We start from the raw sequence: 144179 nt of genomic DNA on the forward strand, positions 1-144179 counted from the left end.
TATAATTTTTCCACCCCAGTTCTCTTTTTCTTCTCCATTTCCAGTATCAAAACATTCCTCTTCTTTATTAAAAAAAAATACCATTTTTCCTGCAAGACAATCGATCTACAAATAATTGCATTTGAACCTGAAATTGTCTAAGTGAAACAACCCCTCAATAATCATGATGCTATCTCTACTAAGAATTCTTAAACAAGCTACCAATGGAAAAATATATGCACAGTTGGCCCTTTATATCTGTGAGTCACACATCAATTGATTCAACTAACTGTGAAATTAAAATACTAGAATATAAAATTCTATAAAGTTTCGAAAAGCAAACCTTGAGTTTGCCATGCATGAAATTCTATGTTGAATCCACAATATTGGAATGATGTATAAGCACTGAATTCAGTATTATAAGTAATTTAGAGATTATTTAAAGTATACAGGAAGTGTGGAGGTTATATCTAAATCCTGTGCCATTTTATGAGGGACTTGAGCATTTGCAGAATTTGATATCTGTTGGGGGGGTCTGAAATCAATGCACCATGAATACTGAGGAACAACTGTACGTATATACATGTATTAAATTACTGCGTTTAATTAGTGCAGAAGCCACATCACAATTTCATCTTACAAATGAGGAAGTTAAGTGACTTTCTCAAAGCATAAACATGGTAGGTACACAGCTGGCATACAAAGCTAGGCTTTCAGACTAAAAGTTTCTTATGCTTCTCACTGTTTCTAAGTATTTTCAATATAAACATAATATATAAATTCAATATAAACATATTTGTCATCATTTAATATTTATAATATTAAGAAATCTCCTTTTAGTGTTTATGAAGTAGTAGAGAGCACACTAACAGTCCTCCGTTTTAAGTAATAGTGCATTTCTTCTGACCAAGAGCTAAGATAAATCACCATGGGATTAAGTGTTAACTACGTATAAGCCAAACATTGATTGTGCATATTCTCTCCACCTATAAAGAATATTAAATGCATAGCTATACTCTAGAAAAGTATACAGAAATGTATATTCTACTCTTGAAAGAAGACTGTGTATTTTACCAAAAGAGAAGAACAATTTTTTGAGAAACATGAATGAATATTTTCAGACAACTGGAAGATGTGCTCCTATCACTTAAAGTCAGGGAAATTGCATTAGATAAACTCTGTATTGCAAACTAACATGCAATGTCAATTAGTTCAGTCAAAAGGGAAAATGTATTGGTAGAACTAGGGAATTTCACATAACTGCTATACTGTTCAGTTGACTGTCATGGCCAACTGGAACTTCAAAAACTTTGCTCTCTCCATCTCTCATCTCTTCTTTCTCACTAATTCTCTCAGATCACCTTCCTGTGCCTAATTGGAAATGTGACAACCTGCAGAGTTTATATCTTAAGGCTTTACAATAGTGACAGACAATCTGCTTAGTTGAGCTTGAAAATTGTCAGCCCAATATTCTGATTTCCCAGGAGATCACCATCTTTAAATCAGGCAGACATTAAGAAAGAGCCAGGGTCATGAAGCACACAAATGACTACTGAGGTTCTGGGCCTGAGTATCAGAAAAATTACATGCATGATAGAACAGGAAGTGCAGGCATGCATAACAATTCTAATTCTATTTTTAAAGAAGGAATGAAATGATGATGATAAAGGGAGGTTTTTGTAAATATAATGAAGAGAAGTGGACATGAAGACTAAGTGTGATGTTCAATTATATATAGATGCATTCCAGTCATCTTGATTTGGAGGTTGGTTAGGAAGTGAATACTTGTGAGGAAACTAGCACAAGAAATGCATTATCTCCTGGAGTTACGAAATCAACTGATCACTCCTTGCAATTTCCTCATACCACATTGTTCAGATTCCTAATACATACTATGGAACTCAGTCCGATCAACAGCACTCTCAAGAGTAAAAGCTATTATAATTGCAATTGAATCGGAGCTTTGTGATTAATCACCCTAAAATTTAGAAGAGAATTTAGTATGAATCATAATAGTATCTCTGTTTGAAACACAAACACTAGAAGGCAACGTATTGAGAAGAAGCTACAAATGTTTAGCAAAGATGGAGTTAAGTATCTTGGTCCTACATAAAACAAAGTTAGCTAATAGGAGTAGCTCAGGCCCTCAAATGAATATCAATATGTTGAACTAGAAGAGTCATTAGTTTTCCCACATGCATCAGAGCTATGCCAAAACCTAAGAGTATGTCTGTCTCCTTATTCTTCCATCTCCTTTGCTTTCTCTCACACTCCTACTTGCTTGCCAACATTTTCAACTAATGCTTCTAACTGTCTTACTTCCTCATAAACTAAAAATGTAATAAGATACTAAAAAATATGGTTCTTTCTTTAGTAAGTTATTGGGTAGAGCAATGTTTGATATTCTCATTCAGCTGTTTATAGCCAGGATTATGAAAGTCACTTTTGGCACTAAATTGAAGGCATGATGAATGGGGCAATGTACAAGCAAAACAGAAAAGCAATTTCTCCCATATGAAGACTTTGCTATTTTAGTCATAAATAGCCTAGCTAAAGTTATACCACATATTATGGAAATGAAGACTGAATTAGTGAAAATGTTTGGTTTCAATATTTCATTTTTTCACTGTTATGATCTTTTATTTATTTGAGGACTGACGATGGGTAATTGGCTTTATACAAGCTATTAGAGAAGACAGAGTTCCTGCCCTAACAGTTTCTTATTAAAAATGCACAAATTCAGGAAACAAGACATGGTTTACTTTATTAAGTGATTAGATTTTTTTTTCCCCAGAGGTGTGACATTTTACTGCTAATTTTTCCCTACTTAAGAGAGGGGATGATTGATGCCATCACAAAAGACTTCCAAGGATAAGTGAGTAATCCCTGGCAGAAACCCAACATTATAAAGGAAGGAAGCTTAAAATTCTTATTATAATATAAGGTTGGAGAAAGCATTACAATATTGGATGTGCCTAATTTGCAAATACTCATTTTACGTTACTAGACAACAGCATCAACAAAAAATCTTCTGAACAAGAATACAAAGTCACTTTGGACAAAAATTCTATAATAAAAAAAGAAAAGAAAAATTTTAAAAGTAATTTTTTGTCACATGAACAAAACATAGAAGCTACAAATGTTGGTCTAACAACCTTTCCATGAATTATCTTTTTTTAAAGACTAAGAGAAACTACTGTATTACCAATAAGTTTTCATTATGTCATTTATAGAGGAAAAAAGAGACAAAGCTTTTATTGGCCTTTCCCCACCAAAGTTGACTAAAAACTTAAGATGATGTTGTTTACATTTCTGTGGAAAATTGAATGAATACTGAAACTGTGCTTGTGAATTTATCTCTAATTAGTAGTGATTGATTGTATGCATATTTGATAAATCATTTTTTTGGCGTAGAGACAAACAGTGATGCTTCCAAACCAATAAACAGATGGGAAATAAAACTGGGAGAGATAACTTCCAAAGATTCCCTACAGCATTTGAATTATGTTTTAAAAGATTTTTATCATTTTGCCTTAAAAGCTTTGTGGGGCAGGATCTATTTTCCTTTTTATAGATTACACATGAGGCTACCTGTCTTTTCAGTCACCAAGTCTAAGGAAACCCCAGAAAATCCTTGTGCAAAAATGTTCCAAATACACTTCGGTCTAGGGCATTTTTATTTGGCAAACTTTTGCAACTTGTCAGAATTACTAAGTATGACAGTCTCCAAAGTACTCACTGCCAGCCAGACAACAGAAAATACCCACTGCAATAAAAGAATGTACAGTGTTTAAAAACTTATTTTCAGGAGCAGAAAAACTAATCAGCTCAACAGGAAGATGTAATACGCTTCACGGTTAGAAGAAATTGTGCTCCACTTTTTCTCATCATTATTTTAAATAGCTCTAGTTTAAAGATATTCCACACATTCAAGGAAAATCAGCAAGCAGTTATGGTAAACCACATGTCTTTGTTTCTACTGAAGATGAAAGCAATCCAAACTGAAAGACTGGGAAAGTTGATGACTAAAATAAGTTTACATACATATTTCCTTGATAAAATAGAGTTTTTGCAGTTGTAAGTTACTCTTGTGTGAAGCCTCACTGTTAAAATATCATAATTATGTTTTGTTCTTATTCCCTCCAGGATAAATTTGAGATAACCCATTTGCAGGTGTACATTTAAAAACTCTGTCATTTCCTCTAATTTTTAAATTTATAGGCATTTGCAAGATGAATTTGAGCATCCAGAATAAATAAAAGTGCTCTTTTAAGTAATTTCAATGGTTACATCCAATAGAAAGAAGGATCTGCCAGGAAAAGAAGCCCTTAATCGGTTTCCCAGCCAAAGGAAAACATCACCAATAAAAACTATTCCCAGACCAACAAGAACAAAGGTCTTCATTCTCAAAGTGAAGGAAGCCAAAGACAACCAGAATGTTTATTGAAATCCAGGGAACAGCTTTGATTGCAGAATGTTCAATTTTTTAAGTGGAATTAAAATTTACTTTGTACATAGTTGCAATTTACTGAAATTAGGAAGAGATGTATATGCTTACTATCTTTTCATAAAATTTCTTTTTCTTTGTGTACGTCCTTATATACTTAGTCTTAACAGAATATGACAGACTAGATAATTTATAGAGAAAAGAAATTTATTTCTCACAGTTCTAGTGTCTGGGAAGTCTAATATCAAAGTGTCAGCATATGGTGAAGGCCTTTGTGTTGCATCAACTCTTGGTGGAAGATGGAAGGGTGAGAGAGAGAGAAAGGGGACTGAACTCAAATTTTTATAAGGAACCCATTCCATGACAACTAACCCACTCTTGCAAAGCTGCAAGTCACCTCTCTGGAAACCTTGCCTTCCAGGATCTAGCTTGACTCAAATATCTCTGAAATGCCTTAAGGGTCAGTCCCTCATTGTCTTGATAAACGGCATCTGGCTCCTTCTATTTTTACTAATCTCTTTAGCAGATGTTTACTTGACTGAATTCTTGGTTTGCGCTCTTAAATATGCCTTTTTTACTCTACATGGTCAGGTTGGACATTTCTCAAACTTTTATGTTCTGTTTTTCTTTTAATTATGACTTCTGTCCTTAAAACACTTTTCTCTTTTCATATCTTATGATTTGCAATAAAAAGTAGTTGTGTTGCTTCTTCAATATTTCGCTTAGCAATTTCTTCTGTCAGATATCCTACCTTATCACTTTTAAATGTTGCCTTCTATGAAGTCTTTGGGCATAAACACAATTCAGCCAAGGTTTTTGCTACTTTATGACAAATATAGGTTTTACCCCAATTTCTAATATCTTGTTCCTTAGTTTCTTCTGAGACCACATCAGAATGCCTTCTACTGTCCATATTTCTACCATTTTGATCACAACCACTGAAGTAAAGAAGTTTCATACTTTTTCTACATTTCTTGTCTTCTTCTGAGCCCTCATTAGAATTACCCTTAATGCTCCACTCAAGGCAATCTAGGTTTTTTTAGCCTACTCTTCCAAATTCTCCCAGCCTCTATCCAAAGCTGCTTCTATATTTTCAGGCATTTGTTACAGCCACAGCTCCAATTCTCAGTATCAATTTTATGACTTAATTTGTTTTATGTTGCTATAACAGAATACTATGGACTAGGAAATTTATAAATAATAAAAATTTATTTGGCTCAAGATTCTGTAGGGTAGGAAGTCCAAGATCAAGAGGCCTCATCTGCTGAAGGCCTTCTTGCTGGGTCATAACACGGTGAAAGGCATCACATGGAGAGAGAAAGAAAGAAAGAGAAAGCAGAATTCACTCTTATAACCAACATAGGCTTGTAATAATGACATGAATGTATTCTTTTTTTGAGACAGGATCCTGCTTTGTCACCCAGGCTGAAGGGAAGTGGCACAATCATAGCTTACTGCAGCCTCAACATCCAGTGAAATCTCAGAGGTTTTAAATCACAGGATCTTGAGAATAGGAGTAAATAGCATAATTCACACTTACTAATCTACTCAGTTTGGGAATAATTTTATAGTATGAATCCAAATATATGCTATTCTTTCTCTCAAAAGGAATAAGGTAGAAATTGTATATTTCAATTTAGCATAAAGAAATTAAAATTTTCACATCACAATGTCAAGAGGCAATGAACATTGAAAATGGGACAGAGAACTCCAGGGTTAAAATAGTAAATAGTCATTATTAGTTGGTTACAGTTAATAGACCAGAGTATATTATTTGTATTTGGTTGCATAGAATGGTTGACTAAATTCATGCTTTATATTCTCACTTCATTGTGTTGCAGAGTGGCTTTAGGCTTAAAAATGTTCAATCATGTCTTTCAATTGTACTTGGCCAGCCAAAATAGGAAAAAAGATAATCAATGACTCTGCATGTGGTTTGGTATAAGGCTAAGCCAGTGTGTTGGAGGAACTATACTTATCATATACTAGGGCAATATTAATTACCATTTTTGTATAATAAACTGACCTAAAATAAGTCATCTCTAAAAATACACCACCTACCATAAAATAATACTTACTGACAGATAAAAACTTCCCCCAATTAGTATGTTTCTCTTTTATCTCAGAAATATATTTTTAAATTTTATGTTAATGAAATACAAAGTTAATCACTATTTCATGAAAACCAAAATATGTACATTTATTCAATGGATACAAATTTAATAGATGAAAATATAAGCTTATTCTTTGTTATTATGATGAAATTCTTAATCAGGCACATGCAATAAAATCAATTCTTCAAACTTTCGTTCTGCTTGCTTTTAATAACATCAAAAAAGAAGAGATCCCTATGGAAGAGTATAACATTATTGAATATGCTATGACAGGCATGTAATTGATTATTTAATTTTTGTTCCGCAATTTTTGTTGATATAAATGTTGCCTTTTACATTTTCTGATAGTGTATTTGATTTTTATTAATATGTATGCATGCCCTAACATATATCAGTAGAAATATGGTTATGGATTTGAAAAAAATAAATGAGATGCAGCCAACTCAGGGATGTGTAGGGGGAGGGCAGGAATCAGGAATGAGACTCATTTAGTGCAATGAGTCAAGGTTTCTATAGCAATGTCCTAAAAGTTTCTGATTCACAAAAAACGAATTAAAGCTGTAGATATTCTCAACATAAATACACACACACACACACACACGCACACATTAAATATATATTTTTAAAACAGCCACAGATTTTCTATCCGTGAAACAAGAAACTCAGTTAAAGTTTTAAAAAATCTAAATAAAGTTTGCCAACTTTTGTGGGACAACCAGAAATACAGGTGCTATGACAATGACCAGGCAGACAAAAAAGTATTGCAATTGAAAAAATAGTAAAAGTGACTAGGGATTTTCTACTTCCATAATAACCACGCTATTCCTACATGCTTTGTAAAAATCTACTGAAAGAAAATATTATTATCATTATTTATTAACTATGGGCCAATTTTCATCTAAAGTACTTCACGTATGCAAATAATAATAATTACCCCCCCAAGTCTATTGGGAAGCTGTTCTTTTGCTCACCACTCTAAAGATGGTGAAGTGCAGGTGGAGAAACTAAGGTTAAAAAAAAAATAGAGTAAGTTCCTAAATCATCCAATGATTAAGTAGTAGGATCTGGATTTAAACTCAAGCCATCCTATTTCAGACTAAAAGCTTTTAACCATTATGATATATCACCCTAGTGTATGCTGGGCAGTACAGATAACATTGGAAAATGCAAGGGAATAATTTATTAACAGTTGGTTTCTCTGGCCTCAAAGTAAAAGATCTATAGCTCTGAGAACATATAAGAGGCTTTATTCCAGTCCCAGATAAGGGAGAAATGGCCCCTAGGGAAGAGGGCTTATACCTACATGGATATGAATATTAGGTGACAAGAGAGGAGCCTAATTAGTAGAACTGATGTAGATGGAAGGAAGTCGATCTCAGAACAGGAGTCTGATTAAAATAAATGGTATAGCAAATTTATAAATTAATATCATCATTCCCCCAAAGCCCATAAATTCCTCCTTTCTGTCATTAGCCTTGGACTCATCAATTATTCCAATATGTGAGGTGGAGGAGATGTACAAAGCTGTGCATTTTTGAAAATAAGTATTTGTCTAGTAAAAATGATTATACGATTATATGAAGACAGTTGACTAGAGTCTTTCTCATTACTCAATAACTGTTCAAAGGAGAGAATCTCTTCATTTAAAATATATCTTAAGAGGAACATTTAAAAGTTTAGCTAATAAATCATAAAGCCATAAAGTGGGGAATGTTTCTCTTTTGGCAACTTTCAGAAACAAAGGTTAATTACTGTTATCTATACATATTCACTTCCTAAAGAACAAGTCTTAAGGTATGAATCTGTTGAATTTTGAAGATGAATATTTTCTCAATAACCATTGTGAAAAAAAGGATATAAATGTGTAGCCATTGTTATTCTAGAATGGTAGGCTCATAGTCAGAATATTGCTGTTCCTAAGTAATACAGGGCATGTTAATACAGTGCAAGACTTTAAATGGGCCAGAGATAAATCTATCATTGTGAAAAAATTGTATCTAGGAAGATGAACATATTTTAATAAGTATTTAAGGGAAAGAAAAAAACTGACGTTTTGGTGTTGGTAACCATTAAAATCTAGAAATGCATTACAATTATTTGCAACTTGAAACCTAGATTTTATAAAATTACTATTTTGATGGGGGAAAATAAGTATGTCTGTTGAAAACAATAAGTGAAGAAAGACTGGTCATGTGCAGAAAAGTTTACAATTTTTTATTTCCACAATGCAATGAAATTAGAGATGTCTATATTAAAGCTGCAAAGACAGAGATAAACTTTTTAAATATAAAACAGGCCCAGCACGGTGACTCACGCCTGTAATCCCAGCCCTTTGGGAGGCCAAGATGGGCAGATCACCTGAAGTCAGGAGTTTGAGACCAGCCTGGCCAACATGATGAAACCCCGTCTCCACTGAAAGTACAAAAATTAGCTCAGGGTGGTGGCTGGCACCTGTAATCCCAGCTAATCAGGAGGCTGAGTCAGGAGAAGCTTGAACCTGGGAGGCGGAGGTTGCAGTGAGCTGAGATAGCGCCACTGCACTCTAGCCTGGGCGAAAAGAGCGAGACTCTGTTTCAAAAAAAAAAAGAAAAACAAAAAACAGAAAAAAACAAAGCCATAAGTTGTTTTCCAATAGTTAAGTAAATTCAAATGATAGGCTACAATCAATTAAATTTAAATTCAAATAATGTGAGGTAATCATAGTCTTAATCTGAAATAAAGAATTTTCAAATATCTGCATATTAGTATAAAGTTTGTTTTTGTGTTGCTATGCTTGGAGGTGAAAATTATGTGGTATATCAATGCATTTTAGTCATTATATAAAGAAATATATATTGAGATGTGTTAAAGATAACTGTTCTAGGCTCTAAGGACATAGTAATAGACAAATCAAAATCTCATCTGTAAGGAGATTATGGTTTAACAGAGCATATCTATATATATAAAATGCTAATTTAGAGAAATGTTATTGACAAATGTTTTGATAAGATAGCGTTTCATAGTCAAAGAGCTTTAGGAAAATAGCTTTTTCTCCCTTTCTTGAATTATATTTTCTCATATGTGAACAAGCATCTTCTTTAGGAGCTAGTTAAAGGGCAAAAACGGCCAGGCAGGGTGGCTAATGCCTGTAATCACAGTACTTTGGGAGGTCAAGGCAGGTGGATCTCTTGAGCTCAGCAGTTCAAGACTAGCATGGGCAACATGACGACATGGCAAGACCCTGTCTCTACATAAAAATACGAAAATTAGCAGGTGTGGTGTTGTACACCTGTAGTCCCAGCTATTCGGGAGGCTGAGGTGGGAGGATTGCTTGAACCAGGGAGGCAGAGGTTGCAGTGAGCCAAGATTGTGCTACTACATGTCAGCCTGGGCAAGAGAGGGAGACCCTGTCTCATAAAAAAGGACAAAAATATGAATAATCATAATTACCCTTAAAAGTCTTCTAAATCTTCCACAAAATACATAGTTAAAGTATAAATCATTATGGAAGATAATATGTAGTCTGAATTCTGCATTAGACCATGTTATTATTTTGTTGACAGAGGACCACGTGAAATATTTGGCTTGGATTTAGAAGCCAAGTTGTCTTTGAAAGCACCTGTCTTTAAACATTACAACATGGCCAGATGCTTCCTTCTGGAAAAGTGTCTGGAGACTTATGCCAGTTTATCAAAAAGTAAATTTCATCTCCAACATCAACTTTACTCTGGAACAAATGAAGTACATCAGTAGGTAGAATCACTTGCAGTATTTATGTATTTTTATTATATCTGCCTATGTACTTGTTTTATTTTTCTCATTTACCTACTTTAATTCATTGAATCACACAAGTTGCATGTTTGATGACATTTCCCTTTAGAGATAGGTGTTTCTGCTAGTTTAACTTTATAGTTTTTATACTGAACATGGAGTGTGTGTGTGTGTGCAGTATAGCTCCTAGAAATATTGTCCCACAAAGCACAGTTACTCTAATGAGCAAAACCAGTATCTTTACAAACGGTATTTGGTGAGGCGTGATGGAGAACAAAAATGCTAGTGATATTAAGGTTTTATATTTATTCATAATTATAAATATTTTTAATAATCTTCACTTTTTTTAAAGTCTCTTTGAAACTGTCTTAGAATTAAAATATGCAAATGTTGTAGAGTCTAACAATTTCTATGAAATTACTAAACTTCCTTTTTATAAACTACTCCCTTCCAATTAACATTAATCTAGTAAACTTGAAAATTGAGAAACATCGAAATCTAACAATTAGTCTATAAATAAAATAACAAGCACTTGAGGTGAATTCAGAAACATGTACTGTTACTCAGGTATTCGTTAATTATGCTTCAAGGAAGAGTGCTTTAAGGGAGAGGGAGAAGTAATATGACGAATTATTTATAAATATTTAGTCTTATATGAGCATGATACTCTTCTAATACTGACCATGAGTTTACCCTCCTTAATACTACCTTATCATGACCTTTATTAATGTTCATTAAAAGCAAAATATACCATGCATATTTGATGAGAAATATAAATAATTTTTATATTCAATAGCCCCATCAAGATTTATCATAACAACATAATTTCACTTATAAATATACATTGTTTTTTCACGTTCTTCCAAATGTTGCCATTGACCAAAGTTAAAAGAAATGACAATCTGATTTGTCATTTTACTATCCAGTCTCTTAAAGAATGTAATTTAAATATAGTGTTTAACTGTATAAACACATTTGATTATATGTAACAATGGAATAGGAAGATGAGAAGACTGAAAAAGCAGATTTTTTTAAGGCATAGAGCAAAAAGACTGTCAAGGGAAGAGCAATTACCAAGATATACTTAATTATTCCTTTGAAGACTCATAAATTCATCAGAGATATTATGAACAACTGACACCTTAGCACAAATTAATTTATCAGGCTAACTTGCCTCATTTTTATGAAGGCCATAAGGGAATTGACAATGTAGGTTATTTTTTTTTCTTAAAAGCAGACCTGGAACATCTATTTGTGTAGGTTAATTTTGAAGGGTAGAAAGAGCTTAAGGAATGGGATTAAGAAAAGAAAGGATGGATAGAAGTGAAAGAGTTGAGAATATTATCCATTTATCAGTTACCTGGTACAGAATCATGGGATAAAATGACGGAGAAAAATATGGAAAATAAATAGTGAGACTCTGAGTTGTTATTAATAATAATATTTATTATATACTTAAAGTTTGCTAAGAGAGTAGATCGTAAGTGTTCTCACCACCCACCCACACACACACATAAGAGGTAACTATGTGAAATGATGGGTCTGTTAATTAACTTGATTGTGGTAATCATTTCATAATGTGTGTATATACATATTATCAACTCATCGCATTAAATACCTTAAATGTATACAATTATTTTTCAATTGTACCTTCATAAAGCTAGGGAAAGAATAAAATAAAAAATGTTATTTGCAATTTTGATCAGATTTCACTCTGAAATAGGCAGTATATATTCTAAATATTACCCAGCAATTATTAATGACTACAGAAATTAAATAGTAAAATTTTCATTGAAGTGAATATTGAAAGATACATTTTATGCACTTTGAGTCATGATTCTTTACCATTTCATGTTGAACTAAATACAACAAACTCACTCATATGAATTTTTAATCATGACAGACATTTTCTCAAAACAACTATATTCCATGATTTTCAGATAAAAACATGGTACTGGTCGGGCACGGTGGCTCAACCCTGTAATCCCAGCACTTTGGGAGGCAGAGGCGGGCAGATCACTTGAGGTCAAGAGTACGAGACCAGCCAGACCAACATGGTGAAACCCCGTCTCTACTAAAAATACAAACATTAGCCGAGCATGATGGCAGGTGTCATAAGCCCAGCTACTCGGGAGGCTGAGACAGGAGAGTTGCTTGAACCCGGGAAGCGGAGGTTGCAGTGAGCCAAGATCGCGCCACTGCACTCCAGCCTGGGCAACAGAAGGAGACTCGGTCTCAAAAAAAAAAAAAAGAAAAGAAAAAAAAAACCATGGTACACTTGCCCTAGAATATTTATACATTTTCATTCCTGTTATGCTGATTATTTAGTCCATGGATTTTCAAAGAAAGCTGACTTATCGTTGTTCTGATATAATTATATGCAGTGATTGTACCTATTTTATGTGATTAAAAATATAAAATATGTCTAAAATATCAATAAACTTTTAAATTATCTAGAAGAAAAATAACAACAACAAAACCTCTGCCATTTTAAAGGCTCTACAGTCTGGCTAAGGTAAGAAATGGGTAATTAATTGACAAAAATGAAATAGTATGTTATGAGCACAGAAGTTTAGGTGAACTTTAAGAAGTATCCATTTTTGTATTTGTAATGCTTGTTTGAACAGGGCATAGAATATAATGGCTACTGCTTGACAAGTGAGAAAATATAACACCTTACAAAAATGCACAAAAAATTGCAAAATAATTAGGAAAACATAAATAGATTTCCAATTAAATGCCTACAGCAATCAGATTGAAAATATAAAATCAAAATGACTCATTTGAAAATTAAATATTTTCTAATAAATGCAATATAATATATATGAAGCAAATATCAATAAATTTCCATCCTCTTATGAACAATAAAAAAGCAAAATGGGGGAAAATATGTGATAGTCAACTAAGCTGGGCTATAGTCCCCAGTTATTCAATCAAATACTAATCTAAGTGTGGTTGTGAGATATTTTGTAGATGTGATTAAAGTCTACAATTAGTTAAGTAAGGAAGATGAACAGGTGAGCCTAAGTCAGTCAGTTTAATGCCCTTTATTGCCTACTGAGGCTTTTCTGATTAAGAAGGAATTCCACATATGGATGGCAGCTTCAGCTCATACATGAGTTCCAACTTGCCCCCGCCCTGCCATGACTTGTCCCACAGATTTTGGGCTTGTCTTGCCAGTATCCACTATCACATAAGCCAATTCCTTGCAGTTAATGTTTTAATATTTATCTACTACTGGTTTTGTTTCTCTGGTTCAGCCCTAACTAATACAGATAATGTATCTCATAAAAATTAGAATTTTAAAAGATTTTAAATTATTAAATTGAGATTATTACCTCAATTCAATCTATAATTTACCAAAATTGCAATTAGAATTATAATTGGGTTTTTAAGAACAAATAGTAATTTGTGGTTTCATATTGGTTATATAGGAAACTGGAAACTCCATCATAACTGCCATTAAAATTAGAAAAAACCTGGAACAAATCATTTTCTTGAAACCACCTGAGAACTATGGTGATAGGGCAAAGAACTAACACAAGCTCTTAATAGAGATAAGTGGAAGAAATTATAGAGACAAGATTGCAACATTTGCTAATTTGGGACAGACTTGAGCTCACTGCTAAGTTGTTAAGAATATTTAAGTAGAAATATTCACCAAATGGTTAATGCTCAAGTATGGGTTAGCATGAGAGTATAAAAGCACTGGGGGGAAACATCTCCGGGGGAGGGGGAAGAGGGGAGGGATTTATACTTTCCAATAGGCCTTTCAACCAAGAACTCTGTCAAGAACTCTCAGGAAAAATTGAGGCAAATCCTGAGAAAGTGCCTGTCTGGAATATGGAATCGCAAGCCGCTGCAGAAATCCACCAAGCAGCATCTCCTCTATGGAACAAAAGCCTTAATCTATAGGGGGAAGAGGCAACACACTGAAAGCACAAACCTGAGGACATTGATGGAGACTTGCTGCAGCTTGGTGAAGACAACAAGAGAAAAAAACTTGACATCTAAGAAAGGGGCAAGAACATTTGCTCGGCCTGACGTAATTATGGAAGAAAGAACAGGAATATCTGTGAAGGCCACACCACAAAGAATCAAGCTAACAATGCCTGCCTAGGAGGTTTAATTAGAACGTCTGCCTCTGCTACCTATCCAACAAGTGTTGACTAAAAATAATATTGAAACACAGTGGGAATGCTGTAAGAGACAGATTGATTCTGGCAAGCAGTGCAAGGGAAAGACACAAAGCCAAGTATAAAACACAAAACCAAGCAGAGGTCAAACTTTAAATCCAGTACAATTTCTGACTAGATTAGCAGAAAGCTCCGTGTTGATGGTCTAACTAAAGGAAAGTTATGCTCATCTTCAAGCGTAAAAAAAAACCATAAAATCTCAGTACCTACTGTCCTATAAAATATGTTAGGTTTTCATTAAGATATTACAAAAAAAAATACAATACATCAAGGAAAAACAAATGGACTAAAAAGACAAAACACTTATATAAGCTAAACTCATATATGGCATAGATGTTTCAACATCAGACATGTAATTTCAAACAACTATGATTAATATCTTAAAGGTTCCCATGGGAAAATAGATAACAAGCAAGATCAGAAGTATGATATCAGCAAATAAGGCAACCATATAAATGAATCAAATAGAAACACTAAATGTAAAAGTACTGAGATAAAGAATTCCTTTGATGGAATTGTTAATGGGCTGTACATGACTGGAAAAGAAACAGTGAATGTAAAGATAAGCCAGTCAAAATTACCTTAACTAAAATGCAAAAGGAAAAGAAAACTAAAGGGAAAAGAACAAAATGCAAAATCTATGGTACAATAGAAAATGGTATAACATATACAAACTTGAAAACTTAGAAAGAGAAAAAAGAAAAATGCAGAAAAATAGTTAAGAATTCCCAAAATTAGTGATAGAAATGAAAGAACAGACCCCCAAAGTTAAGCAGGAAATATACCAAACACACACACACGTGCACGTGCACACACACATATGTGCACACACACACAAAGCTTAGCACATTCAAACTGCTACAAAGAAAAGATTGACAGGGAGAGAGGGAGAGAGAAACTGGAAAGCAGCAGAGAAAAAAAGGCACATTGCAGAGACACAAGGATAAGAACTACAGTAGATTTATTGGTTGAATTTATGCAAACAAGAGTATGATGGAAAGACATCTTGGATTGCTAAAAGAAAGAATTCTATGCCCAGTACACAAAACCTTTAATATGAAAAGGAAACAAAGACTTTTTCAGAAAACAAAAACAGAAAATTTATGACCATTAGATGTACTCTATAATGAATGTTAGTGGGGGTTCCTTGGGCAGAAGGAATATGAGATAAACCTTGACTGGATACATATAAAAATATGAAGTGTTGAAAATAAAGGTAAAATATCTATTTAAAAATATTGAATTGCTCCAAAAGATAAATGATGCTAAACCAAACATTTAAAAAATGTGTGTTTTTAACACATGTAAAAGTGAAATATATGCCATCAATGACACAAGAGATGAAAGGGAAGAATTGGAAATATGTAATTTTTAAATTACATATGTACATGTAATACCATTTGAAGGTAATCTCAGCTTACGTTACAATGTACATTATAAATCCAATGTAACAACTCATATTTTTAAAAAGAGGAATAATACCCTTGTCAGTACAGGGGATCAAAATGGCATTAAAAATGCAATTAAACTGAGAGAAGACAGGGAAATAAACACAAAAACAAAGAGCAAATGGTGCAATAGAAAACAGTTAACAGGATTTTAACCTTTTGTCTGGTGATGTCAATAATTATTTTAAATATTAATCTTCAAAACACAAGTTAAAATTTGATAAAACTGCAACTACATGTAGTCTACAAGTAACCCACTTTAAACATAATGATTCTGATAGATTAAAATTATCGACAGAGATAACATGTAAATATTAACCAAAGAAAGCTGGAGTAATTTTATTAATTCCAGGCAAAGTAGACTTCAAAGTTCAGAATTTTATTAAGAATAAAGAGTGAAATTATATCACTACAAAGCAGTCAAGTCTCCAAGCATAAAGAACAATACAAATTGTGTATGTACCCAACACCTGAGATTCCAAATATATGACGAAAAATAGATTTAAAAGGAGAAATGGAAAAATTCACAATTATAACCAGAGACTTCAACATGCTGATATTGGTAATTGATATAAAAAGAGGTCAGAAAATCAGTAAAGTTATAAGTAACCTAACAAGATCATTATCCAAGTTGACTTCATCTGCTTTTATAGAATATTCCACCCCATAGGAGAGAACATACTCTTCTCAAGTGCCACTGTAGTCAAGACAGTGTAGTACTGGTGAAAGGATTGACAGAGATCAATAAAACAGAATCCATAAAACAGAATAGTGAGCCTCCAAACTGACTCACACAAACACAGTTAACTGATTTTTGACAAAGGTGTGAAAGCAATTAAATGTAGAAAAAGTTGTCTTTACTATAAACTGCGCTTGCAAAATTGGATATCCATTGAAAGGCCAGTACTTTGACATATACCTCTCACTTTATATAAGACATTTTTATTAAGAATCATAACCCTAAATATAAAATCTAACTCTACAACTTTTGGAATAAAACATGGGCCAACAATCTCTGTTCTGTGAATTTGAATTTGGCAATGAGGTTTTTTTATAGGACATCAAAAATGCGAACCAAATAAGACAAAAAGTGATAAGTTACAAAATTATAAAAATGTAAAACTTTTGCTCTTCAGAAGGTACTGTTAAGAAAATGAAAAGACAATGTATAGACTGGGAAAAATATTTGCAACTCACATATCCTATAAAAGAAATGTATCGTGAATATGAAAATGACACATAAAACTCAAGAAAATTAATAATGCATTTTAAGAATATAATATTAAAGAACTGAAAGACACTTTACCATAAAGTACATTGAGATGGTAAATAAGCATGTGAAAATATGGTCAACATTAGATAAATGTCATTAGATACATCCTAATTAAGACTCCAAAGTGATAACTCTACACACCGTTTAGAGTTTAGAATCTTTAAAATTCTAAAAAACATAACAATATATCAGGTTGATGAGAATCAAGGGCAACAGGAATTATTCCTTGATGGAAGAAATGCAAAATGGTAAAACCACTTTGGTAATGGTATGGCAGTTTATTATAAAATTAAAATGAAACATACAGTTGCCATATTACCCAGCCATCTCATTTCTTGTATTTATTCAAATGAATTAAACTTTTATAGAGAAGCCTATATGAAAATGGCCATAGCTGCTATTTATTATAGCCAATAGCTGGGAACAGCCAAGGTAATGTTAAACAGGGGAATGCATAAACAACTTTGTACATCCAGATGATGCTACACTACTCAGTGATCAAAAGAATATTTATTCATCCTACTTGAATGAATCATGAATGCATTTTACTAAAAGAAAGAACCTAGATTTTTAGCAAATACCTCATACAAAAAAATAAAAGCCAGGCTCCCCTTTGATAACACTGAAGCATTATTTTACTCCAGAGCACCTTGGTGGGATTAGTGTCAAGTTAGAACTTTGCCTGAAATAAATTTCTTGTTCAACTTTTTCCCTCTCTTTTATCTGTCTCCTGCATTCAGTTATAGATTCTTCCAGAGAGCACGTCTTTAATAAATCATATGCACACAGATCCTTATCTCATTATCTACTTCTGGAACTCAAACTACGTCAGGAAAAAAAAGAACTGAAATTGAAGCACTCTCTAAAATCTCCTTAGTGTTTTACGCAATGAAATTTAAGTTTAGAGAGCATTGTTATTTTGATCTCATAACTGTAGTGTAACAATTAAGAAAGACGCTTTATGCAATGCACTTAACATATTTCTTGAACAAACACTATAACAAATATTATTAGTAAATGTGAACAAAAATGATTTTTAAAACATTTTAAAACAGTGAAACCTGCTCCTGAATTTAAAAGTGTAATTAACCATGTAATTAAAGACTGTTCAAACTTGTAAATGGGAAATAAATTATAAAGAAGATTTTGTAATTTTCAGTATTAATTTCTAGATTCCAAAGCAGGAGATATCCTATCTGACTCATGTAGTATAATATACTTATGTTCAAGAATGCAAAAATGCCTGAAATTTACTTAAGAACCAGCAGAGAAAAGTAGTCACAACGCTTATTTTAGTTGATTTTATTTGTCTTAAATTTGCTTTAAATAATCAAATTTGTATGCATATATTGATTTGCAAAATATATTGTTTTAATGTAAAATATAATGCAATAAAACATAAAAGATGTTGGATAATGTGATTAAAACAATCCGGTGGTAAGGTATGGTAGCCTAACCATCTGGCTACTTAATCAAAGGAGCAATAACTATCATTTGTTGCCACAAACTAAATTATATTTAATGAACTTTATGAGATAATTATGGGTTTCTCAATGTGGCATCATGCATAAAAATACTAATTCATGTGTTCACACAGAGATCCTAATTTAGTAGATCTTGTGTGGAGCTGTGGTGCTAACATTCGTATCAAATGCCACAGCTGAGTTACATGCATTTTACTGATAAAAACAGAATTGTCTTGCCAGGTTAAGGCTATTAACACACTAAGTAAAATAATCAGTTATCAGTATGAGTTGAGAAAACTTTGGAAGTTTAAAGAAATGAAATCATTTAATTGGAAGACATGAAATCATGACATTTGTTTTCAACCTACAAATTCAAAACACCAAGTTATTGCACATTTGGAGTGACTAATATGCTCTTACTTTTTATGTTATGTAGACTAGTTGCCTGGACTGCTATTTGTTTAAATTATTGTACCTAACGGCATTGAAGCACAATTATCACTTTTAGAAAAACATAATTTAGCAAGTATTACATTAAAATTTAATACCTTTTACAATATAATAAATTTAGTATATATGATTTAGTAATTTATATAATTAAAAAATTTATGTATTTTTATACAGACATTCTTTTCTGTAATTATTATGTTCCAAGTGCTAATTTGTGACTTCTGTGTGGTTTGTTCAAATTAACATAAAATTTGTGTTGGTCGATTAATGCTGTTTTTTCTGTTACCCTGGTAACCAAAAATAATATTTTAAGACTGGAAACTCACTTTCTAATAATGAAAACAATGTCCTAAACCCTTTGTGGCTCCAGACATAGCAGCTGTAATTTTTGTGAGGTTTGTGCATCAGTGCAGAAGGGTTCGTAGAAAATTCAAAGCCAATGCTAGCAAAGAAAACATGCATGAGAGTTCTAGGCAGGTTCCTTAAGAAGTATTTTGTTTCTCAGATCAAGAAAAAAAAAATGTGTCTGGCAGAAATGGACAGTTTCTGGGGTTAAGAATAAAATAAAATTAGCTAGAGAAATTATGCAAGGGCAAAAAAGAAAAAAAAAGGATAAATGGACCATTATTAGCAGACCACATAAATTTCTTTGCTGCTTAATTTTGCTTAGCTCCTCACTTTCTCCATCAAGAAATCTTTCTACATTGCTCTATTTGTTAAAATAAAACATTGTTTGATGAAGGTATTTTGACTCTGAAGGATTCATTATAACTCTATCTCACCTGCAGAGTGATTGTGAGGACAGAAAGTTAAGACTTAATTTTTAGAATGGTCTCCATAGTCTAATGTGAAATACACGTTTTAGAAGTTTCTATTTATTTTTTGTTTTTGTCATTTCTGTCTTTATTAACTGTCATTCTAAATTCATTGACTTTGCTGGAATCTATGGAAGACTGGTCCAAATTGTTGGTGATAACATAAATTGTTTTCAATATAAGTATTTTTAAGTTTTATTTATTTTTAATTGGCACATAATAATTGTACATATTTATGAGGTACAGTGTAACATTTTGCTACATGTGTACATTGTATAATGATCAAGTTAAGGCATTTAGCTTATCATCACTTCAATAATTTATCATTTGTTTGTAGTGAAGACATAGAAAATACTCTCTCTTAGTTATTTTGAAACATACAATAACAATATTGTTAACCATAATCACCCTACTGTGTAAGAGACAGCAGAACTTTTTCCTCCTATGTTCTGTAATTTTGTTCCCCTTGATAAGTCTCTTTCCATCCTCTTCTCCCCCTTCCCTCCCAGCCTCTGGCAACCACTGTTGTCTTTTATACTTCCATGAGATCAGCTTTTAAATTCCATAAATGAGTGAGATAATGCGATACTTGTCTTTCTGTGTATAGCTTATTTCACTTCACATAAGTCCTTCAAGTTCATCCATGTTGGACTAAATAACAGAATTTCTTTTCTTTTTTTTTTAAGGACAAAGAGTATTCCAAACAAAGCCAAATAATCCATGACCCAGAGTTTGTTCTATTATATTCCTACTGAGGTGTGATTATCTCAAAGTCTAGGTTTAGCCCTTGTTCCAGATTAAAAAGTGAAATTGGAAGGTGTAGATAACAACGAGAAATATAGTTGAAAAGAAGCTCCTAATATGGAGTCCATTCATGAGGTGATATACTTAGTCTTATGTAATATCTTGAATGGGCTCTAGTACCCAGTTATTTAATTAAACAATCATCTAGTTGTTGTCATGAAAGTATTTAGCAGATGTGTTTGTTTAACACCTATAATCAGTTGACTGTAATTAAAGGAGATTGCCCTCCATAATGCGGATAGGACTCTCATAATCAGTTAAAGGCCTCAGGAAGATAAACTGAGGTTTCCCAGAGAAAAGATTTGACCTCAGCAGCATCAAACACTGCCTCAGTTTCCAGCCTGCTGACAAGCCCTACAAATTTCAGATCTGCCAGCCTCCACAATGATGTAAGCCAATTATTTAAAATCTCTCTCTCCCCCTCTCTCTGTCTCTGTGTGCATGTGTGTGTGTATAGTTGGCTTTGAACAACGTGGGTTTAAACTGTGAAGGTCTACTTATACACAGTTTTTTTTTTCAATAAATATATTGGGAAAATTTAAGGAGATTTGTCACAAGTTGAGAAAACTTGCAGTTTTACTGCATAGCCTAGAAATAGCAAAAAAAATAAGAAAAGTTAGGTATGTCACAAATGTCTAAAATATATGCAGATAATAGTCTATCATCATTTACTACCATAAAATATACACAGATCTATTATAAAAGTTAACATTTATCAAATCTTATGCACATACACACACACAGACTGTACATGGTGCCATTTGCAGTTGAGAAAAATGGAAACAAACATAATGATGCAGTATTACAGAAGAACGGCATAAAATTAACTATAGTACATACTGTACCACTGTAATAAATTTGTAGTTACCTCCTGTTGCTATTGCTGTGAGCTAAAATGTTGCAAGTATCTGCTTAAAGCACTATGTCTCCATCTGAGTAGTTGATGTCTCCAGTAAATTGCATACTGCAATAAAAAGTGATCTCTTGAAGTACTGGCAAAATTTTCATTATGTTCACTGCAATACCATAAACCTTGAAAAATACCATGAGACCTACATGAAGCACCACTAGTGATGTTGGAAGTGCTCCCCCAAAGCAGAGGAAAGTCATGAGAATACAAGAAAAAGTTAAATTGCTTGATTTGTATTGCAGATTGAGGTCTACATCTGTGGTTTTCTGTCATTTCAAGATAAATGAGCTCAGCATAAGAGTCATTGTAAAAAATAAATAAATAAAGTAAAGGGAATTCATGAAGCTATATCTGAAGCTACACCAACAGGCCCAGAAACCTTGCACATTTTGTGAAATACCTTTTTTATCTTGTATTGAAAATGCATCTTTTGGCCGGGCGTGGTGGCTCACACCTGTAATACCAGCACTTTGGGAGGCAGAGGCAGGCAGATCACTAGGTCAAGAGATCAAGATCAGCCTGAACAATATGGTGAAACCCCGTCTCTACTGAAAATACAAAAAAATTAGCTGAGCGTGGTGGCATGCTCCTGTAGTCCTAGCTACTCGGGAGGCTGAGGCAGGAGAATCACTTGAACCCGGGAGGCAGAGGTTGCAGTGATCCGAGATCACGCCGCTGCACCCCAGCCTGGTGACAGAGAGAGACTCTGTCTTAAAAAAAAAATAAAAAGAAAAAAGAAAAGAAAATGCATATTTTATGTGAATGCAGGATTGCTATAAGAAAAGCATATAGAATCAAATATGATTCCAGAAAAAGCAAATTCATTATATAACAACTTAAAACAAAAGAAAGATGAAAGATCTAAAGCTGGAGAATAATGCCAGCAAAGGATGGTTCGATAATGTTAGAAAGATATTTGGCTTCAAAAATGTCAAGATAATAGTAGAAATAGTGTTTGCTGACCAAGTGGCAGTAGAAAAGTTTCAAGATCAATTTAAAGATCATTGATAAGAAAGAATATCTGCCTGAGTAGGTTTTTAATGCAGATAAACGTGACATATTCTGGGGAAAAAGACATAGAGAACATTTATTAGTGAGGAAAAAAATGTGAGCACTAAAGTTTAAGGCAGCAAGGGATAGGCTAACTACTATTTGGTATAAACACAATTAGCTTTGTGAGCAGCACTTTCTGCATTTATAAAGCTGCTAATCCCCAAGCCTTGAGAAGACAAAACAAACATTAGCTGTCAGTCTTTGAGATATACAACAAGCAGGCCTGAAAAACAAGAACACTAGATTAATCATTCTAGATTTTCTAGAATGATTAAATCATTGTTATAGAAAAAGCTGTGACAGCTATCAAACCCTAAACAGGTTTCTGCTGAAGAAAACTGTATCCAGGTATGTGCCTGACTTCAGAGGATTTATGACAGAGTTCATGAAGGAAATAATAAAAGAGGTTGTGGATATGGCCAAAAAGGTGTGCTAAAGGGTTTCTACACATGGGTCTGGAGAAATTTGAGAGCTAATACACACACCAGAGGAATAAACAGAAGACAACTATATGGAGATGAATGCTTCTGAACCAGTGCCAGACAATTCGGAAGAAGACTTAGAAGAAGCAGTGCCAGAAAACACATTGGCATTAGAGAATCTGAAAGAGGATTTCTGTTATTTAAGACTCATTTTGACTTCTTTTGTGACATGGCCCCTTCTGTGATACATAGAGGAGCTGAAACTAAAGTAAATGGTGGAAGGGGGCTTGGTACTGTATGGAAACATTTTTAGATAAGTGAAAAAGAAAAAAAAGATTGAAACTATGATGTATTTCTGTAAAGTTACACCTAATATGCCTGCCTTTCCTGCCTCCCCTTCTGTCTCTTCTACGAAATCTTTCATCTCTACCACTCCTGAAACAGCAAGAACAACCCCTCTTCTTTTCTCTCTTCCTCGCCAATTCAATGTGAAGACAACAAAGATGAAGCCCTTTATGATGATCTACCTCCTAATTTTCTCTGCCTTATGATTTTCTTAATAATATTTTCTTTTCTCCAGTTTACTGTAAGACTATGGTATATAATACACATCACATACAAAACAAAATATGTGTTAATCAACTGTTTATGTTATAGGTAAGACTTCCAGTCAATAGTAGGTTACTATTAGTTAAATTTTTGGGGAGGCAAAAGTTATATAAGGCTTTTTGACTGTGTAGGAGGTTGGCATTCCTTACCTCTATGTTGTACAAAGATCATATATAGCCTATAATTCTAGCACTTTGGGAGGCCAAGGTGGATGGATTGCCTAAGATCAGGAAATCGAAACCAGCCTGGGCAACATGGTGAAACCCCGTGTCTACCAAAACAAAAAATTAGCTGGGAGTGGTAGTGTGTGCCTGTATTCCCAGATACTCAGGAGGCTGAGGTAGAAGAATCACTTGAACCCGGGAGGCGGAGGTTGCGGTGAGCTGAGATCGCACCACTAAACTCCAGCCTGGGTGACAGAGCGAGATTCCATCTCAAAAAAAAAAAAGATATTATACACACACACACGCACACACACATATATATATTCTATTGGTTTTGTTTCTCTAGACAACCCTGACTAATAAAGGTGACTATTTAAAATTTCAAATTATTACATACCTTGACCACAAAAAAAAGACATATGAAAATACCACTAATAAATCATCTTTCTCTTTTTTCTTAATCACAACAAAATAAATAATTTCAGTAGAAAACCTTTTGCACTAGTCTCAATACATAAGCACACGTGTATGCTGGACATGCACATATATGCACCCAAGTTTCTTTCTCTATTTAGACTCTACCTAATGTTGTTTGTCTTTGTTAACTGTCCGAACATATTTCAATGTTGCTTAATATTATGATCAGTATAAGGAATAAAGTTGAGAATGGATCAACGGTTGACATTTCTTAGAAGGGCTTAACCGAAGATAGTATCCAAGGGATAATGAGACGCCTATGGCTAAGATGTCAAACTTTTTTATTTTTATTTGTGTGAACCTTTGACAGTAATGAATTGTACACAGTACAAGTTCTCCATGAAGGAATGCTCAGAACATTCAAAAGAACAGAGAAGTCAGAGAAGCATGGAAATATTTCACATTACTGAAAGTCATAATAGTGAGATGACAGAATAAAGAATAGAATAGAATAATATTGACTTTTAAAATTTCATTTAAAAATTACTATTAACTTTTATTTTTACTTTTAGATAATCTTAGATTTGAACCATTATTTTTGAAATGAACAGTGATGATGTTTAAAAATCATGCAAGGGTAAATAATCCATTGAAAGTGCAAGATAGACTGATGTATTTTAACATAACAGTTCCTTGATGTATTTGAGACTCCACTATGACATAGTATCAAATTTTAAAAATTCACAATGATTTGAAAAAGCTATTAAAATACTTCTCTGCCAATATATGATGGCTCATGGCTGTAAAGTCAGCAGTTTGAGAGACCAAGGTGGGAGAATCCTTTGAAGTCAGGAGTTCAAGACCATCCTGGGCAACAGAGCGAGACCTCCTGTTTCTACAAAAAAAACTGAAAATTGAAAATCTAGCCAGGCATTGTGGCACATGCCTGTAGTTTCAGCTGCTCAGGAGGCTGAGGCAGGATGATCGCTTGAGTCCAGGAGTTTGAGGCTGCAGTGAACTCTGATTGTTCCACTGCACTGCAGCGTGAGCGACAGAGCAATACCTTGTCTCACACAAAACAAACCAAAAAATTCTAATTTTTTCAGCTACATGAAAGTAACCCCTCAATCTCTAATCAACAATTAAAAATTTTAACTATGTATTTCTTCATATACTTCAAGTAACGCAGCCTATCAGGATATATTGAATGTGGAAACAGACAAAAGAATCCAGTTGCCTTCTGCTAAGCCTTTAAAAATTTTTCAAAAAATGCAAAATAATTCCTGAGTTCTCAGTGTTTGTTTTTGTTTTCCAAAATAGAGTTGTATTAAAACTTTTTTTGTTAACCTATTATAGATTTATTGTATCACTTTTAAATGAATTAAGAAATATACTGAACATTTTTATTTTAATTTTTAATGTGGTTAATATCAGTAGATAGTAAAAAATCTTTCAAGCATTAAATATTAATGTTGTTAAAACTTTATTCCTCTGTACATGTGTTTTTAAATGCTATGTGATGAAATGACAAATATATACAAAGCTATCTGCTGTGTACCGTAGTACAATAGTTGGTAAGCTGGTAAGTAATTATTCTAGACTGTAATGAGATGCTGAGACTAACAAGTTTGAAAACATCCCATTATGGATTATTCGTTCAAAGGAAATAAATCTATGCCAGTTTTCATATTAATTTCAATCATATTATAAGAATCCCTTGCTATCTAAATGTCTGCTACCTTGAGAAATTAGAAAAAATTTCCAAATAAATCCCTTGCTATCTGCATTTTTTCTATTCACTACCTAAAACTTAAATATGAAATATATTTATATGACAAGTTAGTCTGTATTCCAGAATCACTTTTAAAATCCATGCTAGCTACAATTTAAAAAATATGTAGATTTGGTAATTAAAGGACATTTGCATCTTAAAACATTGCATTATCTATTATCTTTTCACCACTTTAAGATTCATGGTCAGTTATAGTTTTGTCTCTCCAAACACCCAAGTTTTTCATAAGTAGTTTTTTATGATTCAGTTCTATGGAGAACCTTGTTTAGAACTAGTATCTGTATTTATACAAAATGATTAACTCCTTTTGGCATTGTCGATGAAATCTGTAACTGGCATCTGATGACAGCCAAATCAGTGAGCCCATCTGCTATTATTTTTGGACAAAAAGTTCTCAATTGGTGTGATGCCCTTAAATGGAAGAAGTTGTTAGCTCTAGAGCTGCCAATTGTGATTTATCACTACGGGAATAATAAGTTAAGGAAGTCAGAGTCAGAAGCGTGAAACAGATACACATAAAGCAAGAAAATTAGGAATGAGTAATGGAAAGAAAAGACCTATTTATCTTTTGTTGCTGGTCTTATTCCTAACATTAGATCTTAAGATATTGCCCGTGTCACAATACATTTTGATCAACCTGCTTCCATTTGAAAGCAAAATATTATAACTAATTAACTTCAAAACTGATCAATTACAATCTCTGATATGATTGTGTCTTCAAGATACATACATATTAATTGTGCCTTGGGCATATTACATGTGCCCATGCTATAAAAATTATTATTTGATGGGATCACAAGTTTCTTTCTCTTCTAATTTTGTTTTCCTCCTCCATCCTTGACAATTGCATTTTACAAGTTTCCCTTTTTTCCCCCAGGTTTTCACCTTGGCTTTCATTAGCAAATAAAATTTTCCCTGTTGACTTCAGCTGCACCTATGACTTTAAATTTTATCTATTTACTTGTAACTTTCAAATCTACATTTCCAACTCATCTTTCTTTTGAGAATGAGATTCATTTAATCAGTTACTTGCTAACCCTATCCAATTGCTGCCAAACCACAAACTTAAAATCAAAATTGAATTTTCCATTTCCTTCCCCAGCTGATCTCTCCTTTCTACTCATCTACATTTCCAGTGAATTGTTTCTCCATCTGCCTATGTACTTGAGGAAGACAATCAACATCCTCCTTAAAATGAAAGAATCTCTCTCTGTAAAGCTTTACCCACACCATACTTTTATTCACTAATACTGTTAATTGTGTCTCATAAATAGATCTTAAATAACCTTCTCTCCAACTCTGCAGATTTTTCAATGTTCTTCTAGAAAATTAAAAATAGACTAAATAATCTACCTAACTCTAATCCCCCGCACCAATAATCCATCTTTTATGTTGTTGGCAAACTAATTCCCAAAATGCAGATCTGAACATGCCATCTTTCTGAGTATCCTCCTATCGCCTATCATCACCACCATAGACATGTATTTCAATCCGATATTGTAGTCTTTGCCTACTAAAATGATCATGAAAAAAGTTAAAAGCAACAGTTTGGTAGAGACAAGTACAAGTAAACCATGCACAGAAGAGATTTTATATTATACATATAATATGTACATTATATATTTAATCGATATTACCTATATATTACCTATAATGTATATATTTATGTACATGCATTGTAAGTTATATAATGTTTTACCTGTGGAAAAATATCTGGTTATAGGTGACACTAGCTTGAAGTAGTGGTCTGTCTGCTTTGGAAAAAAAACACTGTGTTGACTCTAAGACCAGTGTATTAGTCCGTTTTTATACTGCTCTGAAGAAATACTTGATATTGGGTAATTTATAAAGAAAAAGAGGTTTAATGGACTCACACTTCCACATGGCTGGGGAGACCTCACAATCATGGTGGAAAGCAAAGAAGAAGCAAGGGCACATCTTACATGGTGGCAGAAAAGAGAGCTTGTGCAGGGGAACTTCCCTATGTAAAACCAGCAGATCTCATGAGACTTATTTACTATCAGGAGAACAGCATGGGAAAACGTGCCCCACTATTCAATTAGCCTTCCCCCACAGGGTCCCTCCCATGACATGTAGGGATTATAGGAGCTGCAATTCAAGATGAAATTTCGATGGGGACATAGCCTAACCATGTCATCCAGTAAATACTAATGTGATCTCCTTTTGCTGTATTCCAAATTACAGACCTTATAACTAATTTATATTTCAGAAACTGCTCGATACATGCTAATATTTCAATCGAAGTCCCAGCATTAGAAAAAAAACAACAAAACAACAAAGCAAAAACAGCACCAATGGCATTCTTTAAGACTTATAAATAAACCTGAACTCATTTCCATACAAAATATATATGTACCCACTAAGCTATGATCTAAAATTTCTGAAAGAAGGAACTGTCGATTACCCTATACCCAACACATGCACGTGTCATCATAACTCAGGAGCTTAATAGATCTTTTGAAATAAATAAATGAATAAATTAATTGATGCAATACATCCTTGAAAGACTTGAGATACTTATAAACCATATTCTATGGCAACTATACTATTGATACTCTATTTTTCCCATATAAAAAGTAAATTGAAACAATGTGTATATAACACCAAATCATCTATAGTTAAGTTTTTGGTTGTTTTGTTGGCTAGCATCTGATAAACTGAGATGTTATAATATTACTTTTCTGGTACTATGAAAACAAATATTTAGGGATGCAGAAGACTGCAGGAAACAGTGGTGATCTTCCTGGATACAGATGTAAAGCTTGGAGAACAAGAGAAATAAAAAGCAACAAAGGAAATGAGGCCTAAAAACAGTGCTGGCCGGGCTTCGTGGCTCACGCCTGTAATCCCAGCACTATGGGAGGCCGAGGCAGGTGGATCATTAGGTCAGGAGTTTAAGACCAGCCTGGCCAAGATGGTGAAACCCTGTCTCTACTAAAAATACAAAAATTAGCCTGGCGTGGTAGTGGGCGCCTGTAATCCCAGCTACTCAGGAGGCTGAGGCAGGGAATTGCTGGAATCCAGGAGGCAGAGGTTGCAGTGAGCCGAGATTGCGCCACTGCACTCCAGCCTGGGCGACAGAGTGAGACTCCGTCAAAAAAAAAAAAAAAACCGGGGTTGGAGATGGCAGAGTTTGGTTTATTTGTGTGCTAGGTGTTTAGATTTAATTATAGATTTTTAAAAATCACAAACTCCTACCCAGGGAAATTCTGAGTAATTAGGCCTGTGTTACAACCCCAGAATAGATATTTTTAAAAAATAATAGATAATCTACAGTGCAACCAAATTTGGGGAATATTTCTTCTAAGGCCATTTTTCACTTAAAAATAAATTTATAAATTTATCTCATGTTATAAATATTTGCATTTTTTTTTTTTCAATTTTCATAAAATATTATATTACCTCTAAATGCCAGTATGGAACTAATTGTTATCACTTTAATATGGAAGTCTTTATTTTATTTTATATTAGTAATTGAAATAATCATTTTTTATATGTCTGCTCATTCTCTTTTTGTCATATTTCCTATAGATGGCTAGTGCTTGTTCTGAGGGACTCTGATTTCTCAGTTCTAAGTTTGACTTAGTCTGGTCATGCTGCTGTTACAAAATGACTGAGACTGGATAATTTATAAAGAACAAAAATTTGTTACTGACCATTAGGGAGGCTGGAAAGTCCAACATCAAGGCACATGTGAGTTTGGTGTTTGGTGAGGGCTCAGCCTCAGCTTCTAAGATGACCTCTTGTTGCTGCATCTTCTAGAGATGAGAAATGCTATGTCCTCACATGGTTAAGGGGATAAGAAAGAGCAGAAAAAGGAGCAAACTCTCTATCAAGCCCTTTTATCAGGGCACCTAATTTCATTCATGCAGGGAGAACTCTCATCACTCAATACCTTCTAAAGGATATGCCTCTTAATACTGTTGCCTTGGAAATGAAGTTTCAACTTGAATTTTGGAGGGAACAAACATACTGAAATCATAGAAAATTTGCATGACCACTCTGGTTCTTGCTAAGAAAGTTCTGTGTGTCTAGCTTTAGCAATTCGTGTAATATAATTTTATAAGCAACTTAGAACTCATGAAATTACTATTCTGCTTACTTAGTTTACTTACTTTTTAAAGGAAAAACAGCCTAACAAAATATTTTAGGCATGAATAGAAGATTCCAAATTATTTCAATGATGAAAACCTTTTATTTTTCTTATTAATATTATCTGTCTCTCAGTTGTCCAGGTGAAATATCCAGACATTTTCTTCAGAGTAAACCATGAAAATAATAAATCTAGAAAACTTTTTAAACTTTAAAGGTTATCATTTTGGAGAAATGATAATGGAAATTATTCTAAGTCATTTTAAAAATAATTTGCAAACTTCTTACCTCAGTGACACTGTCTGCTCACCTTTAAATTGTTTCCCCTGAAGAAGATAAAATATTTCAGAACACTATGAATCTGCTTGATGGTCACATTTAAATTTTTGAACTAATTTTAATTAGTGAAACTGACCAGGATCAGTCTGATAACTTGCCTTTTTATTCATTTTGACTTTGTTAGGTAAACTTTGCATCAGCATTTAGATCAATGCAGTAGGTCAATTAAGTAGAACTGCCTAGAGCTTCATGACTTAGCACTATTTCAAACCTACTATTGGAGGTATTCCCTTCATATCTCATGCAAAGCAGTTCTTTCTTCTTTTCACATATCTTTTAATTATGAGGATATTAAAAGACTTTCTTTGAGAAGTTACTGTCTATATTAGTTTGTTTTCACAGTGCTATAAAGAAATATCTGAGACTAGGTAATTTATAAAGAAAAAAGGTTTAATTGACTCACAGTTCTGCATGGCTGGGGAGGCCTCAGGAAACTTACAATAATGGTAGAAGGGAAAAAGGCACATCTGACATAGTGGCAGGTGAGAGAGAGAGGTGTGAAAGGGGAAGATCCCCTTATAAAAGCATCAGATCTCCTGAGAAACTCATTATCATGAGAACAGCATGGGGGAACCACCCCCATGATCCAATAACCTCACAACAGTTCTCTCCCTAGACCCGTGGGTATTACAATTCAAGATGAGATTTGGGTGGAGACACAGCCAAATACAATCACTTCCCCTGTTGCTTAGTAAGAATAATGGATAGAGGTGGCCGGGCGCGGTGGCTCATGCCTGTAATCCGAGCACTTTGGGAGGCCAAGGCGGGCGGATCACAAGGTCAGGAGATCGAGACCTTCCTGGCTAACACGGTGAAACCCCGTCTCTACTAAAAATACAAAAACTTAGCTGGACGAGGTGGCGGGCGCCTGTAGTCCCAGCTACTCAGGAGGCTGAGGCAGGAGACTGGTGTGAACCCAGGAGGCAGAGCTTGCAGTCACGCCACTGCACTCCAGCCTCGGCGACAGAGCGAGACTCCGTCTCAGAAAAAAAAAAAAAGAAAAAAGAAAAAAAAAGAATAATGGATAGAGGTGATGCTACACAACACTTCTCTTTATATTAGTTAGTTTTGAACACCATCTCCAGTGCAGAAATCCTAGACTTCTTGAATTTATTTATTTCACATTTCTGCTGGAAATTTCTTTTACTCATCTGGCATGAGGCCTAGACTCAAAAGCAGATCATCTTTCCCCAGATTCTTTATACTCCCCACTTCATTCTTGGTGATCAAAAGAGATAAAGAAAAGTCTATTTAAATAAATAGTGTCTTCCTAAAGCCTGGGTGCGTCTTCCAACATTCCACTCACTATGTTTTCTTAATCATGACATACATATTTAAAATATTTCCTGGAAAAATGTAATTGTATTGACTTGTGGGACAGTTCTACTAACCCAACACTGATCCTTAGTTCTTCAGAAAATGATCAAGTATGAGCATCACTAAAATGAAATCTTAACCTTTCCAATTAATGTAATTTATACAAATTTTATACTTCCTTTTCTGTAGTTGTATGAAAAGAAAATGTACCAAATCCTAACTTCTAACCTGGGGATTAGGCAGGTTGGCTAACAGCCATTTCACACACTCCCTCTCTCCTCTTCTAATAAATCCTATGTCTTAAAACAGCCCTTAATAAAATAACACACTGAAATGAAAGTAATTTTAACATGTGTATTATCATGACTGCAGAGCAGAACAATTCTGAAATCTGCACAGAGACACTTGAGTTGTCCAGATGAGATAGACACTTGAGTTGTCCAGATGAGATCAGTGTGTGTTCACTAATTTGTATATTTAAGTGATAGAACCAATAAGGAATATAAAAAACTTAATTTGTCCCCAAAAATATTTCATCCTAATACTTCTACCATTTGTAAAGTCATTTTCATTAGCTTTCGAAAATGCTGTATTTGATAAACATTCTTCCTGTAGTATCAGGCTTTTCTCGACTTGCTATGGGACTCCTTTGTATAAATTATTCCTGGCTCCTAATTACATGATTCTAACCTGTGAACAACTTTTCTTCCCCAATGATGACAAATATTTATTTGGTATTATCTGCATTTAAATTCCACTGTAGTTTCATCTCCTCTGATGTTCTGTATAGTCAATTAAAATTTTAGGTTGCCTTGCCATCTATTCTGAATACAAGTTGGACTTCTTATACCAGAAGCAGGGCTTATTTACCCTTGATGAGGTGCCTAGTTCTTCACCTCTTCCTAGTCTGTCAATGCAATTGATCCAGATGTCGACCTTGCATAACCGCCTCCTGGTGACCACCTCCCTATGGGATACCTACATACAACCTACTTGACTAGTCCTACTGAGGTCCATACTGTGCATGGACTGGCAGATATGTCACCATGGAATGGAGATTTGTCTTGAACAATGTTCTATAATTAGAGATTTTAGTAACTAATAAAAACTTCTCCACTTAAAGTAAATTTTTACATTTTGCTAGAAAATTCTCCATGATTTTAAGGCTAGTTTATTCCAAACTAGCAATTTATAAAACTTTTAAAATTATAACTGAATAATTCACTGCATTTTTTAATTTCTGAAATTCAAAACACTTTATATCTAACATAAGTATAGAAATATACAATTTTCCTAGGATTATTGCCATGAAAAACAGCTATTTCATTGTTTACAGTTTATTACCCTCCCCTCCTTATCTCTCCACATTCATACTAATCTACAAGATATTAATCATCATTATTGGTTTGAAGAAAATTCTTTTCTCTGGTAAACTCAAGCTCATGAAGTCCCCAAAGAAACAAGTAGAAAAGACAAAACCTTTCATAAAGAATGAATTGTGAGTTGTTTTTATAAATTCAAAGTTGGAGAAAGTAACAGTTATCGTCTTCTAACAATTGTGTATTAGGGAAGAAACGATTTACTGAAAATCACATACCATTTCACCCTCTGGAGTCATCATTCTGCATCTTGAAATATATTCAAGGAGATCAAAATACAGTGTGACCTCAGAATGCTCACATTTTAAGACGGTCACTCCATTTCTGATTCCTTTCCTACAGGTCGGCCTTTTCTTAAAGCCTGGAGATTGCAGCAGTTCCTTGGTTTGACATCATTTCTTCCAAGTGTTAACTAAGTATCCTAAAAACTTTACACTTCAAGTACTGTCCATCTTGATTCACGTTTATAAACTATAATACTTTTTCTTTTTTTCCTGAATACAATAAAAGTTTTCAAATTGTTAAAAACAATCTTTATACTTATTTTGACTAAATTCTAAATTTATTAGATACTGAAGAATTCCTGGGGGATACACTGCATGTTACTTTTAAACCACTCTTTAAAGTACAGTGATTAAGCAGTACCACCAAAAACCAGGCACATTGCCAAACTACTATCATTTTTTAAAAAATCAAATAAGCTGAATTGTGTTGCATTAGATTCAGTGATTGTAAGAAGAATGTGTATAACAGAACAGAGGCCTCAAAAATAACACCACACATCTACAACCATCTGATCTTCGACAAACCTGACAAAAACAAGAAATGGGGAAAAGATTCCCTGTTTAATAAATGGTGCTGTGAAAACTGGCTAGCCATATGTAGAAAGCTGAAACTGGATCCCTTTCTTACACCTTATACAAAAATTAATTCAAGATGGATTAAAGACTTAAATGTTAGACCTAAAACCATAAAAACTCTAGAAGAAAACCTAGGCAATGCCATTCAGGACATAGGCATGGGCAAGGACTTCATGTCTAAAACACCAAAAGCAATGGCAACAAATGCCAAAATAAACAAATGGGATCTAATTAAACTAAAGAGCTTCTGCACAGCAAAAGAAAACTGCCATCAGAGTGAACAGGCAACTTACAGAATGGGAGGAAATTTTTGCAATCTACCCATCTGACAAAGGGCTAATATCCAGAATCTACGAAGAACTTAAGCAAATTTACAAGAAAAAAACAAACAAGCCCATCAAAAAGTGGGCAAAGGATATGAACAGACACTTCTCAAAAGAAGATATTTATGCAGGCAACAGACACATGAAAAGATGCTCATCATCACTGGTCATCAGAGAAATGCAAATCAAAACCACAGTGAGATACCATCTCACACCAGTTAGAATGGCGATCATTAAAAAGTCAGTAAACAACAGATGCTGGAGGGGATGTGGAGAAATATGAACACTTTAACACTGTTGGTGGGAGTGTAAACTAGTTCAACCATTGTGGAAGACAGTGTGGCAATTCCTCAAGGATCTAGAACCAGAAATATCATTTGACCCACTGATCCCATTACTGGGTATATACTCAAAGGATTATAAATCATGCTATTCTAAAGACACATGCACACGTATGTTTATTGCGGCACTATTAACAATAGCAAAGACTTGGAACCAACGCAAATGTCCATCAATGATAGACTGGGTTAAGAAAATGTGGCACATATACACCATGGAATACTATGCAGCCATAAAAAAAAGGATGAGTTCATGTCCTTTGCAGGGACATGGATGCAGCTGGAAACCATCATTCTGAGCAAACTATCACAAGGACAGAAAACCAAATACCACATGTTCTCACTCATAGGTGGGAACTGAACAATGAGAACACTTGGACACAGGGTGGGGAACATCACACTTCAGGGCCTGTCAGGAGGTGGGGGTAGGGGGAGGGATAGCATTAGGAGAAATACCTAATGTAAATGATGAGTTAATGGATGCAGCACACCAACACGGCAAATGTATACCTATGTAGCAAACCTGCATGTTGTGCACATGTACCCTAGGACTTAAAGTATAATAAAAAAGTTAAAAAAAATTTAAAAAAAAGAAACACTAAACAATTTATACAAATATTCAACATCCACTGGGATTAAATAACCATCTCCCAAAAGAAGATCTCAGAAAACTTTTTAAGAAGTAACACTTAGGCCCTTGCTTTCCAGACAAATAGATTGTATTATCTTATTTAGGCTATATTGAAATATCGTGAATATGGAAATGGAGAAAAACCTGTTTTCTTGCCTTTTCACACTTATGTGGTGACCTAGACCCACCTAGATCCATTCCTTTTCTATTTTATTCTGAGGGTAAAATACCCATTCCACAGCCTGCATAATTTCTAGAATGCTGTGGCGAAGCAGTTCCTTGCAAAATTACTGATGCAGGGCATGGTGGCTCATGGCTATAATCCTAGCACTTTGGGAAGCTGTGGGATGGGGATCACTTGAGCCCAGGAGTTCAAGACCAGCACAGGTAGTATAGCAAGACCCCATCTCTACAATTTTTTTTTTTTTTTAATTAGCAAGGTGTGGTGGTGCATGCCTGTAGTCTCAGGTACTCTGGAGGGTGAGGTAGGAAGTTTGCTTGAGCCTGGGAGGTCCAGGCTTTAGTGAGCTGTGGTCACACCCATGCACTCCAGCCTGGGCAACAGAGTGAAACCCTTTCTCAAAATATATAGATAAAGAAATAAATTACTGATTTCCAAGGACGATGAATCAAAAGATAGCCTTGCCTTATTACAACATAGGAAAGTGTTAGAGCTATGTATCCGTGGAAATAATGTTGGTAAAAACTACCTAAGAATATAAAGAAGAGAAAATATTTGTCAAGCAAAGCATGCTTTACTACTTTAATCTGGATTAAATCTCGTTTGTAAAATAACTAAGATTGTAACATATCTATCTCATTTATTATTTACACTTTAGCAAATGAAAATGTCAAACTTTCTAAATTATTTGAGTTAGGATGACCAAATTATGTAGTGCTTATTTTTTCCCATATGTCCTTTATTTTCTCTTATCCTAGAATTTTTCCCTTTCCTGTCTCAACATAACTTGATATAGAGAGAAAATTTTATGGGACTGAAAGGAACTTGAAAAATTTTCTTCACATATTTTGCAATTACTTCAGGCTAAAGTTGCTTTTTAAAGGTGAAACATTTTTTTTCTCTTCTCAGACTTAAAAAGCAAGATCAAAAATTTATTCCTATTCTAGACTGTGTTTGAGTTTTATATTATCAGTGGTAATGTATAAATGAAATATGTAAATTGTTGTAGTTTTTCTTATCTGCTTTCTATTTACAGTATGCAACAATTGTTAGATCTTCTCAGTGAGTGTGTAAGTTGTAATGGTTTTACTATTTCCCAAGCCTCTGCATTGTAAGAGTTGGATTTTAAATATTCATTGCTTAAAATGCCAAAATGTGTTGCTGGAGGGAGGTTATATATCCTCTTTTGCTGGAGATCTTTAGAAACAGAATAGATGCCTCTCTTCCTGTTTTAGTTTTATGTAGCTGTGTCTAGAAGCAAGGAAAGATTGTAAATGACCTCTGGAGACACTTTTAAGCTCTATAGTTTATGAAATGGATATACAGAATTTCAGAGTAGTGTTTAGACATAGCATCTAGTGGATCTTCACATAGTTAAAAATTTATAAAATTTGCCTTATACAGTACACTCAGCACACTTAAGTAATATATTTCAATGAGTTGTCAACATCTTAGTTTCAATTTATTTATTTAATTCAGTGATCAGATAATACTTACTGAATGCCATAATCACATGTAGTAGGCTAAAAAATGTCGCCACAAAAGAGAGATCAAGCTGTCAGTAGGGTTGATTCCCTCTGAGGGCTGGGGGTGAGAACCTTTTCCATAAGGATTTCTCAGCTTCTGGTTGTTTGTAGAACATTTCTGTCATTTTTTTTTGTCAAAATTTGCATCATCCCGATCTGCCCTCATTTTTACTTACTGTTGTTTCTATATGTGCATGTCCAAATTTCCCCTTTTGATAAGGACACAGTCATATTACTGAGTGTGACCCACCTTAGTAACTTTATCTTAACTTGATCATATGGAAAGATTCTATTTCTAAATAAGGTCATATTGTCCGGTCCTGGATTATCAAGGAGTAGGACTTCAGCATCTTTTGAGGTACATAACTCAATCCATAGCAGAGAGTATGTTAGAAAGAAGTACTCCACATTTCTCTGTTTTTAGGTAATACGTATAAAGCCATTCAAATCTGCAAACGGAGTAGCTGCCACCACATTTACAATCCAAATGCATGACAGAAGTTTCTTGAGGAGATTTGCTTTGTTCACCCACTTTCGCAACACTCATCACCATCTTTCTCACTATAGTCATCACGAGACTAGGCCTGTAACTAATCAACATATTCAGAGGAAAAGGGGAATAGATAGTAAAACATTACTCTGTGAAGTATGTAATCTTCTTGAGTAGCAATTCCATGTGAGAAGCATGGAGATAATTCCCGGTGAAGGGGTGGAAGGAATTGACTTACCTTTCAGTACGTAAAACAAATACATGAGAGGTGAGAGGATAGTAAATACAATGTGTATAGATTATCATGTCAAAAACCTTGCCTGTGAAAAAATATGTAATATTAAGGAAGCTGTTATGGAAGGCCAAGGATTGTAATTTGGTTGGTTAGTCAGTCAGTCAGTCAGCTAGTTAGTTAGTATATCTGTTTTAAATAGGAGAGAACTGAGTTGAAAGTAAAAACCTAATATAATGAGAGAAGGGAGAAATATATTAAAAAGTAGGAGAGTGAAATATGACAAAATGACCAGATGAAATGGGATTTACAGAGGTGGAACCATTGGTGCTGGATGTAAGGTGAAAATCTTTTGCCTTATACTGCTGTTAGGGCTTTAAGGATTGTGAAAGACAGAAAGTAAGCAGATTTTTAAATAAATTATTATATGCATACATTTATTTTCTTGTATTTTTTCACACTTTTTGAATGAGATGTTAGTTCCCCTGTGTCTTTGTAATGTAGCAGGGTAATGTGTAGGGATCTGATCATAGATGGTAAATGAAAGGCTAAAGAAATAAGGCTGTTAAAATTCTAGACTTAGCGTGATGATGACTTTCAGTTCTAGAAATTTTACTAATTAAATAATATTAATACAAAAAAGGAGTACTGTGCATATTTATTTAGAAATTAGTTGTCAATAGTTGTTACTTAATCTGTCACTAGAGCTTCATAACTTGGTAGTGTTTGAGGAAATAGATGAAGATTTTGTATTTTAAAATAGTTTGTCAAAATTATTTCAATAAATGAAGATAATCTTTTCAGAACGTTAAAAATTACAAATAAATATATGAAAAATAAGATCATCTGTGGCCAAAAAAAATTGATTTGCATATTATCTAGCCACTCTTCTTGAAACAGGTACTACTTTTCATTTGACCTACAAATCCTAGGAATAATATTTTTGGTTAAAAGTGACATTTGAACTTAAACATTTTCAGGAACACTCTTTTGCAGTATTTAAAGTTAGCTATACTCTGAATGCTATGAACCCAATAAAAATACTAATTTAAGAGAAATGAATGCATAGTTTGCTAACTATTTGACATCAACACATATTTGTTTATATATTCTCATGTTTGTTTATTTACATACATGTTTATCTATGTTTCTGTCTATGGTCTATTGTGGTAGTCAGCTTCTAAGATGTCTCCCAGTAACCCACATCTTTTAGTGTTCTAGTATTATACATAATCTATACTTAGTATGGGCTGGACCCAGTGACTTACTTTTAATGAACAGATTATGGTAAAAGTAATGATCTGTCACTTCAAAGATTAGGCAACAAAAAAACGTTGACTTCTCTCTTGCTCACCTTCTTGTGCTCTCTCTCGCTTGCTTGCTTGAATGGAAGGCAACTTCCATATTATGCCCTAATCTACTGAGAAGCCCACGAGGCAAGGAACTGAGGAAGGCATTTGACCAACACCCAGTGTGAAACTGAGTTCAACAACCCCCAGGAAATGAATCCTGCCAACAACCACGTGAGTGAGTTTGGAAGCGGATCTTTCTTTCCCTGCTTCCAAGCTTCTCAAGCTTGTTGAGACTTCAGATGAACTGTAGCCTTGACCATTATCTTGATTGTAGTTTCGTAAGGGACCCTAAACTAGATGTGGCCAGATTCCGGAGCAACAGAAACTGTGAGTGAATAGATTGTTTTAAACACTACATTTGGGGATAATTTGTTATGCAGCGAAAGCTCACAAATGCATTTATGTATTTATCTACATTAGCCCATAAAGCAATATAAATGCCATTTGTTTGGGTATTTATTACTGATCCTCCAGCTTACAAAGGTAGAAGTAAACATCTTAGATAAATGTCATAAAAAGAACTCCAGTTATTTCTTTTCCTATTAATTATTGCACAAAGAAATTTAAATTCTAAAAATTAGAAAATGTACATTTTTCAAGTGTAAACTGTGGAAAATACTGTCACCATGGCCTGCAGATACTTTGTGATAACGTTTTCTCTCTGCTGGTTCAGCAATAACATAAATGTTTCTAAAACTTTTCTGACATTGTAGGCTGAGTAGGCTGCAATGCAGGCTATTTAACATGTCTTTATTTTTTTTCTTATTTTTTTTTCAGTTGCTTCCTCCTGCTTCCCATTATGAGATGACATTCTCGCTTTTTTTTTCCATATTTTACTTCTGATATAGCAGCATGGTGCTTTCCTTTTCAATTATATCATGTGTACTTATTTGTGTCTATGCTGACTTTGGAAAATTAACTCCTGGAGTTCATAGCTGTGTGTTTCAAAGATAGATTTCTCAGAAAAAAATTAAAAAGAAAATGCTGACATTCATTTCCCAGTTCACACAGTGATTCAATGTTTTAAGTAAAGTCATTGCGTAGATTGCCTGTAAAGTAATAATATCTTGCTTTAATTTTACTTGTTATTAATTATATTAATGGGAAAAATATTTAATACCCTAGAATAAAGCATTCACACATATTACCTTATTTTATCCTACTTAAGAAAACATATTAGCTAGTAGTATTTTCATTTTTCACATGAAGAAAAATATGTTCAGAGATGTCAGTCAACTTGGATAAGGTCAGAAAGCCAATGGAAAATAATATTCTGGAAATGGAACTAATATAGTTTTAATTCAAAATTCTGCTTTTCATTGTGATTAAGAATATTGAGCCTAAATGCTATTATCTAGAGCTAAGTTATTGGCAATACAAAATTACATAACTCTGCTTTCTTATTCTGCACTAAATTTCTCATTAATAGGCTATCTTATTAGACTAATTTCTAATGACTCTAAAAACATCAATGCACCATGACTCTCTTCAGCTTACTCTACTTCACACTTAATGGCAAGCCTTATAACACTGTGTAGAAATAACAGTCTTAAAAATACATATTTTTAAAAAATAGGCTCTATTGGAAGATGAAATAATACATTCCAAACCGAAGCTACTGAAGTTTCAATATACAAATGGCCCTCAAGTTACTATTTATTGGTTTGATGTCTTGATTCTTCAACTTATGGTGGTGTGAAAGTGATGAGCATTCAGTAGAAACTCTACTTTGAGTTTTGAATTTTGATCTTTTCCCGTGCTAGTGAAACACACAATAACTGATGCGGGGCAGCAGCAGCGAGCCACACTACCAGTCAGCCACATGATCACCAGAATGAACATCTGGTACTCTACAGTGTACGGTGCGCCAGACGATTTTGCCCAATAGTAGGTTCATGGAAGTGTTCTGAGCACGTGTAAGGTAGGATAGGCTAAGCTATGATGTTCAGTGTGTTAGATGTATTAAATGCATTTTTTACTCAGCAATGTTTTCAACTTAATATGGGTTTATTAGGATGTTACCCAATTGTAATTTGAGAAGCATCTGTGGTGGGTTACATGGGCTTATTTTTCCTATTTTGGTAAGAAATTCATTCAGTCATTTATTTTTCACAAAAGGGTACCCTATAAGTTACAGAACAAATAATCTATATGTAATATAAGATTGACTTTTATGAGACAAAATTATTACAGAAATTATAGAATAAAGTCATATACTGAAAACAAAATAGAAGCATTAAAGGTGACGAGATTGATTTGCTGGTTATCTTTTCTGTGTCTTAGTCATATAGGCCCTCTTCTCTACTTCTATGCTCTCTTCCAGATAATTCATTCTTTTTAAGTTACAAAATATGACTTTACAAAATCCTTGTTTTATAATTTTTTTATTATTTTTATGTTTTATAGAGATGGGGTTCTTGCTGTATTGCTCTGGCTGGTCTTCAACTCCTGGCCTCAAACAATCCCCCACCTCAGCCTCCCAAAGTGTTGGGATTACAGGTGTGAGCCATTATACCAGGCCTGGATTTTTCTTTTTTTTTTTTTTTTTTTTGAGACAGAGTCTCGCTGTCGCCCAGGCTGGAGTGCAGTGGTGCGATCTCAGCTCACTGCAGGCTCCGCCCCCCAGGATTTTTCTTTAATGTCAGTTTAAGTGGTTTTCATTCAATCATTCAAATATCTCTATTATTACTTGAATCATAGTAATGATTTTTTATTTTCTTTCTTCAATATATGAAGCTTTATTGTCATTTTTGGCTTTCAGTTGTGTCAGTTTGTTTTCCTGTGGCTTCAGTGAATGTGGATTTTTCATTGGCAAAGTTTCCATGAATTTCTTTTATAGAAAATTGAGACCTGGAATAAAATTGAATCCTTCAGAAAGAATTTTAGTTTTGCTTTGGTGAAATGCCTAACTTTACTATCATGTGGGAGATGCTGTAACACAATTTTGTTTGGATTTTTAAAAATCACGTAAGTGTTATAAATTTTGTCTGCAAATCTGTTTGAGAAGCCTACCAATTGTTAGGAGAGATATTTTTCTGTTGTATTCAGCAAGAGTGAAGGGAGAGCGGAATAGGGTGCATATAGGGATGGTGATGGATATATGGGTTTATTTCTAGCTCATCTTTATTCTTTCAGAACAATACCATTGCGCTCAGCCTTATGTAGATCCTCCTATTAGACTCCCCTCCAAGAGTCTGTCCCTCCTTTTTCTTTGGTTTCCCAAGCTCCACAAGGCCATCATCAGTGATACTTACATTCACTGAGTTTGGTAAATTTCCTCAGAACAAAAGCTGAATTCTTTGCTTCATTTCTCATTTTCTCCATTTCCTCTCACCTTTTATTTAGATTTTGGCCTCAAAATTTCTTACTTCCCTATAAGCTCAAGGAATAACATTTTACAAATTAATGTTTTATATTTTTTTTCCTAAAACAGGAGCATAAGTACAGGTTCTAGATTTACAATGTGTTCAAAAGAGAGAGTTCACTATCAAATCTGTGGAATTGGTATTTATGTACGGTTAGTCTGGTTTCTTACAACTGGAAGTGCAAGTTAGTCCTTTAAGCAGTACTATGTTACAAAGTAAATTCACTCTTAGTACCATTGCAAATTTATAGTAACAAAAACATTTCTTTGGTTTGTAATAGCCATATTTATTAAATTTATTCTCAATAAACACATGAGGTATTCTGAATTAGAGGTTAATTAGTTATTAGTAACATAATTTAGCTATCTTTACAGATAGATATTTGAATAGCAATAACTATGTCTGCTTCTCTTTGTCCCAGTCATTACCACTTGAGCAACATGATAAAAGCTAGATGAAAAAAATCTTATATGAGTGTCTAGATACTTCAAAGTTGAAAAAAGGAAAATGTATTTTTTCTTATGTATAACAGAAAAAGTTAGTTACATTTGCTCCTCTCTTCAATAAAGACGGAAAACCTTTTCTCTCTGGAAAGGAGAAGGAAGGGTCCTGGGTTTTACTACTAACTTATTGCAGAGCAAATACATCCTGTCAAAGGCCAGATAAACCCAAGTGTCTCTGATTTCTAAAGCCTAAGGATGTCTCCAAGATCACAGGCCTTATATTCCTTTCAAATGTAAACGCATACCTTTATATTATGTAAATCCCTTTGGAGTTCACCCAACCTCAACTGTACAACTATCTGTACAGTTGTAAACTAACTTTTCAATGTAAGTTCTTAGCCCCGCTCCTAGTTTTCTGCAAATATATTCATAAAGTGCCAACTCTGCACAAACACTCAAAAAAATTTCTCCATGCCTCATATTTTATCAGCCTATTGAAGAAGTTATGTTTCTAAGATTCAGGGAAGAGGGAAGATAGTGTAAATGTATTCAGCTTATTTTAATTCAGCTATAAAGTTAAAAGAATGGACAACATGGCATTGTCTCTATTACATAGAATTATTTGATTTGCCAAGTTTTAAAAAACTACTTAGTTATTTCTATAAAGGTTCTATATAAGCATCACCAATTATGAATAGATATTAATCTCATAAAATTTAGAAAATGGACAAGTGGGATCTAACTAAGCTTAAGAGTTTCTGCACAGCAAAAGACACAATCAACAGAGTTAATGGACAATCTACAGAATGAGAAAACCTTTGCAAACTATGCATCTGTCAAAGGTCTAATATCCAGCATCTATAAGGAACTTAAACTTACAAGAGAAAAACAAACAACACGATTAAAAAGTGGGCACCCTTGTTATCCTTATCTATCAAGTCAGTTTCCTTTCTGTCCTTAAACTTTACTCATATTAGTTATCACCAGATGACTCATTTCCAGGTCATCTCTCATTTTTTGCATACTAATTCCAATAGAGCTCTTTATATTCCTGCTCTCCATTTGTCTAACTTTTCAGTAACTCTTGAAGCCATTCCACAGTGTTGTCCATAATGCAGACATTATTAGCAAGATCCTTTATGCCTGCAACCTCTTTTATGAATGCTCCCTTTACATGTCCACTCTACGGAAACCTGTCTCTTCTTTGAAGGCACAATATCTCTGATGCCCTATTCAGCATTGGCTGGTTTTAGTGTCACACTCTTCTGAAAACCTGACATCATGGTTGATTCTAAATCATTTGTATTCCCTTTTCCCTAAAAAATCCAGCATTGACGCTCATGTGATCAAATATCTTACTAACTAACAACTCACTATTTTAGTCATTTACTGGCTTTCAGGCCGTTCTTTTTTACTTCCAAAGTAGTTTAGCATCATGCTGTTTGTCATTTTCTCCAACACTATTCTTGTCTTAAATATTGGTTATTTCAATATAGGCAGAGATTATAGTGCTATAATGCTAGCCTGTCAGTTCCTTAGCTTCTTTTTTGTAACTCTCTCTCAGCCACTAACTCCCAGTGCCATACCCTCCTTGATCTTGTCATTAGTAATAACAGCAACTCTTCAACTTTTCTTTCTCATTTTCTAAAAAGAATCCCTCATTTTCTAGCTCACGCCCTCCAGTTGTTAGCACAACTCCAATAATCCATACACCCTTCAGGATCTTACAAAACCTTGCTTTCATTTTTCAATGTTTCTTACCCCTTTGATGCCTTTTTTCTGTCCTTACCCAAATCAAAAGGAAATCGGTATAATATTTTCATTGAATACACCCTTAACTCTTTGTTAATTTTGTGCTCACATGAAAAAAAGTAGGATCCCAGTTAACTGTCTAATCATTGCCTTAGCCTAAATCAGGATAACCTATACTTATACCTTTAAAGCATATTTAAAATCCAACTACTTTTCAGCATCTGCACTGCCATCACCCTGGTCAAAGCCACCATCTTTTCCCACCTAGATTATGGCAGTAGACTTGCCACTTGTCCCTCTATTCCCACCCTTGCATCTCTATCATGTGGGCTCAACATAATGACAATGGTCATCTCCTTAAAAATTAATTCTAATAACATCACTTATCTACTTTTTAGAAAAGTAATATCTTCCCAATTCACTCAAAGGAATGCAACATTTATTAAAATTATATACAACCAAGGTGAATATCTGTCCTGGTTTACCCTGGAAATTTTCAGATTGCCTATTTTCTCTGAATAATTATAATGAGTGACCATTTTTATTCTTGAAAGGGTTCTAGTTAATACAATTAATGAGGCTGCTACTCTACCCTTAAAGCCCTATAAAAGTTGCCTTTCCTTCCCTTATTATGCCTCAAACTTCACCTCCTTCTTTGCGCCCACTTGCTCACTTATCATTAATTTCCCTCTTGATAATTGCTCATGCCATCTTTGCTCCCTTGAACAATGTAGCATGTTCCTACCTGGAGGCTTTGCGGTGATGCTTCCCTCTGCCTAAACATCTCTTCCCATAGATAATCAAACAACTACCTTTCTAACTTCTGTCATAACTGCTTTTTATTAAATTTCCCTTTCTCAGAGCAGTACATCTAACCACCCTATTGAAAATTGCAATGTGCCTCTCTGACATAGACTTCCAAGTTTCTCTTACCCCATTCTATTTTTCCTATGTTAATGATCATTTCCTAATTGTCTTTAAAATGTACTTTAAAATAACTTATCTCTCTGTTTGTCTATCATTGGTGTATAAGAACGCTTGTGATTTTTGCACATTGATTTTGTATCCTGAGACGTTGCTGAAGTTGCTTATCAGCTTAAGGAGATTTTGGGCTGAGATAATGAGATTTTCTAAATATACAATCATGTCACCTGCAAACAGAGACAATTTGACTTCCTCTCTTCTGATTTGAAAATGCTTTCTTTCTTTCTCTTGCCTGATTGCTCTGACCAGAACTTCCAATGCTATGTTGAATTGGAGTGGTGAGAGAGGGCCTCCTTGTCTAGTGCCAGTTTTCAAAGGGAATGCTTCCAGGTTTGGCCTATTCAGTAAGATACTGGCTGTGGGTTTGTCATCAATAGCTCTCATTATTTTGAGATATGTTCCATCAATGCCTAGTTTATTCAGAGTTTTTAGCATAAAGGGGTGTTGAATTTTATTGAAGGCCTTTTCTGCATCTATTGAGATGATCATGTAGTTTTTGTCATTGGTGCTATTTATGTAATGGATTACGTTTATTGATTTGCATATGTTGAACCAGCCTTGCATTCCAGGCATGAAGCCGACTTGATCGTGGTGTATAAGCTTTTTGATGTGCTGCTGGATTCGATTTGTCAATATTTTACTGAGGATTTTCACATCGATGTTCATCAGGGATATTGGCCTGAAATTCTCTTTTTTTGTTGTGTCTATGCCAGGTTTTGGTATCAGGATGATGCTGGCCTTATAAAATGAGTTAAGGAAGTTAGGAAGAGTCCCTCTTTTTCCATTGATTGGAATAGTTTCAGAAGGAATGGTGCCCGCTCCTCTTTGTACCTCTGGTAGAATTTGGCTGTGAATCTGTCTGGCCCTGGGCTTTTATGGAAAAGAAAATCCCTGTAGTCTTTCAAGATGACCGTTTTAAACGGATACTGATTTTACTAAATCTAATAACTAGAGAAGAAATTTTAAAAACATTAGTTAAAAAACCATTTTGGTGAGCAGCCACTATATCTACAATGAAACTGAGATAGTATGCACTAAATTTAAGAAGATCTGATATATGTATTATAAAAAGTCTGCTTTCTCCAGATATACTTAATTTCCTGGAGATATTTTAATCTTTTTACAATAATGAAAATTAGGGTTTGACATTACTTAACTAACTTATATTTAATTCCCTTCAAATAAAATATTTGGGGGCTAATAATGCAGAAAGTTTGTTCAAAATCCCATGTCCCTTAGCTATCTGTCTTGGTTTATTTTTAGATGTTCCTAAAATGTGATGTAAGAGGTGAGAAAGACATAAAGAGGAATTATTCCTCCTGAAATGGGATGTAAGAAATTAAAAGCAGGTGCTCTGGCACATGAACAAACCGCCCCTGAAAGCCCAGTGTGAAGCAGCCTTTTAACAAAAGGACTCACTTGCCTCTTATTGAATTCCTCCTAGGGAGTTAACAAATTTTCACTCCATGGGTTTTCTCTTGTTCATGTTGCTGTTATTTTCTTACATATTTTTAATTTATTTTCTTATGATAAAATGGAGATGACTGAGGGTCGCCTTGCTCAGTAGTCGTTCTTGTATTGAAGAGAAAAGCTTTCTGCAGTCCTAAATATCAAATGCTCTCTTGCCATGATGCTGTTTATTACTAAATAAAAGTTTGTACATTATCTTTCTAGCACAACATGGAGAGCCACTACTTATCTTATTCACATTCTATGACCATACAGAGTACATCTTTTTTGAACTAAAATGTTGAAGTGTGTGTTAACATTCTCAAGGCTTTTTGTAAGCCATCAGCTTCATACCCTGTTTATATCTTGAAAGCATATTTACCAGATGTTATTTATAAACTTATCTGTTATTAAACTTTATGAGAAATTATAAAGTAGGAGAGATAACATGTTGAAATACATTATTATCATTCCTGTGAAATGTTTGGGGTACATACATTGAGGTTTTGTCAGTGGAGAAATTAATTATATTTATTTCAATGAATTAACTGCTGCTGCTAGTGATGGTGCTGACATACTGGAGGAAAATAAACATAACATTTGGAAATTATTATTATTATTAAGGTGTTAAAATTAGTAAAGGTCAAAATGCACTTTATGTGCTATTAATTGAAATGCCAATAATTACCAAGAGTTCTGGATTTTCTTTACAAATAAACAAGAGCAACACCTGACACAACATTTTTTCTAAAAATCCAAGGTCATACCTCAAGCACAATGGCCAATCCAAAGAGACTAAATATCAAGATTTTGCCAAGAGCTTAAGTGTTGACAAATCAACCTGATTTCTGTGACTAAACTAGTTAGTTATTAACTAGTTATTAACTAGTTACTTTGATTTTAGGAACTCTGGCACATTCAAAAACATAATAACAGAGAAAGAGAGAGTTTCGTTTACTGATTCTATATCATAGGTGGGAATTTTTGTCTTATTTTAACTATTTTAGTGTTTGTTCATTTTGTTAGTTTTCTCTATATAAATAAAATTTATAAAATATAAGAAAGTGACTTTCAGCAATTGAAGATAATTAATTTGAAGAATTGTTTTTCACAATATTATTTTGATAAAATGTGAGCAATTGTTCATTTTAAATTACATGTCCATTTGGCATAGAGGCTTCAAGTTGGAGAGTTTTATTCTAATAGGAAATAATAAAGCTATCGAGACCACTTTCTACAAAAAGTGAACTTTACAATTTACCTCTTTATTTGATATTTTTGTCTGTGTGTTTTCTATGTTAGAAAATATATAAAATAATACGAGTCTTCTTGAACAGTGCTATTCAAAACCGGCCCCAAAGCAGATTTGTTCTGCACATTTTTTTAAATTTATAACAATATTAGCACAAAACTTTAAATATTTAGAAATGATCATAGAAATTTGACAGAATAATTATGTCTGTTGAATCTACAAAAATGAACTTGTATTTTATATGTCTTATTATTTTTTAGCAATTTATTTTGTTGTATTTTACAAAAGTATTAGTACATGATGGATTGATGAGTCTTTTATCATAAACATTTTAAGAAACACTCTTCTGGGAGATCTTCGACATTTGAGCCAATATAGGTAAGATAAATCTCCATTTATTTCCCTCTGCTTGCTCTTTTATAAGGAAATACTTTAATATACAAGTTCTTAGAAATGTACCAAGAGGCACGTGTTCTCTACCTTCACACAGTTTATAATCAAAGCAAGATCAAGAAGCCTGGGTCCAAATGACCAAGAGCAGCTTCCACATTCTGTGGATCACTCAGGCAACAACACAGACTGAATTTCCTTATTGCTGATAGCTGCCTGTAGAGGGGTGGTCAACGAGACTCTACCTGGAAAACTCTTACAGAAAAACATTATCGAATACCCTCTTAGTTTCAGAGTTTCCAGTCTCATTTCTCCTTAAATCTATTCACCAAAACACTACCAGTTTCCCCTACCACAAACACACACAGAAGTACACACTCACCTATTTTCACCTTCTCTTCCACTTCCACCTTTGTGTTGAACCTGATTAAACTCTGATACTTTCAACTCCAAAATATGCTATGCTCTTATTAACAACTGGATCTTAGTAGTTTGCAAATGTTTATTTCTCATTTATATGCAGTTCATTGTGAGCAGGTGGATGTTCTGCTCCATATCCACTACAGTCTGAGATCTAGACAGAAAAGTAGCTTTTCTCTAGAACATTGTGGGTTCCATACCAGACAGGAAAAATGAAATTACACAGTGGCTTATATAATTTTTGCCTGTCACTTTCATCCACATTTCATTGTAAAAGCAAGTCACATAGCCAAGGTTATTGGGTTTAGGAGGGGCTCTGAAAATGGCCAGTAGGGGAGACAAGGGATATTTGTGAACAATATTGCAATCTATCCTATATATCATTCTTCAAGGTTTAACACAATAACACTGCCTGCTTGGCTCTATCATATCCTACGACTCTGTAACGGAAACATCTGTGTCGGGTGTTTTTCCTACTAGTCAAAAGATGATTATAAATTAGTAGTGTCTATTCCAATAACTGGCATATATTTGGCATTCAAAATATTTTTGCATAGAAAAACAGAGGAAGGAAGGAAGGAGGGAGGGAGAGAAAGGAAAGGAGGTAAAAAGGAAAGAAGGGAGGGAGGGAACAGGAAGAGATGTAATGTACTTTTAATGTAGCATTGAATCCACTTAAGGAAAAAGTCAATTTTGTGCAGTCAATGGTTTACTTACCGATTATTCAAGGGTCAGACATATAATTATCTGAAAATATGTATTTTGCCTAAACAGAAGAGAATTGTGTTTTATTATGTAGTTTACAAGAGGCTCTACTCTCTTTGAGGACTAATAGAGTATTTTTCTTTTCTTTCTCTTCCACTCCTCCCCTTTTTTGATGGGTAGTATAACATGCTATTTAAAAGTATTGACTTTGGAATCAAATGCCTCTGATTTTACAACAAATTATGTCTGTGAATGCCTTCATCAGCTCTTTGAATCTTTCCACAGCCCCCCAAAATTATCAGCATTCTTCTGCCATATTTTTTTTTTTTTTTTTTTTTTTTTTTTTTGAGACGGAGTCTCGCTCTGTCACCCAGGCTGGAGTGCAGTGGCGCGATCTCGGCTCACTGCAAGCTCCGCCTCCTGGGTTCACGCCATTCTCCTGCCTCAGCCTCTCCAAGTAGCTGGGACTACAGGCTCTTCTGCCATATTGACTGCTCCATGTAACTTGGACCTGGTTGGTATCAGTTTTATAATTAATTGATCCCTTATCACATTATCAAAAACAGCCTTTCCGGTATTTCTCCACTATATGTAGCCCTCGATCTCTCTTTAACATTAATACAATTGGCAGATAATTTTGCATCCTAAGTACCGTAGTGATTCCATTGGGTTTCCTCAGGTTTTTTTTTTTTTTTTAATCTTCTCTACACTAGAAACCGCCTATTGTGCCAAAGACACATTCCTTTGCTTTGACAAGATAACTCCTTCACCTGATCAATAGGATCAACAATTTTTCCCCTCAACTTCCCAGTTCAACTAATTATTCTCTTTATTTTCTATCTTTAATTTTCTAGTGTCCATTCTCTGATCTACAGACAGACAGACACACACATACACACACACACACACATTTCTCCACTTAAATAACAAGCAAACCACGCATTCTCAAACTTTGCATCTTTTACCACTAAACCTCTCTCTTACCCTCTATACTGTGAAAGCAAACTATATGTGCACCTTCTCCATATCTGAAATACCCACTATGTACTTGGTTCTCTCACCAACTAGGTAAGTTTTTTTTTTCTAGTTGTCAAAGATAGTAAACAAATAATGAAATTTAACAATAATTAAATGGCTTTACTGCAATCTCTGACCTTTTTTAACTCTAGAGTAGGACATTGATTTTCTTATCCTCCATGTGTAAAATTTCATACAGTGTAAATAATTTAAAAATTATTATCTTTTAAATCTTGGATAATATTTTAAAAATTGTTTTCAAGAATTAATAAAATAATTTAGTGTCTCATTTATGTTTCAGTAGAGCCTCTACATTAACAGCTTTTCTTGTCCAACAAGAATATGTAATAGTAATACTATAACCTCAATACATGCCTATGGAGCAATTATAATTTAAACATTATTCATCATTTTGGTATTCTAGAGTAATTTATTAAACATAATGAGTTGTCCTTATCTTTATTTTTCATGTATCAATAATGGGAAATATAAGCAAAAACATCAATAAACAAATGAATAAAATGTAGGTATATTTAAGTATTTCCCATCTCAGATTTTATTATTTTATTAGAATTGGGTAATAACATAGTAATAACATAGAATTTGGTAATAACATAGTAATTACATAGTCCTTAATAGGTTGCATAATTTTAAGTCATTTGCTTTGCTTGTGATTTTCTAAATTTCTTGTTTTTCTGTTTACACTACTTACGTGGAAAGCATGCTGCATGTGTACAAAGACAAAGGGAGAGGCAGATTGACAGAGATTATGGATAGATGGATAAATTGGATTTATGAATGAATGAATAAAAGGATATACATATGTGAGTATATATATACACATATACATACACATATACACATATACATATACATATGTATATGTGTATGTGTGTATGTATATGTATATGTGTATGTATATGTATGTATATGTGTATATATACACTTGTTGATGCATATCCATATCCCAAAACATTGTTTTTACAACAGTACCTTGATTTTACTTTGGAGAAACAAGCCACACACTCTCTGTTTCAGACAGCTATTTGGATTTTGACCCTCTGAAGCACCAAAGGAAGGCCCTGATAGGGTTAAGCTAATCATTGCAATTCTGTCATTGCTGTTGCTCTTGGTGTTTGTCAAGGTGATTTTTCCATGGTAAGCAATGATCTAAAAGTAAGCCAGATTAACAGATTATATTCTCCTATCCCCCAGTGATAGGTTCTGGGAAGGCATGGAAATCCAGTTCGAGAGAATCTCAACATTTCTCTTAGATAAGTTCAGGCTTAATGCAATGCTCTTTTCTTAGAAGTTATAAAAAAAAGTAGATCAAGAAACTGCAGACAACTATTCAGCCACCAAGAGAAATGACAGGCTAAGGCAGAAACAACACAACAAGGAAGATACTGTTAAAGATTCAGAAACAAATGCATATGTGCTTTGAGGGCATTGTGAATCTCTGGATCTAGCAAAGTACCCACTAGCTGTAAAATTTTCAGCTTGTGAGCCAATAAAGTCATTTTATTATTTAATTGATTTTAATTTTAATCTTATGTTACTTTCTCTGAAGAAAGTAGAATTCTAAGTGATATAGATGAATGCAGAGGTAGGTAGGTAGATAGACGATTTGTAGATACATAGAAAGGGAGATACATAGATTCATAGAAATAAGAATATAGCACAAACATCATGACACCAATAAAGAAAGAAGATGATTCATTTGTACTTATCATAAAAATTAGTATCTTATTGAAATTAATATTTATCTGTGTGATCTATAAAAATTTTATTCATTTTACCGGTTGCTAGAACAGTTTAGTTTTCTAAATGATGGAAACAACCAAGCTTTAATATATGACCATCTTCATCATCAAATCAGTTCATGTGGTTGACAGTTGATGATCAATCTTCCAATGTAATATCCAAAGAAATACAATGACCATATGTTAGTTGATCTAATACTAACTAGATCACACAAATATGCATTCAAGTATCATACAAATGATTGCATTTACCAGAAATTTTAATATATATAAGGTAAAATGATTTTTAATAAACTTTATAACCGCTAAAGAACAGCAAAAAGAATCTTCAGTTCTTAGAGTATGAGCTAACGGAAGTGTCTTAGTTTAGTGTGAAGCTAGCAAACTTTCATTTGATTTCTTAGAATCTTATATAAGATTATAATTTCTTAGAATCTTATAAACAGCCCATGGCTAAGTGAAAGTAGGACCATAATGACTTATTCACACTGCATTATCATCACCTAGAGTAATTTGCCTAGAACATCCACCAGAGATTCAACACTTGGTGAAATGATGAAACTTTATGATTTTAATGAATTTAGTTATCTAAGCCTACCTGGAGAAAACGTTGTCTGTTAGTCAAATAATATCAAACAATTTTCTCTTCACATTGGTTGAATTAAAACACGCACTCAATGAATTCCTTATAGCACAGAAGAAATATTGTGACTGAGTCTTAGCAAGGCCAGCCCCTGGATATGACCTGTCTTCTAACACCTATTTGTTTGGTTTCCAAAACAAAGTTGTGTCTTACAGCAAACCTTAAGGGGAGGAGAGAATTGAGTTGGGCCTGATTCCTGAACTCTAAATCACAGCAAAGCAGAAATTTTGTTTGAGGGGCACAAGTGAAAGAAATCTTTCCTGACAATTCCTCTGAGCTTATAGTTCTGAACCATGGTGCTGTTTTATTTAAGACTTCTCACTAGGCAGTCTGTTCCGTTATAAAATGTGAGAGAAAAATAGAATCTCAGAACCCCAGATTCACTATGCCACAAGGAAGTTAAGCCTGGGAACTGAGTCACACAAAAAATGGCCTTCCTTTTGTTCCCAAACAGCCATAACTTCACTTGTTTACTTTATGTTCTATAAAATGTAGAGTTACAGAACATGAAACAAATGCATAACTGACCTTTTCCTCTATACCCTTCTTTTCACATGTAAAATGTAGAGCCTTACAAGAGTGTAACCATTTGACTCATTGCCTACCCACCCTCCTATTTTTTTTTTCTTCCACTCCTGCTTACACTTTTCCCTTTAAATATCGAAGTTCCCAAAACCGTCTTTGGAAAAAGCACAGGTCACAGATCCTACTGTGACTTGTGTTTATTTTTCCTGGGCATGTCGTCAACCTTGGTAAAATAGACCTCTGATTCAGGGGTGTCCAATCTGTTGGCTTCCCGGGTCCACACTGGAAGAAGAATTGTCTTGGGCCACACATAAGATACACCACCACTAACGCTAGCTGATGAGAAAAAAAACACACACACAAAAAATCTCATAATATTTTAAGAAAGGTTACCAATTTATGTCGGGCTACATTCGTAGCCATCTTAGGACACACGTGACCCCTGGGCTGTGGGTTGGGCAAGCTCTAATCAATTGAGACCTGCTTCAGTCACTTTTTGATTTACAAAAAATATGTTATAAAAAGTCATTAAAACTTTATTGTTTATTATAACTTTGTTAAAGTAAAATATTAATTCAAATTTAAAAATACTCCAGATTGATATATAATTTTTTAGAATGTTTATTTATTTGAAATATATCCAAGATCTGAGAAAGTTAATAGGGACATTTTGTTAAAATGGTTACCACTTGTGACTGTATAAAGAAAAGTATTGACAATTCCATTCCAGTAGACTTTTTAAGAATTCAAAAATGTGTAAATAAATAAAAGCTCTGTACCAGTTTGTATAGCATTTCTCTAGAACAGAGAATGATCTTATCTTAGGTAGGAGGACATTATTATTACCAGGACTGAAATGTTTGTTGGAGTTTAAGGAGATCAATTAAACATCACTGATTTTCTTCACCAAGGTTTGGAACAACTTAAGATACACAAGCTAATAATGAAGCATTTAATTCACATCTGCTGCTTATAGGCAGTGCTGTCCAATGGCAGAGGATTCCTTTTTTCATATGTGAATGGCTCTTTTAAAGCTCATACAGTTGAAGAAAAATTACACCTCCTTTACTGAACAGGAGTGATGTGAAAACATAGAGAGGGACCATATTATAGGTGAGTTGAGATCTCTCCACATGGAATAAAATATTGAGAACAGGAGAAAAAAAGACCCTCCCTATATGCAAAGGATGTAAAATATTTTGGGGAGAAAAACTAAATTACTTAAAACTGGAAAGCTAATTTAAATGTGTGGAGGGTTTTTTCCAGTTGCTATAAGTTTGTTTTAGAATTGTTTTTTATTTATTGAAAAATTCGCTCATTGAAGTGTGTTAAAAGAAAAAGTTAAGCCAAATTAAATTTCAAAGAGTTTAACTGAGCAAAGAACTATTGCAAACTGGGCAAACTCCTGAGCTAGAGGCTCAGAGACTCCAGTGCAGCGGCATTGTGGAAGAGCATTTATGGACACAAAAAGGAAAGTGATGTATAAAAAAATGAAAGTCAGGCACAGAAAGAGCTCAATTGTTTATAGCTTGGCATTTATCTTATTTGAACACAGCTTCAACAGTTGGCCACATTTGATTGGCCAGAACCCAGTGACTGGCACGAGAGTAGACTGCTGTCTGTTTACAATTCGATTTAGGGTATAGTTCACGATGTATAGAGAAACACTTAGGCTGAACTTGAGATACATAAGGTGGGAGTGTATTTAGTTCAACCGTTGTGAGAGACAGTGTGGAGATTCCTCAAGGATCTAGAACCAGAAATACCATTTGACCCAGCAATCACATTACTAAATATATACCCAAAGGGTTATATATCATTCTAATATAAAGACACATGCACATGTATGTTTATTGCAGCACTATTTACAATAGCAAAGACTTGGAACCAACCCAAAGTCCCATCAATGATAGACTGGATGAAGAAAATGTGGCACATGTACACCATGGAATACTATACAGACACAAAAAATCATGAGTTCATGTCCTTTGCAGGGACATGGATAAAGCTGGAAACCATCATTCTCAGCAAATTAACACAGGAACAGAAAACCAAACACCCAATGTTCTAACTCATAAGTGGGAGTTAAACAATGAGAACACGTGGACACCAGGAGGGGAACATCACACACCAGGGGCCTGTTAGGGGGTGGGGGTCAAGGGGAAGGAGACCATTAGGACAAATACCTAATGCACGCGGAGCTTAAAACCTAGATGACAGGTTGATAGGTGTAGCAAACTACCATGGCACATGTATACCTATGTAACAACCTTGCATATGCACATGTATCCCAGAACTTAAAGCAAAATACAAAAGAAGAAATATGGAAGGAGGTAGCTTTAGGCTAAACTTGATTTAACAAGTATAACTACCTTGAATTTAAAAAATAAGTATTTACTCCTTGTCTATATAAAATTGTATCTCTTCTATAGGGGATGTTTCAGGAGACTGACTCATTTTTAACACAGAAATAAGAAAACTTGAATGGTGTAACAGTGGAATATGCCATCAAATAATTAATAATCTTCTTTTGTATCGAGAGACCAGGACTAGGATCAATGTACCGAGGTAATATGAATGCAGATTCTAGGTCCAGATAAGTACAAATATAGCATACTGTGGTCTCTGGGAGTCTGTGACACTAAATTCAATGTTCTAGAGTCAAAGTCATCCCATATGAGGGCTATGGAAGCCCAAGTATTAATACGGCAACATGTGTCTGTCATTGGTTGAGTGCTCTTGGGGTAATAAATTATCTGGCTCTAGTGCCCTGTCTTGAGCAAAATCATACCTCCTTCCTCCAGAGAAATCCCCTAGACAGTTTGAAGTCAGGCACATGTGTGTGACCGTGACAAAAGGGAAGGGAAATGTGTAGGGCACTGTGAGCTTACTTGTAAGTATAAGAATAGGATCCCAAGCCAGGCATGGTGACGCACATCTGTAGTTCCAGCTACTCAGTGAGCTGAGGCAGGATGATCACTTCAGTCCAAAAGTTTGAGGCTATAGTGAGCTATGATTGCACCACTGAACTCTAGCCTGGGTGATCAAGTGAGACTCTGGCTCTAAAAAGAATAAAAATGAAAGAATGAGACCCCAAAAAATGCACTAAAAGAAATAATCATTTTACAGCAGAGATTATGAAGTCTGAAGAATATAAAAATTAGGAGTATTTTATCCAAGGTTAAACAAAATTTAGTAGGCTTGAATAAGTGAGAAAAAAATTAGCCCAAAATTGATTTTTTGTTTTAGTCGTACTCCAAACCTTGCGAATCAATTCTGAATGATGGCATGGCAATTGTTTTGCATATCAGAATATTAAAGAAGTATCTTCTTTTCCAATCTGCCTTCATAAAGTAGATGCCATAGATGGACAGATAGAAGACAGACAGATAGATAGATAGATAGATAGATAGATAGATAGATAGATAGAGTAAACAGACTATATATATATATATATATAATACACATCTTTGAAGACTTAAACACATCTTTGAAGGCTTAAAAAGGAATAAATGTAAAAGATTTCATTTTTTAAATATATTGATTAGGTATTGAAATGATATATCTATGCATATATATGTATAGATATATCGTCTGTTTACAATTCCATTTAGGCTGTAGTTCACTATATATATATAGTATACAACACACACAAATACAATGCTCCTCCCACCCCATTATTTCTTCTTCTGCAGATGGTGGAGCCTATACAGTATAGTGTCTTATAGTAACATATCTCATGAAAAGGAAGGCGAGAGTTTTAGTTTTTCTTTTTTTTTTTTTTAATCTGCTTTGCTACAGGCTATGGAAGACTAGCTCTGCTCAATATAATACTTAGCTCAGTGAAATTATCATTACACACTGACAACAGAAGGAAACTCTGTGGCTAGCCTTGCTAAAAGAGTCTTAAAACACATATATCCTTCAAATGGTATGCATTTTGAGTAACTGCAATGGTATTGCTTCAGGCAAGTTACTTACAGACTTAAGACCAGACTAATTGGTCTTAGAATGGGCTGAACAATTAACTTTTGTTTTAAATTAAAACAACTTTATTTTAATTTCAATTGATCATAAGGCATGAAACATGAAGTTAAAAAAAGCTGAAGGGTATATGGCAGAAAAAAAATTTTACTGTTTCAGATTTACTAGTAATTAAGACAGCTGTGTGGATAATGAAACATGCAGAAGTCAATTTTGCCTGCCACCAGATATTTAGGAAATTTTGGCCTGAATTTATAAAAAGTCATAAATTCACAAAAGGAAATTTGAAGGCTTTTTTTTAATTTAAAGAAAATATCAAAAGTCAATGATTATACAGTATTTTTTTTTCATTGCCCAGAAGTTGCATGATATAGTAAGTTTTAAGAAAATAAAGTTGCCTAATATCTACCAAACCCAATAGTTCCTATCTTGAATTTGGGATTTTATTCTGTACAAATATATCCAAAATTATATCTTTATTTTATACAAATACATTCAAATTAAAAGGGAACCAATGATATATGTACTATTTTATAACTCTTTAAACTGAAAACAGCTTGAGTATTTCCATATTTTAAAGAAGTCTCAAAGCATGAATTTCAAGTTTGTATAATATTCCATATTATAGTCCCTTATTATTGAAATTTTAAATTGTTATTAATGTTTTATTATTCCAACCAATGTTCTATGTTTAGAACATCTTCATAAATATATGATTATTATTTTAATGCATTCTTATCCATACATATACACCTAAAACCATATATATAATGTGTATCACTCTATGTGTACATAATATATACAGTAAGTATTCAGTTAACATTGTCTATGGCTTCTTGGAAATTGTGATTTTAAGTGAATGACATAATAAAAACTGATTTTCTCTTTCTCATCAACATTATAGCAAAAAAACTTTGAAGGAAACAACACTATTTGAGAACCTGCTATGTGGTATTTTGCTTAAAGTTACAGTTTCCAAGAACCTATTGATGACAGTGAGGGCTTACTCTATATAGTTTTATATATATATATATATATATATATATATATATATATATATACACGCACACACACACACATAAATTCAAAGAATATATAAATAAATTTCAAAGAATATATATGTATGTATATATATTTAAAGTTTATATGTATGTGTATATATATTCAAAGAAAAATGACAGTCAATACAGTTAAACAGACAGGGATGACATTATTCAAGACTATTGTAATAGGGTTCAAGACTGTTGCAGTAGGAGAAAGAAGCTGAACTCAACTCTGCTGATTCAAATGGTGGAAGGATTTTTAAGGGCTAGGGTAAGCTAACAGAAAAGTACTGGAGAACATTATGGAGAAAATTAGTCAATGTGATTCGACCATCTGCTTGTTAATTAGCACTTATCTAAGTTAGATTACTTCCCCTCCTCAAAGGCTTGAATACTTGAATATGGGGTCGCTATCTCCTTTCAAGCTTACATTTCTAAGACATGGCTTTCAAATCCTTAAGAAAGACATTCCTGGGTTGTAAAACTGGCAAAAGTCTGGGAAAAGATTTACATCTCAAAAAAGCAAAGGTTTGAGGTACAATGGCAAGTTTTCTAAAGTAAATGCTGCAAGAAAAGAGAGGTCAAGGTCTTGTAATCTGGAAGAAACATGTCTAAAGTTTAATTGAGCCGAGGGTAATATTAAGGCCATCTTAATTATGTATACACATAGCTATTGACAGATATGTCTATATATTATGTGTATATCCTAATTGTCCTTGTATATTTATATATGTGCATGTATATACATATATGTTTTTTGTTTTGTTTTGTTTCTTTTGTTTAGTTTTGTTTTGAGATAGGGTCTTCTTCCGTCAACCAGGCTGCAATGCAGTGATGTGGTCAGAACTCATTATACCCTCAACCTCCTTGGCTCAAGTGATCCTCCCACCTCAGCCTCCCTAGTACCTGGAAATACAGGTGCATGCCACTATGCCTGTCTAATTTTTTATTACTGTAGAGATAAGGTATTGCTATTTTGCCAGGTTAGTCTTGAATTCCTGGCCTTAAGTGATCCACCCACGTTTTCCTCCCAAACTGCTGAGATTACAGGCATGAGCCAACTTGCCCAGCTCTTATATATTTAATATTAAATATTTTCATGTATAGTGCCACCATCATCACTAGCCTAGATTATTTTCTTCTATCCCCAACCCTAACTTTGAGAATTGCAGTATTATAATTTAGAATATAATCTTAAAATTATATATTTATCCTCTTATGCAAGAATTAGTTATGATACATAATCTGCACTAATGTCACATTTACAATATATAACTGCAGTATTTTGTATTGAAATACACAATTTAAATTTTAAAAAATCTGTATCTAACCAGTAACTAACTGGTAGATTTTATGAACTCTTCTATTTGATTTTTTGTAAGATATCAAAGTCAACTATTTTCATGAAAACAAAACGCAAGTCTCATTTGGGGAGCTAAACAACAAACACGTGTTTTCATTAGATTACATAACAAATAACAGCCCTTAGTTTTTACAACTCTACCATAATACAAAGATACAGATCAATTTTCATGGGAGAAATATTGACAATGAATACAAAATTAATAGAAAAGCATCACATGACACTAATATAACTGAGTTGTTTAAATGAATTTAAAGGGTTGGCATCCAGGAATTGCTGTTCTTTATACTATAGTTACATTTCTCATCAAAGAAAATGAAATTCCCAAGTACTTTGTATGAATTATTACGAATTCATGCTTCTGGGTTTATAGCTCTGCCAGTGTTTTTGCCACTGTCCTGTCATGTGACCTCAGACAAGCTAATTAATCTTTCCTGTTTGTCTTAGCCCTTTCATCCATTAAATGTGCCCACAGGGTGAATTGTCAGGCGAGCACATACTGTAGTTCCAAAAAAAGATCCAATTTCAAGCCAGAAGATGAATACAAGACAGAAGTGCCCAATAATTTTGCTTTCAGGAGCACTTTTGTTCCTAACTTCTGTACTTCACAGCAAATTGCAATGTGCAGTTACGTCTGAGAATATCTGGGGAACATAAATGTTAATTCCAACTCAACATTTGGGGAATCACAATGTGAATAAAATAAAATTTAACTATAGTCGTGATGTGACTATAGTCATGGTGAAACATGTTGTCATTAATGGCAAACATGGAGTAATAGAGGAAATATCACAGAAAGGAATACACAGACAAATTTGGGATGCCATTCCCATGATAAATGGATATTATTTTCTACCCTAAAATGGAAGGAAAGGGAGCAAAACGTGGTGTGTATAGAGAAATGAAATAGTGGCATGTATAGACGTACACTGTTGTTTTTTTTCTATGCCCTTCTTTAAGTCTATGAGGTGTGGCCACCAGATTTCAAATCATGTTACTGAGACAACTACATAGACAAATATGTGTTGCAGATCTGTGGTGATGGGTACGTAGCCACTAGCCCTCTATGTCTATTAAGCACTTGAAATGTGGTTAATCTGAATTGGGATGTGTTGCGATACAAACACATCTTTGAAGACTTAAAAAGGAATAAATGTGAAAGATTTCATTTTCTAAAATACATTGATTAGGGGTCGAAATGATGTTTAGGATATATTGAATTAAAATGTGTTATTAAACTTAAATGTACCTGCTTCTCTTGCTTTTTAATGGGGCTTTCAAAAATTTAAGGTGATATATGTAGCTCTCCTTTGGATTCAGGAAGGGCATAGGAAGTTGCTGAAAATAAGAACATGATAAAGTGGAAATGTTGAGAGCCCCTTAGCACATCAGCATGCATGCAATAGAACCAGCAATGTGTAGGTGAGGCTGTCCCTTTTTCTCTTCAGCTGTCACTGGTGAAGGTCATCCATAAACTGAAACATGGTGGCCAAGAAAAGGTTAGCTGTGACTTTCCTCCTACTAGTTTAAGTTTCTGGTAATTAAATTTCTGTTACAATGATTTTAGGAGAACATGTTAGAGAGATCATTAAGAGGTATGCCTGTCCAATATTTCATCTCTAGGCAGAATGTTGAAATCATTCAGGGCCCGGCACTGTGGCTCACGCCTGTAATCCCAACACTTTGGAAGGCCAAGATGGGTGGATCATTTGAGGTCAAGAATTTGAGACCAGCTTGGCAAACATGGTGAAACCTTGCCTCTACTAAAAATACAAAAATTAGCCAGGCATGGCGGCATGCGCTTGCAGTCCCAGCTCCTCAGGAGGCTGAGGTAGGAGAATCACTTGAACCCGAGAGGTGGAGGTTGCAGTGAGCCGAGATCGTGCCACTGCACTCCACCCTGGGTGACAGAGTGGGACTCTGCCTCAAAAAGAAAAAAAAAAAAATGTTGCACTTAACAGGAGAAGTGAAGCCATGTAACATTTGACTTTGTAACAATAAGATTCTATTACTATGCCTAGGGCATAATAGTCTCTGCATAAATGTATTTCAAATCAAAAAGTAGATGCAGTTCAATAAAAACACCTATATCCAATGAAATAATACTCACCGAACTCATGAAAGAGTCACTGACTTTTATTAGGCATAGTCTATCTTTTCTTGCATTGTGATTGCAAAGTAAAAAACATTGGTGTCAAATTAGCCTAAACAAAATTGTAAAATCAAATGATATAATATTAAAGCTACTAATAATGGACAAACTTATTGAAAATTGATCAAGTGTGAAGGTCTCTCTATCTTAATATTATTTCAGTCTTTACAACTTCTGAATCAAATAGTCACTATTAAGATCCCCATTTCACACCTAAAGAAACTAATAGAGGTTATACAATGTACCCAAGGTCATATAAGTGAAAAGTGGCAGAGCTGGGATTTAAATTCAATCAATATGGCTTCAGGAATAATGCAAGGATGAAATCCACACAGCACTTAATACATATAATCCTTCAATAAATATTATCTGTTGTTACTATTAATATAAATTAGACTGCAGTAAAAGGGATTAGTTACAGGTTTGGTAGGTTTTCATGCAATAAAATCAACCTGAAGTTAATCACTTTAGCTTGTTTTCCTGGAAATAAAAAAAAATTGTTTGTGTTTTTCAAAAACATTTGTGTCAATGCTGTGTGTTTTTTTCACCTTCTTCTTAATTCACCTCCTCCTAGCTTTTATTTGAAAGATGATGAAACAGAAGACCAGAAGGGTTATTAATTTGGTTAAGCCATAAAGCTTGTAGGTAGTTGGGCCACAACATAAATTTCAATCTAATTTCAAAATTCATTCAGATAACCAACATTCTAGAGTCATATAGAAAATCTGCTTTAAAAGCTTTTTTTTTTTTTTTTTTGAGACACAGTTTCACCTTGTCACCCAGGCTAGAGGGCAGTTGTGCGATCTGGACTCACTGCAGCCTCCACCTCTAGGGCTCAAGTGATCCTCCACTTGGGCCTCCTAAGTAGCTGGGACCACAGGTACTCACAACCATGCCCAGCTAATTTTTGTATTTTTTTGTAGAGACATAGTTTTGCTATGTAGCCCAGGCTGGTCTCAAGTGATCCTCCTGCCTCAGCCTCCCAAAGGGCTGGGATTACAGGCATGAAATGCCACACCCAGCTTAAAAAGCATATTTTAAAACTACATAAATAAAATAATTTGAAAACTTAATGTACAATCAAGGTGAAGAGATAGTAGGCATTATACAGAATTGAAAAAATTATAATCACCATTAATTAATTAAAACACTAATAACTATTAGAAGGTTAGTGGCATCCCTAGCATTATGAAGTGTGGATAATCCCAAGTGCCTAAATTGTGTTGTCATTAAATGTCAGAATTTCGCGTAGTGTAATAAAGTAAAAAACTAAAAATAAGACATATTTACAAGCTTCAATGCTTAAATTCCCAAAATTCACTAATATTCTTTAACTTTTTTCTCTTTTACAATATTTGTGTTGTAAATTATGCAACATGTCTTAGAAAAAGTACATCTAGAAGAAATCAGTTTTAAAAAGTATCTTCACGCGTTTCTTTAAACTGCTCACTTAAAGCTAGTTAAAACAGTAAGCATAATTTTGTTTAGCCTTTCATTTTATAAGTTTAAGATGCCATTTCCTTTCGCCCTCTTTCGAAGAATCATTACCTTGAAAAATGAGTTTGGCACTTTTAATCATTCCACAATATCCCTTATATTTAACTTTGAATGGCATTTTCTTTATGCAAAACTATTCTCTAGGAAATACTTTCTCAAAAAGTTTCTTTCTAATTCTAATTGTTGGAGGAATGATTTTTGACCAGCGCCTTTGTTTCTGATATGGAGACACATCAGAATCACTAGTGGGAAAGCAGGTAACTGGAGGAACTAGGCACACCATCAGGGGATTGCCCATGCCATGGACACACACACACACAAATGGAAAGGACTCAAGTATGAGAAGCTACCGCATGGCACTCTAGAGTAAAAATGCAAAGCAACAGGTCAAGGGAAGGATCTTGGGCCAGGAACTGATTTTACCCTTGAGACAATCTTTGATATCATTGCTTATGTCATTTGCTACTAAATCTAATTACATAATGTTGTCAAAAGTTGAAAAAAATTTTTTTGATAAGATACAGCAATAAATGTCCTTTTAATATCAAGAAATTGGTATGGATAAACAATTTCACTATAAAAGTTTCCAAACATGTGGCCAAAATTACATATCTATAAAATCTTTAAGGTTAAATATTTATAATATATTTTTGGCATTATTGGTTTTTAAAAAGTAATTTCATGACAGTGTTCATAAAATAAATGTATTTGAGTTGTAACACATTTGTTTTTAAAAATTATGAATGTGGATTTTTATTTTGAAACAATAATACACTTGAGATTTAACTTACCGGCAAAATTGCAACTGTCAGTTTTACTAAGATTTCTGTCTTTTAGAAAAGTCTCTGTGGGTATTTTAGTGCCCTTGAAATGTGGAGTAATTTTATAATTGATTTCTTTTGACAAGGTTAATTAAAGCCTTTAACAGCTCTTCCTTAATCTAGAAAACAAGACAAAATAGATGCTACAGAAGAGAGACGCCAAAATACCACATTGGATATGGTTTTCTAACATACTTTTTTTTTCTTTTTTTTTTTTTTTTAGAAGAAAGGGGATATTGGGTGGCAATAGCTGAGAGGGATCAGAATCTTGCAGTCATAAGAAAGTAGTGAAAGCATGTTGCGTTTACCCCGACATTCTTGGTTTGGCCATAGATGTGTGACTTTCGGAACGATCAGTTAGCATCTCAACAATTACCCTTATGGTAACATATTAAAATGCTTATCTGAATTTGTAGAGCCTACACCCCTTTTGCACATTTTCCTACTTTCTTCAGCATCCTATACATTTCTCCATGTATTCATATATATTTCAAGGGATTAGGTGATCCTGGGATTTATTAGCTTAAAGAGAATAAACAGCTTCTTATAAGCACGTAAATTAATCATATCTACTACCTCTGGTCATAAATAGAAGTCCATTACTTTTTATAAAATGGAGGAAAAAAAACAAATAAAATATTAATTCAGTGTGTCACTTATGCCCACGACAATCAAGACCAGTTTTTTACGTCTTTCTATGAAAGTTGCCAATGAGTGATACGTAAATGCTTTGTAAAACATAGATAACCTAGGAATAACCATGCTTGCATCTGATTTAGATGATATGACAAGTTTCTATGTCAAAAAGGAGTAGAGATCTGTTTCATGCCTTTAAAAATGGGTATTATTTCAAGTCAAATTTTCCTTTTAAATTGTATGCACAACTTCCTTGTTATGCAAGGAACAACTGTATATGTTATGCTAGAACATTATGGAATAAAAACAATTGCAAACTTGTGTATTCAGACTTGCACTTGGGCAAAAATCAATCATTTCGGAAATATATTCTCTACTGTGATACAATGATTATCAGGAAAGCATATCAAATCCCTCCCACTCTCCTTTGACTCTCTCTTCCTCCGACACATGCAGGGTTATCTCCCCAGTGATGTTTTAATTGGGTGAGGAAAGATCCACTAGAGACACTGGTAGATAATATTTCCATCCAGGCCTCTATCCTGCTCCCTCACAAATAGGGAGTACCTGGTCCATTCTCATTAGATGTGTAGTTAGGAGTCTTAAACAACTTAGTATGTTGAGAACACCAGTATGCATGGCCTCTTACATATGACTATATACCTCAAAATATGATTTTACCTGCTTTATACCATCCGCATATGCAGGAGTCCTTATCCCCCATTACTTTAGAGAGTTAATACCCTCTTTGCATGTATTTACCTAGAATTTGTCTCTCTAGAATAAGTGTTTAACGAGCCTTCTAGTTCCCCTGCTTGCCTAAACATTCTAGCGACAGAATATTTAAAGGTCAAATCTGCAACTTAAAGCCATTGTTTTTGTTATTTGAACAATAATACTAACACATGCAGTTGATTTAAACTCTGATCTCAATTTCAAATGCATATTCATCTTCTGAAAAGCAGGTGCAATTTTCCTTGCATCCTCCTTTTGCTTGAAAGAGATTCTTTCCATCACATTCAAAGTAAACAGTGTCTTGGGTTAAATCTCGATATTATACTTCAATCTTCAAGTCCTGACTCACCCTTGGTATAATTCTGAGTGAATGAGGAATCAGAGGAGCACAGAGAGATTGGTGAGAATGAGAAAAATAAATCACTGTCAGCATTTTGTTAAAATATAAACTTATATACCAGTATTTTTAAAGGCACTTTGCAAATTTACTGGTAAATTCACACAATGAAATTATGCTACAGTTTTTTAAAGGTCTCAACATTTAACAAAAGACTTCGATTTTAATCTCAGTTTTGATGCCAACACAGTATATGACCTTAGGTGAGTTGCTTAATATTCCTGAGAATAAATTCTTTATCTATAAAATGAGGGTTTTATTTTTCAGATTCTTCTGAGTTTTAAGTTTCCATGATGCTGTAGTCTCTGGAATATGCAAAAAATAAAGTCTTATGAACAAACAAGGAGAAGCTTCCTGCCTATCATTTCAACTGTGTAGGCAAAAGAAGAAATTATCTTACCCTGCTTTAATATGCAGATGAGGTTGTAGAGTTTGCTATAATATATATTTTAATGTAATATTTCTGGTAGTCTAAATATTATTTAAAATAAAGTTCATGCCATAATGTTGCCTGAGGATGTTGTTACTGTGGGGCTTTATCAAACATCTTGTCTAACACTTAATGTAGGAAGAAATTTAAATGACTTTTCAAAGTGATCAATATAATCTAAAAATATGTATATGCAATGACAAATCCTAGCACTCAGTAAGATGATTTATGTTACACAATTCTAACAGTCCTTATGAACTGACATATATTTGTTGTTTTAATAAAATTTTGTTTACTACTTTAGTGAGTCATTTCCAGTCCCTAGATTTCCAACAGAGTATTGGCTTCCTGTCATTGACACTTGGTATATTTCTAATATGTATAGCATGTACATACCTATACAATTATGAAACAGTATCTGCTGTAGTATCACAGCTAGTACTACATACACGAATTTATGATTATTTAATATACATTTAACGCTGGTACAAAATATGCTGTAAATCTGTTATCATTTTTAGAAAACCATATTTTAAAATTTGCACACTTTTTAGACACTACAGTACCTAAAGTAAGAAATTCTGTTAATATAAGCATTGTTTAAACAAGCTATATTTTAGAATTTGAGTTTGGTGGTTTGGCTTTTTTGTTGTTGCTCCATTTATTTGCTGTTGTGTTTATTTTTAACAGGAAAGTAATATACACAGTTTTAACATGGGGCTTCTCCTCCCCATGCAGCCCCATACTCTGTTGTGTTGGTTGTGGATGGTCAGCGGCAGCAATCCTAGACCACATGCCTTCCTTGTTGCATATTTTTGCAGCTTGCCCATGATAGTCCTCTCTATCTTAAATGCCTTCTACTATCAAGCCTAAATGGAAAACTATTACTCAGACTCAAAAATTAATCTCTTTTTGGTTTGTTTTTGCAGAGACAGGGTCTTGCTCTGTCACCCAGGCTGAAATCCATTCATAGCTCACTGCAGCCTCAAACACCTGGGATTAAACTATCCTCTTGCTTCAGCCTCCCAAGTAGCTGGAACTATAGGAGCACACACCACTATGCCCAGCTAATTTTCTCATTTTTTGTAGAGATGGGGTTTCACTTTGTTGCCCAGGCTGGTCTCAAGCTCCTCCAGCCTTGATCTCTCAAGGTACTGAGATTACAGGTGTGAGCCACCATATGCAGCTTAAAACTAATCTTAAATCTATTTTTCTTAGTCAAATACTGAAAACAATCTAATTATTTTCTGAATATTACAATAACGTATTATGTGGTTGTAAACAATTAAAAGCAGCTACATCTGTATATAATTATACAGGAAGATCTGCAGATTATTCTGTAAAGAGCATATTATGATAAACTTTTATATAAAAAGTACATATCAACATTTTTGCACATAGAATATTGAAGAAAGTACTATTAATACTTGGATCTGGGGTAGGATGAAGACATTTATTTTCATATATATTTTAATTTTAATATTTTACTCTCTTCATATACTACTTTCAATTAATAATGGTTTATTAAAAAATCCTTCAGACAATTATTTTTTGCCCACTCAAGTAAAATTAATTATTACTTGTTTGTGTCCTAAGATGTTAATATTCAGATACTTTATGTCTGGTGCTCCAGTGAGAATTTCAAAAATCGTTATACCACTTGACATATTTTTAGGGGAACATCTAAATTTTCTCATCGAAAATTCAAAAGCATATAAAGAATGTAATTTTTGGCAAAGTAAAATATTTCAAAGACTCTTAAATATGTTCAATGAATATATATAAATATGTTCAATAAAATCTAAATATTAAGACAATGTGTCACTTTTATCTTGTGAAATCTGAATAAAATTATCTTTAAGTTCCAACTTATACATTGCTTTAACATTTTCAATCTCATACAGAATGCATATGATACAATAAATGTTCTTCATAGATTGTCCTATCATACTTCTTTGCAGTGAAAATTGACATTTACTTAAATTTTCTGTTGCAATGAAGATTTAATTGTCAGAAATTTTCTTTTGGATTCAGTTGTCATTATGGTTGTTAATGGTTCCAACTTTAGTATATGTAATGTGGAAGTGAGCACTATAGTTATTAATGGAATTGATCACAACAATATTAGTATTATTACAACTTGATAAATATTAATTGAACACAAAACAGTATTTTTTCCTAAATGATTCATGCATCCATGGACTATTTATTACTACAAGGAGAAAAGGTTCATTATTAATGGTATTACAGTTTTTCATTTAATAGATGCAAAGGTTGAAGAAATTTGTTCACAAAAATACCAAGTAATATTCTGGATGCAATGGCTCACACCTGTAATCCCAGCACTTTGGGAGGCCAAGGCAGAAGGATTGCTTGAGTCTAGGAGTTCGAGCCCAGCCTGGGCAGCATAATAAGACCTCATCTCTATAAAAAAATCAAAAAATAATTAGCCGGGCATGGAGGGCACATGCCTAGCCCCTTGAGAGGCTGAGGTTGGAGAAGTGCTTGAGCCCAGGAGGTCGAGGCTGCAGTGAGCTGTGATCTTGCCAGTGTATACTCCAGCCTGGGTGACAGAGTGAGACACCCATCTTAAAATAAGCAAATCAATCAATCAATCAATATCAAGGAATATAAAGAGTTCTGATGTGCATCATCACTGAAGTTTGAACTCTTTCCAAGGTGTGACAAAGAGAAATGGTTAGTTGATTGGACTTTCCTTCAATTTTTCTTGAAAGAAAAGAATTGAAGCCCATTGGCTTTTTTTCCTTTTCTTTTCTCTTCTTTTTTGGGGTGTGGATATGGCATCTTTATTTTCTGAAAGGGGAAAGGTAAGAGTGGACTGTTTATTGTATTTGCTGGTCTCCCTAAAGAAAACAAGCTGGAAATACAAGAAGTTGATGAAAGTGGACATCTGAGGCGCCAGAGGCGGGTAAGAGTTCCCAGCCTGTGTATGTTTGGATTATTGAGTCATGTGAATTTGCACTGATCCTAAAACCAAAACACAGATTCCTAGGCCCCGCCAATCAGAAAGTCTGACACAGCTGCTCTGCAGTGAGGAGTTGGAGGTTGTGTTCCCAAGAGGTGGAACCTATCTTCTTTTAAACGATTTTGTTGCCCAGTCATTACAGCCATGTGCTCAGTTTCTTCAAAGGAAACCAAACATTGAATGTTAAAACTTAGCAATAATGATCAATTATATCAAATACTCTTTTACTTAAAGGCAATTTGTTTAGATATATAAGAAAATTTTGTAAAACTGATATTGTCGTAAATTAAAACATTTTATATACAATATTTTTCAGGTTACAATGATGTGTTTCAAGCATAATGTTGCAAAAGTATTGTAGCTTTGAATTTAGCTCAATGTAGGAAAAAATACTGACTATATAAATAATTGAAAAGGTCTGTGATGGTTAATGTTAGGTGTCAACTTAAACTGCATTAAGGAATGATTTGAGAACTGGTAAAGCATTACTTCTTGGAGTATCTGTAAGGGTGTTTCAAGAGGAGACTGGCATATGAGTCCATTGACTGTGTGAGGAAGGTCTGCCCTCAATGTGGGCAGGCACCATCCGATTAGCTAGGGGTGGAATAGAACAAAAAGGCAGAGAAAGATGAATTCTATTTCTCTCTCCTGGAGCTGGGGCACGTATTTTCTCTTGTCCTTGGCCATCAAAACTCCAAGTTCCCTGGCTTTTGGATTCAAGATTTTTCTATTAAGTAGTTTCACAGCATAAATATGAGTAAGAAAGCCAGTCTGTGCGTAATCATTTCATCAGTCACATTAGTTGAGATGATTGTGAGCCATTTCCAATGTAAACACAAATTGGATTATAAAGTATCCAGAGAGACAACTTCTGAAATGGTATTGTGTCCGGAATTGGTGGGTTCTTGGTCTCACTGACTTCAAGAACGAAGCCGCGGACCCTCGCGGTGAGTGTTACAGCTCTTAAGGTGGCGCGTCTGGAGTTTGTTTTTTCTGATGTTCGGATGTGTTTGGAGTTTTTTCCTTCTGGTGGGTTCGTGGTCTCGCTGGCTCAGGAGTGAAGCTGCAGACCTTCGCGGTGAGTGTTACAGTTTTTAAGGCGGCGCGTCTGGAGTTGTTCGTTCCTCCTGGTGGGTTCGTGGTCTCGCTGGCTTCAGGAGTGAAGCTGCAGACCTTCGCGGTGAGTGTTACAGCTCATAAAAGCAGTGTAGACCCAAAGAGTGAGCAGTAGCAAGATTTATTGCAAAGAGCAAAAGAACAAAGCTTCCATAGTGTGGAAGGGGACCCGAGCGGGGTGCCACTGCTGGCTTGGGCAGCCTGTGTTTATTCTTTTATCTGGCCCCACTTACGTTCTGCTGATTGGTAGAGCTGAGTGGTTTGTTTTAACAGGGCGCTGATTAGTGCGTTTACCATCCCTGAGCTAGACATAAAAGTTTTTCACGTCTTTATTAGATTAGTTAGATATAGAGTATTGACACAGAAGTTCTCCAAGGCCCCACCAGAGCAGCCAGACACAGAGTGTTGATTGGTGCATTCACAAACCTCGAGCTAGACACAGGGTGCTGATTGGTGTGTTTACAATCCCTGAGCTAGACATAAAGGTTCTCCACATGTCCACCAGACTCAGGAGCCCAACCGGCTTCACCCAGTGGATCCTGCACCAGAGCTGCAGGTGGAGCTGCCTGCCAGTCCTGCACCGTGAGCTCACACTCCTCAGCCCTTGGGTGGTTGATGGAACTGGGCGCTGTGGGGCAGGGGGTGGCGCTCATCGGGGAGGCTCTGGCGGCACAGGAGCCCATGGAGGGGGTGGGAGGCTCAGGCATGGCGGCTGCAGGTCCTGAGCCCTGCTCCGCGGGAAGGCAGCTAAGGTCCGGTGAGAAATCGAGTGCAGTGCCGGTAGGTCGGCACTGCTGGGGGACCCAGTACACCCTCCACAGCCGCTGGCCTGGGTGCTAAGCCTTTTACTGCCTAAGGCCGGCAGGGCCCGCCGGCTGCTCTGAGTGGGGGGGGGGGGGGCGCCAAGCCCCCGCCCACCCGGAACTCTAGCCGCCGGCAAGCGCCGCGCTCCCGCCTTGGCCAGCCCAGAAAGGGGCTCCCACAGGGCAGCGGTGGGCTAAAGGGCTCCTCAAGTGCCGCTAAAGTGGGAGCTCAGGCAGAGGAGGCGCCAAGAGCAAGTGAGGGCCGTGAGGACCGTGAGGACTGCCAGCATGCTGTCACCTCTCAGTATAATAAGGACTTTCAAAAATCCAACCCTTGATAAAAGCGATGAGAACACATGCACATGCTGTCAAATCTGACTTTCTCTGAACTCTGAAAATTAACTAAAGGCTTGCAGAAATCTACAGTTATTTATTCAAGAAGATAGCAAAATCTCTGTAAGAAGAGCAAGTCTCGTATTATCTTGTGCTGATCACAACTCCCTACCCCATTCCATGGTAGCCTTAAAAGCCAAGGGTTTCACAACTACAGTAGCCAGGAAACTAGGAGCCTTGTAGCCATTGGAAAAGGCTGGCATGATGGATTTGGAGTTCTCCAAACGTCTCATCCCCAGAGAACTTTTACTATTTGACCTGGTAGCTTGCTAAAAGTTTCAGTCGCAGAGTCTGTCTCTGTTTAATCCAAGTCAGCTTACTCTACGAAAACAGCCTTAGCCATGGGGGATTTGTCAGAAATAATCAGTGACAATTGCTTAAGATCACAACTGAGGTGGTATTATCAATTGGGCTTAACAAAACGCTCAACAAAAAACTTAAGAGAAAAATTGAGGAACGTGATGTTCACAGGGGGCTTTGAAAAGCTCCCCAATAAATCTTGAAACCTAGAATAACACACTTTAATGCAAGAAAGACCTGAGAAGGCCCAAAGCTCTGACCTCTCAGATCTTTAGGTTCTGTGCAAGTAGGAAATGAAGCCTAGGCTGAGTAAACAGAGAATTCCATGGCCATATGTGGCAGGCAATTTAGGCTTCACAGAATTAGTCCAGGAAAGTCACTACACAACAAACAGGAGCAGCAGCAGCAACAACAACACACAGCAGCATCAACAAACCTTGGTGTGTGTGAAGAACTCTGGTTTCTATAGTTGCTAATATATATTATTTAAAATATATTTTTCATCAAAACACTAAGAGACATGTAAGAAACAGGAAAGTATGGGCTGTACACAGGAAATAAGGCTGGCAATAGAGATTGTAGCTGAGAAAGCCTTGATATTTGTATTACTATAAAAGTACTTTAGCTATTAAAAATATGTTCAAAGACTAAAGGAAAATATGTCTAAACGATCAGAGAAAATTGTGATAGCGATTATTTTACCAAACAGCAAATAATAATAAAAATGTAAATTATCTTTTGTTTTAAAAGACCTAAAGAGAAATCCTGAAGTTAAAATTTACAATAATTGAAATGAAAATGTATTAGAGGGGCTCATCAACACATTACAAATGGCAGAAAAAATAAACAACAAACTTGAACACAGGGCACTTAAAACTTTCTAGTCTGAGAATCCAAAAGGGAAACAAAATATATAAACAAAGCCTTATAAACACCACCAAGCCTAACAACATATGCATAATTTCTAAGAAAAAAGAAAAGACAGAGAGAAAAGGGCAGTAGGAATATTTGAATAAATAAAAATCAAAACCTAACATGTCATGTTAAAAACATTAACCTGCACAACCATGAAGCTTAAAAATTCAAAGAAGAAAAACCAAGAGATTCAGCCATAGACACATTTATTTTCAGCATTCCTTGGACAGTGGCTGATCACACCCAGACACATTATTGTTAAACTGTCTAAAGACGAAATAAAAATATTGCAATAAAAATAGAGAAGCAATTTAATATAATATCTGCCAGCTTTATCCAGGGTGTCACAAATGACAGGATTTTCTCCTTTTAAAATGCTGAATAGAATTTTATGTGTATATATGTTAAATTTTCTTTATTCTTTCATCTATTGTTGGACATTTACATTGATTTCATATCTTGGCTATTGTGAATAATGCTGCAATAAACATGGGAGTGCAGATATCTCTTTGACATACTGATTTCAATTCCTTTGAATATATACCCATAGTAGCATTGCTGGATTATATGTTTGTTCTATTTTCAGTTTTTAGAGGAATTTCCATGCTGTTCTCCATAATGGCTGTACTGATTTACGTTACCACCAAAAGTATCCAGACAGCAGTTTCCAGGGGTTCACTTTTTTACCATCCTCTCCAATGCTTATTAGCTTTTGTCTTTTTCACAATAGCCTTCCTGACAGGTGTCAGATACCATGTGTTCTCACTCTTCTCAATTCTAAAGAATTGATTTCACCAAACTAAGAATAGAATGGTGGTTACCTAGGGTTGATGCAGTTGGGGAGTGGGTTTGGGTCATGTTAGCCAAATAATACAAATATTTCAGTTAGAAAGAATAAATTCAAGAAATCTATTGTATAATATGGTGACTATAGCTAATACTTTGTATTTTTGAAAAAATTAAAAGAATAAATGTTAAGTGTTTTCATCACAAAAATGATAGCTATGTAGGGTAATGCACATGTTAATTAGCTACATTTAGTCATTCCATAATGTATGTATAATTCAAAATATCATGTTGTAGATAATAAATATATTCAATTTTATCTGCCAATACTAAATAATACAATTAGAGAAGCAAGGCATCCTCAATATCTTTAACAACTAACTTAATCAGAAACAATGTAGGTTAAAAGGCAGTGGGATGTTGTATTCAAAGTGATGAAAGAAAAAAATGTAGCCAAGAATTGTGTCTTCAGCCAAACTGTCCTTCACAAACAAAGGAACAATTGAGATGCCCTGAGATAAATTGAAACAGAGAGAATTTATTGCTATCAGATGTGCCATAGAAGAAATAATAGAGTAAGACTTTCAGGCTTAAAAGAAGGGACACTTACAGTGTAATCTGAATATACTTAAATAATAAAGATTATTATTGAGTAATTAGATTATTATTACTAAAAACTATTTTTTATTTGTAACTCATCTCCTGATTTAAAAATAACTGCATAAAGTGATATGTACAAAACTGGCTTAATGTACTTATAACATATAACTATGTAATTTGTTTGACAATACTACTACAAGGAGGAAAGAGATGCAAAGCTGTATTTTAGCAAGGTTTTTGTATACTATTTAAATTAACTTGGCATTAATACAAAGACTATTGTTTTAAATTAAATGTAATTATAATCCCCAAGATAACTTTAAAGAAAGTATTTCAAATGATATAGCAAAATACATAACAAGCAAATTAAAGTGTTGTGCTATAAAATACTTAATACAAATAACCAGTAATGAAAGAATACAGAATCAGAAAAGACATAAGATACGTAAAAATGGCAAAATAGCAGGCATACATTCCATATGATCAGTCCATACATAAATGTAAAAGTACCAAGAGACAGACAAAAAAAGAGATTAGTAGTATAAAAAGTAAAAACATGAACAATTTTGAGTCAAAGTAGTAAATAAGTTCAAAGCAAAAAGGTTGGAAAATATATACCATGCAAACAGCACCCGCAAGAGAGCTGGAATGGCTATATTAACTTCAGGCAAAATAGACTTTAACAAAAAGTGTTACTAGAGACAAAGAATAATGGATTATAATAATAAAATGTCAATAAATCAATTATAATCATATATGGATTCAGGTTACCTTATTTGAGGCCAAGATATCTTGTTTCTAACACTATTATTTGCCCATATCAAAAATGTTTAAAAGCTTTATCATGAGTTTTGGTGCAAAAGGTATTCTAATTATGCATTTATTTGATTTTTCTACTCTTAATAATTATTTTCCATCTGAGGGATGTGCCACAATAAGATTCTAGATTAGTATGAGGAAGATTTTTGTTTTGTTTGTTTTTTTTGTTTTTGTTTTTTGGAAAGACAGAGAGGGGTGATTTTAATGAAAAGGTTTGGAAAGAAGAACTGCATGACATGCCAACCATAGATAAGATCTCAGTAATCAATTTTATCAGGTTGAATCATATATAATTGCCATTTTTGGATACAAGATATTTAAATATGAACAGTTTCATATAGTTCAATATTAATAAGAAAGAGTTTGTATAGAAATAAATAATACTCTAGAGAAAATTTGTATATCCCTAGGAATATATAGCTACATCAGTTTGATAATGATTTCTATATCATGTCACACTTAACTCATTGCATTTTAAGTACTTGTTCATGTCTTTTCTCTAACTAGGCTCATGATCCTTTAAGTAATGAGCCAAACCTCACTTATTTTTTAATCTCAAATGCAAAGCATAATAACAACATTACAGATGTTACATGAATAATTAAATAAATACATGAAAATTTCACTTTCCCTTTATTTTTGTCATTCTATATTTATAAAATCTTTCCAGCAAGCTCTCCAACATCATCTTACATATCTTTACTCAAGCTACACTGGCTTTCTTTCCTGTCCTCAAATGCACTAACATATTGCTCACCTCAACATTTCTACAAATGTTCTTTCATTCATTCCTTGATTATTTTTGCCTTGACTAACTTCTATTAATAATTCAAATCATAATTCATATTTGAATTCTTCTTCCAAAACGCTTCTTCCAAAACACTTATCCTGATTCACTCCTCCAACATTAATAAGGTTGTCCTTCTCATGTGTTCTACATAGCATATATATGTGTTATGTATCATATATATGTGTGTTATGTATCATATACATATTAAAATGGAATATATATTTGAATTTATTGAATATATTAAATATTGGACAGTGGCTGATCACATCCAGACACATTATTGTTAAACTGTCTAAAGACAAAAGAAAAATATTGCAATAAAAATAGAGAAGCAGTTTAATATAATATCTGCCAAATTTATCCATGGTGTCACAAATGACAGGATTTTCTCCTTTTAAAATGCTGAATAGAATTTTATGTGTATATATGTTAAATTTTCATATATATGTGTGTTATGTATCATATACATATTAAAATGGAATATATATTTGAATTTATTGAATATATATTCAAATAGAAATATATATATTCAAATTCCAAGAGAAGGCAATTTATTTTCACTTTATCAATCAAACCATGCAATCCTATGTTTCACTGAAGGAAAAACAACCTCCTTAATATATTTTTATGTTTTCTTAATATAACTATCATTCATGGATGTACTGATATATGTGCATATATATATATATATATATATCTTACACTGATTTAGAAACAAAGTAGGAACATTAATAAAATTACAATTTGCAAAGAATTTATTTTAAACATATACATACTTATACATACAAACAAGTGATAGTTTAGAAGTTTAATATTAACTTCATACTAAGTAATATGAAGTAATAGTCATGTATTATTGATTCTTCTTTAGCATTTAATGTGCATTAACATTTTATAAATAGCAATGTCTCACTACATCTTCCAGTAGATGTCATTTGTCCATTAATTTGAACCACTGAGAAAAGAGAATTTATATGTCAAGGTTATAAGATGCTAAAATATGGCGTTAATTATCTTGTAGTTGAATAGAGAAGTTAAGAAAGAGCATGATATGGAACTAATGGACCAGCAAGAATGCAAAGTACCTTTCAGCACTGAAGTAATTGGGCAGAACAGTAGAAGAGACCACAATAAATGATTACTTCATTAATTTTAAAATTAAAGGGAAAGATAAGGCGGCCACTATCATGGAGTTATTAAGGTAAAACAAGCTAATCAGCACATTTCAAGTGTAAAGTTGTCAGCTAATCATGCAATGAGTACCAATTTCTGAATAGTACAAGAGAAAACAATTTATTCTCACTTGAACAATCAAACCAGGCAATCATATGTTTCACTGGAGAAAAAAAAGCCTCCTTAATTTATTTTTATCTTTTCTTAATATGATTTATCTATCATGCATTTGTAGGCAAACTATCAGAAGACAGTAATTTTTCATTTCATTCTCAGAAGCATTAGAAAAATGACTTTATTTTTTCAAAATAACATTAAACGTGGAAACCTTTCACACTTAGTCACACTGACATAGTGACTGTTGTCATGAACCATCAACTCATTTATATCCTTAACCTCTTTTTACCAAAAAGTTTTACCAGTAGAAATATTTAAAAATAATTTTCTACAACACTGTATTAACATAGTCTATATGTAGAATGCTAAATCTGGAAATGAGAGAAAAATAATCATGATAAAGAAATCATTTTTTCCCAAAAACAGGGCTCAAAAATTTAACCCCTAAAACAGAGCTAGAAAATTTCTTGACAACAAATATCTTAAATTAAGTGGCAAATAAGGAAAACAGCTCAGAAAAGGTAAAGGCCTTAGGATTACATTGAAGGCCTATATTTGTGTTCAGTTTACCTAACTAGCGAGAGAAAAAAAACATTTAATTAACGCTAATGACCATGTCTGTGAAATGCTTGTGTATAAACGGAAAATTGATAGGTAGATTGATAAATACGTTAATAGGTAGAGATAATCCTGATACTGAGAATGATAAGATATCAAGGGCTGGATGTTCCCTCTCACCATAAAAAAACTGAAAAACTGGGCAGAGATATAAAACAACATTTTTCAATCATTGAATAAAAGATATCACAGAATTGTGGTCTCTGAGAAAAGAGAAATGAATAAAATGAGCCATACAATTGCTCTAGCTTTCTCCCTGAATTCAATTTCTTGAATATGTAAGAAGAGAGGGATAACCAAACAAGGCATAGTGTTCATGATAAATCAAGTAGGCTAAGGCAGATAGAAATTATGCGACTGTGTTAGAAGGGAGGCAGTATGCAATAAAAGAACTCCTGGAGACCCCTTAAAGCTTTGTTGATTACTAAGAAGTATATCCACAGGGTGAAACTCTATGAGTCTGAACAGGAGGAATCAGAGAGGTGGGAGCTGAATTTACCCCAGTGCAATAGTAGGGCTGGGAACTGTTTGAATTTCAATCATTTAGGGTAGATAGTCCTCAGTGATTACTTGTGGTATTCAACAGAAACCTCAGAAAGGCCACACTTAATATTTGGGCTCAACTATACTTATATTAAAGGACACCTTAACAGAGCTTAAAAGTAAGTCTCCAAGGATGAAATTGAACCAAAGTAAATTAACTGCTTGCCAAAACAAGCTTCAGTTCTCTTTAAAAGAAGATAACAAAACCCAGACACAACAATATAAAATTTAAAATATCCAAGATCCAGAAAGCAATAAAATATAATGCATATACAGAAGACAATCAGTCAACAGAAGGAGACTCAGAAATAACAGCCAGAGATATTAAACAGCTTTTATAACATGCGCTATTATTTTTTTAAATGAATGTAATTTGCAGAGAAATGGAAATATAAAATAGAGCCTGAAAGAACTTCTACAGATGAGAAATACAATATCTAAAAGGCAAAAGTAGCTAAATAGAAATATATTTTATCTATTATATAAAATAACAGATCAGTAAACTTGAACACAGCAGAAGAAATTAACAGAGGGAAGACACAAAGAGGAAAGCACTGGGGAAAATAGTGTCTTAGTGACTGTATACTTAGTCCATTTTCATGCTGCTGATAAAGGCATACCTGAGACTGGGTAATTTATACAGTATAAATGATTTAATGGATTTACAGTTCCACATAGCTGGGGAGGCCTCACAATCATGGCAGAAGGCAAGGAGAAAGTCACATCTTACATGGGTGGCAGCAGGCAAAGAGAGAGCTTGTGCAGGAAAACACCCCCTTACAGAACCATCAGATCTTGTAAGACTGATTCACTATCATGAGAAGAGAAAGGGAAAGACCTGCCCCATGATACAGTTATCTCCTACCAGGTCCCTCCCACAACATGTGGGAATACAAGATGAGATTTGGGTGGGACACAGCCAAACCATATCGTTGACTTATAAACACCTAGTATCTAGTGGTCTAATATACATGTATCTGAACTCCAGAAAACAGTGGATGGTAGTGGTGGAGAGTAAACCAAAAACATATTTGAAAGACATGTTTGTTGAAAATTTCTAAATTTAAAGAAACCATAAGCCCACGGATTCAAACTTATAAATTCTATTAAGAGTAATAAATAACAAAACCATACCAATGCACATTGTAGTTAAAAATCCTAAAAAACAGTAGTAAAGAGAAAAAGTTTAAAATAGCTGGAGATAAATGACACATAAAATAAAAAAAGATCACATTCATTCACACACTTCTCATCAGAAATCCACAGCTCTATACCAAAACCAATACCTTTCATAAATAATGGCAAATAAAAGTTGTTTTTTAGATTTTGGGAATACAAGCACAGACTTTTAACGTGTATACATTGTGTAGTGGTGAATCTTGGGCTTTTAGTGTACCTATTAACTTAAAAATATTTTCTTATAAAAATATCAAAGAATTTCTTGCCAGCATATCACCAGCACAAGAAATGTTTAAAAGAAGTTGTTAAGAAGACAAAATACCAGATGGAAACGTAGATATAGTGTTCTGGAAGTAAATATTTTTCCAAAAATGTGTGATTATTTAAAGCCAACATATTAACAATGTGTTACAGAATTTAAAGCACCTGTATATATATATATATATATACAATATAGAAATAATAGCACAAAAAGCAAGGGGAAATGGCAGGGTCCAAGTGTAAAGTTCTTATATTGTATTTGAAGTATTATGAAAGTATTTGAATGTAGAATCCAGTAAGTAAAAGATAAAATGTGTCTTTGTTAGGTCAATCACCAATCAATCATGATGTATACTAAAAACAGTGAAAATAATTTTAAATTTTATAAAATAAATTATTTATTCAAAATAAGGCAGGAGAGCAGAAAAGAGAAACAATGAACAGATGGTGCCTATAAAAGTCATATAAATTGATAGATTTAAACCCAAACATGCTGATAACAATATTATATCTAACAGTCTAAACGCTGCAATTAAGCTACAGAGTTTTCTCACAGAATAAAACGATAAAATCCAAATACATGCTGTCTGTAAGAAATCAATTTAAAATATAAATATACAGATAGGTTAAAAGTAAAGGAATGAGGAAAAAAGAGACCATGCAAACACCAGTGATAAAGTTGAAGTGGCTATATTATTATCAGTGTAAACTATTAAAAGATATATTGCTAATGATTGTGAAAAGTATATTGTACAAAGATTAAGTATGCAATTCAACAAGGCAAATAGTATAACAATCCTAAGTGTGTTTATACCCAGTAAAGGACTTCAAAATACATGACAGAAAAACTGACAAAACCAAGAAAAAATAGACAAATTTGTCATTACTATTGGAAATTGCAACACTCTTCACTCATAATTTATAAACCTCAGTAGAATACATATTTTATTCAAGAACACTTGGGATGTTCACCAGGGCAGATTATGTGCCAAGCCTTGAACAAATCTGAACAAACTCAAAAATAGATTAAATTACACAGTGTATTTTCTGAGCACAATAGGAGTGGATTAGAAACCAATATCTCTTTCCAGATGTATATATATATAATATATATATATATATATCTTTTAAGAGACACAAATACCTTTAAATTAAATACCACATGACTAACTGAGCTATGCACCACAGAATACATTATAAAGTAAATTATACAACACTTTGAACTGAATGACAATGGAAGCTCTACATGTAAAATTTGTGGGATGAAACTAAAGCAGTACTTAGAGGGAACTCTATTGCTTTATATACTACATTAGAAAAGAAGAAAGATCTAAAACCACTGAGCTAAGCTTTCACCTTAATAACTAGAAATCACAGGGAAGAAATTAAATCTGTAGTTGATAGAAGGAAAGAAATAACATCGAAATGATAAAAAATACAAGTGATTAAAATAATCTATAACATTGAAAGTGAGTTTTTTAAAGGATAATTACGTTGATAATAACTCTATACAAAGTGACCAATATAAAAAAATGAAAGATGAGATGGAAGTATTTTACAGATATTTAAGTATAATGACAAACTATTATGAACAATTTTTTTGTTAATATTTTTAAAAATCAATCGTTGCCTTATGGCTGTGGTGAAATATGAGGGGATTACTGGAATGGACCCCAAGAGAATCATTTGTGATAATAGACATGTTTGATATATTTAGATTGTGCTGATGGTTATATGCATGTATCATATGTCAGAAGACATCAATCTGCACAATTAAAATAAGCCCATTTCATGATGTGTAAATTGTCATTTAATAAAGAAGGAAACTACAAATATTGAAAGAATATTGTGTTGAAAGTTCAAATTGCATTAAAGGTTACTATTGATATGTGATATTTTGATCCTGTCATGGTGTTGTTAGCTGGTTGTTTTGTAGACATGATTGTGTAATTGCTTTATAGTGTTTGTGGGCTATATACATAAGTGTATTTTTGTGGTAGCAGGTATCTTTTGTTTCCAAGTTAGCACTTCCTTAAGAATCTCTTCTAAAGTTGGTCTAGTGGTAATGAATTCCTTCAGTGTTTGCTTGTCTGAAAAGTATTTTATTTCTATTTTACTTTGGAAGCTTAGTTTAGTGGAATATGAAATTCTTGGTTGGAATTTCTTTATTGAAGGATGCTGAAAATAGGCCCCCAGATTATTCTTGCTTGGAAGGTTTCTGCTGAAAGGTCTGCTGTTAACCTGATAAAATTCCCTTTGTAATTGACTTGATCCTTCTTTCTAGCTACCTTTAAGACTTTTTTCCACATTGACTTTAGAGAATTTGATGACTATATGCCTTGGGGATGTTTATCTTACAAACTATCTCACAAGAGTTGTATATTCCTTCTACGAGGCTACAGTAACCAAAAACAACATGGCACTGGTACAAAAACAGACGTATGTACCAATGGAACAGAATAGAGATCACAGAAATAAAGCCATACATTTACAGTCATCTGCTTTTTAACAAAGTTGACAAAAATAAGGAATGGGGAAAGGACTCCCTATTCAATAAATGGTGCTGTGCTAACTGTCTATCCAAATGCAGAAGAGTAAAACTAAACTCCTACATATTACCACATACAAAAATTAACTCAAGATGGATTAAAGACTTAAATGTAAGGCCACAACCTATAAAAAATCCTAGGAAACATTCTTCTCATTATCAGCCTTGACAAAGAATTTATAGTTAAGTCCTCAAAAGGAATTGCAACAAAAACAAAAATTGGTAAGTGGAACCTAATTAAACTAAAGAGCTTCTGTACAGCAAGAGAGACTATCAGTTAAGCAAATAGGCAACCTACAGAATGGGATAAAATATTGGCAGACTATGCATCTGACAAAGGTCTACAATCCAGAATCCACAAGAAACTTAAATTTATAAGCAAAAAATCAGTTCCTTTAAATAATGGGCAAAAAACATGAACGCACACTTCTCAAAAGAAGACATGCAAGCAGCCAACAAACACGTGAAAAAAATGCTCAACATCACTAATCGTCAGAGAAATGCAAATCAAAACCACAGTAAGATACCATATCATACCAGTCAGAATGCCTTTAGTTAAAAAGTCAAAAATGAACAGATGTTGGTGAGGCTGTGGAGAAAAGCAGACGCTTAAACACTGTTAGTGGGAATGTAAATTAGTCTAGCCACTGTGGAAAGCAGATTGGAAATTTCTCAAAGAAGTTAAAACAGAACTACCATTCAACCCAACCATCCCATTACTGGTTATATACCCAAAGAAATACAAATATTTCTTCCAAAAGAACACATGCACCTGTATGTTCATCACAGCACTATTTAAATAGCGAAAACATGGAATCAACTCAGGTGCCCTTCAACAGTGGATTGAATTTAAAAAAATGTGATACTTATACATCGTGGAATACTATGAAGCTATAAAAAGAATTAAATCCTGTCTTTTACAGCAACGTGGATGTCGCTGGAGACCATTATCTTAAGCAAACTAATGCAGTAATAGAAAATTGAATACAACATGTTCTCGCTTACATGTGAGACCTGAACACTTGGTAAACATGAACACAAATGGCAACAGTAGACACTAGAGGCTACTAGAGGGGATAAGGAAGGATGGGGGCAAAGGCTGAAAAGCTAACTATTGGATAGTATGCTCACTACCTGGGTGACGGGTTCAGTCACACCCCAAACTTCAGCATCACACAATATACCTTTGTAGAAAACCTTCACGTGTATCACTTAATTCTAAAATAAAAGTTGAAAAAGAAAAAAAAATATCAAATAACAAGGAGAATTTTGGTGGGAGAAGAAAAAGTAGTAGAACTCTGGGAGTGTTTGAAAAGAGAGAAGTATTAATAGAATTTGGTGGATTAATGACAAGATGAGGGCAGGGGATAATTAACCTCTCTTTATCATTTACTTTATTACTTAATGAGAGAATAAAAGTAAGACACTCTATCAATAGGAGTACCTTGTTTTTGTGCACTTTGCTTTATGACACTTTGCAAATATTATGTTATTTTCCAGTTGAAGGTTTGTGGCAACCCTGCCTCAATCAAGTCTGTCAGTACCCTTTCTCCAACAGCTTCTTCTCACTTCATGTCATATTTTGGCAATTCTTGCAATATTTTAAACTTTTAATTATTATTACTAATATATTTCTTATGGTGATCTGTGATCAGTGATCTGTGATGTTACTATTATAATTATTTGAGGGCACCTCAAACTGTGCTCATAAAAGATGGGCAACTTAATCCGCGAATGTTGTCTGTATTTGGACATCTCCACAGATCAACTGCGCCCTTGTCTCATTCCTTTTCCTTGGGCTTCCTATTCCCTGAGACAAAACAATATTAAAATTAGGCCAGTTAATAACCATACAATGACCTCTAAGTCTTCAAGTGAAAAGTGGAGTCGCATGTCTCTCACTTTAAAATCAAAACCTAGAAATGATTAAGCTTAGTAAGGAAGATGTATCAATTGCCAAGACAGGTTTAAAGTTAGGCCTCTTGTGCCAAACAGCCATTTATGAATGCAAAGGAAAAGACCTTGAAAAAAATTACAAGTGTTATTCCAGTGAATATACAGATTTTAATAAAGTGAAACAGCCTTATAGCCGATGTGGGGAAAGTTGTAGTGATCTGAATGGAAGATCAAACCAGCCTTAAGCCAAAGCCTAATTCAGAGTGAAGCTGAGAGAGCTAAGAAATCTGCAGAAGAAAATTTTGAAGCTTCCGAAGGGTGGTTCATGAGATTTAAGGAAATCTTGTCTTCGTAACAAAAGTGCAAGATGAAGCAGCAAGTGTTGATGGAGAAGTTGCAGCAAGCTATCAAGAATTTCTAGCTAAAAATCATTGATGATGGTGGCTACCCTAAACAACAGATTTTCACTATAGATAAAATAGCCTTATATTGGAATTAGATGCCATCCAAGACTTCCGTATAGCTAGAGAAGAGAGGTAAATGCCAGGCTTCAAAGCTTCAAAGGACAAGCTGACTTTCATGTTAGGGGCTGATGTAGCTGGTGACCTTAAGTTGAAGCCAATGTTCACTTATCATTCTGAAAATTCCAGGACCCTTAAGAGTTAAGGTAAATCTATTCTGTCTTAGCTCTATAAAAGGAATAACAGAGCCTGGATGACAGGACATCTGTTTATAGCATGATGTATTCAATATTTGAAGCCCACTGTTGTGACTTACTGCTCAAAAAACAACAACAAAAAGATTCCTTTAAAAAGGTTGACAATGCACCTGGTCACCCAAGAGCTCTGATAAAAGTACAAGAAGATTAAAGATTTTTATGCCTTCTAACACAACATCTATTCTTCAGTCCTTGGATCAAGAATTAATTTCAACTTTTAAATCTTGGTATTTGAAAAATACATTTTGTAAGGCTAAAGCTGCTATAGATAGTGATTCCTCTGATTAATCTGGGCAAAATAGGTTGAAAACCTTTTGGAAAGTATTCATAATTTCAGATTCCATTAAGAACATTCTGTGATTCATGGGGGAATGTCAAAATATCAGCATTAAAAGAAGATGTTGATTCCAGCCCTCACGAATTCAAGACTTCAGTGCGGGAGGGAACTGCAGATATGGTAGAAAGAGCAAGAGAATTAGATTTAGAAGTGGAGCCTAAAGATATGATTGAATTACTGCAATTTCATGATAAAACTTTAACGGGTGGAAAATTGCTTTGTATTGATGAACAGAGAAAGTGGAATCTTGAGATGGAATTTACTTCCTGGGGAAGATGCTGTGAACATTGTTGAAATAACAAAAAATTAGACTATTACATTGCCTTAGTTCATAAAAAACAGCAGCAAGGTTTTAGTAGATTGACTCCAATTTTGAAAGAAGTTCTTTTGGGAAAATACTATCACAGTATCACATGCTATAGAAATCTTTCATAAAAGGACATTTTCATAGATGCAGCAAACTGTATTGTGGTTTTAAGAAATTGCCACAGCCACCGCAGCATTCAGCATGACTACAGTAGTAAGTCAGCATCCGTCAACACTGAGACAAGACCCTTCACCAGCAAAAAGATGAAGACCTGCTAGAGGATCAGATAATAGCATTTTCATCAGTAAAATATTTTTAAATTTAGGTACGTACATGTTTTAGACATAATGCTATTGCACACAATATGCTATGGTATAGTATAAACATAACTTTTATATGTACTGGGTAACAAAATTGTGTGACTCACTTTATATGATATTCACTTTATTGCAGTCTGGAAGCAAACTTGAAATCTCTCTGAGGTATGCCTCTATTTATTTATTTGGAAAGAGGTACAATAGAAAAGGGGAGCTCTTATTAATTGAGCAAGCTAAGCCTTGTGAATAAATAAATCAAATGAACTAATGGATGAATTATATAAGTATTTCTGTGCAAGACATTATCTGAGCACTGTAGGGAATTTGAAAAAAAATCTGTCAAAAATAATCCTACTTTAAAGCACTTTTTATTAATAGGTGAAATCTGCATAAATAATGGCAAAAATAAAGTGTTTAGTTCTATATAGAGTAGAGTTTTAAAGCAAATGTGAAGAAACAAATAGGAAGGAACTAATTTTCCCTGAACAGAACTGTGAAGAGTTTATACAGCAGGTAGTACTTGAACTGGTCTGGGAACAATAGCATAATGTGACAAGGAGCATGTTTGCTGTCCTGAGTACTAATGCCCCACATCCTGACATAGTATCTTCAGAGTTCAGAAGAAAAAAATATTGTCCTAGTCACATTAAAATATGAAATAAATACTTATAATTGACTATGCATATGGTAAAATAGGATACAATTACAATTTTCTGTAAATATTTAAATATCACTTTTTAACTTTAACGTTTTTCATTTAGATTGCAACTAGTATAGAATATCAAAATTAAATTCTGAGAAAATTCAAATTGACTGTTAAGAAATTTACTTAGAACACACTAGACATTTGCAGTGCAATTTGTATTTGTGAATATTCTGGGTGTGGAAAATAAAATTCTGAAATTTTGATACAAACAATCTCACCCCTTGAAGATTATACTTAAATTCTGAAAAGCGAGTGAAAGACAGGAGAATGAAAATTTAGGTGATCAGATGAGAATAAACAACAAGAGGAGGAGTACTGAGAAAGAAAAGATTAGAATGAACACATAATTTTCTGTAGTTGCTCTTAGATACTTATTGGGGGAAACAGAGAAGATGGGAAATAGGGTTGTGCAATGTGTTGTCATCTGCTTCGTAAGAAATTTGGATGGCAGATTTGTCAGTCTGAACTTTACCGTTTCCATAGTAAGGAGCTATTAAAGTTTGTGTTTGTTTTGCTTTATTTTAGAACTAGGACAAGTCATGATCAGGAAAATTATCTGATTCAGAGAAACTAACCAGTTTAAGTAGGTGGCATTCATTTCAAGAGTGAGAAGCAGAAAGTTTATTATCACTTTCTTTTTCATTCCTTTCATTTCCTTATCCTCAACAGTCCTAAGGAGAACAAATTTCATTGTTTTCTCATTTGTTCTTCACGTATGAGATACTTTCAGGGTGAAATCCTGGATGTGTGATTCTGAAGTTAAAGCATAAGTGCAAATACATAAGTACTTCTGTTAGATATTGCCAAATTCCCCTCCATGTTGGAATGAATGTTTTTTTTATTCCCACCAGCAATACCCAGGGATCACTTCGTCCCCACATTCTCACCTACAAAATGGATTTGTTGAGTGTAGAATTTTTGTGAAGTTTAGTGATAAAAACTTAACTACTTTTCTTTTGTAATGAAGAGTGTAGCTTAATATCTTTTCATATGGAGAAGTTGCACCTTCATTTATGAGTCATCTTCTGTTCATTTTTCCAGAGGTTTTCATTTTTTTCTTTCAATTAAATAACCATTTATGTATAAATAATAAACAAAGGGAGGTTAGCCTTTTGTATGTAATATATGTTGCAAATATTTCTGAATTTGTACACCTTCAGATCTCATTCAGTATTTTCCTGGGTATTATTGTTTGTATATTTTGCCATGTTAACTCTAGTATCATATTTTCTAGCTCCAGAAAAACCTGAGAGTTAAATGAGGGAATATTAAGTTTACAAATTAACACAAGAAAACTAACATCTTGATGTAGTGGCAGTCTAATAATAACAAGGGCATATTTTACTTTTTGTCCAAGTATATTTGTATATATTTTATATGTGTCATAATTTTTCTGAGTTTTAAGTATTTCTTAAATTTAATCCAACATGTTTTCTTTTTTAGTATTATGAATGAGATTTGATCTGCTATTAATTCTTCTAATAATCTATATTTATATATATAAAGGTTCCTGAATTTTCCATGTAAATTTGTATCCCAATAAGTGGTTGAATACTTTTAATACCTGAATCTTTTTTTCAGTGATTATTGTTTTATTTTAAATTCCTGCTCTAAAAAATTAGCACAAGCATTGTAGCTTTAAAAAATGCACATTTCTTTGTTCACAGTTCTATAATGTCAGATGTCAGATATTTAGGCATGGCATGGCTAGCCTCCCTGTTCAGGGTCTCAGCGGCTGAAATCAAGATGCTAAAAGAGCTACTCTGATCTGAGGTTCAGTTTCTTCATCCTTGATTATTCAGGTTGTTGGCAGAACCCAGTCGCTTGTGGTTGTACAACTGAGATCTCCTTCTACTAGCTAGCTTTTAACTAGGTGCTTCTTTTAGCACTTACAGGATACTCATGTGCATTCTCACGTGGCTGTCTCCAGGTGAGAAATTCTCATGTGGCTGTCTCCAGGTGAGAAATTCTCACATGTCAAATCTCCCTCATGCTTCAAATCTCTGACTTTCTTTGCTCCTAATCTCCACACACAGATTTAGAGGCCTCATATGATTAGACCAAGCCCATTCAGATAATCTTCTTACTTTAAGGTCAACTGATTTTGTACCTTAATTAAATCTGCATAATCCTTTCCAGCAGTACTTGGTGTTTAATTGAATAAATGGGAAAAGCTGTGTGTACAGCAGAGGTCAGGAATCTTGGTGGCTGTAGTGGATTGAATAATGGCCCCCAAAATATATGTTCTGCAATTTCAGAGTGGGACCTTATTTGGAATAAATATCTTCATCCACCAGAAGCCAGGAATGAGTCATGGACCCAATGCTGCTTCAGGGCCTGACGATGTTACCTACAAACACCTTAAGCTTGTTCTTCTAGCCTCCAGAACTATGAGGGAATATATTTATTTGGTTTTAGACCACCGGGTTTATGGTAATTTGTAACAGCAGTCTTAGGAAATGAATACAGGGGGCATTTTGGGATTCCGTGTATCACAGTTATCTAGAATTTTCTAGGCTGGGAGACAATTCTCCATGGATCTGTTGCATTTTTGCATATCCTGCAAAGCAAGGCATTGTCTTTTTTTTTTTTTTTTTCTGAGCTATATCTGCAGCATAAAACAGATGTAGTTACCGATTCTTAGGAAACACTTGGTTCTCCAAGCTCAAGGATCCTCTCTGTAATACAGCTTTCTGTGTATGCAGACTTTCATCTGGGCTCCGTTGCATCACTGCTGTGGGTTTTGTGGATAAGAAAGATTGGTGCAAGTAATCTGACAATCATGGTGCTTGCTGTGTCATGAGTTAATAAAGTTCTTTGTCTCTAACCCAGGATTCTCATATTTCCTATCAGTTTCCATAAAACTGTGGCAAGCTTACTTGTTAGTTTGCAAGTAGTGGTAAAATCTGAGACCCCTTCTGTTTTCTAAAAGTATATGCTATCATATCATCTGCAAATAGAGATAGTTTTATTGTTTATGTTCAGTCTGTATTAGTTTTTTATCTAATTGTTACTAACACCTAAAATGCAATGTTAAATGTCAGTGAAAACAGTGAGCATCTTTGCTTTATTCATAATCGGAGTGTAAATGCTTTCAATGTATTCCTATTAAGTATGATGCTGACTTTAGGAAATAGACACACACAAACATACACACACACACACACACACACACACACACAGGATCATCCTAAGGAAGTATCCATTTATTCCTATTTAATCACGAATTGTATTCATTTTGATCAAAGTTTTCTTCCGCATATATTGAGATAATCATGTGACATTTCTCCTTGCTCCTATTGAAATAGTGATTTACATTAATTGATTTCCTAGTCTTGAGTCATTCTTGCATTATTGGTATGAACTCACTTAGTATATTTTTTTTAATTAGCATTTAAGTCTGTTTATTAATGCTTTATTCAAAATATATGCTTTAATATTAATGTCACATTATTTTGTAATACCTTTTTGTGCTATCACACAACATATTAAATTAGTTACAAAACCATCATCTCATTCCTCAGGAATAGCCTAAAACAATTTATGTCACATGGGGATTATGGGGATAATGTACTTTCTAAGATTTAGTAGAACTCCCTGTGAAACTCTTTGGACTTGGTTCTTTTGGGGGAGAGTTTAAATAATTTTCTGTACATCTTCCATGAAAATTGGATGTATTTAAGCTTTCTGTTTCTATTGATAGTTTTAATAAATTCCATTTTTAGGAGCTTTATCTATTTCATCTACTTTCCTAATTTATTGGCATAGAAAAGTTCAAACTAGTGTGATTTTAAAAAATTTTTGTCACTGGTTATTACCCTTTTTCTTATATTTGTTTACTTGTGTTTTCTCATTTCTTTTTCTGATTCCAATAACTAAAGTTTGTCCACTTTCTTAAATTTTTTAAGAACCATGGTATTGATTTATTGATTTTTTCTATTGATTTCCTGTCTAATCTTTTTCTTCCTATCTTTTGCTTTATTATCTTCTTCCTTGCGCTTTAATTTGTTGATAATTTTCTATATTTTTGAGTTGAAAATTTATATTACTATGACTTATGTATTAGCCTTTTTTTTTTTTTTTTTTTTTGAGGTGAAGTCTCACTCTGGCCCAGGCTGGAGTGCCGTGGCAGGATCTTGGCTTGCTGCAACCTCCGCTTCCCGGGTTCGAGCAAGTCTCCTGCCTCAGCCTCCTGGATAGCTGGGATTATAGGCGCATGCCAACATGCCTGGCTAATTTTTGTATTTTTAGTAGAGATAGGGTTTTGCCATGTTGGCTAGGATGATCTTGAACTCCTGATCAAGACGAGTGACCCACTCGTCTTAGCCTCCCAAAGTGCTGGGATTACAAGCATGAGCCACCGTGTCCGGCTTTATTACTCTTATCACATAAAAGTTTAAGGTAATGGGTTTTTTTTCTCTGTCCACATTGTTAAATGTATCTCATAGATTCTTACATGCAGTGTTTATATCATCATAATTTTAAAAAACTCTTCAATTTCTGTGTGTTCTTCCATTAAGCAAAGTAATGTATAATACAATTTTTGTTTTTTCTCTTCATTTCCAGATGGAAATTATGTTTAAAAAATTTTAATGTATAATTTTTTTTGTTTTGCTGTCATAATTTTTTGCTGTAAACTTTCTACCTTAGAGAACTTAATGATATTTTCTTTGTGTCCTCATATATAATCACTTTTAATGAATGTTCCATTAGTCCTTGATAAAAGTTAGTTTTATATTATTGGGATATAGTGTTCAATAAAAAACTATAAGAATTGCATGATTCTTTATGCTGCTTAGATCTTACATAATGTTTTGTAGTTTTGTACACCTCGTTCGTTTTTTACTGGTAGACTGAGCATTCGTACTGTATTGTACTGGCTTGTCAATATCTACTATTTTTAAGTGTGTTTACTTCTTGCATCTTCTTCATCTTGCTTTGTATATGTGACTGCTCTGCTATTTGCAACATAGATATTAAAATCTGTTATATTTTATTTTAAATTATTAAGCATTATATAACTTTATTTGTATTAGTTGATGTCTATTGGCCCAACTTCTATTTTATCTATCATCAGTATCACAGCCATGTTTTTTACTATTTTCTATTTGCCTGATATAACTTTGTCAAACCATTTGTTTTGTGCTATTTAAATTCCTGCCTTAGTAGCTTCCTGTATGTAACATAAAGTTGGATATTATTCAGCCAATTTGTAATTTTAAAAAGTGTAATAGTTAATTCTACTCATGTATACTGATATCATGAGTAGGCTTCTTCTCAACGTTTTAATGCTCTTTTATAATTACTATGTGTGTTATGTTGTGTTTACTAGGTTTCTCTATTTGGTATGTTTTACTTATTGTTAATTTCTTTTGGAGTTTAGAAAGATTTGTATTTTTTGTTCTAATATTACCTTTTCATTCATGCTCTTTATGGAGCTTATTTAAATATTTACTCTCTGGTTTGTCAGTTTTAAGTGCTAAACTTTGACTCTGTTACCGTTTACTTCTACTATAGACAATTGGCTGATTTTACTTTCCTCATATCTTCTTTGTTTTCTTCCATTTTTTGTTTCATCTATTGTACTTTGTCAGAACATGTAACATCTCCAATTACTTTTCCATCAGGTATTAATTCTTATTTTGACTTTATGTATACAGTTAACCATAATAAACACTTGTCATAAGTCTTTTGCCTAAAATTTCTAAGGTTATGTGCTATTTATATAAAGCTCAACCTCTAGTAGATTCCTTGGGGGAGCTCATCTTATAGTTTTTTCTAAAATTTTATATATTAAAAACTGTTTTCCTATAGGTATGATACTTGAAGGACAGCTTGGTTGGATGTACAGTTTTTTTCCCCTGCATTTTTTCACTTGACTTTCTTTAACATGCTGTTCTACTTTTGTCTTCCTTTGTATGTAGCTCTTGAAAAAAATGTAAGACTAACCTAATTTTCTCACTTTTATATGTAATGTTATGATGTTTTTGTGAAGCCATGTTAAATTTTTCTTTTTCTTATACTTTAACGGCTTTATTGTGACATGTCTTGAAGTTGAACTTTTAGACCAGTATTCCAGGGAAATATACATATACACACACACACATATATAATATATATACACACATTTATATATATACATGCATGTTTTATATATATGTATATATACATATATACACATACATATATATATCCCTGGAATACATAATATTTATATATATATAATCATCTTTATACGTATATATACACATGTATATATGTATACACACAAATATATAAGAGATTATTCATATAATCTCTTATTTCTGGCCTATTCTCTTGGAATAACATTTATTTGTTAGTTACGCCCATTGTTGTTTATTTTTCTTCTTCAATTATTATAGTAAACTTCTTTTTCTGTCTGGCTTTCCCACCACTTTACCTTTTTTTTACTTTTATCTTTATTTCAGTTTTATTTTATATATTATTTTCTTACAATTCTTTAATGCTTGCTACTAGATGTTCATTTAAGTCTGTTATTCTATTCTGCCTTGGGAAGTTTATAATTTTTTCTTTATTTCTTATATGGTTTGGTATTTTATGTTTCTTTCTCTGTTTGGTTGAGATTCTTCCTGGTTTTTTTGTCTTTTTCCCCTATGTGTTTGAATTTATTATCTTATTTTTATATCTCCAAATGTTTGTCTGAATATATTTCATTCAGTTGTGAGTGTTTAGTGATACTCAGTTTTCTTTTGATTCTTGTTTTTTTTGTGTGTGTGTGTGGGTGGAGGGAAGCTTCATCAGCTAAAACATTTTTATTTGAATTTTATGGACTTTCTTATTCAATAAATTTGAATGATTTTAATTTTTTTTCCTACTTCTAGAAGTTTGTCGACGCTGGTTGTAGTTCAAGTGCACCCTCTTCTGACAGTATAGTGAAGTACATAATGAAATATAATCATTTGATTGATTTGTGAGTGATGTGGGATAGCTTGTTTGTTTCATCTCCGTAAGCGTTTTAATTTTCCCTGTTACCTTGTTCTTCCTCTTCATTGCCACATATGAATGGGGTATTACCACTTCCCTCTTTAAATGGCTTTCCCTAGTGGTACTATCTCCTTGAGACTCGCCGTTTTCCTACATACTCTGAAACCCGCATCTTGTGGTGAGTGAAGTATCAATTCCTAGAACTATGTCTGTGACAGTTGAACTCTAAGTGTTGACTTGCTCTTCGTAGGAGCAATTTTGTTTATATTCTATCTATATCATCCACCTCCCTATCCTCTTAAGCTCCCTTTTCTCTTGATAGGTGTGAATCTTGCTTGGTAAGAGCTCTGTTGTAGTTTGGTGTTTGTAATATTCTCTGCCTGTAGCCATGTTAAAAAGAAGATTATGTATGTTTGTCTCCCAGTCACTCTCTCTCTCTGCTTTTCTCTCTCTCTCTCTCTCTCCTGCTTCATTTATCTCTATTTATTTCTCTTTCTATCAGAAGATACATGGACAGGGTTTCTGTTTATCCTCCAGACTGACAAGTGTAAAAATATCAGTTTATGATTTTATTTCTAACACCGTTATTTATTAATAACTTAAAATAACTAAATGTAATTTAACTAAATATATTTATTTATAACATATATACTTAAAATATATTTGAAATATGTTCATAATTTGCAAACAAATGTTCACAAATGTTTATAATTTTATATAGATTTACATTTTTCAAAATGTTTTCTCACAAATTAAATTGTCTCAAAATTACATTTTAATAATAAGAAAACTATAACGAGTCAGTGGCTTGGCCAACTGCCAAAAATAGCAGAGAGAGAGACTTTAATCAAGCCTTTTAATGTTATGCTAAGGTTCTCTGAGTGTGGCCACCTAACTGAACAAATAATTTTGTGAGTGAATACTAACATTTAAGATGCAAATTATAGCCTCATTAATAATGGCATCCCCCTAGTTTACCTTGGTAATGATGCTGTTGTTGACTTTGCCAGATGGCTTAGTATTCCTCTTAAATTCATTATGTATGTAACATATGTAACGGAAATTTTTTCTTATTAAGGTTTATTGGACAAATGCAAGTGACCTCAAATTCCTCTAGAAATAACATTTTATTACGTTTTAGTCAGTAACTGTAATATTGATAAATGTAAAATACCTCCATAACTTTGTAAACCATGAGTTACAATGATTTGCTTAGTTGAAAGAAAAAATTTAATTTGTCTCAAGTTCAAACAAACATGCTTGCCTGCCTGTATTTTTTATTTATTCATTCCAAATATAACATTGAAAAGTGCCATCGCTTGTCACTTACTAGCCTTTGGGTCTATGTTTTTATGTTTAATTTATTGATGTGTGGCTTCTTTTCCTTTTGCAGATTAAAAATGAATTAAAATAAAATAATGATCTGCTTTTACTGCCAGACAAGATGCTAAATGTCCTGTCTGCCAAATTTACAGTGTATAAGTAGCAGTATGCATCTAATAAAAAGTTTCACAAAAACACAAAATATGAAAATGTCAAAATGCTTACTGTTTAATATAAGATCATTAGTTTTTACCATGCCTAATCAAAGAGCACTTCACTTATGTTTCCGTAATGGCCAACAAATGTTTTGACAAGCAGTAAATCCATGTAGGAAGTATTATCTTTCAAAAATCAAGCATTCAGTGATAAAGAGGGACAGTTTCTTGTCAACATGTAGTTCATCATGTAGTTGTCAAAGAGAGTCCAACATTAGTGCCCACTGTTTTGTCTGCGTTGAATGTAATTTTAATACTGTTAATTTGATAATTTTGCCTACTAAAATGATCTTCACTTACATATGAAATCTGTGCCTATGCATGACCTCGATAGAAATGAAAGAGAAAATTACCCTTTTGTTATTCACTGGGCACTGGATGAATTCTAAAAAGAATATGGTTCAACTGTTATTTTGATCTTGACAACTATTTGGACCATTAGTAAATTGGATATGTAAAACAGGACATTATTTCAAACAATTTAGTGATTAAGCACTGCATGCTTAACTGTCTGAATTGATGAACGCAAAACTAAGGTTTCTGAACTAAAATGAAAAGTCCATGTTTATTGTTTTGTCTCTCTGTTATTTATAAGTGTTATATAATTAGAATGTCTAAGAATTACTCTTTTTAGAGATGGGTATATGTTAAAAAGTGAATTTGATCTTCAAACCATACCTCAAACTCAGGCAGGGCCGTGGTGGCAAAGTGTCACTGAGCTGCAGTGATGGAGCCTCATGGGTGTTTTTCCTTCTGAGAACCTTTCTCACTCCTCTGAATTACAATACTTGAAGGTAACACATGATTGTGGACTGGAGATTTAGAATCATTGCTGGTCCTTTGACTGTGAAACCCAAGGAGACTTCTTCTTCTATGGCCTCAAAGATCTTCCACATCTGGGTGAGGTACAGAGCCATGTTCTACAGCAGAGCCAGGTTGGGCCTCTTCTTTGGGCCTCTTTGAGGTCACCATGTAGCAGTTGGACTGACAGACCCAAAACTCCAAATATGATCAAAATTGTAGATCAGGAAATCTTATTAAAAAAAGAGAGAAGAAAGAAAAAGGTTGAATATGCAGAAGGAAGAGACGGCAGCCAGGAAAAAACAAGAATAAGAAGCCACAAAGGTGGCTAAGATGAAGGTTCTTCCCAGTGAGATGCTTTTGACAGAAAGTGACAAATGTGCCAAGCCTGATGACATGGAAGACAAAGAATTGAGCAAAGGAAAAGCCAAGAAGCTGAAGAAGCACAGGAAAAGTTCCACAATGAGTATGTGCAGATGGTTCAAATCAGAAACTTCAGGGAAAGAGACATGAGATTGACTTTTTAAAGCCACTGGTGGACTGATGTGTCTCTCTCTGCCTCAGTAGTGACAACACCCTGACACTGTGATCATGTTTACAGTTGTCTTTGGGTCCAAAATCAAGAACTGTGTTCATGTAGGTTCATGTCATCATCACCTCTGAGACTAGTTAATAAGTCTATCAATAGCTGGGTGTGCCGGTGTACACCTACAGTCCTAGCTATGAGGGAGGCTGAGGCAGGAGAATCCCTTTAGCCCAGGAGTTTGAGTCCAGCCTGGGGAATATAGAGAGATTATGTTTCAAAAATAAATAAATTAATAATAATAATAAACTTCTAAATAGTAAAAAAAAAAGTGAATTTACTTATATTTGTAAATCTAATAACTTATAAGATTAAACTTTTTTAAATAAGAAGATGTGTTTAATTCCCACATATCCAGTTCCTAGAAAAGCTAATGGAAAGGTAACTTAACTTTGATTAGTGATACTTACCAGTAAAATAAAAACTATAGATTTATTTATCATCTACCTCTGGAAATTGGAATGTTGCCTTAGGAAAACATGGCCTTTGCTCTGCTCACTACTGTAGCCTTAGTCCAAAGGACAGTCCCGGCACATGATGAAAACTCAATAAATATTTGTTGCATTGAAAAGAGTATCTGAAATTCAATACATGTTAGTGAGATAATTAATATAAATTTATGTCGTTAATTTAGAACTCTAACATTGCCTTGTGTGACCAAAATAGCTTTTTCAAAGGGAAATATTTGTCAAAAAAAGGAAATACTTGGATGCAGACTTGACAAATGGCTACTGCAATGAACATATTTTAAAACTAACTGTTAAAATAATTCAAATTAATACCAATATACATACTAGTATATAAACTCACTGAAGCCATAAAGGTGTGGCTTTGTGAGCCTGAATGCCAGTAAATCAAGAAAAACTTTCAGGAGTTAATAATTCAAAAAAAAATTCTGAAAAGGAAAGGATGCATAGTAAACTTAAAGGGAGAAAGGTGTTTCTGACTTTTGAATTACCAAAATACCATACAGTATTGAATAGGTAAAACAGAGGTGATCTGATTATCATGTGACCAAGTAATAAAAATACATAAACAATTTTTTAAAAAATGCTGTAGTTGTTGTATTGAACGCAGAACAGCCCATGAGAACTGTTTGGCAGTTACAAAATAAATTAAATAAACAAATAAATAAATACTAGAAGCAATAGGACTGTATGAAATTAGAATTTACATTAAAGTAGAATTTATTTGTTTGTTTATTTGTTTGTTTATTTATTGAGATGGAGTCTTGCTCTGTCGGTCTGGCTGGAGTGCAGTGGCATGATCTTGGCTCACTGCAACCTCCCCTTCCTGGGTTCAAGCAGTTCTCCTGCCTCAGCCTCCAGAGTAGTTGGGACTACAGGTGGGCACCACTACGCCCTGCTAATTTTTCTATTTTTAGTAGAGATGGGGTTTTGCAATGTTGGCAGGCTGGTCTCGAACTCTTGACCTCAGGTGATCCACCTGCCTCAGCCTCCCAAAGTGCTGGGATTACAGGCGTAAGCCCTGTGCCCAGCTTAAAGTAGAATTTAAGAAATCAAAAGTACTTCAAAAATAGTCATTATACTTCTTCTAACAATTAAATAAAACCAGTTCTTACTTTTTAAGATTTTTAAATTTGTATAGCTTTCTGTAATTTGTCAAATAATTTCCCATTCAATATCTCACATAAATGACATAGAAGCTATAGTTTGTGTCTATGAAAATTCAGCCATTGTGATAAGATCTGGGGATCCACAAATAAGTGGCATTTTTTGCCTTTCAAGAAGTACGCCTACAGGTAAGTAAGTTGGGTTTAAGAAGTAAAATAGATTTTCATTTATTGTACAACCAGACATTCTTGCTCTAAATTCAGTGGTTTTTGAAAAACTGCTTCCCTCTGACATTAAATAGATAGGTAGATATTACTGTACAAGTTACTAAGAAAATGATAATGGATGAGCATTATTTGTCACAGCAGGGTGCATAATAGCAAATGAAAATCTAAAGCAATCTGAATAATCAAAACTTGTGAATTTGTTCACAAAATATGGTGTATTCTCACAAGGGAGTAATATCTTGTGCAGTAGGAAAGCATTAGGTCTAACTATTAGAAGTAGGGGCTCTGAAGTCAGAAAATCCTGGTGTTAAAAGCAGCCTTCAAGATGGCTCACAATGGCCCTTATATCCTGATGTTCATGAGATTGTGTAATCGCCTCCATGGTGAGCTGGAAAAATATTCTTGCTTTTCATTAAGAGAATATGGCAGAGTGATGGGATGTCACTTTCAAGCTTGGTTATTTAAAGACAGTCGCTATTCTCTTGGGTGTGCTCTCTCACTTCTTCTTGGATTGCTCATTCCAAGGAAGGCCAGCTGCTTCATCCCTGAGCCTGGGAACAGGTCTGTAGCCTGACAACACCATGTGAATGAGCTTGGAAGCAGATCCTCAGGCAGGTGAGTCTTGAGATTATGGCAGTCCTGGCTGACAACTTAACTTGATTGCAGTCTTTTGAGATATCCTAAGCTAGAGCCACCCACCAAAGCCACTGCTAGATTCTTTATCCACAGAAACTGAGAGATAATAAGTGTTTGCTCTTTCCAGTCAGCATTTTATAGGAATTTGTTACACAACAACAAAAAACAGGTGCACTTGACTTTACATTATCATTCTTTCTCTCCCTGGCTGGATGTCCTTAGGTATATTATTTAGCAGTTCTTTAACTTTCAATTTCTTGATCTGCAAAATATGATTAAGTAGATTAATACGTAAAATATGAATACGTATGCGTAAAACAAAGTTATTGTAAAGTTTTATGACATATGTAAAGCACTTAAATTAGGGTTTTATTATCTTGTAAACATGCAATTAAATATTTCATCCATTAAGTTATGCAGTAATATTTACTGATATTTATGTTGTCCAGAACATAGTAAATGATAAAAGAATTAAAATAATATGTACTTAAGCAGATGGCACAAGATATTAACAATAGTCAAATCTAAGTACAGGGGAGATGTGTGTTCTCTGTACTGTTTTTCTTTTTAACACCTTTGTATAAGCTTGAAAGGATTTCAAAATAAGTGATTTTTAAGTATGTGCAGTATAATCATTCCTTTAAAACAACACATTTTTTAGAAATAAACTGAAAAGCTATATATAAAAATATTTGTAATGCTTATCTCTGAGTGTAGTGATTGTAAGATATAGGTAATTTAAATTTTTGTTTTTAAAATTGTGTACATTCATTATATACTGAGTAGAAATATTAAAATGTCACTTTATTCTTAAGCTAATTTGTAACCTATATTAGTTAATAAGGGAACAAAAATCAAGAAGGAAAAACTAGAAAATTTCATAAATATATAATAACTGAGTAGACAATATGGAATTTCAATTAGAATTTTGAATTTGGAAAGAATTCATTCAAAAAGCAAAGAAAGCTCTATTTCAAACATTCTTTTTAAAATGTTTTTTAAAGCATTTTAAATTTCATAACTTTTAGTTATGCTTCATTGTTATTTCATTTTTAAAAGGAAGTTATATTCAGCAAAAAAGTAGAACAGAAAACTAACTTAATCTCAACATTGCTTCCATATGCAGATAATATGCATGGAATGACAGACTAGAGTCTTTTTTTCTGTCAATATAATGCACTTTTATCTTAGCAAAGACATGAGAACCCAAAACACTCTTTGGATGTTGAAGTCAAAGATTAGTTTCGTTGCCTCATTCAGTTTGAACTGAAAACTTCCGTCACAGCCATGTATGTTTATTTTCCTAGTGCATTTGCTTGGTTGTTCATCATTCTCAATTTGTACTTACAGCTCTCATTTATTCTCTATGTTCAGATCAGGAAAAGCAGTCTCATTTTAGATAAAAACACCTATTTTTCCTCTTCACTTTTATTCTAATTCAAAAATGTCCTTGTCTGTTAACTCATATGACTGCCAAAACTCAATAATGAATGTTATATAGACAAGTGAAAAGACATTTTAACTCACAAATATTACCTAATTTTAGAACATTATTTCCAAAACTATTTAAACATGGTACATTTCTAAAGTATGCTAAAAACCACTGTAATAAAAAAAAAGGTATTTTCTTTGTTGGATTACTTGTGAGGTAATCATAGTTTTTATTTATATGTGTCTGTTTACCTCAATTAACCAATGTTCTTATAATTTCATTGGAAGAATATTTTACCTTATAATTTAGCAATTCTAGAAAATATTTCCAAGAGGACAAACCGTTGGAAATGCATATATGGTATAACTAGATCGATGTATTTTTGATCCTTGTCTTCATCAGCACTTCTCAAGAAGACTAAGTTTTAATTGTCACTTTGGGACACTTAAAAGACATATGAAGGATCATGCATGTCACTTCTCAGTGAATGCATGATCCTTTGTATGTCTTCCTTGTCTCCTTTTTCTGTCTTGAAGGCATAACCCTATAACAGCAGTGTAGCATAATAATGAAGAGTGAAGAATTTGAAAGCCCATATCCGAGATTCAAATCTCAAAAAGGTTTCTTAACTTTTTTGTGTCTCACTTTCTTGCCAAGACCAGTTCGGTGGTGGAGACCATAACCCAGCGGTGCTAGAGGAATTAAAGACACACACACAGAAATATAGTATGTGGAGTGGGAAATCAGGGGTCTTACAGCCTTCAGAGTTGACAGCCTTGAACAGAGTTTTTCCCACATATTTATTGACAGCAAGACAGTGATAAGCATTGTTTCTATAGGTTATAGATTAACTAAAAGTATTCCTTACAGGAAATAAAGGGATGGGCCAAAATAAAGGGATGGGTCTGGCTAGTTATCTGCAGCAGGAGCATGTCCTTAAGTCACAGGTCGCTCATGCTATTATTTGTGGTTTAGGAATGTCTTTAAGCGGTTTTCTGCCCTGGGTGGGCCAGGTGTTCCTTGCCCTCATTCTGGTAAACCCACAACTTTTGGCGTGGGCATCATGGCCATCACAAACATGTCACAGTGCTGCAGAGATTTTGTTTATGGCCAGTTTGGGGGCCAGTTTATGGCCAGATTTGGGGGCCTGTTCCCAATGCTTTCTTACGTGTTAATTGGAAGGATAATAGTACAATTTCATAGAATTGTGAGATGCAAATGACTTAACATATGTAACCTGTTTAGAACATTGACTGATGTATATTAGTCCTGAAAGTATGAGCTATAATTTTATTATGTTATTAATTATGGACCTGGACCTCTTCTACATGACTTTGACCTTTTATTTCTAAGGGATTTTAATTAATTTCATTATCTATTGCTGCATAACAAAGTGTTAATAGCAGACTAGCTATTGTATTCTCATGTCATCAAGTTCCCATTTTTCTGACTTGCTACTTGTACATACTCATATTTCCCTGTCTGTTTAAAAAAAAAGAAACATCTCTACAATCCCTTCATTCATCACTCAATTTCTTCTCTCTCTCTCTCTCTTCCCAGCACAACTAAAGTTTTTGCAGAATGGTTGAAGAATGTCTACCAACAATATCCCAGAATACTTAATGCTACAGATAACCATTATACCCCTAAAAGAGGAGGAGGGACAGGGCCTGGGGCACTTTGTTGCACTCTGAGCTGAATACTCATGATATTTTTATTACTTGGATCTTTTTCCTCTGATCGTTTCATTAAAGTTGCTTTATCTCACCAATAAATCTTAGGTACTTCCCTCTTCTCACTGGTCTACAAGATGAAATCTCAGGAAGATCTTATTCATTCCCTTAGCTTCAGTGGATTGATATGTCATGTCTTCCAAATCAATACCTCCATTTCAGTTCTCTCTTATGGGCGTCAAATCTCCACTTGCTATTTAGCACCTCCTGTGTAAAATAGATGCTGCAACATAATACATCCACAAATTATTTCAACTCTTCAAGCACCCCATCACCAAATCTGATTACTTATCTGAACAATCTATCTTAATGCTTGGCAACATCATAAATCTTGCTTTATAATTATCATGAAATATTAGATATACCAGAGAAGCAACAAGTAATAACATAAAACGTGTCTTATACCCCGACTCAGTTTAAACAATAAGTACTGTAAACTGTGCCTTCTGAATACTCCTTCTTGTATCGTATTACCCTTCCTAAAGTCAGAAATAACCATTACCCAAAAATTAATATTTATGCTTGTTATGAATGTCTTGGTATTTCACTAAATGGATATACATTGCTAAACTATATAAAATATTATTTGTGCATTAAAAATCATTTAAAGTATTTACATCACATCTGTTCTATTAATCACTACTTTGATTCAAATACTAATGTTTTAAGGTTTATACCTGGTAGTACTTTTAACTAGTTTACAGTTTTTGAAAGCAATAAAATAAATATCTCATATTTGAGAGATGCTAATCCATCCTTCTGTTGCTATTTAGGTGAATTTCAGCTTTTTTTCTTACAAATGCAGCTGCTATGAAAATTTCATACACATTTACTTCTGTACACTGTGGAAATTTACCTAGGGCATAAATCTAAGAGTAAAATTATTGGTTCATAAAATATTCCACTGTCTTTAGGTCTCGCCAAGTTCATCTTAGAATTATGTATATCAACCTTTACTTTTATCAACAGTGGAAGCGTTTGTGCAGAGTATTCTCTATCCTTGCCATCATTTGGTATTGCTTGATCTATCTAGTCAAACATGTGCAAAGTATTATCTCCTTAAAGTTTTACTTTGTACATTTCTCATTGATAATGATCTCAAACATCTTTCATATAAATGACTGTTTGTGGTCCTTTTTTTGTTAGTTATTCATATTTTACCTCTGTTTTTCTAGTGGGTTTCTGCCTTTTTCTTGCACTATAAAAGTTTGTTTGCTTTATTTGATTGAGAATTCATGGGCTCCCTTATGTTCTAAATATTACAGAAGTTCTATTTGACTCTTTTTCAAATCTGCCTCAACTTTTAAAAAAAGCTATATATGTGTCTTATGTTTAAAATGTTATATTTTGTTAAAGCATTTTAAACACAATTTCTAGTATATAACAGGGGTTGGAAAACTATAGCCTGTGAACCAAACTTGTCCTAACTCCCATTTTCATAAATAAAGTTTTATTTGAAAATAGCTATGCCCATTTGCCTGTGTAGTATGTGTGGCTGGCTTTGCATTACAATGGCAGATTTGAATTGTTATTATGGAGACCTTGTGGACTACAAAGCAAAAATATTTCTGTTCCATATGTATAAGGCAATATATTTTTATATTTATTTACTTATTTATTTTTGAGACAGAGTCTCACTTTGTTGCCTAGGCTGGAGTACAGTGGCACAATCACTGCTCATTGAATCCTCAGCTTCCCAGACTCAAGCAATCCTCTTACCTCAATCTGCTGAGTAACTAGGACTATAGGTGGGTGTCTAATTTTTGTATATATTTTGTCTTTTGTAGACACAGGGTTTCACTGTATTGTTCAGGCTAGTCTCAAACTCCTTGGCTCAAGCAAACTGCCAGCCTCAGCCTCTCAAAGTACTGGGATTTTAGGTGTGAGCGGCCGGGCCCAGCCTATATTGCAATATACCTTATTATCTGAATTTATTCAGGGCCTAACATTCTTATTGGTTGTTTTTGCTGGTTTTTATTTATGGTGGCTTATTTTGCTGCATGTTTAGTACTGTCACATTTCAAATTTCTTAGCTCATGATTGGTAAGGATTTTTGAGGAGAAATTGGGGAAGTCTGGAAGAAGGGTGTTTTCCTTGAATAATCATTTGATTTTTTTTGTCTTCTAAACAACCTGAAGGGCCTGGCACAGTGGTTCATGCCTGTAATCCCTGCACTTTGGGAGGACGAGACAGGTGGATCACTTGAAGTTAGGAGTTCGAGACTAGCCTGGCTAACATGGTGAAACCCTGTCTCTACTAAAAATACAAAAATTATCCAAGCAAGGTGGAAGACACCTGTAGTCCCAGCTACTCTGAAGGCTGAGGCAGGACAATCGCTTGAACTTGGGAGGTGGAGGTTGCAGTGAGCCCAAATCATGCCACTGCACTGCCGCCTGGGTGACAGAGGGAGATCCTGTTTCAAAATACACACAACCTGAAGAACTATTAAAAAGAAACTTCTGTGAATTTATTGGCATGGTAAAGTAGATGGTTTATAGCCTACCATTCTGTAATTGGTATTTCTTAGATTGTCCCATTTGTAGTCAGGGCTTCTCAATTCAAAAGCACAGCATGTTGGGGTTTTTTGTTTGTTTTTCATCCAGTGATTGATGGTTAAATCTCTACATTCTTGATTATCATGTAGACATCTGAAATACTCCCAGGCTCTCATAGTGTTGCTGTCAACTTGCAGTGCTGATTTTCACCTCCCCTCCCTGTTGCTGCCCATGGAGAGTCAGCCTAATTTCTTGCACACCTAACTCTGTGTTGTTAAAGATGCTTAAAATTTTTTATTGAGAATGTATAGGTCTTTTATATCAGAAAACTTTTCAGGGTATTTGGTTTACCATGCTGCCAGAAATTAAAGTCATGCCTTAACTTTTGAAGCCAGGTATATGGGAATCTGTTGGGAGCAAGCCCCCCCAAAATCTGGCCGTAAACTGGCCCCAAAACTGGCCATAAACAAAATTTCTGCAGCATTGTGACATGTTCATGATGGCCATAATGCCCAAGCTGGAAGGTTGTGGGTTTATGGGAATGAGGGCAAGGAATACCTGGCCTGTCCAGGGCGGAAAACCCCTTAAAAGCATTCTTAAGCCACAAACAATAGCATGAGTGATTTATGCCTTAAGGGCATGTTCCTGCTGCAGTTAACTAGCCCAACCTATTCTTTTAATTTGGCCCATCCCTTTGTTTCCCTTAAGGGATACTTTTAGTTAATTTAATATCTATAGAAACAATGCTAATGACTGGTTTGCTGTTAATAAATATGTGGGTAAATCTCTGTTCGGGGCTCTCAGCTCTGAAGGCTGTGAGACCCCTGATTTCCCACTTCACACCTCTATATTTCTGTGTGTGTCTTTAATTCCTCTAGCGCCGCTGGGTTAGGATCTCCCCAACGGAGCTGGTCTCAGCAGGAATCATCCCAGATGCCCTCTCTCTAATCCCTAGGTAATTAATCAATCAGCAATTGTTATAGTGTATTCTTCTAAATGTCATCCAAATCTTTTTATTTTCTGCTCCACTTTTACTGTTAAGCTGTTGTGGATTTAGATGATCACCAACCCTTGTTTGAATTACTGCTTCCTAAGTGATCTCTGTTCAGTGGTATCTCTCTCTCTCTCTCTTTCTCTCTCTCATCCATTCCATTATTGTAGCTAGAGTGTACTTTTAAGACAGCAAACCCTTTAAGGTTCCCCTTCGTTCTTAGTGGACTTTCCACTCTTTGTCTCAATACGGGTATCATTTCCAGCTTCTCCATCTCAATACACTCTCTGGTCAGTTTTAGCTCTCTTTTTCAGCACAAACCCTTCTCCCTTTTATCTCAAGCTTTTGCATAACTTATTTTCTCTGCCTAGAGAATTCTGAAACACATGTCATCTAAGTAACCCCTAATCACTGTTCGTATTTGAGCCCAAGTATGGGCTGAAAATTGACCCTGGTACGTACTTGACATCCTCATAGTTGTCTATATGTCCCTCCTACGTCCTTTGTACTCCATGCTTCTCCAACCTGAAAACTCACAACAATGTGTTTTAGTATGTATCATTTAGTTACAGATTACTGTATATATTCACAATAAGTGGGAGAAGGTATTGAGCAAAGAATATCATTGTTTAAGAGGTAGCCTGTAAGTACGTCAAGCCATCCCAGAGGTGGTAAAACATAGAAACTCAGTCAAATTCAAATGCTTGAATCTCATGATTAGTAAGATTGATTAAAACACACATATCAAGAAGTGAAAGGAAAAATTATGGACAAATAACACATGTACAACAGGAATACAGAACCATGATACCAGAATCCTGAGGTTTATAATGTTCACATTCATTCTCAGTCTCTCTCTGTCTCTCTCTCTCTCTCTGTCTCCTGCATCTGTATTTTCATTACTGGTGAGGTTATGAGTATGAGAAGTGAGGTTGCAGCAAGGGGATCTCAGATGAAATGTGCCTTCAACTAATGAAACATCCCTGGTCTTTCAGAGGCACAGGAACGTGCCTGATACACAGCCATGAATTTCTTTTGTGTCTGGGAGATGGAGAAGAAATAGGAGCAGAATGGATGTAACTAACGTGTGCCTAAATAAGATCTCATGAATACTAAGTATTTCTCTGTATTTAGTGTATTCTGAATATTTAGTGCCGATTGCGCATATCATCTCATATATAGTTGGCTTATTATTAATATCTAGTACTCGTGTGCCTCACGAATTTTAAGTATACTTTGTTTTTTCCATCTCTTTATATTTAACATGCACGTCTTATTTATTACATTTATATATATATATATATATATATATATATATATATATATATAAAACACACCTCATGATTCATCTATATATAACAATCTTTTTGCTTGGCAGCTACTTCTGTATACTTAAAAATCTTAGAATATGTTATCTGTATTTTACAAGCTATATAACCATTGACCTATAAATATTGAATATTTTATAAAGCCAATGTAAATTACTCAGTTTCAAGAGGACACTTCAATCCCTTTCCAGGGGCTGACAGAAAAAGTAACCTCTCCTATCTGTCATGAATATATCAGTCTTTGATAAGATTTATATCCCCTCCCAAGACTTCTCCATCCAAATCCTTTTTTTTAAATTTATCTAAGTCTATGTCTTTTGCACCAAAAAAAGAGGCAACTTCTTTTGTTATAAACATGATTATAAAGTGAAAGCAGATCTATAACCGTGTTTGTCTTGGGTTCTAGATTTAATTATTATATCAATAATCCCTAGACTCATATGCATATGGCTTTACTTGAAATGTAACTAATGATTTATACATTTCCATTTGGCAGCTTTTATTTTCTCATTTCATCTATCTTCTTGCCTTCAAGATTTAGTTCAAGTTAACTTACCCTAAGAACACTTCGAGTTAAAAAACTCTTTTTGGTGTTCTGTATCAAGATACACATACCTTTTCTATATAATTTATTACAATGTATAATAGTATTACATTTATGATTTTTCCCAACTGTATCATTGAGGGAAGGATCTGTATATTTCATATATCTTCACTGGAACATGTAGTAAATATATAAAACCAATTCAGCCCTCAAACAAATTTTGTCAAATTTCTGCCAAATAAATTATGAGAGCTTAAAGAATATTTCTTACTTGATAGGTGTTCTGAATTAATAGGGCTGATGAATTTAGTGATTCCTAATGAATAATTAATATGAATGAAGCTATTTAAAGATATTTTAGTGGGTTTATAATACTGTTCAACATACACCTAATACACTAGACTGTATTTTATAGAGACTATTCATCTTTAGGACCAAGAGGAAAAAATAACTGCAGAATAACATAATCCTCATAAGGACGATAGCCATTTTTTAAAATGGTAACAATGATGTGTCAGAATTGGGCAACAGCCTGTTACAACACAGAAGAGTAGCAATATCTAAAGGAATGAGGTCCTGGGTTGCTCTTGTTAGCACAAGTTCTTTTTTATAGGTCTACACTGTATTCTCTATGTCCTTGGTCAGATTTCTCACTCATAAAAGCTGCATAACATAGACAGTAATACTTTATGCAAGCTGGACAAAACACCCTACAAAACTGGAATAATAATACTGACCACCCACCAACTTCACAGGAATAACCTGAGGAATAATGAGATCATGTTTGCCAGGTTTTATGACATCCCTGGATGAAAGCAGCTGTAAAAGTACAAAGCCCTGGAAGAAATTCTGCTGTGTTCTGAGTGACAGGTAGTGTCCATGCAAGAAGAATAAAAAGTTTTGTGTGCTAACTGAACTAAAGGACATTGTGAGAGTCAGATGTTTAAAGAAGAAAGAATACAAAGGAAATGAAGACAGTTGAAGGGGAGGAGGGCCTATCCAGAACTCTGTAACAGATACTATTAGAATATCCTTTGTATTTGTACTCTCAATTAAATTCTTAAGATGCATTATAATTGCATTGGATGAGTATATATTAATGAGAAAGGACAGTGTCCTCTTTCTCTGAATCATCCTTTACAAGGATTCTGACCAAATTACCATTTCTTGAGAAGAAAAGCTATTTTCTCACAGTATGAAATAGGATCATAAATAAAATTTCAAAATCTGCATTGTTCATTCCAGTTTCCTTATTAAGCACATTCTTTCAAGTATATAAACAGGAAAACATATCATAAAATAGGTCAGAATTTCTCAAACTTCATCCCATGAAACATTATTAGATGTATTCTGTGAAAAATAGTAACACTCTAAGATGTAAATAAATAAATTTAATATAATTGTTCCCATTATTTCCCAAACAAATTTTCTTACAAAATACTTGTTGATATTGAAGATATTCACTTCTAAGAACTGGTTCTTCTGGAACATGCATTTGAAAATCGTGAAAATTTACTAAATGTGTGATAGTGATGCTAGGCATTCAAGGGGCAAAGTTTCAAATAGCGTGAAAATTTAGGGGCCCAGCCACTACAGCTCAAGAAAGAGAAAACCTAACGTGGTAAAATTAGATAGAGAACAAAGTTATAAGTAGGAAAAAATTTGAAATGTTTATATTCTGTTTGTTGGAGAAGGATAGAAATGTCCCTTTTTCTAACTAATTAGTTTAATCTGTATTCTAGTAGGTGTGGAAGATTTTAGATAATCTTATTCTTGGCTTTGCATTTGAATACAGGAAGAATAACCAAGTGTTTGGCTTAAAATCATGTATAAATAATCATTTCATCCTGAGTACGTTAACTTAAAACTAAACATAAAAATAATAAATTTTATCCTATGTGCACACACAGACACACACCACACAGATATACAGATAAAACATAATATATTACATACACAGTATATATGGTAACACATATACAAACATGATATATAGAAATTTATTTTGTTTTCTAAATATAAACTTAACACTTTTTTAATATATATGTCAATGATTCGGAAGAAAACTTTCAATAATATAAATATATTAGAGTACTTCAACTATGAAGTATTATTTTTCTGTCAAAAATATGACTGATTCAAACATCAGGACTCAAAATTCACCAAAGGAAAAATTGGAAGATATTTTATAAAACACTTCTCAAATTCTAAAAACCAAATGAAATTTAATATTACTAAGAAACAGATAATTGGGGATTGGGGATATATTTATTTTCAGATCAGAAGCACAATGACTCTTAACCACCACCTAAAATGTTGAGGCTCGGATAGTATAAGAAGGTAGATGTCTGGGATAAAAAGTTATTTAATACCTTAACCATCTAATAACACAGCATGGTATAAATTTGACTCTTAGAAGGCTGAGCAAAAGACAGTTCTGGAGCAGTAGGGAAAGTGCTGTGTTCTAGCCCTCAACACATTCAATTCACACCCCATCTTCTGAGATTTTTCATCATATACTGGTACTGTCTTTTGTGTCTCATAAAGGTATTGAGAAATTTAAAGAATCAAAAGCCCTGATATTAGGGTTCAAAGATACAGATTTTAGTTATAACTCTTAAAACTCAAAGCTTTCTTTTATTTTTTCTGTAATGTAGAGTTGAAATACCTCTTTCAAACAGTTACGAGAACTAAAAAGGAAACATGGGGATTGAATATTCTTAACTGTAAAGATCAAATCCAGAAGTGTATTACAGTTCTATCACTAGCCAAATTTTAAACAAAATCTTACTTGAAATCTCAAGATTAAAAACAGAAAAAAGCAGAGCTACCTGTAGCAGACCTATATTCCTGTGACATCCCTCCAGTCTCCAGATGTCTTCACCAGGATGTTTCATAAAACACTGAGATTTCCAAGAAAAAATATGGAAACAAACTCTCTATAGCTACTTTTAAAAACAACCTATTATGTTACGTTAAGTAACACATAAAGTCCACATAAAAACTTGCTAATATACATTACTGTTCAATTTTATAGCATAGGAAACTGAGACTCAAAAAGATTAAAAATTTCTCCAAGATGGTATAGCCAATGTATGGTAGAGCTAAGAACAAAATGCAGGTCTAGGCATTTATTACCATATTATTCTGCCTGGCAGCTATAATCAATTATACTTGAGTGTGTATAACTGATCTAGTATCTACTAGCGTAGCAAGTCATTAAGGACTGGATTTCATAAAAACTAAAACTAAAATCATTTTATTTGTATTGATTTGAATAGGCATAGGAAGCTTAATATATACATTTCCATTCTGTTCTTTTAAATATAGCTTTTGTTTCTATCATTTAATAATTAATAATTAAATAATATTCCTGTACATTATCATTTTATTCCATCTTATTTCCATTCATCAACCATCTCAGTGAATCATAGACAGATGTGTGACTTCTGAAGTTGGAAGCAATTCTTTAATTCTGTAGACTAAACCCATTATTCTACGTTGAAACAATGGAGCCATAATTGAGCTAGCCTGATTATTTTAATCTCTTATTCACAACTTAGGGCAAGTACCTGAGGAGGCATGTTTGGAACTGCAGATTTCATAACACTAAACAGACACACTTTTTCAAATCAACACTCCAATTTTCATCCTTGAGACTGATGATGTACATAAGGTTCCTTCATTAATTAGATTTGCACATTTCACATTCCTACTTTTGTTTTATCTCTGCTGGCAAATTGTCAGCTCTTACATCATATATTCCTATATTATCAAGTACAATCTTCAGTATTAGTCATCCAAGATTTTGGAATACAGAGTTGACATTGGGTTTCTGGATATTTATGTGGCTTACAATAAAGAAAGAAATTTATCTCTTCTACCCTAATTTATATTCCTGATTATTGCTTCTGTTTATTTTATAATGTCTGGTTCCATTTAGATCTTCTTCCTGGAGCTATGGCTTTGATATGCTGATAGCTCTCAGGAAGCATTTGCCTCACATACTGTCTGATATCCTTTGCTTATCTTTTGGGACAGCATGATCTTGGAGCTAGGGTCTAAATTGCTGGTGAAATTTCTCCCGTTTTTGGTATCACACTTCCAGTACCAAGTTATTTATCCACTATGATTATATTTGGCTGCATGTATTAGACAGCCAAATTACCCTGCCTTAACCATATGCAGCTTTACTTTTCTCACATAAACAAAGTCCAGGATGATGCAGCTACTAAAGGATATGATCAAGAAATCCCTCCATCTTTCAGTTTCATTTTCATTAATGTTTGTTTTTTATCCAGCTTATGATGGGAAGGCTTTTCTTTTGGTCTGGTTATCCTCATGGAGAGAATTGGGTCAACAATCTTATTTCCTGTTGAGATTTTAGTTTGGGATGAATATATTAAGTTGGATTGTTGTATCGTCAGCTTGGTTTTCCAGAATCCCCTTGCTTATATGATTCCACATTGCAATCATATTGTTTGTGTTGTATATTATTTGGAAGGTGAAAGCAAAATGTTAGTCATAAAGTTCTGAAGGTGACCATTGGTTAGAAGTGGTGGGAGACAGACAAAGTGATGCCATTTTGTTCTTGTTCTAGCTCAGTGTATATGTTTTATTTCCCACTGCTAACACAGCCAAACAACAGCAAATCTAGCTCTACGCTGAACATTTAAAGAGGTAAGACCTAAAAAGCGACAATGTTTCATAGACTTTGTACAGTCCTATTGCAGCAGCTGCATATCCATAGCTTCCAGATTACCATATAAGATCAGGCTCATTCATCCATGCCAGGGTTGATGAATGACCTCCCTTGGATGACTCAATTCTTCCTTGCAAATATTTATTTCCATATCTTCTCACATAATTGTGTAAGGTTTAATTCTTATAATAAATTCCTTTTCTACAATATACCGAGGGATTTAGTTCCATATTGGTATCGGAAATGAATTTGGTATAAAGATTGTGGAAAATCGTTAGTATATACACTGAAAGCATTTCAATATTGCAAGAGTTTACCAATTTATATTAACTGAAACCTGGGGAATATGCATAGGAATTGGTCCTATGAAGTGTGGATAAGAAGAAAATGAATATAATTTTGGATTATGTCCCAGCTCTTCATAAACGGGTTAGGCAGATGTACTGGATTCAATTTGCTAGCTCAAGCAGCTATGAATGACTCTAAAACATTGCTTAGGTGGTTAACTGAAACCTGGACTTTTTAGAAGTATCATTATTTTATGTAACATCAAAAAATTTAAAAATATATATTAAATGAATTATGGTACAACATTTTTATTATCCTTTAGAATGTTTAATTTACAAATATGGAAAGCATCAATTTAATATTACTTAGATATAAAAGTGATATCTGTATGAACATCTATGGCCAATTTTATGCATGTAAAATACATATGCATTTTAGAGATGTTTTAATATGTAAATAAAGTTTATTTTATATAGTACATACGCTGATATCTAGAATTTATAAGGATTCCTGCAAATCAGCAAGAAATATATTGATATCTAATTGGGAAATACAAAAAGAACTTGGATATTCAATTCAAAGAAAGAAAAGCACAACTGAGATGGGTTTAATTGCTAGTATTAGATAATTGCAAATTTTAAAAATTTAGACCCTTTTTTAGAACCATCAAATTGGGAACAATTAGAAAATTATATAATACAATAATATGCTAGTATATATATATACTCAATATTCATATATATTGTAATCTCTATATTCCATATATATATGTATACAAACTCACATTAGTCCAGAAGCTTGTATGGGAATATTCTTTCAAACATATACTAATTAAGAGCTGAAAGCAACCTATGTGTTCATCATTAGGGAAATGAACAAATGAAATGTGATATATACACACTATTGAACACTCAACACAAATAACTAGTTTGTGTATAGCAACATAGACAGAATTTAATACAATGTTAGGTAAAATGGGAGTGAATGAGTTAATAGCAAATACACTTATATGAATCATACATGTGAAATAAAACCATGCCTTAAGGAAATAGAAAAATAAAATAAAGGTAAACCCAAGACTAGCGGAAAGAAGGAAACAATAAAGATTAGAGTGAGTATGAATGAAATATAGAACAGAAAATTAATAGAGAGTATTACCAAAAGAAAACTTGGTTCCTTAGAAAGATCAGCAAAACTGAGAACATACGAGCTAGACGAACAAAGAAAAACAGAGAAAAGACTCATTAACTAAAATCAGAAATGAAGTGGCCACATTAATGCCAACCTAAAAAAATAAAAATTGTAAGAGAATTCCATAAACAATTGTACACCAAGTTAGATCACATAGATTGAATTGACAAATTTCCTAAAACACACAAATTAGCAAAATTGACTGAAAAAGAAATAGGAAATCTCCATAAAACTTTTGTAATTGGAGATTGCATCAGTAATAAGAAAATCTCCTGACAAAAGTCCTGGATCAGTGGCTTCACTGATGAATTCTGCTGAACATTTAAAGAATCAACAGTAGTCCCTTTTAAACTCTTCCCAAAAAATTGGAGAACAACCTGCTTCATTTTCTGAGTCCAGTATTATCCTGATACCAAAACCAGACAAAGACAATACAATAAAATTACTGACCTTATCCATTTTGAATATGGATGCAAATTTTCTCAACAATATATTATCAAACCAAGTACAGGTGCATACTAAAAGGGCAAAATATTTAAAATAAATAATGCATACAAAGTGCTTATCGTATGGACTAGCAGAGTACATGCATTTAATAATTGTCAGCAATTATTATTGCCATAAATGTTTCTATTGATTTCGTTGTTGGAGTGACTCTTAGTGTCCCTAACCTTCAGTATATGGCCTAGTAAATATAATTTTTTTATTTATATGATATTGCTTATAGAAATGATTTTATATACCTTAATATTTGTCCAATAATTAATACAAGATATATAGAATGATAGTATTGTTTACTAAAATATAAACTCCTGTAATTGAAGAATATTATTATTATTATTTAATTCCTTCAAACTAGGAAAACTTTTTTGCATTATTTTACTCAGTGCATGATTGATGATGCACAATACATGGTTATTTGAGTAAATTAATAAATATACAGATAAAAATTGGTTATACTGGAATATAGGTTTTTAAAGCATTAAACGTGCAATAGATAAGGCTAAAACATTGAGAAATAGATACTTTTTTCTCCAAACTTTCAATAGTTTATTTAATAACATGTTAAAATACCAGAAAACCTCTAGGGTATAAGTTCACAAAGATCACTGGCCAGATCCTTTTCTCCTTACATTTTTGCTCAATGCCTATCACAGTCTGATAAGCATAGATGCAAAATAAATGAGAATAAATGAATGGCAGTAATTCAGTAAGTCACTCACACAGCACTGCATGGGAAATGCCTATCTTTGAATACATTTTTCTCAGTTCTGTTTTTAAAGCCCAAAGGAAATGCTACCATATTGCATGCCCAGTTAATTAAAAATGGATGCAAGAACATAAATTTGCATCAATGCATTAAGAATTCATCACATTATATTATGAATCATTAAACCAAATATGCAATATTAAATTAATGCAGTGCCAAAATTAACAGAATATTCTTAACTTGCCTGTAAAAACTAATTTCTGGAATAAAAATAATCCATTTTTATTTTAATTCATTTAAAAAGATTAAAGACTTTAAAAATATGATTGTTACTTGCGGGTAGAGAAATTTATTTCAAAAGACTTTATAATAAATATGTTTTATCATTTAGTTATTTTTATCTGTTTTTAGCATATTAGCAAAATGCTTTAAAATACTTGACACATTTTTGTACATCGAGAAAGGATCAATTGATTTCACTTGTTTTTAACTATTCCTTGGTTAGAATAGATTAATAAAACATATCTAAAATGTATATGAAAAAGCCTTGTTAATGCATAGAATACAAACAAATGTATTGCATTGTTTTTATCAATATCGAAACCCCTTTACAATAGTATGGCCTGTTTTGGGGACTGTGATAATTAAAAGGAAATTAGACCTGTCCTGTTTTCACAATTACAGGCAATTTTACGTATACTAATAATGTTTTGTTGAACAATATAGTAACTAATTCATGATTATCTCCAAATGAGCTCCATAACAAATAGTAGGAAATGGGTAATATAAGCCATCCCTGCTTCATTGCTATGAAATCTTTTCCTTAATTAAGAAATATTTCTTAAGAGAGAATCCTTCCAAATATCTCGTGTCATGGATCTATATACACTGGATGCATTCATTAATATCTTCTTTATACTGGTATAAACTTTCTTTTTCACAGATATCTGAAATTTGGATACAATGGGACAATTACTAATATCTCCACCCTCTCTTTTCTAAATAACGCTTTCATTACAATGATAGTTTTAAAATTTTTAAATGTGTTTAATGAGTTAATGTATATGTACACATAGATACATGTATACATATATATACTTCTCACTCATTTTCAAAGAAATTAATCACATAAGTTTTTGAAACCCACAGATAATTTCCTCTGGAGCACGTCATATAAGCTCTTTTTATTCTACTTATTTTTATTTCTTATACAGACAGGATCTCACTGTCTCAAGCTAGACTGCAGTAGTGTGATCACTGCTTACTGCCAGCATCAAACTCCTGGGCCTCAGCCTCCTGAGTAGCTAGGAATACAGGCACCCCCCACCACATCTGGCTAATTGTTAAACAAAATTTTTTGTAGCAGTGGGGTCTTGCTATGTTGCCCAGGCTGGTCTGGAACTCCTGGCCTCCAGAGATTCTGATTACAGTTGTAAGCCACTGCATCCATCCTAGAAACTCATATTTAAATAAAAATGTATTATATTGTAAATCCTGATGCCATGCCTATGGAAATTAATATATTTCTCTTTGGCAAGTATTGTTTTATTTCTACCTTCATAAGGTATATGTTCTCTTTGTATAATAATTTTTGTGCTTTTTATTTGTATTTAAATAGTGTCAAGTCAAGCACAAATTATTGACTAAGTCTTCTTAAATTTTAATAAAATATTGCTTATAACATTTAAATTATTATAGCCACATCTTTGCTTCGCTTCTACATGTTAGAAATTAGTTTGCTAATTATGATATTAAAGCAAAATGATAAACCTTCATTTTAGGCTGTTAGGAGGCATTTGATCTTATCTCCCATGTAATTTTTTTCTTCCTTTTAAGTTGGAAAGCTTCACCATTACTGAAGAAGAGTATAAATAGATTAGGCACTATATTCACTGTCTTACCTATAATTGTGTATTTATAATACAACTTTTATTAATGGAATTTCTCTAGTTCTTAGCTTACCCTATGAAGTACTGATTTCTTTGGTAATTTTTAAAAAATCAATTAATACTGATAATATGTCCCCTGAATCGAAGATAAACTGACATGTTCTAAGTAATTTCAAGTACATTAACTTCAAGGTAATTGAAAGTTTTTCTTATGTGTTTGATTCTTAGCAAAATATTGTCAACACATTTTTGCATGTGAATGAATATACACAAGGGGAAAGAACAGATAACTGTGGGAATATTACAAAGTCACATCTCATACTTCTAGAAGCTTTATGTAATGATATCTATTTTAGTTTTTTATTGATACATTCATTTATCTAATTCTGCCAGTTGAGTACCTACTAAGCATAAGGCATTTATAACTCTAATATCTGAGAACTGTTCAATCTTTTAAAAACTTTGGGCCGGGCGCTGTGGCTCACGCTTGTAATCCAGCACTTTGGGAGGCCGAGGCGGGCGGATCACGAGGTCAGGAGATCGAGACCACGGTGAAACCCCGTCTCTACTAAAAATACAAAAAATTAGCCGGGCGTGGTGGCGGGCGCCTGTAGTCCCAGCTACTCGGAGAGGCTGAGGCAGGAGAATGGCGTGAACCCGGGAGGCGGAGCTTGCAGTGAGCCGCGATTGCGCCACTGCACTCCAGCCTGGGCAACAGAGCGAGACTCTGTCTCAAAAAAAAAAAAAAAAAACTTTGTAATGAAAATATAATTTTTGTAAAAACTGTGTATAATACAGGAATACATCATGCAGCATCCTACCCTTTAAGGAGTTAACAGTTTAAAAGTAACTATAAAACCGGATAATATGTATAGATCATGGGCGAAATGGCTGGCTCTATTGCCTCAAAGTGAGACTTATCCTATGTTGCAATTCATGCTCCATTGTTTTTCTTGAAATCAGACTGAAGCTTTACTCCATCTGAGACGATTTCTTTGGTTAGCTTCTTTTCCTGTCCTACCTTGCTTCCCTCACTTCCTTATAGGTTTCTATCGCGTGCATTTCTTCAATAAGTTACTTGCTTACTCTGGTTTTAGAAAATCTGTCTCAATATATCCATTTTAGGCAGTCTTCATAGGTATTAAATAATTAAATCCTAACAACAACCCTAAAATATAGGTACTATAATTTTTCCTACTTTATAGATGAGAAAAGTGAGACAAGAAAAGTTAAATAATTTGCCCAAGAAGTGGAAGAGCTAGAAAACAATAAAAGCTATGTTTACTAAGCATGTTGTATACTCCAGGCTTTTTACTGATTATGTTCTTATAATGATGATGTGAGATCAATTACATTATTAATTCAATTTAATCCATTCCTGATGAAGTACATATTAATGGTTAACCACTCAAGCAACTCTGATTGCTTTTCTATTTCATAGCTGAGTAATATTGGACATGGGTTACTTATTTCAATACCTCAGTTTTTAAAATTTGTATATGAGAATAACGATAATATACTGTAAATAATATACAGTCATTATGATAATTAAACATGATATACACAAAGTGCTTAGAACACTTTCTAGTGTGTAGTGAATATGTAATAAGTTTTAGCTGGTATTGTTATTAATATTAGCATTCTTACAATTTTTAGAGTAGTTAATTTTGAAGATCAAATGACTAATAAATGTTGAAATCGCAATTCAAGCCCAAACCATTTAGGAGACTAAATTTAAGAGTCAAATATGTAGATGATATCCCAGTAGTAAGAATGTTATATATTTTGAAAAAATGACAAATTTTTTTGCGGACCTTTTCTTTAACATGGTATCTATATGGTGAAAAACTAAGTTGAAAAACTGATACAAAATTGGATAATGGAGAACCTTGAGCACCGTGCAAAGACTGTGAGATTTAGGACTAATTTTCTCCACGAGCAAAAGAAGCATTAAAGACCTTTTTAACAGTGGTATGACTTTGGATACTAGCACGGTTCATTTTGGATTGATGCTAATGATGAGTAGTAAAATGTTGAAAATTGAAATGCAGAAGAACACTCAAGAAGGTATAGAAATAGGCATATGGTAGGCATATAGATGTAGTAGGCTTGGCTTTAATGTGTCAAAAAAAAAAGTCCTGGGATAGAAATCCATGTCCATCTCATCACAAAACCTGCACCCTTAAATACAATCACTACCACACACGATATGGTAGAAAGACAGAATTTGTGAGACAGTAAGATACGGTATTGAATAGTATTGTGTTGGCAATATACTTTATAGTTCAAAAACTTGTTCTATTTTCAAACTTGTTAAATAAATATGCCAATTAAATATAGTTTGTAAAGCTCATTTGGGTAATACAGCCAGAAAGAGGAAATTACTAATTCAGTGAACACACAGAATAATTGATGTAACTTTAAAATCCAAGCAAAGATGCCCATCGGTAACAAGAAATTTTCCAAACTAAGGAACACACTGAAAGTTTAAAATTTGTATTATGGAATTCACTTACCTAGAAGTAGCTGTTGAATTTTTGAAGCCAGTTTGATTATCAGAGAAAATTACTTCAGTGTGAACATTTTTTAAAAAAAAAGGAAAGGGAAGTAAATATGAAGTAAAGAAAGGCCTGGAAATAAAGGAAGAAGAGAATCTTTGAGAGACTGAAGGCAGAGGAAGGAAGCCATTAATGAGTCATTACTCCTTTAACAAAAACATAACTATATAGTTGGAGCTTAGTGATCAACTTGTATTATATGGAATCATAAGATTTCATGTTCCCACCGTAAATATAATCACCAAAAAAATAGGAAATGGTTATTTTGGATCAATCATCTCAAGAGTAAAGCATACTTATTTTATAATCAGGTCCTGTTTTAGAAGTTGAGAAAACAGAAGTCAATACCAATGGATTACTGAACTATATTATATTATAATCAAGTGAGGGAGGAGGAGTAGGGAATTAAATATCAGTAGTGTTTTCAATCAGTACCTAGAAAGAGCTATGGGAGGAAGTAAACATCTTCTTTGTTAAGAGCAAAAATCACATCCTTTACTCTGTAATCTCTAGCATAGACCTTCTGTATATGGTTGTTCAATATATACTTGCTGAATTTAATCAGATTAATGTGATTTAGAACATGGCAATATCAATAAACTAATGTCGAGATTCAAAATCGTGGCATTCATATCTCTGAATAAACTCCAGAAATGAGGATACAGTTTGTGTTATGGGTATCTGGTTTATTTCTGAAATTTGAGAACACATTGTTGACATAGTGTATACTACATAGCTATAAAGGACTGTCTTTACCCTTTTTTCATCTCCTCGCTCTCTGTATATCACTTGGCAGAAGGCAGCTCCAGGAGCAGTTTTCTATAACAACTTTCAATTCAGTTCTACTTTATCAACAAAATATTTTGAGTTTCAAGGCAGAACTTTGTACTATACAGTCTAACAAATGACCTCCATTTTCAAGTTTATCGGCAACTTGTAACCACTGACTCAGCCTAACTATTCATCCTCCTTTCTTATGAGTGGGCTTTCTGAATGCAGTTATCAGCATATGGCAGATTCTATATGACTGCTTCAAGGACTTTTGTAGAGTTTTGCATATGATTGAGAATTCGTGAGCTGTTCCACATTTGTGTCTCTTCTCCAGATGCACACATTTAGCAAATGTTGTAGTGAGCTTTCAAGGGCTGAGTTGGAATCACTTATTGCTCCACATTTTTCATTTTACCAGAAGCTTAAATGTCAAAAGAAATGTTCTCCACCATATAATCAAATTTTATTAAGGTGAAACACTTTTCTGATTATGAGTATATTCGAGTATATTCAAGAGGGATTCTTTCCTATTAAAACTATTTGAAGGAAATTACATCAGTTATTTATTTAGATTTTAAAAGATTCATAGCTTATGTCTTTTTAGGGACATTGTTATTTTGGGTTATAAATTTATGGCCAATTTGACATATTTCTGTTGTTTATTTTATTTTAAAGTTCCTGAGAACATAGGTGATAATTACAAAATTATGGTACCACTAAAAGCAAGTAAGAGAGAATGACCATCTTGGGAGATAAGTAGTATGTCAATAATATTAAATAAAGCAAATATTTAAAAACCTTTGAAAATACATTGTGCATTCAGTAAACAGTTGTTGTATAACACTACAATAATAATTTATTTTTTTCCTATAGTATTTCATGTCTTCTATAAACTAATACTATCATCATGCTAAAGGCAGCTTTTATTATGCATGTAAATGTATATCATATAGATGTAATATACAAACATGTATATATTGAACATAACATTAGTTTCAGATACCTACATTTAATAATCAAATTTTATTATAGGGAACAACTTTCTACTTTTCACTGCTTTGCAATACAGGGAGATTATAGGAATGAACTTGGAACAAAATTTCTAGTTACAAATTAGAAATATTTAATTTCAGCTTTATAGTAAGTCAATAGCAAATAATTTTAATATGCATGAAAAGCTCTTAGTACTGCACAGGCACTAGATTATACTTCCCGACGCGCGTGAAAGGAAATTGGTCCCTAAATGGATTGTTTAAATTTTAAGGGTTTTTGTTCCAACCAGGATATTAGCTTTTCAAATAAATAATATGGATTTTAACCCTTAGAGTGAAAGTTGAAAGTTAAATAGCTCTGTGTCTAATGAGCTCCTGTATAGTAACCCAAATATAGAAAATGCTTTGGCAGATTCAGTAGCTTATGATTGTCTTTGCGACTAGATACTAAAGCAGTTTACCAATACCTGATGGTCTTATCATATCTGTTTTCAGTAACGGGTAGAGGATTTCAATGGCCATGCAATTTTTAAAATTTTGCTTTATTTTACAAAGAATTACTTTTGATGAAATAAAATATAAAGTAATCAGTCATGTATTTTAAACACTATGTCATATACTAAAATACGTATGTTCTCAAACGTGGGTATACTCATGAAACATCTCCAAAAAGAAAACAAAATCCTTAGAGGAACAGAATGTGGGAACTAGAGAAATGTTTCAAAACGATGTGTTACTGTCTATTCTCATTAAACTTCCAAATTATGTACACACTGCACTCTTAAAACAAATAATTATAGCTTTACTATATATTTTATCTACCCTTTTCCCATTGGCATACCTAGTATGCACTTTCTCTAAAATAATTTGAAACAAGTTTTCCTATTTAAATTTCTTCAGCGAGATTTGTTCTACTTCTATGTGTTAATTCTCTTGACAGTTCAATTATGTCAAATACAACTACCTAATACTAAAGATAATACCTTAGTCTTGTGGCATGGTACGTATGCTAAAATCTCAAGCTCTTTCACACCCTTATCATATCCATATTCCTTATGACAGCCCCGTTAGGGAATGAGTCATATCATTGCCTGTGAAATGCTTTAAAAATCTGAGGATAATAAAAAATAAGTTTTAATTGTGTAATTGACAACAGAAAGCAAATCACATTTTTAAAATCGAATGGTACCCATACAAAATGAGGCTAGTGAAAATGTAAGTTAGAAAGCTCGGTTGTTTGGATTAGTCAAGACACATGTATAACAAATAGTGACATTTCCAAATTAAGGAAGCTATCCTGTCAACTATTTGCACCCCCAATGGAGAAAAATATTTACAGCGGTAAAAAGAGAGTGAAGAAATGTTAGGAGAAAAACAGTTCTGTTTAGGAATAATTGAAGCACAGCCTGGAATAGCTGTGCTCCTCATTTCATGTGATACTTTCAACTTTTGTCCATAAAACACTTAACTAGGTTTTGTTTTTATTTCCCGCTTACCTGTGCTTCACTAATTTATTTGTTATATGTTCTTAGATATGTATGTATCTTTGTAAAACACATGGTTTTATTTCACATGTGTGATTCATATAAATGTATTTGCTATTAACTCATTCACTCCCATTTTACCTAACATTGTATTAAATTCTATGTTGCTATACACAAACTAGTTATTTGTGTTAAGAGTGTTCAATAGTGTGTATATATCACATTTCATTTGTTCATTTCCCTAATGATGAACACATAGGTTGCTTTCAGCTCTTTATTAGTATATGTTTGAAAGAATATTCCCATACAAGCTTCTGGACTAATGTGAGTTGGTATATATATATATATATATACATATAAAATATATTGTAATCTCTATAGTCCATATATATATATATATATATATATACCAACTCACATTAGTCCAGAAGCTTGTATATATATATGGAATATAGAGATTACAATATATATGAATATTGAGTATATATATGTACTAGCATATTATTGTATTATATAATTTTTTAATTGTTCCCAATTTGATGATTCTAAAAAAGAGTCTAAATTTTTAAAATTTGCAATTATCTAGTACTAGCAATTAAACCCATCTCAGTTGTGCTTTTCTTTCTGTGAATTGAATATCCAAGTCCTTTTTGTATTTCCCAGTTAGATATCAATATATTTCTTGCTGATTTGCAGGAATCCTTATAAATTCTAGATATCAGCATATGTACTATATAAAATAAACTTTATTTACATATTAAAACATCTCTAAAATGCATATGTATTTTACATGCATAAAATTGGCCATAGATGTTCATACAGATATCACTTTTATATCTAAGTAATATTAAATTGATGCTTTCCATATTTGTAAATTAAACATTCTAAAGGATAATAAAAATGTTGTACCATAATTCATTTAATATATATTTTAAAATTTTTTGATGTTACATAAAATAATGATACTTCTAAAAAGTCAAATTCATGTTAAAACTGATAAAACATAGTTTTACTTAATGGTTTTAGTTACTAAAAGTTTTTTTTCTGAAGTATATCATTTGTCATTTAATTGACATTTTGTATGTTTGTTAACAAAAAAATACTTAATTTCAAGGTAATAAAACCAGGGTTTCATTTTCTTTTACATGCTTTTGAAATCTTTTGGGATTCTGTTGCAAATTCTAGATCATAGATATTTTCTCCTCCTACACTTTATTCTGTTAGTCTTATAATTTCAAATATCTAATTTAGACACTTAATCTCCTCTAATAAATGCTATTCAATGTTATGGTGCAAAGTAAAAACATAGCTTTATATATTTTAATGAGCTGTTTGTACAGGGATATAGGCAATGAACCAATATTAACTGCAACATGTAATGAACAGTCCTTCCCATTGAATTATTGTACCATGCTTACTATTTATAATAAAATGTGTTGCTAACCTCTACAGTCTCTTTTATTGATCTGTGTTTCAAATCTTATAAATCTATTTTAATGCTGTCGTCAAAACTACTCTACATTAGAATTTGATTGGGTAATTTTCCCCCTCACTTCTTTATTCCTAGACCTCAACTTAGTTACCAGTGGTAATCCATTTCCACAAAAATTTTAGAACTTATTTATTTCATTTTACAAAATAAATTGCAGGAATTCAGATTGGGATTGCACTAAAATTATATTAAAAGCTGTTGCCCCATCTGTCATAATATTTATCTCCCAATTTTGTCAATCTTCTTTAAATATTTTTATATACATGATCCGAATTGATGTTTTGCTGTCTTTTTAAATGGTACCTTATTTTATATTTTATTTGCTAGCTGTGCATTTATGATACAGAAAAAAATTGTTATCTATTTTGCAAGTGGATCTCTCCAGCAAAATTGGCTAAATCTACTATGAGTGTAAATAGATTATGTTTCATTCTCTTTGGCATTCGTATTAATAATTATATCATCTAAGTTAAATAGTTATATTTCTTCCTCTCTAATTCTTAGGCATCTTTTTTGGTATGTTATTTTGACCATAATATCCACAATAATGTTACATACCAAAAGTAAAAATATTGTATTTGTTTTTTTTCCTTCACCCAAATAAGGAAACACATGTGAACTTCCTTCATTAAGTATAATATTTACTGTAAATTTTTCATAGCTAGTTCATTACATAGAAAAGGTTGTGATTTTTAGTTCTCATTTTCCAGAAACAAGTAGATAATGAATATTTGTAGAATTTTTGAGGTATAATAAAATTGTTTTGTTAGTAAATATGATGAATCACATTGTTAAAATTTTTAATGTTATTCTTGGTAAATATAGCATACATACAAATAAATGTATATACCCCATATTTAATGTTTAAAAATTACAAAACAAAGGAGGTCCTGCTTCCAATAATAGCATAGTAGATTTTATTAAACAAACTCTCTTATAGATAAAATATGAACGATAAGCCTAATATACAATAAAAATTGACAATGGAAAGAAAACAAAGACCAGAAACTAAAGAGTACTAGATCCTTGAAAAAAGAGAATGAAGAGAGATTTATATTTTCAATCAGTGCAAATTCCAGTTCACTAAATATAAGATAGCTAGGATTTAAACAAAAATTTGCAACCTTTTTGGCTTGAACAGTTAAAGAATAAAGTTTGAAGTTATAAGATTGAGAGGAAACAAAGATAACCCAGACATAGAGAGTGAGCCCTAAATCTACATATAAACTTCACTCAGATCTTTGTTTCTCTCTTCATTTGGTATTTGCAAGGGACTCACTGATAAGCAACAGCTGGAAGGCTGAAAGAGCGGCAGTAGAGATTTCAGCACCTGCCAACTAACCAGATTTCTCAGGCTGAAGAACACAGAGAAAAGAATGATAGTAAACACACAAATCCAGTGATTTATGAAACAATCTGAAGCAGTCTAAAATTTATGTGATCAGCATCCCAGAAAGAAATGAGAACTAGAGTGGGGAAAAGCCATTCCTTAATAAGTAATGACAAACACTTCTGATATTTGAGGAAAATTATAAAATTACAGATCCAAGTATACAAATAATAGAAAGATAATGACACCTAAGTACAACAGTCATACTGCTGATAACCAAAGATAAAATGAAAATCTTGAAAGCTGCCAGAGAAAATGACACATCACGTAAAGGGAAACATCTATATTGCTGTAGCTAACTTCCCATTAAAAATAATGAAGTGTTGGGCACCATGAATCACACTTGTAATCCCAATGTTTTGGGAGGCCAAGGCTGGAAGGTCACTTGAGGTCAAGAGTTCGAGACCAGCCTGGGCAACATAGTGAGATCCTTTCTCTATGAAAAAAAAAAACTAAAAATTAGCTATGCATGGTTGTGTGCCTATAGTCCTAGCTACTTGGGAGGCTGGGGCAAAGGATTACTTGGGCCCAGGAGTTTGAGGCTGCAGTGAGCTATGATTTTGCCACTGCAGTCCAGCGTGGATGGCAAAATGAGACCCTGTCTCTAAACAAAATTTTTTAATTGAAAATGGAGACCAGAAGACAATGGAATAGCGTTGTTTTGAATTTTTGATAAATTCCTGTGAACTCAAAATTGTACATAACAAAATATACTTCAAAAATAAAGGTTAAAAGTTTAATATTACAAAATGAAAGAATTTGTTGTCAGGAAACTTGAACTTCAAAAATGCTGAAGAAGGTCATTCTGGATAAAGATAAATGATATTAGAATAAAATTTATATCTACAGAAAACAAGAAGAAACGTCAGAAATGATAAATATGGGAAAAAATGTAAATATTTTTTATATATAGTTTCTTAATTTTGCTCAAAGCAAAACGTTTTGTGCAATAACATGAAATTTATTATGAATGTAGATATATGGGACAACAATAGTACAAAATAGGAATGCAAATAAAATAGTATTGTTTCAAAGTTGTAACATTTTATATAGAGTCATTCAATTTTAACTCTAAATAAAGTGTGAAAAATTAAAGATAACATTTTTATCATAATAATCATTAATGTAATAATGCAAAAACACAAGGCTTGGCAGATTCAATATGATAGTTAGACCCAATACTTTCTTGAAAATACAAACTTTATATATAAAAACACAGACATATTGAAAGTAAAAGGATGGAAAAATATGCACCATGCAAGAATTAAGCATGAGAACACTTGAGGGGCCTTATTCTTTCAATTTGTCATTCCTTCTGACTCTTCTTGATTTTCTCTCTTCTTGTGCTCTATTTTTTTCTGGTCATTTTGCCTTTCTTCCTGAAAAATTCAGAGCAAAGATACTAGGTTAAATCACGTATGGCATGAGGCTATGTGTCTAGGCTGAGGCTGGGAGAGTGACCAGTAACTCAGCATGAGTTTTCAAAGCACGATCAGGGTGAGGAAGGTCTCTACAGGAGTGAGCAATTCTAAGCAGGCACATGCTGGAGCAGGCTGAGTGGTATACTCATGTGGAGTGGTGGCAAACCTCCCATAACAAGTTTCTGATGCCAAACAAAGCAAGGATGTTTTCCAAATACTAGTGGTAGGTCACAGCAAGAACATGACTTATTATCTTCAAGTATTACCAAAAATTAAAAAAAAAACATATGAACAGAACACAGAAAAGAAGGGCACATATCTCAGTAGTTAGTAAGAAAGTAGAGATAACATTTTTCATAACTACAGAATTATGACAAAGAATAAAATGATAGTGCCAAGATGGAGGCTCTGATAATCATTTTTCTAAATTTACAGTTTTGTACGATCCTGGAAATCTCTTCAGTAATCAGATTTTTACATTGTTCATTTTTTAACTGTTTAAAGAAAAATTTCTGAAGTAAGTTTACTAACAACCAATCTCTCCACTGCATAGAGGACATCAAGAGATCATCACCATGCCAACCACCAGGAATACGAGTGCAGACACTTCTGCTCACTGCACGCCGGGATACAATGTTACCAATGCCTGAGTCCAGCGAGGCAGAAAACACTCCCATGCAGAAATTATATGAAATGGGCTTATTACTTATATAAAGGCAGCAAAGGACAAAAGAAGCCTAGGATCTATGGTGAGCCAGTCCCCCAGGGCTCGAGAAAGCTGCCCTGGGCAAATGGAGGCTTGATTGTGGCTGTCCTATTTGTAGCACAGCTGAGGGACCCCAAAAGGCAACCTGCCCTGCGTTACAGATCTCAAGCACAATGTGAATTACTGGGCAAAGCTTTCAAGGATATCCTGCTTCTAGGGGAAGGAAGAACAAACCCCAGGCGGTCCTGGGCAGTTTGTCCCAAACTCGTGATATTATATTCTGTAGGAGGGACAGCAACAGGACTCAGGCTGTTTTGGGCAATTCCTTCCTATCTTAGGATAGATAATTCCCAGCACATTTATACTTATTCTTGAGAACTCCAAGGAAGAAAAAGGAGAGAACTGAGTCAATCCAAAGCCACTGAAAGAACTGTTCTGCAAAAGTGTTTTCTCTATTTTCCTAAAGCCCAATATTTTGTTTATTTAACTAATATTATTTCTCTAGTTCTCAGCCAAACTTCAAAGTTTTGTGTGGCAGTAGAGAAATTAACTTCATATGACCGTATGCATAAGGTTCACTTTTTGTTCATCTGCATATCTATCTATTATCCACACAGCAAGTCAATATACATTTATGAAGTACTTACTCTAAATAAGTCACCATGATAGGTAACAAGAAATACAAATATTACAGTTATTTTCCCTTGAAATACCAACTGTGGGAATATCCAGAATATCAATGATAAATATAATTTCTTTTTGGCTGTGGATCTCCCATCAGTACTGCCTGATGACACGGGATCCTTAAAATTAAATTAAAAGTTAAAGAGATTACTCTCATTTGGTTATCTGCTGCTTTTGTGGTTGCCGTTCTTAGTCGCTTTGTAACAAATAATTGCTTATATCTGGTATCATCGATTTCATTCTTCCCATTCTCTCACTCAAATCAGGCATTCAGCTTTATCAGTCTATTGGAAGATCTCTGTGAAGTTTGCAAAGATGCTAACATGTTGTTATGTCCCTATAAATAATTAGCTTTCATCTTATGAACCCTAGAAGCAACTTGTGACATTGCTGTCATGTGATTTCCATGACACTGTTCCCTCTCGATTATTCTTTTACGAGGATCTCCTTTTCAGTGCAAATATATATAGATATATAAAACAAGAGTCCATATATATATACTTGTTTTTTGTTTTGTGTTGTTTTTGCTAGATCCTTCTCATCCCCCTGTTTTCTATATGTGGAGCACATACTTCAGATATCTTTTCTTCCTGGATGATTTCATTAAGTATCACGGCATTAAACAATACCTAAAATTATAATCCATAAATTTACATTTCCGGCTCAGACATCTCACATGAGCTTCTAGCTTTTATTAGTCAGTTGCCTATTCAACATCACTATTTAGATATAAGCATTTCAAATGTAATATGTCCTAAACAACTCCTAGATTTCAGTCCAGCAACCTCAGATTCATTCTTAATTCCTCTCCTTTTCTTATATCCACATTCAATATTAGTATACCCTGTTAGGTCTACCTTCAAAATATATCCTGTAACTACCTCTTCCCACTACTACTACACCAATTACCCTGGCTGTTTCCTCTGCAATGAGCTTTTGAAATGGCCTCAGTGCATTCCCCTTGCCCTATAACAGTCTATTAACAAGAAAGAAAACAGCAAAATTTTTAAAGACATAAATAATAACCTTCTCCTGTTCACCATCTTTTAAGAACATAGGCAACGTCTTTAAATGGATTACAAGAGTCCATGCTTTCTGTCTCTCAAATACTTTCCTAACTTCATCTGTTACTACCATCCCCCAGCTTCCACTGGACTTCATGGAGTTACTTAAATATGTTAAGCATTCTCCTTCAACAGGATTCTGTCTCTTTCTAGATGCTCTTCTCCAGATTTTCATTTTCCTCCAGGTCTTTGCTCAAAAGTTCAGCTGACCAGTGAGACTATCCTTGGTAACCCTAAATAAAGTAGCACATTCCAAAACTTCAATTATTGTCCAAGCACTCTCTTTCCTCAGTATTCTGATTTTTATTTTGCTTTGTTTCAGGCTCATAATACTTATCACCACCTGACATCTATATCTGTATATATTTATTTACCTAATATTTGCCCCATCCCCAATAGAATACAATTTCAATGTCCCTTTTTACATTTATTTTATTTTATTTATTTAGTTAGTTAGTTTTTGAGATGGAGTCTCGCTCTGTCGCCCAGGTTGAAGTGCAGTGGCGTGAGATCTCGCCTCACTACAAGCTCTGCCGTGTTGATGCCATTCTCCTGCCTCAGCCTCCCAAGTAGCTAGGACTACAGGCGCCCACCACCATACCCAGCTAATTTTTTTTGTATTTTTAGTAGAGACAGGGGTTTCACCATGTTGGCCAGGATGGTCTCCATCTCCTGACCTTGTGATCTGCCCCCCTTGGCCTCCCAAAGTGCTGGGATTACAGGTGTGATCCACTGTGCCCAGCCTACTTTTATTTTTGTTCACTGCTTTAATTTCATTTCCTTGAACATTTCCTGCCACATAATTCAGACCCAATAAATATTTAATAAATGAATGCCAAAAATTTTTTCAGTACTAAAATTGGTGCTTCCTATTTCTACATTTGTCTCCATAGTTGCTTGTCATTGTAACTACTTCCTTGGCCATTTTTGTTACCTCTGCCTCCTATGATCCCACATAATGTTGCCACTTTCTTTTAAATCAATCTGCCTCTTGAAGCAAGGAAGGAGAATGTTCTGGAAGGATATTAGAACAACCTCTCTAGAGAGACTCTAGAAAAAGAAATTAACTGAATGACCCTACCCAGTACCAGCTTCAAATATGTTCCTTGCATTTGATGTGGAGGACTGGCTTTTTAATATCGGTAACGTTAAATTTTTTGGTTTCCCATTTCTCCCTCAAGTCTTTGGGGGTACCTTCAAACTATGCCATTCTTAATGAGTAGTAACTTGATATTATTGAATTCCCAGAGTGGGCATTACAGCCAAGTATCCCATGTGGAATTACACTGAATAAATCAAGGTACTTTCCCTAAAGAGGTAACTAAGATAACATAATGAAGCGAGATATGTGATAGTAGATATTAATAAGATGCATTGGCAGTGCAGAAGAGACAGTAGTTAATTCTGGGTGTGGAGGTTTGATAGTTCTCATAGTAGTAGAAGCTTTTGAAATCAACCTTAAAATAGGCATGATTTTTTTATAGGTGAAAATAAGGAAGAAACATCCCCAGGCTATGAAAACAGCATGAGTAAAGACAAAGAGGAATGAAGTATTGATGTGTTTGAGAAATACTGAATGATTCAAGGTGATTCGACCATAGGGTGCATGAGACAAGTTGAGGCTGATAAAGTAGGTTGAAAGTTCAATTAAAAAGGTCAAATGAGAAATACAGACTAATAAGAAACACACAAAACTTTGTATTTCATATAAATGGGAACAAGTGAGTAGACATTTCCTTTACAAAAATAACTCCATGTGAGAGTTACTGGTGAATTTTGATACCTTCAGATGATACTTGTTTTTCTCTAGGTTATTTTCTCTTGGATTACCAAATCATATTGTGTCACTGCTTGCTTGCAGCTGCTTTACTCCTTATTACCCTATTTTATCTTGCCTTTCAGTTTCATATTTATTATATGAAGGGTTTTGGAATCTCATTACTGTCTACCTAGCACTGACCATTGTTTTTCAGCTCTCTTTCTACCACCTCCCCCGACTTTGACAAGAGTTATCCCTATTATAGACACTAAACATAACAAACCAAGGGATTGGCACATGATTTTATAAACATATTTATTTTATAAAACAGACAAATATACAATCTTTCCAGGGTTGAATTATTAATTCCCTAAATCTATAATATGTGAGTGTTCTGCTTCACACCTGACAACTCTGAGTGTTATAATGCAAGCAGTGCACTATTGTTAGAAAAGATAATTTCCTTTAGAAATCACACACTCACTAGCCAAATATTCCAAAAATTTGGAGAGGATTTAAATTCATGAGCTAAAGGTAAAAACAGTTGGAATAAACTTAGTCTTTTATTGTAGCAGAGCTTCATTCCTGTAGCGCATGTTGGCTACTTCATCCCATAGGATTAAAAGGCTTTGCATCCCAGGGATGAAGCCAACTTGATCATCGTGGATAAGCTTTTTAAAGTGCTGCTGGATTCAGCTTGCCAGTGGGGTGAGGGGAGGGGGGATAGCATTAAGAGAAATACCTAATATAAATGACTAGTTAATGGGTGCAGCACACCAACACGGCACATGTATACATATGTAACAAACCTGCATGTTGTGCACATGTACCCTAGAATTTAAAGCAAAATAATTTTAAAAAGGCTTTGATTCTCCCATAAGCAGAAAGGTTTCACAGTGACATATTAAGGAGATATGGTTATTTCTAGAAATTAAAGATTTATTTTGCCAAAGGACACATACTGGTTTTGACGTTAATCTTTCTAGGTCCCAAGTTCTAAAGATATAGATAGGTAATGCACTATCATACTCCCAATTAGAATAATAAAATGCTGGTTTTATTTAAGAAAATACTTAAGAATGGGCAGTGCTAGTCCTCACACACAAACCCATGACTAAATTTGCAATATAGAATGTTGCTGCTGATGGAAGAAATGGAGAAAGCATTCATCCTTGACCTCCTTGAGTGTTGGCTGCAGAGGTCTCACAGCTGCCCAATTCTCCGGAGAAATATTTTCTTTAAAAAAAAAGATCATATAATGATTTTATTTTATTTTTTTTAAATTTTACTGTAATTAATTTCTCTGTTGATCAGGCAGTTGGCCATGCTTGCTTAGTATAGCTCCTCTCCTTGCCTTTACATTCTCCCCTCACTTACTCCCTCCCTCCCACTCACTTATTACATGATATATACCTCCTCAGATGACCAGTCATCCTGATTTATCTGGGATTTTCCCATTTTTGATTCTGAAAGTCTCACATCCTGGGAAAACCGTCAGTCCTGGGAAAACTAAGATCGCTGGTGATGCTACAATGCACCTCATCCTTGGTGTTGGCTCAGCTTCTTGGAAAACTGAGAAAATGTATTTAGAAATGTACTGAGATAAATTTTTAGATGAAATGAAGATAATTATCTTAGATAATATAATGTCTTTGCTTTTCTTTTGTCACCACAATGCCTCTTCTAATATAAAGCTGTACACTCTAAGACGATGCTGAAAAAAATGATAGTCCAGATAGATAGAGCATCAATGCAATAATTCAAGCATGGTATTCTGATAAGTGTGTAATAAGGCAATGGTTGGAGAAAAGTCGGATTCAAGAGAACTTAAGAGAGAGAGATTCAAATAGCACATGATGTAAATAAATCTGGAAGATATAATGCAATTTGTAAATATTTGTTGAATAAGTTATTTTATTAAAAGGTAAAATGTACAAAAATACAGTTAGAAGAAATAAGATCTAGTGTTCAGTAGCACAGCAGGGTGACTACAGTTAAGAATAATTTATTGTGTATTTCAAAATAGCAAAAAAAGTAGATCTGGAATGTTTCTAGCACAAAGAAATGGTAAATGTTTGAGGTGATGGATATCCAAATTTCCCAGATTTGATCAGTACACATTGAAGACTTGTGTTGAAATATCACATGTACCCTATGTATATGTACAGCTATTGTGTGTTCATAAAAATTTAAATGAAAAATAATTTTAAAAAGACAAATAGATAAGACTAAGAGAGTGAACACCAACACAATTGAACTTAGTAGAGGGTAGTATCATTAATTATGGAAGGTCAAGTAGAAGGATCTGTATTAATTTATATGGCACAAAAATAGAAGAAAAGAGGAAGAGACAGTGGAAAAATAGAGTTCAGATTTTTTTAGACCCTTTTGATCACGTTTTAAAACAGTAAGACCTAATTTATAAATAGCATCCTGAATTTTGCTTCAGGTCAGCAAATCTATCATAGTATTTAAATCTATTTTTTAGACCCAGCCTATTCTAAGCATGAATATATAGAACTTATAAGTAAATGAATACTTCAATAAAAAATAAAGTTATGCCAGTTTTTGAATTCTACCTCCATCATATATAATTTCTCTGAAATTGTTTAAATTACTTGGTTAGGCTCAGCTTTGTCATCTATAAAGTGGGTAAAATAATATTGCACATGAGGTCATTGAAAGGAATAAACAACATCGCATGTAAAATTCCTGGCCAGTATGTATAGCATGAAATAAGTACTCTCAGACAATATTTGTTGTTCATACTAGAAACTAGAAAAACCCTTCAAGATTTCTTAGTCAATTTATTTCCTATTTCCTGGAATGTAGCTAAATCATAGTGGGAGGGTAAACTTTTTTCTATTGAAGGAATACCAAAAAGTAATATTGCACAGGTATGTTGTTAGGCAAATGGTCTTTATTATATCCCCAGATTACAACCTTCCTTACCACCAAACAAAATCTGTTTCAATGAGTACTCAATTAATCACAACTCAGTTTCTTAAAAATGTGAATTCTGACTTTAGGGGTTTTCTGCATCTTAATCTTTTCCGTAGTATTATTCTACACACATATATGCCTCATTATTTCCAGTTTCCCTTGGAAGCTTCATCCCCAGGATTATGGTTCTTTGTTCTCTTACTTCTCTTGTTCATCCCTCCTCTTTTAATAAGATTCTATGAACCCCTGTAGTTGTAACTTATCACACTTCCTTTCACACAATCCTTGCCAGTTTTCTCCAAAAGTGCTATCTCATGGCATGTTCAGATGTCAGGCACTGCTGCATCTCAAAATATATAAAACATCCCATGCATTATATCCTAGGTGTTAGTAATTCCTGCTCAATAATATATTCTCGTATATTAATAGAATTCCCAAGACTTAAATTAAACTCAGTCATTATTGGAGAAAGGTGAATTTATCAAGTGAATCTACTTCTTAAAACTATTACTATTATTTGTAAATAATCTGTTTCTATTGCTGAAGACAACCTCATAGAACGTATGTGTTCTCAACCCTTCCCTACTAGATACCTCTTTTTGAAAGCGTATACTGTAATTCTGACTCAACTCTTTTAAAATTAATTAATACATAATATAGCTTGCCAAACACAAAATTTTAAAAACAATAATAATGTCCAGTGTAGTATAATGGAGGAAAATAGGACATGAGTTATAATTGTTACGTAAATTTTAATATATAAATACTCAGACATCACCACAGTGGAAGACAAAATGTAATAGCCACATGTTTATGCATACCTGTGCTTTATAAGAAGTAATATTAGAAGGAATTTTAGTAAAACCATTGATATCAGAATAACTACTGGTATTTCAGTAAGTTAGTAATAGACCAGACTTACTTGTTATATGAGAAGAGAAAAAGTATATATTATATAGCTTTAATTGAAGCAGAAACAAAATGTTAGGGCAAGTTAAGGACTTCCAAAAGGAGGAACTAAAAAATATCACGTTGTCACAAATGGCCTTATTAATAGGACAGTATCCACATAATTCTGTATTTATGGCATAGCATGCAAGTGCTACAGAAAATAAATCTTCTATATTGAATTACCACCACCTGACAAGACACACATTCAGACTCTAAAACTTAAAAAAAAATCCAAAAGGAAATATATTTTACTCAGTTAAATGTAATATAAGACAAATTGGAGAGAAAAAGTAAGATGAGCTATATAGAAAGTGAAATGTGGCCTGGGCATGGTGGCTCATGCCTGTAATCCCAGCACTTTGGGAGGCCAAGGTCGGTGGATCACCTGAGGCCAGGCATTCAAGACCAGCCTGGCCAACATGGTAAAACCCCCTCTCTACTAAAAACACAAAAGTTTTTCTTGTGTCATGGCGTGCCCCTGAATTCCCAGCTACTTGGGAGGCTGAGGCAGGAGAATCACCTGAACCTGGGGCAGTGAGCCAAGACTGCACTACTGCACTCCAGCCTGGGTGATAGAGCGAGACTCTGTCTCAAAAAATAAGTGAAATGTGGAAACATTACCAGAAGACTGAAATAAATAGACACCCTCAGATAAATAACATTTTAATATGTAATGCTCAAAAGATATCTTTTTAATAATTTTTATAATTTTCAATAACATGTTTTTATCATCTATTTTTTATATCCTTTATGTTTCTTATTTAATGGTTATTTCTTTAAATCTATTAAAATTGTGATTTATATATAAATGGGATTCAATGGATAACTATATGAATGACTAACACAGCATTCAAAAATCATGTTAAAATTGAGAAAATTTTTTATTGTGTGAGACCATTCCACTAATTCCAGAGGTGCTCATAGAATAATTGTAGCCACAAAAATGCTCTTCCATATTTCAAAAATGCTTTTCAAAGAGGATTAGTACCTCCCATAATGAAAACACAGCTCCAACGGGTCTTCAGCTCCCTCGTGAGGTTTATGACAACCTAACATGGAAATTTCTCTTAGAGGAATAGACAATGTGAACAAATCTATTATAAAGAGGCAAGGAAACATGGTTTTCTTAATCCATGCGAGTAAGGTTTAAACTCAAAACTTTTTCACTTACAAGCTCTGTGATATTGAAGTTGTTATCTTCACCGATACTCTGTTCTCACCTGACCAATCATCCTGGTTTTACTGGGAGTTTCCTGAATATCCCATGTCACAGGAGACTCTTTAGAGACAGGCAAAACAGGATGGACAGATAGTTGCCTTAATTTAGTCACTGGAAAAATAGAATATCCTCATAAGATTTTTATTAGGTTAGGTCATAAATGAGGAAGTATTCGAAGATGACTTAACAGAGTCTGGCACATACATAGTAAAGTTTCCTGAATTATAAAGGTTATCATTCTAAATAACCAATGTGATAAAATAATCTGGAAGGTGAACATATAGTTTAATTTTAAAGCTAAAAATCTCAATTTACATTTTGCTGCATATTGAATATCTTAAGACCTAGCCTAACAATAAAATCAACAAAAAAATAGTAAGTCACAATTAATAAGTATTCTTGTACATAATAGGAACTCTGTTAAGAGTTTAAATATTTTATTTTATGTTTATAATTGTCCTTTTTCATATTAAAAACAGATATTAATAATTGTCAAATGTTGCACAATAAGAAAATGGCAGAAGTAAAACACTAACCGTCAAATTGATCTGACTCTCAGTTCTTTGTTTTTAAGCAACCAGCTCATGGCCTGTTTTAAGTAAGAAAGCATTACAGGCATTGAAACAAATCACATTACACCAAATCGTATGTTTATATTACTTGTCGTATACTTTGTCTAGTGAGCTTGAGAGAGTAGAAAGCAAGATATTGGTACAGATCCATGATATAGAATATGAGAAGGCATAATTGTTCTCCGATAATATTACATATCCATTAAATATATGTGTCTTAGTTTACATTCCACTAGCAGCAGAGAGTATTACAGTCAGTTGAATCTGTTTAATTTATTTATGTTTAATTCCAGGCTACACCTGTTGGTGTAGAAAGTGAGACAGGAAAAACAAGTCAGCCAATGAATAACACAGTATTAAAACCATTATCATGGTGTGATTGGAGCCTTATCCTTCTGGGGAATTCAAGGAATTAGTGAAGAACGTGTACCTTAGAGTTGTCCAGCCAAAAGGTGAGGGAGCTGGAGTATTAATACACCAACTAACCTGTATTCATTAGCAGAAGGTAGCTCCAGGAGACCATTATTCTCCAGAGCAGCATACTTCCAGAGCAGGTTTCAGCCACCAGAGAGAGCCCTCAGACAGTTGAAAATAGGTCAGGATGCAGTAGAGGATACAACCCAAGGAGATACGGCCAGGCCACAACAGTGTCTGCTACACCATGGCACTCTGCTTAGCTTTTCTTAATGCTACTTCTAGTTGAACATATTTAATTCTATTATATTATCTAATTTGTCAGATATACTAAGCATTTTAATCTTTCATGCCCCTGCTGAAACCGTGGTCTTTATTATTAAATTATTTTCTTTCTCTACTTGGAGAATGCATATTCTAAAAAGCTTATCTTAAATATAACCGTTCCTATACCCTTTCCCAGTTCCTCTGAGAAATATTATTTACTTTCTTCCTTGCATTCTCTTAGTATATTATCCATAAGTGTTTCTATTTTAACAAATCATTAATAACTTTTATCTATGCTTCTAAAATCACCCAGAAGCTGCCTAGGAATTTTTATGTTTTTAAGAGATTTCAAAGTACTATTATTCCAGCTACCTATCATACTACCCACTACATATCATGTATTCAATAGAAGGTGTATTATAACATAACATAATCATCTTAGAACTTTCAAATCACAAATGTTGGCTAAGAATTTAAAACACTAATATAACTTTCTGAATAAACAGTTAATATAATATTTCACTAGTTTTTAAATATTTACATGAGATTAAGTGCAGGACAGCTTACCCTCATTCCTAATAGCATACAAAAGTCATGTAATATATCTAGAATTTAATTCTCAGGTTATGTTTATGTATATTTTTACTTTTGTGTATGTTGATTTGCAAATATTCCAATCTAGGCAGACAGGTTTTAGAAATTTCCTTTGAAATTATCCAGTGTAAATATTTTTCAAAGCCTGAGGGAAACCTAGGAAAATATGTTTAATACTCTGAGATTATTTTTCCATAATTTTCAACAAATTTTGCACAGCACATCAAAGTTGCATCATATAAGTGATTCTTATGCCAACTTAATTCATTAGTGATTTTCTTCAAATCTCAAGTGTTGATCAAAGATATTAACATTACTGTGATTTTCTCTGTCAATAAGCAAATACTATTCTGGAAACAAATCACTAATTCAGAAACAAAGCTACTATTAACCTCTGTAAACATTTGACAAACTATATTTCAAATGGAAAATTCTTGATGTTTGAGAATTTATATTTAGATGTACAATTGTTAGGAGCAGGTTAATATTTATCTCCTAAGTATACTCATAAGAAATAGAACCTAAGATGAAGGAGGATGGGAGGCACCATATTTTGGTATAATATAATCATTATAAAAATGGGTTTTATTTAAAATAAAGGATAGTAAAAATGAGAACTTAATTCATCACAACATTTTTATTTTACAAATGTATGCCCCAAGACGGGTAATTATTCTAATATCCAAAGTCTAGAATGAAATAAATTTAAATCATTTGTTCTCTTCATGGCATGTGTTTCATGAGATGGCAATAGACAATCTCCCTTTCTTCCTTTTCTTAAATTCAAACAATTAAGAAATCAAACACAGATAATGACAAGTGGCAGTCAAAATATGGTACAATGGATTTAACTCACTGATCTAATCACCTATCCTTCTTCCACGGGGAAGCGATAATGAGACAAGAAGTGTTACTAGCATCGTTACTCTAGGGTACTGGGTCTTAAACGTTTGGTTTCAGAACTCTTTTAGATGCTTAAAATTATCAGATACCTTAAAAAGCTTTTATTTATGGATGAAATTCATTGACATTGTGCTGGAAATTTAAAGCTGAGAAATATTTAACATAGTTATTGATTAATTAACCTTAAATAATAAACATATAACATGTTAAAATAAAGAATATATTTTTATAAAAATGACATTTTAAAAAGTGTAAGAGTGTTAGAAGTGTCATTGTTCTATATTTTCCCAAATCTCTATAATGCTTTGTTTCATAGAAGACAGCTAGATTCTCAAATCTGCTTCAGCACTCAATCTGTTACCCTACCACATGCAAGCTAGCCTCTTGAAATCTCTACTGTATTTTTTGTGAGAGAAAGGGAGCTTATTGCAGCACTATTCACAATAGCAAAGACTTGGAACCAACCCAAATGTCCATCAATGATACACTGGATTAAGAAAATGTGGCACATATACACCATGGAATACTATGCAGCCATAAAAAGGGTGAGTTCATGTCCTTTGTAGGGACATGGATGCAGCTGGAAACCATCATTCTGAGAAAACTATCGCAAGGACAGAAAACCAAACACCACATGTTCTCACTCATAGGTGGGAACTGAACAATGAGAACACTTGGACAGAGGGTGGGGAACATCACACACTGGGGCCTGTCGTGGAATGAGCAGAGGGGGGAGGGATAGCATTAGGAGATATACCTCATGTAAATGATGAGTTAATGGGTGCAGCACACCAACATGGCACACGTATACATATGTAACAAACCTACACGTCGTGCACATGTACCCTAGAACTTAAAGTATAATAAAAAAAAAGAAAAAGTCAAATAACAACTTAATATTTCAAAAATAATTTTGACATTATGGACCCTGTGAAAGGGGCTCCATATCTCCAGGGATCTTTGAACTGAACTTTGAGAACTAATACATTAGTGGAAATCCCTCCACATAGGGACTGGAAAGCAGGGAAATGCAAACTTCTCTAAACATGTACAACAGTACTATGTCAAAAGCTTGAGTTCTGGACTAAAATTAACTAAGGTCCATAATCTGTATAATTTTTGTGAAACCCATACATTTTCTAAAGTTAAGCTTCCTCGGAACGATGATACCATGAATATATAAAATACTTATTTTAAAATCCAAATGTTATCAAAAGTCTTTATGAACTATATATTTCCTATAAGCACTTTTGTTATCACTCAGATTTTCAACTGATCGTGGAACTTGTAGTTTTATTGCAACAAATCTTTCATAGGTTTATCTTTGGAAACATATTTTCTACATCTGTGTCATGTAGTTACCAATTATTTCCACTCCTTTATATTATCCTTGATATTATAGAAAAAGGCTATAATAAATAGGATACTAATTTAACAATAGAAAGTCTGCTTTCCTTTTCTTGAACTAAGTAAATATTTCTTTCCATGTTCTTGTTTTATTTTCAACAAATATGTATTAGCTAGATGATTATGTTAAAGAGCATCATTGATATTTGCTTTAAACTAAGGTTGTTAGCTAAAGTGTCTTTTTAGTTGAAAGCTGCAGAAATATTTTATCAGGAAAATTTCCCAATAACTCTTTGTTTTGAAAGTCAAAGAAATGGAAGTAAGAGTGAATCAGTCATCTAATTCCTTTCTACTTCACTAATCCTGAGATAAATTTCTCCAAAACAGAATGATCTCCGCCTCAAAATATTATCCAGAGATCAAACCACCTAGGGACTGAAATAAGCTGATGGATTAACGATAACAATAGGCGAAAACTGACAACCATTTAGGAAACTTCAGAAGCATTAAAAAAACAGAAACAAGATTGTAAAGAATGAAATGTGAAGGGAAGAGCCATGGTGAAAATGCTGAATGTAAATTTCTGTGCCAAAACAACATGTCCATGTGATAAGCAGGTGAAGCGCTACAGGTTTTCTCAAGGCTAAGGGAAATTTGAATATATTCATAAGATAAGTGATGATAAATACTAAAGGAAAAAGGTACAGGAGTAATTAATGAGCATATATTTTAAAGGATCAATAACACAGACAAAAGGTAGCTGGCACTGGAAAGGCATTATTCCGCTATCCAATGGTGAAAGAAAGAAGGAAATAATTAATTCATTTATTTAATAAAAATTTATTTAGTGTCTGCCTATTGTCATAGTTCTGTCTACACTTTTGGAGGATAGCAGTGATCAAAACAAGCAAAACTCCTTGACCTCCAGACTTACATTTTAGTTGGCAGAAGCAGTTATTTAATCATCCAAAGTAATTTTTCAATCAACCACATGATTTTGAAAGAAAGAGACAGAGAGGCTGGGTGCGGTGGCTCACGCCTGTAATCCCAGCACTTTGGGAGGCCAAAGTGGGTGGATCATGAGATCAGGAGGTCGAGACCATCCTGGCTAACAAGACAAAACCCCGTCTCTACTAAAAATACAAAAAATTAGCTGGGCGTGGTGGTGGGCGCCTGTAGTCACAGCTACTTGGGAGGCTGAGGCAGGAGAATGGCGTGAACCCGGGAGGCGGAGATTGCAGTGAGCTGAGATCATGCCACTGCCACTGCCCTCCAGCCTGGGTGACAGAGCCAGACTCAGTCTCAAAAAAAAGAGAGAGACAGAGAAAGAGAGAGAGAAAGAGGAGGGAGGGAGTCGGGGAAGGAAGGAGGGAAGGAAAGGAGGAAGGATGAAAGGAGGAACAGAAAGAAGGAAGAAAGGAAGAAAGAAGGAAGGAAAGGAGGAAAGGGGAGAAAAGACACAATGATAAATGTTATAGACAATAATAAAGGGAATGGGGATCCAATTTTAAATAAATTTGTCAGGAAAGGCTTTACTGACAAATTTAAACCAAGACCTGAATGAAGACAAAAGTTAGCTATGTAAACATCTGAGAGAAAAGAATTTCAGGAACGGGAAAGGGTTAGTACAAAGGCCCTAAGGTGGGATCATAGCTAAGGTGTTAGAGCAAAAGCAGAAAGAGGTCCTAGAATGAGCAAGGAAGAGAGTAACAGAGAGTAACAGAGCATGAGGGCAGGGTGGCTATGAGGGTTTAGTTCATGGAGGGTACGGTTGGTTATTTTAAGGTTTTTAGATTTTACCCTGAGTTAAATGGGCAGCTGATGGAAAGATTTGAATAGATTAGTTACATGAAAATGATTATTTTGTCTGCTGTGTTGAGAAGAAATTTTAAGAGAGCAAAGAAGGCGGGAGACCAATTTGGAGTCTTACAATACTATTGGTGATAGAAGAGTGTGGCTTACATTCAGATGGTAGCAAGGGGAATGGTCCAAAGTGGTAAGATTCAGGATATATTTTCATTCTGAAGCTCACAGGATTGGCTGAACGTTTTGATGTGAGGTGTGAAAGAAGTAGAGGAATCAGGAATGAATCAGGAGCCTGAGGAAACTTGTAAAGAGGAGGAAGAAAAAGATAGAATGAGTTCAAGTGCAGTGGACTTAGACTTAACAGTAAAATATCTTTGCAGTCATATTCCAAAATAGAAGGCATTAGGCAATTTCAAGACAGTAGAATGTTTTGAAACAGCTGCTTGAACTTGATCAAGTGCAGAACGTGATATGGAAACAGAAAAAAACTTCTTCACTACTTTCTGAACTCTCTCAACCTCCTTACTAACTTTAGAGAGTGTGAGGACTCGACGAGTCCCTTGACTGAAACCTCAGAATTACTTCTTACACCACAATTCTGGGTTAACTGCATCCAATACATCTAATCCTTCAACAGCTCCTGCCATCCACTACTTCATGAAACTCATACAAAGCACTTGTTTTTATTGACACACTTTAAAGTAAATCATTGAATTTCTGGCTTTGCCTACTGCCCCAAATCAGAAACCAGTTTCACATGGATATTATTAATAGAATTATTATTATTTTAAAGATACCAATCCTTTTCCAGAACTTCTTTAAGGAGTCCAGGGAATAAAAATGTTTGAGAAAACACATTGGCTTGAACAAAATAATTAAAACAGCCAAAAATGTTTGCTAAAATAAATGTTTACTATTATCTGTGTGCTATTTAATAGGAACTCATGGTTTTACTGTATTATACAAAAGTTTAGCCTCCCAGAGTGTTAGATATGAGGAGATACAGTCATTATGCATAAACTTTATCAGCAATTTTGCTGTAGTTACTACTGCCTATATAGCTAAGTCATCTTATTTCTATCATGGGATACAAGTAAACCACAGTGTGCCCAATCATGTAAAAGGAACAAAGATGTTCAAAGGAAGGAGCAAGACTTTCTCTTAGAAAGTCATGGACAGTTTCACTCATCACTCATCATGTGTGATACCTTTCTATTTGTCTAATTTACAGGCTAGGGGGGAAAAAGAACATTATATATTGTCACTGAAATTTAATGTGAAGGAGAAAGAAATGGGACCTACCGGTTTCTGTACTAAGTTCCAAGCCTATGAATCTCTTCTAATTATTGACCTCAGAAATAAAACAAACCTTCAAGAATATTTTTAGTCTTGTATCTTTTCAAGGGTTAATCAGAAATTAATACCTGGATTTTATAAAACAATGAATTTGAATACAAAATAATCTTTGAAGATAACCTTTCAATTATTTTGTGATCTATATATCTAAAGGTCATTTAATCTCAAGAAAAT

This window comes from Symphalangus syndactylus, chromosome 7, assembly GCF_028878055.3.
Source record: "Symphalangus syndactylus isolate Jambi chromosome 7, NHGRI_mSymSyn1-v2.1_pri, whole genome shotgun sequence".
NCBI classification, from domain to species: Eukaryota; Metazoa; Chordata; class Mammalia; order Primates; family Hylobatidae; genus Symphalangus; species Symphalangus syndactylus.